The 144,179-nt window shown below is 43.9% G+C and overlaps 1 protein-coding gene across 1 annotated transcript; it reads right to left on the bottom strand.

Annotated features, from left to right (window-relative positions):
- Positions 1-92,040: 92,040 nt before the first annotated feature.
- On the bottom strand, positions 92,041-142,486 carry LOC311227307 (uncharacterized protein). The gene is made up of 8 exons (XM_084312910.1): positions 142,424-142,486; positions 132,666-132,902; positions 129,029-129,292; positions 124,041-124,135; positions 111,833-111,989; positions 111,530-111,724; positions 97,884-97,937; positions 92,041-95,412 (listed from the first exon to the last, which is right to left on the bottom strand). The coding sequence occupies exons 3-8, from the start codon at positions 129,216-129,218 to the stop codon at positions 94,556-94,558; spliced, it is 1,548 nt and encodes a 515-aa protein (XP_084169036.1). The 5' UTR covers positions 129,219-129,292; positions 132,666-132,902; positions 142,424-142,486; the 3' UTR covers positions 92,041-94,555.
- Between the last annotated feature and the right edge of the window lie 1,693 nt (positions 142,487-144,179).

The following is a 144,179-nucleotide window of genomic DNA, read 5'->3' as shown; positions in this document are numbered from 1 at the left end:
AACCACACGTAAGCAGTGTTCATTTTGGCAGCTATTTTCATTTTAGTTTTAGTCTTAGTCATGTGTCAAATGCTCCTTTTTAATTTTTCATCATATTTAGTCATCTTAATTTATTTTTCGTTTAGTCCGTTTTAGTCAACGACAGGTCTGAGCATTTTAGTCTTCGTTTAGTCTCGATTTAGTCTTTTAAAAAAAAGTAAAATTAAAACATTTTAAAATTAAAACTTTTTTTTGTTTAGTCTCGCCACTCAGTTGAGTACTACTGTCATAGTGGAGGGAGGTTTGCATTTAAATCCAAGACATTCAAATGAAGAAGGTGCAGGCAGAGGGAGGGGAGACAGGTCCAGGTCATTCCTGTGCAGGATGGCTAAACCACCACCTCTACCAGTGCTGCATGCTTTCTCCAGGTATGTGTAACCAGGAGGACAGGCCTTGTTGAGGGATGTATAGACCCCTGGCTGGTGGTGCCAGGTCTCAACAAGGCAAGGCACATTTTTTTGTCCAGAATGTGGTCATGGATGAGAGAGGATTTTTCCTTTCCTCGTCGTGTATTATTGGGTTAGGACATTTAATGTACATTGGAGGGGGTTGCGTTAGGACATTTACAGGGGCCAGTTTCGAATTGCAGTCTCCCGTAGGTGCTCCTTGAGAGTGGTTTTGAAAGTGGGTAGTGATTCACATTCCTTTACAGCTGTCCTAGTCCTACCCAATAAACTGTTCCAATAATTAGCTTTCAATGCTGTAGTGTCGACATCATTATCACCACTCAAGTAATCCAAGTAATCATGTCTTTGATTATTTTCCAGTAATTGTATTCAGTTGTTGCCAGAGGTGTCTTTTACTTTAAATCTTCCTTACTGTTTCCTTTCATTTAGTTGTCTTTTATCACACACACACACACAAACAATGTTTTAATTAAGTAATTACAACGTTATCAAGTAATCGGTCAGTAACGAATTAGGCTACCTACCTTCAAAATATGCTTAAGTTTATCTAGGTTACCTTGCTGGATCTTTCTTAGTTTGACAATCAGCTGTTCAACTTTAGGCTTTTACACGTCTCCACCACCTGTGTGTCACACGTCATGAGAAGTGAACTTTGAGTGGAACAGCACTCAGTGTAAGAATGTATAGCCTGCTCTTCCTGTGGTCATGTCAGGGACCCAAATGATATATTTCTCCCTCAGCATTGGACCCAGGCTCATAGTGAACCATATGATAAACATGATATTACTATGATGTAAAATTACTACTTTTGTCACATGGTGACCCAAGAAGGCTTGGCCACGGACCATTTTTGGGGCCTCACCTATAGGTTAAGAAACCAGTCATTATTTGTGAACATGAACCATTGTGTCCCAAAGCTGTAAACCAGACTGAAGTTGAACCTAGGATGATGGAAAATCTAGAGCTGCTCCCCTAAAGGATAGGGCTGGGCCCTGTTTCTTGTACCTGGATAACTGAGTTAGCCGGATAACTTCAACTGGATAACTGAGTTAGCCGGACTTTCCGGTTCCCTGTACGTGGATTTTCCAAATCACCATGACAACAGATCCAAAAGTTTGAGCCTGGTCGAAAGCAGAGTTTAAGTTCAAGTTAGCCTGAACCATCGCCACGCCCCCGCAAAGAAGTGACAGCCCGTTTCCTGAAACTATTCCCACAGTCTACGATCTGCATTATACCATTCTGAATTACGTTTTTGTGCTCCATTCTTCCAGAGGGGGCTTTTGAAATGTAAAATAGACCCAAAATGCTGATACTAAATTCACTTTGTCCTAAATAATGCACGTTATATATACCGTGGCGACGGTGGTGCTCGCTCGTGCGATGTACACATTATGTGGTTATTTTAATTGTAACTGGGATTAAGATGTCTGATGAGATGCGCTGTTTGACGGATTTGAGAAATTGAATGAGCCGTTGACGTCACATTAATGAATGAGGATAAAGAGATAAACTTCATTCAAAACAAAGGATATTCTAAACACGGGTCTCTCGTTCATTAATGTATAAACAATGAATTTATCCCATCTGGCACAGTGGTGCAGCGGTAGTGGTCAAGCCTGCCAACCCAGCGACCGGGGTTCAAAACCCGGTGTTTCCAATATGATTTTTTTGAATATAATATTAATGATTATACGCCAAAGTAGCCTGGTTTTAAGTTAAAATATTATAAATCTACATGCATTGAGGATGTCATTCTTTATATAGCTCTCAACGTGCACCAAATTGAATTATTCCTATATTGCAAAAAGAAGGAGACAACTAGGGTCTCGAACCCCGGTCGTCTGTGTGAAAGTCAAAAGAACAACCCGTTAGACCACATTGGAGATAAGTTAAAGATTGACTATACATCAATCAATGGGTAAGAGAGCCGTATCGTAATTCTGTATAACAGTTAACTAATTATTTTCGCTAGCAAGATCTCATTTGATTATTCAATCCAGCAGGCAAGTTTAAAGAAATATAATCTGATTGATTGAGGTAATGAGGGACTTAAAATTAGCCTATAGATAACGCATTTAACTTGTCGGCGAGGCGATTGAGCCGTATTGCAATCTGTCAATAAAGTCTTAAATCAATTAATCAATCAATGCCGTTAGAGAATCAGGATCTCTGCCATCGATACGTGCTGGCTTTTCACCTAAAGCGGCCGCGCGCATTTAGCCTGAGTCGCAAGTCTGGCTTGAGTTAACGAGACTGAATCCACCTTCGTGGAACAGGAAAATCCCGGCTTCAAACATCGGGTTAACTGAAGCTGGATAATGACATCTTGATCGACTTAGTTGAACCACGTACAAGAAACAGGGCCCTGGTGTCATTTTATATTTGTCTTGTTGTCAACCTAGCCTACAAAAAACATTGCTTCGAGTCTGAATCAGAATCAGAAAGGTCTATATTAGTTTTCACATACAAGGAATTTATATATGTTTTAGCACTTAATTTGAGCTATGCTTACAGTATGTCTATAAATAAAATCTATTAACTTAATTTGCTCTTAAATGTATATTTAAACAGATGAAATGGTGAGAGAATGAATTGGCCTTATCTTACCTGCTTTTTCCAAACACCTAATTTGAGCTATGGCTATTCTATAGCATGTCTGTAATAATGAGCAATATAATATCTGAGATATATCTGAGAAACAATCTGGTTAGAAGAAGTGTTGTTCTATCATCATTACCATTATTATCTACACTTCCCTGAAATCTTTTGAGTTCTCTACTATAGTTTTTCTTTGGGCTGGATTTGAGTAAAACCAGGCTATTTATATTATTGGTAACTTACTCAGTAGAAAATTCAAGTGAGTTAAAAGGGTTAATGACTGGATCTTTCTTTCAGTTTTCATAATCCAAATAGCCTGATATTTATTCTGCCTGCCTAGTCCGAGGTCATTTAGATGATTAATTGAAAAAGGAGGACCCTGGTGTAAACAAGATTAAAGTATTTTTTCTGGTATTCATCCTCTTAGCAGTTGTTGTATTGAGCTGTACTGTATTGTACCCATTTTGCAATCTGTTAATAACGTTTTCAATCAGTCTGAACAACAAAATGTAGCCTAACTGGTTGTTTTCAGTCACCTTCAGCATCTTTCTCAATGCAGTAATTATTTATGAAGCAGCTCCAGAATTCACTTATTGATGACACATAGGCCAACAGCCCAATTTCTCTGATTTATGGCTTTGGCAATGTTTTTCATGTCCACGAAATTGCTTGGACTACAATTGATTTCCTGTTGGATTTGTTGCAGCGTTTTCTAATAACTGACAAGTCGGAAATCAATCTGGTCGGTTCTTGAGTGCTGGTTTATGTTTGTTTTGGTTGTCAAGTTGAAACCCTCTTTATGACAAAAAACAGTTTTATTTCCTAGAAAGTAACTTTAGTTTCTACCTGACAACATTCTCTCATTGGTGTAACAATATCCTCAGTATTGAAACCTGTAACCTGTACAGTAAATGACCAAGTATGGCTTTGTCAGTATTCCAATGTACAGTGTACAGTGTCCCCCACCCACCCACCCCCTACCCAACCCCCCCCCCCCCCCCCCCCCCACCTCCAATTTACAGTTCCCACCCCCCCACTCGACCCACCTACCCAACCTCCTCCAATGTACAGTTTCAGTAAAGAAAAGAGAAAGTAGAATTATAAGTCTGTCTGATATACTGTTTTGACAACAGCAGTACTCCCAAGGTTCTAAACCTAGTCACCTATTAGCCATGCGATTAAGAATTAATGCAAAATGTGCAGATATAACTACCATTAGAGCACAACAAGTACTTGTTACAGACCCTGAAAAAATAAACGTGACATTCAAAGAATTCTACTCCAATTTATATAAATCAGAAACGACCTTCGATCAAAACAAAATGGACACATATCTTAATCAAATTGATCTCCCTAAACTTTCAGAGGATGACGCTAAACAGTTAGAAACACCGATCACACTAGAGGAACTCAAGAAGGCCATATCCGAAATGCAAAGTGGTAAGGCTCCTGGAAGAGACGGTATCCCACCAGAAATGTACCTCTCTTGTTGGGACATAATTGGACCCTTATTACTAAATATGATTTTATACTCAGTCAAGGAGGGGAACTTCCATAAGAACGACAATATTGCACTCATAACAGTCCTCCTTAAAAAAGACAAAGACCCCACCGAGTGCGGTAGTTACAGACCCTTAAGCCTCCTCGGAACCGATATCAAACTGTACTCTAAGGTATTAGCCATCAGATTACAAAAGCATATGACGTCTTTAGTTCATCCGGACCAAACTGGCTTCATAAGAGGCCGCCTGATCACTGATAACATAAGACGATTACTGCACGTACTAGATGCCGACAAGGACGACACCATACCTAAGGCGATGCTGTCCCTGGATGCAATGAAAGCTTTTGACAGGCTGGAATGGTCATATCTATGGGCAGTATTAGAGAAGATGGGGTTAGGTAAAGGTTTCATTGATATGATTAAAGTAGTATACAAAGACCCATCGGTCATGATTACAACAGGTATAATCACCTCCGGAATCTTTCCGGTATCACGCTCAGCTAGACAGGGTTGCCCTCTTAGTCCCGTACTATTCGATCTATCATTAGAGCCTTTAGCACAATATATAAGACAATCCCAATCCATAGAACCAATCGTAATCAAGGGCACACAACATAAAATTTGTTTATATGCGGACGACGTAATACTGTTCATGCAAAACCCCAACACCACACTGCCTCATCTGCTAAAGTTGATTGAGAACTTTGGAGATTTATCGGGATTTAAGATAAATTGGCAGAAGTCGGCTTTCCTTCCACTTAACGCCCCTGCAAAAAAAGATATAACCCTCCCAGGAGAGATACCTATGGTAAAACACTTTAGATGTTTGGGAGTGGAAATATTCACCACCATAAGACAAACGGTGAAGCACAATTACACAAAAATCGACCTTGATAGGTGGGCAAAACTTAAAAACTCAGTACAGGCACGGATATCAATAGTTAAGATGGACGTACTACCTAGAATCAACTTCTTCAGCTCAATGCTACCGTTACCCCCTCCAGAGGGTTACTGGAAAAAATTACACTCCTCCACATACAAATTTATTTGGAATAACAAACCACCACGTATAAAAAGATCTACCGCACAGAGAAATAAAGCAGACGGTGGCATGGCATTTCCAGATTTTTTCCACTATTTTAAGGCGTAGACTTTAAGACCATTGACAACATGGTTTGATCCCCAAGCATTAGTATCCTGGAGAAAATTAGAAGAAAATATAGTAGCCCCACATAGACTGAAGGACATAGCATACACTAAACTATCAATTAAGCATTGCGAACGGAGATTTGGCCCCATAATTACTCATGCGATCCGGATATGGCGTGAAACACAAAAGAAATATCCTAACCCACATAAATGGCACAATCATACTCCCTTATTCAATAACAATGCACTCTTGATTGGAAAACGACCTATAAGATTCCCTATATGGGAAAAGCAAGGCATACACTCATTAGGGGATGTTTTTAACAAACATGGTTTTTGTAGTTATGAAGAAATACGCAAAAAATGTAATCTCACCAAGTCCACACATCTTTTTTACATGCAGTTATTGTTATGTTTGAAGACTCAAGGTGTTCCATTAAAGAAACCAATTGAACACCACAGATACCACAAATTCTTCTATGAAAGAGAGACATCGAGAGGTTTTGTTTCAGATTTTTATCATCAATTACTAACGTCCTCGTATGAAACCCTCCACCTAGACTCCGTCTGGAGGAGGGATATACCAGACCTGGAAAGTGATTTTGATTGGCAAGAAGCCTGGGCAAATGTTCGACTCACATCAAGGAACCCGGACCATCAACAAATCAATCTTAACTATATTCACAGGACATACTTGACTCCTATAAGACTGAAAAAAATGGGTCTTATACAAGACTCCAAATGCTCCTTATGTACAAATGGGGACGAGGGGACATTTATGCACATGTACTGGGACTGCCCACCAGTTAAGATATTCTGGAAAGAGGTGACCCAGCAATTATCAAATCTCTTAACTTGGAATATACCTGTACACCCCTCTGTATTACTGCTGAATGATGTTTTTGAGTGTGCAGTACATCCACAGCTAAAGAGATTGGTTTTATCGGGTATCACAGTGGCTAAAAAGCTGATAGCATCACGATGGTTCCAACCGGAAAAAATTTGCCGAAAGGTCTGGATTATTACATATCTCGATGTGATCTATCAAGAAATATCTACAGCAAGAATTTTGGGTCTCAATGAATCCAAAATGACATTGTGGTTAGAAGTGGTGGAGAAAATAAAAGCTAGCATATAATGGTAATGTCTGGTTAGGAGCGAGGGAAAATGGATGGATTATCCAATGGGGGGTCCGGGAGGGGGGGTACGAGCTAGAGCATATGTGTGTAGGTTTTTAGATAACAGGTATTAAGGGTATATCCTGTATAAGACAATTAACTAAAATGTGATTTCATTGGATGTGCACTGTCAACTAATGCTTGTATCTTATCGTGTGTTGTCATGTTTGTTTATGTGTTTGTTTAAAAAATAATAAAAAAAATAAAATACATAAGTCTGTCTGATATATTTTACACAGTTATATATTAGCCAGATACCATGTCAAGCTATCGGTGTAGCTAACGTGATGCTAGCTAACTGTTAGCTCTTAACATTAGCTAGTTAAATTACAAGCAGAGAGATAAGCTAGGTCTGATAATATGATAATATTACTTATCACAGTGAAAAATCAACATGCACTCTCTCAAAAAATATTGTTGTGCTTATCACACCTCACCTCCTGACGCCATTAGCAGGCTTCTCGTATTTATCTCTGGATAAAAAAAAGTTAGCTTTTCGGACAAAACAGAAATAGCTGTACAGTTGTCCTCAAACCTGGACAGAACTCTTATTATAGTAAATTTCTTCTCTCGACAAAGCCTGAGGTGTGAGGGAAAAGCCATGTATTACGACAGAACGGCAGATTCTTCGAGAAGCATGCAGCTGCAGAGCCGCAGAGCGGCGCTCTCAGGACCGGCGCTCTCAGGACCGGCGCTCTCAGGACCGGTGCTCTTATTGATTGTTCGCCGGCGCCGGACCTGAGAGCACCGGTCTGCGGCTCTGCAGCTATATACTATTGGATTCAGCTGTTCTTCTCACAGAATGGCTGCCTGGAACCAACCACTAGATGGGGGTGTTTGGGGAGCAGAGATGACCATAGATAATATATATCACTAGATGCAGTAGTTCCACTGAACATAAACACGGTTGATTTCATTTTAACGAACTTCTCTCCCCGTCTCCTGTAATGTAAAATACATTTAACCCACGTGACGTCACAACTAGGGAGGAGTTCTGTCTCCTGTAATGTAAAATACATTTAACCCACGTGACATCACAACTAGGGAGGAGTTCCAATGTTCTAACAGTCGTGCCAGTCTCCACATTCGACTTTCATGTCAAATATATATACTTTTACTTTTCTTTTGTGTGAAGCAAACCATTCTTATTTAATTCATTTTTATATTTAGAGGAAGCCTAATTTCCATAGCCTAATTGATCTAAAAGATGCACATGCTAACTGTTTCTGTGTGTTTATTAAAACCGGTTGATAGGCCAATGCAATGTTATTATTATAGGCTACGATGGTGAATGGTGTCATTTTGATTTATTGTCGGTCAGCTGAGCCGATCAACGTTCTGAAGGATTATCTGAAGTGCCTATTTATGTGCAATACCCTTTGATTTTAATGATCCATTCTATTAAAAAGAATAACTGAAACTGAACATTTGAACTGAATTTAAGCTGAAAAAGAAAATGTTTGGTCTTAAGAACAGTTGTAGTGGCCGACTGTCATTCCTGGGTGTGCTGACAGTCATCCACGATGCACCCGCAATTATTTCTCTTCACGCTGTACCAAAGTTGTGATGTTGAATGAATTGAATGTCCAAAGTTTGCTGCTGGTACGGTTTACAGGGTTTATTGTTGTCCAAAGGTAAATGATAGTGAATGAATGGTTAAATCAGAACAGTTGTCAATTGCTCCATGGTCAGTTCCAACAGTGAGACAGGTTTTAAGGTAAAACCTCAGCAGGTGCATGGGATTGCAGTGATCACCAGTGGTTCCCAAAGTCGGGGTCGCGACCCAAAGGTGGGCCGCGAGCAGCCACAGGAGGGCCGCGAGATGATTTAAAAAAAAAATATATATATATATATATATATATATATATATATATATATATATATATATATATATATATATATATATATTTTGTCAGGCCACTGAACTTAGAAGCAGGCCAGGACAGTGTTTCTAGTTGTATTCTAAAATTCTATTCTATTGTATTCTAAAATGTGACTTTATGGTTTTATATTAACTTAATAAATAAACAAAAACGAAATATCTACTTATTTCAACGAACATTTCAAACTAAATAACAGATTATGCACATAAAACGCTGAAAACAACCGAAGCAACAATAGTATTTTAATGAGGCTATTATTATTATCATTATTATTTTGCAACAAGTTAGCCCTCTCATAAATAGCACATATAAATGAATAACTAACTTGAACTAACTTAATAGGATTGAAGTGATATTTGGCTTAAAAAATCGGTGGCCTGGCAAAAAAAAAATAAAAAAAAACCTGACGATGTGCATTGGGCCACGGCTCTCTGACGCCTTATTTTCTGGGTCCCGGCCTGAAAAGTTTGGGAACCCCTGACCTATAGAAGTGGGGCTATATTGGGTGGTGAGCCCCCTAGTGTCCAAACATAAATAAGACAGTCTAAACAGTGCATGGTTCTAATATATATATTAGTGCTGTCAGGCGATTAAAAAAATTAATCTAATTAATTACAGGATTTGTAATTAATTAATCTAATTAATCGCATTTTAATCGCATAACCATTTTATGCCTGATATTCTATATTCTATAACCATATTTCAAATTGCATGTGTCCGGATGGCAGATTCAGTATACTCTATCAACAAAACCTTCTGTTTAATCATCTTCCATCTATTAATTTGCTTAGATTTTTCAGGTCTGGTCAATTTGAGCATGGTGTTATTCACAGTCAAAGATAAAAAAAAATGTAATTGATATTCTCATTTGGTTCATTACAATTTACTCAAGCCTAGTAACAGACACAGTATTTCTGACACTGGGAATACATTCCCTGAGATCCATAGATGTCCCTAGAATCAGATACCAAGAACATGCAAATGGACCATATAAAAAAAAGTCTGTAAATGTGTATTCTACATTCTTATGGAATGAATGAGATAAAAAAAGATTTTTTTTTTTTTCTTTTTTTTGTAATTTAAAAAGTTAATTTTCATAACGCGATAATTTGCTGTGTAATTAATTAATCCAATTAACGCGATAAACTGACAGCCCTAATATATATATAATATAATATATATATAATAATAATATAATAATATATAAATCCACCAAGTCGGTTTCTGCTTCTACAATAGTAGACTACTCGAAAATGATTTTGTTCAGTCATGCACATCCCGAAGTCAGAACAATGTCTGAGCGGCGGTAGAAAACTCACCCTCTGATGGACCCGACACACACAAGCACGTTTTCATGGCATTCAAGCCAAGTTTGGAGTCAATTAATTTACAATTCCACCAATCCAAGCCTCAAGTAGAAACGGCTATTTAATTTGCTATTGACTGAACATTGATTCCATATTATTTCTTCATAGGATTAATATGACAACCTTCTAAAAATAAAAAGAAAGGCAAAAAAACATCCATTTCCTCAATGAGATTAATTTAAAATAGACTGCACCGGTTACTTCAATATAATCAATAACCCAAAATCACATAAAAAAGAAACATGTCAACATTGCTTTTTCTTTGCCCCCCCCCCCACATCAGTAATAGAAACCTGCATATTAACAAACAAATAAAGATACCAAAAAAAGAGAAGAAAACAGTCCAGTCTGTCCCCATCAACTCATTCAATCCATTCAAATGCATTCAACTCTTTAAAACAGTGTTTTTTAATGTGTGGGTCAGGACCCAGATATGGAGAACTGGAGAACCTTAAAACGGGCTCCATGTTGCCCAAACCTTCCCAGTGTGGTGACATTGACTGGATTTCATAATCCATATGTGTGAATAATTAGAGAATCATAATGTAAAAGCAGGGCTCAGCCAAAGGTGATATTATTGGGGTTACAAGAGACAGACATTCCAAATCCCCACTCAAACAGATGTAATCAGTGGAGAACAAAGACTGTATGTAAATATAAGTCACACCCAGCGTCTAACAGAATACAGGCAGAGAAACACAGACCAAACTTGCTTTTGCTAAGAGTTCATGGAAACTAATTCACAAACAAGTTATCTATTAATCAACTGTTTAGTATCAAAATGTAAGCCAAGAGTAAAACTGTGATAATATTAGAAGTGTGTAAATTCATATACACGGGAGATACATCTTGTAAAATGTTTATTGGAACATGCCTCTGTGCTCATCAAAAAAGACCACACCGACCGGGGCCATGAGCCCCCCCTCTGATGCAGGAACAGCCCACACCCACAGGAGATCGATTGGGGACCGCCCCCAGAAGACCACCGGATTGGACCAAAACGTACTACTAGACAGCTAGGATTGGTGGAAAATTATAGTATTTAAGAGCGAACATAGTGTTAAATCAGGAGCCCAGACACCCCAGGTCTGCCACTCCCGCTTCCATCCAGAGAATGCTGTCTGCTGATTTTTCATGTGAGTAAGCTGGATGGCCCCATGGTTGGTTAGAATAACATGTAAAGATACTTATCTTAAAAACCAGGCTTACTCATGTGTAAAATGCTTACAGTAGATTCTCTATTTTCATTGATGTTAACGTGACTGTTTGTATGTACATGTTGGGGTTTGAGATGCAAACCTTGTTGATCCTTTGTACAAGACATATGTGTCACCTCACAGCGCTTTATGCCAGATCTCTACATTTTCATTTTTCAGATTATTCCAGATTGCTAAAGTACAGAATCTAAGCTTTCAAATGATGTGTCATATGTTGACATCTGAGAATGTTTTGAACACGATGTGCCCAATTATAACTTCTAAAACTGGCTGTGTTCTAGATTACCAAAGAGGTGAAAAGGTGTCTCAAAGGAAGGCAACTTTTCACACTTCAGACAGTTTCAACTGGGCGTCAACAAACCCCCCTCCAGCAACGCCCCTCACCTGAATAACATTAACATAATTAAGTGCTGCTGAATCAGAGTTCTCTCTCCTCAGGACCCCTGTCTCTCCAGGACCCCCTATCTGGACTGTATAGGACTGTGAAGCTATGTACCCCCCCCCCCCCCCCATGCTGCTTTGACACCAGAATTATTGTTAAATCTATGTCACAACGAGAAAAAGCAACAAAGTCCTCACTCAGTGGCATGGGCCTAATGTTATGTAGCTCTGCAAGCTGCTTACACACTGCTTATCATATCACTCCTAGCTACACATACGCACGGTCCTCATGTCATGAGGTGATGAGCATCTTAAACTATCTGGACTCAGTGGTTAAGAGGTGATGCAGCATCTTAAACTAGCTGGACTCAGTGGCTAAGCGGTGATGCAGCATCTTAAACTACACACACACACACACACACACACAGTGCTCATATCCCTCCTAGTTACACACACACACAGTGCTCATATCCCTCCTAGTTACACACACACACACACACACACACACAGTTCTCATATCCCTCCTAGCCACCACAACCTAATGTTATGTAGCTCTCCACCTTGCTATCTGATGCTCATCACCTCTCTTAGACACTGATGTAGCAGTACTGTCTACCTGTATGTCATGTATGTCAATGTTATGATGAATTGAAAATGGGGGACCCTGATGTAAACAAGACGAAAGTCTTTCTCTGGTCTGCATCCCCTTAACAATTGTGTGTATTGAGCTGTATTGTACTGTACCCATTCTGCAATCTGTGCTGAGATTATAAACTTGTTGTTGTTACACACACACACACACACATGGACCCTGCATCCATACACTTTCGTCTTGTTTACAGCTCTCCACCTTGCTATCTGATGCTCATCACCTCTCTTAGACACTGATGTAGCAGTACTGTCTACCTGTATGTCATGTATGTCAATGTTATGATGAATTGAAAATGGGGGACCCTGATGTAAACAAGACGAAAGTCTTTCTCTGGTCTGCATCCCCTTAACAATTGTGTGTATTGAGCTGTATTGTACTGTACCCATTCTGCAATCTGTGCTGAGATTATAAACTTGTTGTTGTTACACACACACACACACACATGGACCCTGCATCCATACACTTTCGTCTTGTTTACAGCTCTCCACCTTGCTATCTGATGCTCATCACCTCTCTTAGACACTGATGTAGCAGTACTGTCTACCTGTATGTCATGTATGTCAATGTTATGATGAATTGAAAATGGGGGACCCTGATGTAAACAAGACGAAAGTCTTTCTCTGGTCTGCATCCCCTTAACAATTGTGTGTATTGAGCTGTATTGTACTGTACCCATTCTGCAATCTGTGCTGAGATTATAAACTTGTTGTTGTTACACACACACACACACACACACATGGACCCTGCATCCATACACTTTCGTCTTGTTTACAGCTCTCCACCTTGCTATCTGATGCTCATCACCTCTCTTAGACACTGATGTAGCAGTACTGTCTACCTGTATGTCATGTATGTCAATGTTATGATGAATTGAAAATGGGGGACCCTGATGTAAACAAGACGAAAGTCTTTCTCTGGTCTGCATCCCCTTAACAATTGTGTGTATTGAGCTGTATTGTACTGTACCCATTCTGCAATCTGTGCTGAGATTATAAACTTGTTGTTGTTACACACACACACACACACATGGACCCTGCATCCATACACTTTTGTCTTGTTTACAGCTCTCCACCTTGCTATCTGATGCTCATCACCTCTCTTAGACACTGATGTAGCAGTACTGTCTACCTGTATGTAATGTATGTCAATGTTATGATGAATTGAAAATGGGGGACCCTGATGTAAACAAGACGAAAGTCTTTCTCTGGTCTGCATCCCCTTAACAATTGTGTGTATTGAGCTGTATTGTACTGTACCCATTCTGCAATCTGTGCTGAGATTATAAACTTGTTGTTATTACACACACACACACACACATGGACCCTGCATCCATACACTTTCGTCTTGTTTACAGCTCTCCACCTTGCTATCTGAAACAATAGCTATCAATATAACGTTAGCAACTTTAACTTGCTAGCTAGCTAACGCTAACGTTAATGTAATAAACGTGACATGGTTGGACTTGTGGTCGGCAGAAAAACTTGGTGTAGTTTTATCAAAGATGCGGAATTGTAAACATGCTACTGTAAACATAAACAAACATTCTTAAACTTACCCATGCAGACGCATCTCGACCGATCTCAGTTAATTCCGTTGAATAGCGCTGTGTTTTCACCGGTGAGCAGAGACTCAGAATCAACTGGTTTAACAAAGTTCCTGTACTCGTTCATTAGATCCAATGCATTCATCTCTTTCTGATCCAGAGTGCTAATCCCATTGAAAGTGTAAACAGCCAGTGCGTCGCTTCAAACACTCCCCCAATGTAAATCTCTGCGGGCTGCAGGCTAGGTTTGATTCACATGCAAATACAGTAATTACGCCCCCGTTTCATTGAAATAAAGTCCGTGAACAACCTAAATTTAAACACAGGTTTGACACTATTTTAGATATTCTAACTGTTCGTTTTTATAGTAAACAAGTACTTATACATTCAATTTATAATAATGTGAAGAAAAGAAAAAAACACATAAAAAAAAAAGAGAAAACTCTAGAAGGTCTAGCCGAGAAAGGGGCGGGCCGAGTTGTGGTCGCAAGCGCTGGTAGGTGACACATATGTTAATGTGCTCTGAATAATCCTTGTATGAAAAAGCAAACTTCTAATTCACTCTGAGCCCAGAGGCCAATAAATGAGGTTGAACCATAGTTCCTCTTTTGTCTGGCTGCACAAGCTTATTTCTCATCTTGCTTAGCTTAGCTAACAGGGCTATTGAGCTAACTGGGCAGGGTGTGGATGATTCTTTTCATGTTGTATGAACGTACGTTATTATATTTTGTACTGCGTGTGACGTAGGGTTGCGTTATACTGGAGACAGTTGACATTGTTTTTTGTGGAGTCTGTAGCATTATGCAACTTGTGACCGCCAGCGGAGGGATAGCAGAGCACGACTTCCGTATTAACAGGAAGCGTCGTAGCGGCCATTTTGGACAGGAAGTGCCGTAGCGGCCATTGTTGGACACGTGACCGGATTTTTGACGGGAAGCCCCGTGGCGACCATTTTAGTTGTAGTTTTTTATCGTCTTGTTCCGTTGTCTAATGGCGGAGGGAGATAAGTGTGCATCTCTGGTTAACAAGATTGGTAAGTGGTTTGTATTCTTGCTTTGTGTTGTAAACAATGATCTGGGAGTGGTTTTGGTGGTGTTACTACAAGTTTTGTGTAGCAGAACAGAGGAGTAGGGAGGGGGTAGGCTCCCCGAACCTCTACTCCTCAACAGGCGGCAGTGGAATTGGAAGATTCCCTGGGCACGTCAAACTAGTCCTATAGTGCTGGGGAGAGACTGAAACGGCCCGTGTCTGGCAAGATGACCAACATCTTACTGTGTTACTGTCTAGTCGGCCCAGGAAACGTCGCATGTAAGTAAATGTGGGCACTGGGTGGTACGTGGATGACGATCCACACCTAGTAGCGGGGCAGTGCGCCGGAGGGGGCAAAGCATGTGCTGTGAACAGGCTAGGCTGGTGAAAACGGTCAAAGTTTCCATACCCATAGCTAAGTGGGATGGGGATCAGACCGTAGGTTTCAAAACTGAGTGGCTGATAGGTACTACGGACAGTCAGCCGCTTGGGGTCCTGACTTGATGATGGACTATGAGATCTCTATCGACTGTGTCACCGGCCGGTCAGGTGAGCATTATGACCTGATTGGCATAAATGCATCTGGCTCAATGTACAGTCAGGCCACAATAAACCGAAACCGAATGCGTTAGTAGGTGAGTTGTGCTTCTGTGATCAGCAGGTTTGAAAAGAGCCACTGGGAAGCAGAGGGGTAAGGGGTGTCAATTCAGAGGAATCTGGACTGTCACTCCTAAGATTGGAAAGGGACCCAGCTTAACTACTGCGCCCGAAGGTAAAAGAAGGGGACTTCTTCCGTTCATGAGTGGAGACCTGCATCTCTGTTGGGGGAGAGGGGCCGGCGTCGGAGACAAGGCAGCCCTAAGAAAGGAGCTGGTTGTTCCGATGTAGCGGACTACCTAAACCTTATGGGGAGGGACAGGTGTATCCAAGTAAGGGAAGGAGTGCATCCGAACGGGAGAGGGGTACTCTTAACTGGAAGGAGGTTGAAAGGGTCAAAGCGGAATTCAATAAGGGTTTAGGCTGTAGACCAATGCAGTGAGTCTGTTAAGGTGGAATGATTTAATTAATACATGAGCCTGTAACAAGTTAGAATTCACAAGGTAGCTATTATGGGTGAATGTATCATTTAATAAGGGGAACATTATATATCACATGTCAACTATATACAGAGTTAACATTCCCAGCAAATCCTGTTTGCAGTTTTTTGAGTCTTAGCATGTTGGAACTTGGGACTAACCACTAATAATGTTTTATTGCTAAAGGGTGGCTTTTGATAAAAATGCTTGTATTTGTAATATGCATGAATATTGTTGTGTAAAGATGTGATTTTAAATCTGTTTAGAGTGCAATTATTTTGAGATTGTGTTTATGCTTGTTTTAGATTGTTAAATCTTTAATACAATTGGTTTACATAGGCTGTTGTTTTATATTAAGATTGGTTGCAAGTCCTTGAATCATATAGGATAATTTAATGATGGGGGCTTGTTTATATGATTTTAATGATTAAATTATTGTGTATACAGTAGTTGAAATGATTGCTTTCATTCCATAGTTCTGTGACTAGAATGGCAGGCAAATGTATGTTAATTTGGCTCTGGGCGGGGGCTAGGTTTCTCCCTAGAAGCGGTAGGAATATGTGATAATTCAAATCCTAAGGGTGGCTTGCCTCTGGGGGATGAGATGTGTGATTAACCTTTTGATGATTTACAGGGGGCCTATATTCACGGAGAGAGTAGATAGGGTCTTTGTGTCAAGGGCTTTTATGCTAAGGGGAGTCTGTATGTATGGGTCACGGGAAGCCACGGGGGATGGTAAACCTGTTGTTTATGGTCACTGTTACACTCACAAAAGAGATGTAGCCTATCTTTACAACAGGAAGACAGGTCGGAGGTGAAGATTGCAGAGCACAGTTGGAGAGGAGATAACGGTGGAGGTATTTTTACACCAGGGCCGTGAACCAGGATCAAAGGCAGCATGAGGGAGATAGGAGGTGACAGGAAGTGGAGAAAGGGGGGCTAATACAGAAAGCAGCTTGGTGAATTAGTGAAAAAATCAATAAGTTAATCATTCAATTGGTTTATGACTTTTGAATGGTGACTATTTGGTGAGGGAATAATTTGAAACTGTCTGTGCACTGGACGGCATGGATGGTTCTAAATTTAAGATGGGTCCAGTCCATCTTTGAAGTGAGGGTAGGAGTGCAGAAATAAGGGTATATTGTGTTTAGCCTGAAGACAGCTGAGAGCAGGAAGGAAGGGAAACTAACAAATTGTCTGTGGTCCTGAATGATGATTAATGAATTGTGGTGTGTGTTGAATGAAAGGTTTTTGATGCAGGAGTGAAGCAGGTGTGAATGTTTTTTCTTTGTGAATGTTTCACTAAAGTAAATCTGTGGAAGATTGTTTTTTTCTTTTCAGTGGGTGATTGAGGCTGTGAGATATTGAATGAAAGGAGTTTATTTTGTTTCATATCAGAGCGGTGGTAATTTTATTTTATTACTTTCATTTGATTTGATTTCTTTTGAATGTTTTGTATGGATGAGGGATTCAATTTAAATTTTTAGATTTCTTTTCTTTTTTAATCTTTCATTGGGTGAACTGAAATGTGGTTGAATGGAGCCTGTAGGAGGGGCTGTGCTGTGAACTCAAAGGTGTCAAGTCACAGAGACAGGATTGCTTTGTTCCGTTTGAGTGTGTGGGTGAGAGTGTTGCCATAGGTATGATGGAGCTGTGTGTGAGTGGTTTTGAATGGTTGTTCTTTTTATTCTTTTAATATTTTCTTGGTATGCATGAAGCGTTCACAAGTGGTCTACCACATGTGTAATAGGAGGATGTGAATTACTGTTTGGTTTTGATTATTTGTCTTTTTCTTTTCCCAAATATTTTTCATGATCTGGTGGGGGAGAACTGGTGAAAGCTGAAGGACGTCAGAACTGGATGTCATATGAGCTAAGTAGTTCGATCACATTGTATGGATTATCAATGGCTTCTCTTAACAAGTATGTTGAATTGTTGTGTAAAAGAAGTTGCATTGTGCTTTGTCTCTTCACAGCTCAGTCGAGGGGGGGAATGCAGATCAACTCAGAGGACGCATGGAATACATTACATTAGAATATACGACTCGGTAACGTAGAACTTCAATGTCTCCCTGTTTCTCTTAAAGTCCAATGGTGGTCAATTACCAAATTGTGGTGAGAGAATTCTTGTACGCGGAGACCCCCGTCTCTACAGAACCCCATGCAGGGGGGGGCAGGTTGTAATAACTGAACAGATGTGGTTTGGAGAAATTTCCAGGCTAAAAGAATCGTCTGACGACAGGTTGTCATGGGGTAATAGATGACTGGACCTGGGGCATACCTGGCCTGAGGGGGCGGAGCCGGTCTGAGGGCTGAGCTGAGAAATGTGTGGACAAGATTCTCTGAGGAATTATGAAGTTTTGGTTGGACTGTGGGGGACAGGGACATGACTGAACAGGTACTGATGGTCTTTGTTCTGTGCACATGTGATTTGATAGGAGGCACAGACAAAGGGCGGATAGATTAACACAACGCAGGGTAAGAACATACACATCGATTAGGGTCAAAGTGAGGATGGATAGCAAAAAAAATGTCATTGAGTGTCTGCGTTCCCCGACCGAACTGAAGCTGTGGAGACCAAGGTGGTGAGTTTATGATCAGTATGTGGTCATAAAGGGGGGAGGATAGATGGGAGAGCCAATTGATGAATTATGCAAGATGTGATGGTACTATTTTAAGAAAGAATTAGCAGGAAGAAAATATGAATGAAAAATGAATATTGTGATACTAATGTATGTTTCCTCTCAACCAGATCATATAAAAGAGTGTGGGAACAAACTTTCCTGTAGATTAAGAAAATTGGGTTTTAAATTTGTGATTTATTACTAAATGTGTAATTTTTAGATACTTTTTTTTTAAATTGTTTTCAACAAATCCAAAGTTGTTGTTTAAAAGGTGGGCCTCTGGCTATGAGCCTTGAGGAGCAAAAGCTCATTGGTGATATGTACCAAAGAATAATGAGAAAATTGAGAAAGAAAAGAAATTGGAAAAAATTTATGATTTTTATGTTTAATGTGAAAAATATTGTATGGTTAGTATGTATAGAAATCAAGTCAATGTACTGTTTATGACAATGTGAATTGTCAATGTGAGGAATGTGGTGACATTGACTGGATTTCATAATCCATATGTGTGAATAATTAGAGAATCATAATGTAAAAGCAGGGCTCAGCCAAAGGTGATATTATTGGGGTTACAAGAGACAGACATTCCAAACCCCCCACTCAAACAGATGTAATCAGTGGAGAACAAAGACTGTATGTAAATATAAGTCACACCCAGGGTCTAACAGAATAGAGGGAGAGAAACACAGACCATACTTGCTTTTGCTAAGAGTTCATGGAAACTAATTCACAAACAAGTTATCTATTAATCAACTGTTTAGTATCAAAATGTAAGCCAAGAGTAAAACTGTGATAATATTAGAAGTGTGTAAATTCATATACACGGGAGATACATCTTGTAAAATGTTTATTGGAACATGTCTCTGTGCTCATCAAAAAAGACCACACCGACGGGGGCCATGAGCCCCCCCTCTGATGCAGGAACAGCCCACACCCACAGGAGATCGATTGGGGACCGCCCCCAGAAGACCACCGGATTGGACCAAAACGTACTACTAAACTGCTAGGATTGGTGGAAAATTATAGTATTTAAGAGCGAACATAGTGTTAAATCTGGAGCCCAGACACCCCAGGTCTGCCGCTCCCGCTTCCATCCAGAGAATGCTGTCTGCTGATTTTTCATGTGAGTAAGCTGGATGGCCCCATGGTTGGTTAGAATAACATGTAAAGATACTTATCTTAAAAACCAGGCTTACTCATGTGTAAAATGCTTACAGTAGATTCTCTATTTTCATTGATGTTAACATGACTGTTTGTATGTACATGTTGGGGTTTGAGATGCAAACCTTGTTGATCCTTTGTAAAAGACATATGTTAATGTGCTCTGAATAATCCTTGTATGAAAAAGCAAACTTATAATTCACTCTGAGCCCCGAGGCCAATAAATGAGGTTGAACCATAGTTCCTCTTTTGTCTGGCTACACAAGCTTATTTCTCATCTGACTAAGTCAGATGAGGAGACCATTTGAATCATTGGATGACCTCCTTTCCTCCTTCCAGATAACAACCCCATTGTACTGTAAAATAACCTTAGGTATTGGGTAAGAATATACCACATAAGCAAAAAATATATATATAATAAACATTTAAAAAATGTTTTAACTACTAGTTTGGTACCCCGATGAGCTGTTGTGCTCAAAGACATGGGTGAGACTAGGGACACTGACCTGGCGACCTATTTAACCCTTTCACTACCACACTACAGAAGGTTAACCCTTTCACTATCACACTATAGGTTAACCTTTCACTACCACACTACTTTCACTATTAACCTTCTGTATTGTCGCAGTGAAAGGGTTAAAGACTGTTCACACAAGCATGGTGATGTGCTGCACCGGCAAGTAAGGTTTTCATTGAAATGTACACAGGAACTACTGACTAGTGAATCAGATACTTAATCAATGTTTTGTTTCCCACTACTGTACCCCTCTGGTGATGCCTGGGAAACCCTGCTGGTTCTCTGAGGGGAAGACGAAGAAAGAGGCAACACTTGGATCTCATTACAACCTGGCATTTGAATGAGCAGCATATGAACACAAGGAAGAACGGGCAGGAAATCACCTAAAGTATCAAAACTTGAAGGTGCCAATAGGCTGCTCGTTCATATGCAATTATGCATGGTATTTTAGCCATCAAAGCAGCATTGCATTCTGGGATATACTTCCTGCTGGAAGCTTTGCTTATTATACCCATCAAGGGAGCAAAAATCCTACTTTGTTTGGCAGCCGTTTTTCATTGTGGCATTTTGGGGACCCCCCCCCTGAAGGAAGACGAGGAGGACAAAACATTTGACCTGGAACTGAATGCAGCCCCGGTAGCCTGATCCATAGATATATATAAAGACTAGATGACTGACCCGCTTAGCTGGCCAACGGAGACCGAATGAATGTCTATGGTGCATGTACTATTGAAATAACCATAGATAGCTCTATTTTAAACCGTTTGTTTTGTTAAAAACGTCAAGAGATGTAGTTATCATACTGCATACTTATAATGGACTTTCATATACAAATACAAATAAATTAAATAAAAATTCTTCCAAGCAAGAATCATAGCCACGTTTGTAATAAACCAAACCATTTGTAAATCCGTCAAGATTTCAGGGAGTTAAGAGTATTTTTGTTTGTGCAGAATAGATCATTCACCTTAACAGAATAGTCCACCGAAGCAAGATGGCCACCCGTGAACTACGCCTAAGGCGTGTTCGAGATTGATTTCGGCTCGCCTCGAAAATAGATGAGAGTATAAACGAGTGCAGCCGGGGGAGGAGTCAGAACATCGGACACTTCAGATTTGACGAGAGCCTCTCGCCTAGTCTCGCATGGCAGATACGCGTTCACGTTACCACACACACATACACACCTGTCCAGCTCATTATAATGCGATGGCCGCGTGCAAAATTTTATTAGATTCAAATGTACAGCACACCATATACTGCTATAGTGGAATATACTATTCATATACCATAATGTATACCGCGCTCCTGGCCACCGCAGCGCACGCACACACAACACACTGCTGAATAATTCTGTTTTGCATATATATATATATATATATATATATATATATATATATATATATATATATATATATATATATATATATATATATATATATATATATATATATACTGTATATTGAGGCCAAACAGAATTATATATACAGTATATATTGAGGCAAAACAGACGACGCGTGTGTGTGTATGTGTGTGTGTGTGCGGGATACAGTATCAGCTCAGCTGCTGCATCGTTAATGAACTATAGATTTATATGGAATTCGTTAATCTATCTAGAGATTGGGTTAACTGAGAGCCAGATTGCTTAGAGGAGTACTGTACATAGAGCGGTAATGCTCAGATTGCTCATTGAGTCATGACTATAAATGCAAAACGTAATTGTCATATTTATTATCATTATAATTATTTAATTCCGATGATAGAAACAGTCCGTCTGTAGAATCGACTTGAAGAAGCAATCACCATTTGTTCAGGGGGGTTGATATATTGTTATTTTGATATAAACTCCGATAGCATTCATTACTCTGATAAAAAATTATTTGGTGTCTGACAGCTTGAAGTTTATCATGATGATATTTATTTGAGGAAGCTCTTGGTACCCAAACTCTGCAATCGGTTAATAAAGTTTTTAATCAATCAATCAATCAAACGTCTCATAACTTCCTCTTGTGGGCATGGCTGGTGGTGACAACCAGGTGACAACTTTTCTGAGCCAATAAGCGCTTTGCACAACGATAGCAAGTCGTTCCCCATCATGGATTTGCGTGGAGCAGTCGCGTCTATACTTTCCGTAGCCGCATTTCTGGCAAGACGCTCTCTGATTGGCCGACGCCTGTTTCTACACTGGTTAAGCTTAGGCACTCTTTCGAAGTTGGTTAAGGTTAGAGTTTGTCTTAGAGCATGGCGATAGAACACCAGGTAGTTTGCAGGCTGTTCGACGCGGAAATGGGCAAAGACACAGCTCGTCACGCGATTGGGCAACAGTGGCCAATCAGAGAGCATCTGCCAGAAATGCGGCTACGGAAAGTATAGACGCGGAGCAGTCGGGTGAGAGTTACTGTGGAGCCTCGCTCTGAAGGCTGTGCGTGGCTCGCTCCCGCGAGAGTTCCGCGCCTCGCCTTGTCAGATTTCCAGAGCAAGTCGGACAACATTCTAACCGTCATGCAACGCGCTTGGCGAGGCCGTAGTAAAAACTGCGCAGATCCGCGTCTGCCTCGCCAATCTCGAACACGCCTCTAGTCTTTATATACGTCTATGGCCTGATCCACCTAGTCCTACCCATGATGCATTCTGATGCACCTACAGTAGTCCTACCCATGATGCATTCTGATGCATCTACAGTAGCCCTACCCATGATCAGTGTTGGGCAAGTTACTTTTAAAAAGTAACTAGTTACAGTTACTAGTTACTTCTTCCAAAAAGTAACTAAATTACTTACTCAGTTACAAATTATAAAAGTAACTAGTTACTTCAGAAAGTAACTATTGCGTTACTTTCAAGATTTTTTTTTACATAAACAACATACACAAATCTAAACTATTTTAATGTTGCTGTGGGACAAAGTGAGACTAGCCTCCAATCAAATGCCATGTATGTAGATATTATTATAATTACTATGTTTATATAGTGGATCATACAAATACAATAGATGTTTTGGAACTTTTGATATCATGTATTGCTCCTCAACAGGCCACAACTGGGCAACATTAAATTATGCTTGTTAAGCACTATACCAAAAATAAATAACAAATATATACTAATTGATTGAACATTTTAATTAACAGATTGCAGAATGGGTACAGTACAGTACAGCTCAATACACACAATTGTTAAGGGGATGCAGACCAGAGAAAGAATGTCGTCTTGTTTACTTCAGGGTCCCCCATTTTCAATTCATGACATTTATGACATACACAACATACAGATATAAGAATCTAATCTAATCATCTAAACAAATCGAATCATGACATTTAAGACATGCATGACATACAGATATATATATATCTCTGAGCACCAGACTGTGCTATTAAACCAGGAAGGGCAGCACTATGTTGATAAGGCTGTCAGCAGTAGAGCCACTACTGCAGTGCCCTGCGCTGCGACACAACTAACAGAAGAGTGAACAAAAAACGCTCATGGACCCGCGGTCTGTCATTGACTGCTCGCTTGTGTTGTTCGTTGGATTCATTTTGGATTATTTGGCCGCCAAACAAACTGTCAAAACGTACACTACACGGACCCGCGGTCTCACGCTGACTGAATCCCTTGTGTTGTGGCTGTGTCAGACTCTGGATGCTTTCAAACACCCGCCCACCTCTACCTCTACTTCTGATTGGCTTACCATGACATTTTACTCAACCTCAGCCAATCGCGCACTGAGGTTGGCTGAGAAGGACAGTATGCCTCTCGATGCAGAAATCTGTCTGATGAAAAAAAAAGCTTCAATCATAGACAGTAACATGCCAAATTTTTTGGCAGTAACGGTAACGGCATTATTAAGATTGGAAGAGTAATCCGTTAGATTACTCGTTCCTGAAAAAACTAACGCCGTTAGTAATGCCGTTCTTTATAACGCTGTTACTCCCATCACTGACCATGATGCATTCTGATCCACCTACAGTAGTCCTACCCATGATGCATTCTGATCCACCTACATTAGTGTGAAGTGTCACAAAACAAGCGACACTTTTGGACAATGACATCCTGAGTCGTTCCTATGTGACCAGTATAATCTTTAAACTGAACTCTGGAGGATAGCTGGCTCTACTTATAAAAAATGGAAATGAGCCTTTAATATCTGCTGACAAGGTGCCTGGTGTCTGTGAAAAGGGAGGAACCCTGGGGAATGTGGGCCTCTGGAGAGGGGAGAGAGAGCTGTAAGAGCTTAACCCTTTCAGACGGGAAGGGTTGCTGGTTGAAAAACAGAGTCTTGAATCTATAGAGGGAGATCTTAAAAAAGGAAACTATATAACAAATTAAATGTTTGATGTGTACAGTAAAAGTTTTCAAAATGGCATGCTTATAAATTGAGTGTCAGTAGAGAATAATACTAACAGAATAATGTGTAAAAAACTGTTTGTCTGGAGGGATCCTTAAGAGATACTGGAGAGGCCTCGTACATGGTACGAAATCACGTGGTCACCACAGACAAAGCCGTTGTCTGTTTAGAAGGAAAAAGGGACTTTCTGTTACTTAAAAAAACCACTAGATAACTAACAGTAATACAAAGAAGGAGGAGTTCATAACGAATTATGTACTGTATGTCTGTTTGCTAAAACTAAATGACGACCCTGTGACATCACTGTGTTTAAACCAATCAGGAATATGGTATAATGTCAAATAAAAGAGACTGTTGCGGAGGCAAGAGCCAGACTTTTTTGAGAGATTTTGAGGAGATGACTGAAACCTGATATATAGTAAGCTGAAAAACCTGTGTACTTTTATAAATGAAACTGAACCCTTAAATGTAATTTTCTACTGTTAAAAAATAAAAACAATCTTCTTTTGGAAACCACGTTCTGCTTCTATTTTTCCCAAAAAGACGGGTAAGGATGGAGATGTATTTTTGCATTGTAACTTTACCAGTAATAATAATAATAATAATAATAATAATGATAATGTGCCTGAATGTGCCTGTATTGTGCCTAATATATGATATAAAAAAGAACTTTTTCCCCAGACGGAGGAGGAGGAGAAGGTATATCATTGTGAGTAAGGAGAAAGGTGGGTTCGGCAAGCCTGGTTTTATCAAGTAATGCCATACAGTAAACTCAACGGCGAACAGAGTAAATTAAGGACTAAAGGTGGATTCTGATAAACCTGGTTTTATCAAGTAATGCCATATAGTGATAATATGTGTAAGTGGCTTTATCCCTAGCTATAATGGGGATATAACTATAACTATAGGCTTTATCCCTACGGAGTAAAAGGAGACTTATGATTATGCATTAAGGACTAAAGGTGCATTCTGTATAATGGGATTATCAAGTAAAGCCATATAGTGATAATACGTGTACATAGGATAGGGAAAATGGACCTCATCTAAGTAAAGAGAGTCCTTCCCAGTGCAAATAGAATAAAAATATACCCCGCAACTCCATTTAATCAACTGTATTACTGGAGGGGACGGGGGGTTCCTGTGTGTGAGCCGAGGTCTGCTGAGTTTAAGCCCTGAACGTTATAGACAAATTGAGTCCTAGATGTCTCACGCTTCGCGGGACGCTGCTTGAAGCTGGGATTCGGACTAAAGAGTTATGGGATAATCAATCTGACCTCGGTTTACGACCGGTGCTCAACATGGCGTCCCTGGCGATGTGCATTTATACTAACCAAAATAGGTGCTAAAACGGCCGAAGAAGACAGGACTACTGTCAAAATCCTCTGGAGTAAAATTAAATTACAGATTTGGCAAAATCAAAAAAGTAGGAGGTTCTACTTAAAGAAAGGATCACGCTTAAAGTATATTTTTGTGATTACGGTAAAAAGGTTTACTCATGACTAAAAAGTTACGTAATGTTTTCTTACAGTCAAAAAAAGTAGGAGGTTCTACTTAAAGAAAGGATCACGCTTAAAGTATATTTTTGTGATTGCGGTAAAAAGGTTTACTCATGACTAAAAAGTTACGTAATGTTTTCTTACAGTCAAAAAAAAAGTAGAAAGCTCTACTCGAAGAAAGAGTCGCATTTAGAGTATATATTTGTGATTACGGTAAAAAGGTTTACTCATGACTAAAAAGTTACGTAATGTTTTCTTACAGTCAAAAAAAAGTAGGAGGTTCTACTTAAAGAAAGGATCACGCTTAAAGTATATTTTTGTGATTGCGGTAAAAAGGTTTACTCATGACTAAAAAGTTACGTAATGTTTTCTTACAGTCAAAAAAAAAAAAAAAAAAAAACTAGAAAGTTCTACTCGAAGAAAGAGTCGCATTTAGAGTATATATTTGTGATTACTGTGAAAATTCTGCTGGGTGAAGTTGCAATGCAAAAATCACTTTCATGCTTTGTTCACAGAAAAGAGAGGGCTTCCTAGCCCAGAGACACTTTGTAAGGAGCGGAGTGTGGATGTGAAGCGAGTCAAAACGACCGTTCGCAGAAAAGCGAGGGCTTCCTAGCCCAGAGACACTTTGTAAGGAGCGGAGTGTGGATGTGAAGCGAGTCAAAACGACCGTTCACAGAAAAGAGAGGGCTTCCTAGCCCAGAGACACTTTGTAAGGAGCGGAGTGTGGATGTGAAGCGAGTCAAAACGACCGTTCGCAGAAAAGCGAGGGCTTCCTAGCCCAGAGACACTTTGTAAGGAGCGGAGTGTGGATGTGAAGCGAGTCAAAACGACCGTTCACAGAAAAGAGAGGGCTTCCTAGCCCAGAGACACTTTGTAAGGAGCGGAGTGTGGATGTGAAGCGAGTCAAAACGACCGTTCGCAGAAAAGCGAGGGCTTCCTAGCCCAGAGACACTTTGTAAGGAGCGGAGTGTGGATGTGAAGCGAGTCAAAACGACCGTTCACAGAAAAGAGAGGGCTTCCTAGCCCAGAGACACTTTGTAAGGAGCGGAGTGTGGATGTGAAGCGAGTCAAAACGACCGTTCGCAGAAAAGCGAGGGCTTCCTAGCCCAGAGACACTTTGTAAGGAGCGGAGTGTGGATGTGAAGCGAGTCAAAACGACCGTTCACAGAAAAGAGAGGGCTTCCTAGCCCAGAGACACTTTGTAAGGAGCGGAGTGTGGATGTGAAGCGTGTCAAAGTGACCGTTCGCAGAAAAGCGAGGGCTTCCTAGCCCAGAGACACTTTGTAAGGAGCGGAGTGTGGATGTGAAGCGAGTCAAAACGACCGTTCACAGAGAAGAGAGGGCTTCCTAGCCCAGAGACACTTTGTAAGGAGCGGAGTGTGGATGTGAAGCGAGTCAAAACGACCGTTCGCAGAAAAGCGAGGGCTTCCTAGCCCAGAGACACTGTTTGTAAGGAGAGACTGGATGTGAAGCACAGTCAAAAAGACCGTTCACAGAACTGGAAGCTAACTAGCTCGCCATCCGCCAACAAGCCAGGAGTGTACTGAATGCTAACTGGATGGCTACCTAGCCCGAGGCTACGTGACACGAAGCCAGACGGAAGCTAACTAGCTCACCATCGGCTAACAAACCAGTGCTAACACGATGTCTCACAATCATTCCCACACCATAGAGGAGGAATTACCCTCGGAGGAGGGATTGGGAGTGTTTATACCCGACCTGGGTCTGGACTACCCAGGAGAACGGGAGGACCGCCCTGAGTCCCCTGATACGTTTGCGGGAAGTGAGGAATTCACAGAACCAAGCGAACCCCTATATCCAGAGCTGCCAGCTGTACAGCAGGCCGTAATTGGAACACGAACGGTTCCGACGGCTACGGCCCCTGCATACTGGCCCGAAGGCCTGGGACTTCAGGGACAGTGGAGCCCCCTGCCCCAAGTCCCTACAACAAACTATACGCCAGAGGAGCAGACCATGCCCCCTGGCATGTCAAGGTTGAATGAAATCTCATGTACTATCAAACCCAGATCTCAACCAGGAAACCCTAAGCATATACAGCACCTATGGGTCTGCTCCATATGGTTACAAAAATTTTTACCAAAAGGAAACCACACATTTGTGGTTAACCCAGCCAACAGAGGCCTACGTAATGGGGGGGGAATGGCAAAAGCCATACAAGACATGGCAGGACCCGGCTACGCCGACTGGTGTGCAAGAGAAGTGGCCAGACAACCTCATAACCTCCTTAAGGATGGCACAGTGTTGGTAGGAGTCCCCTACCTACTTAAAAATAAGGGTTACAAGGGGATATTGACAATTGCCATGCAAGACATACTGCCCGGAACAGACCTTGAAGGCCAAACCCGAGTACTCCTGGCCTATTACAGGAGCATTTTCAGACAAGCCCAGAGAGTAGGCATAACAAGCCTAGTCATGACACTGTTCGGAACAGGGATTTGGCACTATGACGTCAACACGAGCATATGGTGCTTCTTGGAAGCCTACCAAGAAATACCGGCTGCATCCATGGCAGTGGTCTTGCTAGTCCCGGACAAATACCAAGCAAACACAGTGCGCAGAGCTCAAATGGAGGCATGGCCATCACATTACCGAAATGGCTGGGGAAATCTGTTCGAAGAAATTGAGCCCACTATGGTCGGAGACCTCACACAGGTCATGAACAAGGTGGCATACAGAAACCAGACATGGTCTGGTCCTCAGGGAACACCGCGGGAAGCGAGTCACTCAGAACAGAGGGCCCAAATCACGTGGCCCCCGTCTGGACCCGGGAGGATGTATGAGGAAATACCAGACACTCGGCCCCCCAGCACTGAGAGAGAAGGCTCAGGGGGTTTCACTAACCCTGGAAGCCCTGCACTCCAGTTTTCCGGTGCGAGGCACACCCAGGAGGGGGTGACGCAGGAACGTAGTCAGGACTCAGGAGCAGACGCAGACCAAGCACGGCCTGTACCCCCTCACAAGTACATCAGCCAGAGGGAACCCCGCTCCATTAGTGACCCCTCTGGATGTGAAACGAGGGAAGTTACTAGCGGGGGACAACTACAGACGCTGGCGGGATCAGCTACACCAATGGCTACATCAACCCCAGGGCGAGATTACTCCCTGGGGTACTTAAGCCCAGGACCACGTGTTCACGAGGAAGTGAAACAAGCGAGAGCAGCCTACACCTCTCGCCGTGGTGAACACTCCGGGGCGAGAGGAATATTTACAGACTCTCACAAAGAAACACCAGACATAACAGTCACTAACTACCCAGTCTGGACCGACAACTCTGACGCACCATGGTCAATTCTCACCTTCACTGGACCATCTTTGACAAGCTATGGTAGATGGGAAACGAGCATGGTAGCGGCAGGAGGCGCTTATTACCGGAACCTGAGGAAACAGGTGATGGAAATAAGGACCAAAGAACCCCTGAAACCGGGCAAGGCAGTAATCACTGAGTGTGATTATAATGTGTTTCACGCGGAGAAAGTTGTCCATGTGACACTAAGCCAAAACAGGTACAATAAAGTACAGTCCTCACAAAAGAACTGGGACAATCTGGTGTCCCGGATGAAGGATCTACTGCAGAGAAGAGAAATCTATGCTGGCCATGGTACCAAGGACATGCCCTACCGACTAGCTATAAACCTGATGTGGGGCAGGTCTCGAGTATATGGCCAAAGAGGCATATGGTTGGGGGAGGCAGTAGTCCGCGCAATCTCAACCATAAGAAGTGCAAAACACACGGAAATCTGCCTCATGGTAGAACCCAAGGACCATGAGGGAATAACCCAGGCCTTGACTGAAGCAGGAGAGAGTGAGGAGGATGAGGACAGTGAACCGGCATCGGTACCCCTCAATCCCCCTCCAGACTCTAAGGGGTCGGGAATTGGACCCAGGAAGGAAAAGTCCAATTCCCAGAGCTCCTCCCGAACAACAGAAAGAGGGAGATCATCCACTCCCCGGAAACCAACAGTACAGTTTGAACCAGAAAGGGATGGACTTGCCAAATCCCGGGCTAAGAGTATTCTTAGACGACTAGGCTGTCCCCAGGAGTCAGGGGACGACCCGATAGATAGCGGACCGGAGTATACTGATCCAGATCAGGACTCAGAAGAAGAGGGAGACCGGGATCGGTCAAGCTCCAGAGCCTCCTCAATGTCCTCATCTCGGTCAAGATCAAGGGAGAGAGTTTGGTACCCAAGGGGCGAACCTCCTAGGCCTCGGAACAAGAGAGCCAAACCGGTCAAACTGAGACCTATGGGCCCCGGGCCCCCCCTGAAGGGCACCGCCTTCCAGTCACCTTCAGGCTTGATCTGGAGCTCAGGATTGGAGGACGTCTCCGACGAAAGTGAAGGAGAATTGGCAGGAGAAGAAACAGGGGATATTATGCCAGCATATCCCGTGACATGGAGGAAGGCTCGGGCCTTAGCACGGTCACCTGAGGCAGAGAAAGTGTTGTCTCACCCGGGAATAACGGAACCATACAAGCATGCATATTTACATGCTGGCTATGACGTACTGCGCGAACAAGTGTACAAACGGGACAGGGCCATGGCCGAAATAGCCAGGAGAGAAAGACACTGGTTGAACAAAGCCCCGTCCATAAGCCCAATCCGAGCCCTGAGACACAGCACAGAGGAACACCGCCCGGAGGTAAGCCCTCACTCCATACTGGCCCAATCTCCCGGAGACATATACCGACCACGAGGAAAGAGTTTACATACCGACAGGAGTCTGTATGACAGTGCCCAATATGGAGAAAGCAACAAAGCACAAGAATTATTGAGCAAAACCCAAGTGCTCAAGAAACTGGCCCCAGAAATGAATCATGGGGAGACCCAGGCTGCTTATATCCATAGGATTGCTCAGATTTTCCATGGGTCCCCTCTCTACGATGACCCGGATGCCGCTCGCATTTTGCGACACCTCAAAGGACTGGAGATCCCAGAAGGGGCGTCTATGGCCCAAATGATGGAAATAGAAGTGAGAACCCCCGGTCAAGATCCAGGGGAAAATATGGTGGAGAAACTAATCCCACAGGTGAGAGACGGGAGTGTGTCTCTCACTGTTGCAGCGGAATCAGTCATACGTGGAGGACCTGTGCAAGGATCAGGCTTACTACTTGAAAAATTGTTCATAGGAGTACCAGGGGGTAACCGTCTTGCAGCCAAATGCGCAGCATGGTCCCGAGATCAGTTACGGACGGAATGCATGCTGTATGACCAAGTCAAAATGCTTTCTCAAACCAAATACAATAAAAGTGAAAGGAAAGGGGAGAACCCACGAGAGGAGAAGGCTCAAATTCGGCATCCCAGAGCCCAGCAACAGCCAGCGGCTAACGTTAAACCTACCTACTCAAAAAACGACAAAAGGGGGGGCTCCCAGGAGTTCCCCCCGAGGATAACCAAGGACAAGGAAGGGAAGAAGAATTACATGTACCTACCTCCCGACGAGTGGGCCGCATTAACCCCAGAAAAGCAAGCAGAAAGGAGGGCAACAAGGGAGGAATTCAAATCCCGGAAGGAGAGAGAATAGAATCCTGGCCTCCTGGTGATGTGACAGATGACACTCGAACATGGGAAGAAGACAGAGTGACAGAGAGTCTATTAACCCTCAATATAGATCCCCAGGAGAGGCCCCTACTGAATGCTATTGCACTCAAGACACAGGAGACGGATGGGAAGTTAACGTGTCAAGTGGGAAACGACCAATACCTAGTAGACACCGGAGCGGAAATTTCCCTACATGTAAATACACCCATTACCGGATCCATAGAAGTGGAATTAGGTAATGGGACCAGAGCCCTCATGGGAACAGGGGAGAAGCATGGGATATCAGGAGTGGTAGGACCACCTAATTCGGAACCCCTGTTATCCCCAAAAGACTTGATACTACTGTACGAAAAGGAAAAATTCATACCCAAGGGTGACCCGCAAAGGACACAGCACGGAGTCCGTGTCAAATATATGAAGCCAGTGGACATACGGGGCGAAATGGAAAAGGTAGTGGAAGAGTCCGAAAGCCACGAGAAAATCCTCATACGAGAAATACTCAAGAGAGGCTTATATGCTGCCCACAAGAACGACGTGGGAAGGGTGGACCCCAAGTATACACACACTATAAAGGGGACCATACCACCGAGACAAGCACAGCACAGGGTGGACCCGAGGTGCAAAAAGGAGCTGACAGAAACCATCGCGGAATTGGAAGAAATGGGCGTGTTGACTATGTTGGACTCTGCTCTAACAAATACCCCTGTAATGGGAGTCCCCAAACCTGATGGGTCATGGAGATTAGTGCACAACTTAATTGCCCTGAATGCTAGAACATGCTCAGATACCAGGACAATGATAAACATAGCACAGACAACCAGGAATCTGCCCAACAAACGTTGGAAGTCTAGCATTGACCTGGCTAATGGATTCTGGTCAGTACCTATCGACCCCCTATCCACCCAAAAGACGGCGTTCACCTGGAACGGGCTGTCCTATGGATGGACAGTTTTACCACAGGGGTATAAAAACTCCCCGAATGTGTTCCAAGGAGTCATAGAGGACATCCTGAGAGGCCTGGACGTCACCATATACATCGACGACGTGTATTGGACCAATGACTCGGAACAAGAACACTTGGAACTACTGGACCAGGTAGTGACCCGCCTCTCCAGGGCCGGGTTAAAGATAGGCCTCAAGAAGTGCGAGATCGCGAAACATACCCTGAGGTATCTGGGTTTCAACATAACGGACACCGGAAAGTCAGTCAGCAGGGAATACCTGGATCAGGTAGCGGCCATTGAGAAGCCTGTGTCCCTGAGTCAGCTGGACTCTGCCATGGGAAAATGCTGCCACATTATGACCCATGTGCCTGGCTATGCGACAAAAGCATCCCCGCTCCACAAACTGAAAGGCAAAGCTCTCGAGGGAAAAAACCCTAGGAATAGGAACATCCCCATAGAGGAAGTGGAGCCAGGCTGGACGGTGTTCAAAACCCATGTGCTGGAAAACTGCAAAGATCTGGAAAAAAGAGACCCCACCAAACATCTAGAAGTATTCCCACAAGTGGAGGGTACGCAAGGGATAACTCTGAAATGTCAGAATAGAAAGGGGAAGACCCCTTGTCTACTTTTATCCATGCAGTTCACCAATACGGAGGAGCGGTATACAGAAGAAGAACGAATCCTATGTGGAGTATTTAGATTCTGGAATGCCCTGAAGGACTTGGCTCAAGACAAAGATATAATAGTAACCACCAAATTTCCTGCCCTGCAGAGTGCCTCGAAGGGAACTATTACAGGCTCGAGGGCCATGACCTCACGATGGGGACATTGGTCAATGATGTTAACAGATCCTAAAATGAGATTTATCACAACAGGAACCAAGTGTCCCCTAGAAACGAAAACCAAGCTCACCGAGCCTGAGGCCGAACCCAACTGGGTACTCTACACAGACGGAAGTCAGCACAAACAGGACGGAACAAAGGCCAAGTGGGCCTATGTTCTAAAACACAACAATGAGAACATCAAAACAGCGAGTGGCTGGACCGAGGGATCAGCCCAAACGGCAGAGGTAACAGCTATACTGGAGGGCATAATAATGGCCAAAGGGAAGCACATACCGAAACTACTTATTGTAACCGATAGCCAATACTGTTACAACGGAGGAACAGAGAACCTGGAGTACTGGAAAGCGAAAGGATATGAAACCAGCACAGGCAGACCAATGGCCCATGGTGACCTCTGGGCCCTCATAGTGGAACAATTCCGAGGCATGAAAATAGCTTGGAAATGGCTAAAAAGCCATACGGAGGAAACCGGGGTCCACTACCAGGGAAACAAAGAAGTCGACACCCTGGCCCAAAACCGCCCTGAGGTCAGCGGGCTAAAACTCAAAAGACTGGCCTTAGTCACGCCCACTGCCTGGGAAGACAACGGCACGGTGAGAGTACCGGAGGACGAGGCTACTCACATGATCCGACTGGTACATGATAACCTTGGACATGTTGGAAGTAAGAGGATGTTGGTATACCTAAGAACCAACCACATTCACATACCTAAAGCGAAACAAAGAGCGATAACAATCCGGAAGGCCTGTGAACAATGTGCGCTGGTGAGAGGGACGAAACCTGAGCCTGTGCCACTGGGACAAATAGCAGTATCGGAAGCAGGGCTGCATTTTTCCGCCGACGTGTTTGGACCCATGTCGGAGGGGACGAAAAAAAAACACAGGCAGGGACTGGTGATAGTGGACAATGGGCCAGGTAGACTCAGAATGTACCCTATCCCCACTCCGACGGCTGCAGTAATATGCAACTGCATATCACAGTTCCTAAGGGAAGAGCCAAGGGCTACATCGCTCAGGATGGATAATGCCACCTACTTCACTCACGGAACAGTGAAGACACTACTGGAGGAAGCGGGTGTAATGGCCCAATACTCGGTGCCCTACCAGCCCAATACGAACGGAGTGGCCGAGAGGGCTGTGCGCTCTATAAAAGAGCAGATAATCAAGGAGGATATGTTGCGATCCTGGGATGAACCAATCTCTCTCCTTAGGATACACCAAGCTGTGAACTTGGGAAGAGAGGATAAGAGATGTGTTTCAGAAGATAACACGGCTGTCTCTTCTCCCTTCTCCTTAGGTGAAGCCGTGTGGGTGCTCCGAAAACCCCTGGCAGGAAATCCCAGCAAGAAGTGTGAAAGCAAAGATACCATCGTTGAAATACTTAGTCCCAGGCGATTTAGATTACAGAACCTAGGTATAGTGCACGTAAATCAAGTCCGCAAGACCGGGTGAAGAAAGGGAAAGATGGCTGGAATCTCAAGCTCTACGCCACAGAAAACGGGAAGCAAGATGGCCCAAAGGGGTGTACCGGGACTTAGAGAATCCATGCCTTTCGCCTTGGAGTGCGCCAGGCACAAAATATTGATCTGTATGGCGCCAGGATTGTCCCCTTTGAACGGGGACACTGGAAACATACGAGGCGCCAGCGTTTTTATGGGTGTGGCTGATGGAGCAGTTAAGGCGGCGAAAAAGGGGTATCTGTCGGATAACAGATCACTAATACGTCACCCCGACACCCCGGAAGCAGAACCTGTGGAGGGACCAGGAGGAAGTATAATCAGATGGACGAAATGGGGACACAACCTGGATAAATGCACCTTGTGCCTCGTCCAGGTGACTAACCTACTATGGCAAGGACCATCACGGAATCGTCCAGAACAGGTCCCCACGGATCACAAACCTCTATATCGCCCAGGCGGTGATACCTACACCTTTGGGCCAAAAGAGGGCCCGAGGGGATGCAGAATAATTGTCTGCCAAGCATGTTATATGGAATATGGACCCCGTATAGTACTGGCAGCGTACCCTCCTATGACCCCACAGTTAGCATCCAAGTGCGGGTGCTCATGGCTGGGTTATGCTCTAGCCAAATGCCAAGACCATACGGAAGTGAAACTAGGGTCAGGAATATACCTGACAAAGGGCAGTGGATACCTGCAAGATGGGGATGCTCCAGTCCGCAAAAGGGCCACGGGTCGAGGAGGTATAGCCTTCAAGGGCAGCACGGAAAACCTGGCCAGCCTGATGGAAACCTATCTTGAGAAAACCATAAACACCTGTTTCCCCAGGGCAATGCCTTCAAGGGGGGATAAGATGTTCCTGGTGAAAGGACCAGACACATTCTGGGTGAAGGATACGGAGGAGAGGTCAAGACTGTTCACCAAGGGACAGGAGGTCATGACCAATGATAGACTAAAAGGAAATGACCTTCTACTGGATGTAGCCAGCCTGGTGCGCATGATGTTGGCTAAAAGGGCTGTGCTACTAACCTCGGGACTGATCTCCTTGCCCTTCCCCAGCTCTGGACACAGACACGGTGGTGAATTCGATTGGTTGACGACTATAAGTGGAGAGCTCAGAGAAGGGTTCCGTGAAACCCTATCACTAGAACTACTGGTGAGGGACGGGCCTGGAGTAACTAAAACGGGCACGAAAGGGAAGTCTATATCCCCAGGAGATACAGAGAGACCCGTGAATGGAAAAGAATACCAATGGGTGATACTCTCTGTCACGCTGAGTGTGGGGCATATGCCACATCCTATCAGAGGCCTCTCTGTGGAGATTGCCCCGGGGAAAGACACTCCTGTGATCGGAAGCATTAGGAAGGGGTCCATGATCAAACCAAAGAGGGTACACTACCCCGACGGCATGGGACCAGGCTCGAGGGCGCCCAGTATATGGGATCGCATCAGGCGAAGATCAGAAGCCTTGACCAAGTAGTACATGCTCGATGCGCACAGGCGATAACCGTCTCACCTTTTCTTCTCAGGCAGCGAAGGAAAGGCGAGAGGGAGGAATATGGCCTACCTGAAGAACCCCACAAACACCTATAACCTGGTAGCCCCGGAGTACGGGGAACAACCCATACCCATGCGCAGTGGGCCTAGTCCCGAAGACACACTGGGGCCCAGTACCCAGACATCAGAATATTGGGCACCACCCAACCCAAAATACCATGACCTGCCAGTCATAAGCAGACAACCAACGCATATGGGCAGGGACTATATATATGAGCACATGACCTGTCTAAACAAAGGGGCATATGCGGTGCCCAGCCCAAATGATGAATCCGCTCGAAGAGAGATCATGACCTGCTTGACAATGGATATAGATCGGGAATGGGAGCAGTCAGATTCTGACAATGAATCCGAGAACAGGGCCGCTCCCAACATAGAAGAGATATCGCCAAGCCTGGCGACTCAACCCAAGAAATCCGCCAAGGCTGTGGCAAGTAAATGGATAATCAGAGTGACTCTGGTAGTACTTGTCATCACACTAACCCTGGGATTAATAAGGGCAATTGATTATCCCAGGACTCGTACTGAATGGGAGTTTGAAGAACCAACGGTTAAGGACCATAGAGGAATACCAGTGACCCACTATAGGATGGTCACTCAGGTCCCATGTGAACCAAGAAACGCATCAGAGAGATGGGAGGCCTGGTCGGACTATATATCTACCTCTTTTAGTGACACAGGTCAGGCCAAGGAACAATTCCCTGACTGCTCACTGCCTGATCCGGAACCACAATGCTGGTTACTAAACCCAGAGGAGGGATGTAATCCATACATGACATGGAAAGATTTGGCCGCTCAGAGGGACGAGATATGCCTCGGTGCGGCAGGAGCGGAGGTGACAGCAGTATACCCTTCTAGCCCCAGAGGCGAAATCTCAACCAAATTGAAACTAGCCAAGGGAGAGGCACGGATATACCCCTGCATCAGGGTCAGAGCACACTCCAGGTATCAGGGTGACCCGGAGTGGGGGCCTTGGGAGGAATTATCTAACTGTTCTACTACCAGACTGAATGGGACCCGAGCAGTAGAAGTGACCCCGGGCAGGAAACCCAGTGATGACACAGGAGAATCTACCTTGACCAAGGTGACCCTGTATACAAAATGGCCCCCGGCATGGGAACGAGAGGTTGAGGCCTTTTTTGGGTTCTTGACCCCCAGACAAGACACTCAGCCGGAGGCTCAGGTCCAGGAACGGCCTGAACAGGATATACCTCTCACAGCTACTGACCAAGCAGGAGGATGTCCTTTTCAGACTACCGCTACATGGTTCAAATGGACTGTGGCGGTAACCAACCCAGGACGGGTAAAAATCAAACCATACCCACCTACACTTCCATGGGTGCGCGGTCTCCCCCTGGCGGGGGGGAGGACCTTATGGTACACAGACGTCCCAACCTTGACCCCGAGCCAGGTGGAGAAACTCGAGGGAAAGTGGGGCACGCAAATACTAGACTCTCTCCTCGATTGCCTATCTGATAACCTGGCAAAAACTGACGAGGTATGGAGGGGTCTTACCACCATTGAAGTGGGAAAAAGAATGATGAGAGAAGCGGGTGAATTAGTCCCTATATGCCGAGAAGCACGGAATATGGGGGTCCCACGCCCATACTCGAATGGAACTCTGGGCCAGGAAGCCACCTGTCGTGTGAATTTCAGGAATTATTTGAGGAGGTATAGAGTATACCCAGAACCCTCAAAATTCGACAGATACCATAGCAGGTGGGCAAAACGGCCCCTCAATGAATGGAAGGCCTATGCAGGAATAGGCCTCACGGATGAGGAGGTCAACCTGGTGGCGGCATGCTGGCAGAAGGAGCCAGATACGGAAGAGACCAAGTTGACCCTGTTCATCCACCAACAGTTAGCTGCTCAGGTTTTGGGGTTCCAACTAAATGTGGGTAGGCATATAGACCCAAATTCCAGCACCCCATACCCCGGAGCATTGGTAGTGGCGGTGGGGAGCAATAACAAAGATCCCCCAAAAGAAAGCAAACCTAATCCAAACCTCAATCCCGATGGATCAGAAAAAGAGGATATATTGGAGTGGGTACACGATTGGAAGGAAAAGGATCCACAGCTACCATTCACTATGGTAAACATTAAAGAGACAATTAGGCGAAATCCTACTACCCCCACCTCTTATTCTCACTAGAAAGACCTCTAGTGGCTACATAATGAGGTGGGGTCTGGAACCAAGCTTCAGAGCGACAGGGGCCCAGCTCGGGGCCTACCCCGGAACAACTTATGGTAAATGGGGGAAACAGTATTGTACGCAGAATGATCAGAGTCTGTGTACAGAGAAGGATACTTATCCGCACCTACATGTGGAGGAAGCTACCTCAGCTATGGTAGACCTAGCTTCTACTAGGACCCTGACTAGGGGGAGATCCCGGGATGGGATTAACAGTACGTGGATCCATTGGGGCACTCTCCCTCTGGCTAAGGCTCAGGAGATAGGATGCGACCCTCGAAGAATGGTAGAAAGGTACTACATTGTGCGTAACCCTCCGCCGCAAGAACATGCATGGAGTAACATGCACTGGTTTGACTCTCCAACCTCACGGGACACCAGTGACCTAATGAGATGGAGGGCAGTTTCGGGGGAGGGTGGAACACTGTATTATGACTCAAAATTCCCCCGGCAGGTGAGCATCCCCTTGATAGTGGCTAACTGCTACCGCTCTTCTCCCACTGCGCGATGGGGAGCTAGACAGAATGAAGCCACATGGCAGGCAAAAACTTCAAAATGCGGACCCCTAGCAACGCTGTTTGAACATACCCTGGATAGAGGATTCCCCTACTATTGGCCACCGGAGGCATACCTGTTGAACCGATGGAATTTCATCAATACCCAGTACTGCAATAACAGACGGGGAAACAATCAACATCTGTTTAACACCTGTACGGGATGCAACAAGGCCCTGTTTGACTTTGTATCCCCATGGAAACCCATATCTGATTATTTGGAAACGGGAGGAGGGCTGGGTCCGGGGTTTGGCTGGACAACAAGAGGATTCTACCTGGATGGTGTTTTTCCCATTTTGCATGCTAACAACATGACAAACGGGTCCTGTTCACAGGATCGGGCACCGCATGTGGACGAATGGAGCAGGAGGAGAGACATAACTCAATTTGCGATAGTACTCGGTACCATTATCAGCGTGCAGCTGAAGATATAGGGGGGGCCGTGGCAGATGGAGTGGGTGATGTTTGGAATTTTGCCACTTCCATGGTACAGACAGCCAGGGCGGTGATGATGGGGATTGTGAGATGGGCCCTCCCCTGCATTGTGATAATAGGGGTCATTATTACAATAAATCTACTACGTCGTATGGGCCTCCTCTCCCGGTCAGGGAGGGCCGTAAATTATGCAAAAAAGAGAATTTGGCCTTCAACTATGACGGAGCCTCTTCTGAAATGAAGATAAAAAAGGACCAGTGTTGTCTCTCTCACACACTAGTCAGAGACGCTGGAACGAACAGACACCACCGGAGAATGGCGGTTAAGGGATATACCATCTCAGACGAACTTATGTTACATGGTGATAGCGTATTGAGTATTTTGGATCATGACCCCCTTGATATATTGAGAGCGGCCCTCGTGTCATCATCACCAAGTCTGGTTTCACCAAAAATGCCTGACCAGGGCCAGACAGCAACTGCGATGACAACACCGGAGGATAAATTGCCTCTGGGCCTAGGAGTAACCTGGATGAAGAAAATAACGCTCCAGAGAGGAAAATGGGACGCTATAGATGACGGCCAACGATCTCAGTTATATGCAGGAACTGGCAGAATGATGACAAATGAAGAACTTAAGTCCCCTGCCAGTTGGCCTGACATAGTGGGAATAAAACCCGGGAGAAGACCTTATTCTGACCCTTTCACCAGGATGCAGTACGAGGACTTCTTCTGCTTGGACGCTGCGTCAGAAGAGAGATCCAGTGTCGCCCATGTTCTGGTGGGAGGTAACTGGGCCGGTATCCTCCCGGCCTGGGTGAAGATCTACATGGTTACCCGAGAGGGTGACACAAATTTCGGCAAGACATGGGCGACCGTCAAGAGCTGGGGAAACAGCTGCGAATATTATAGAATTGATTTGGTCTTTTACCCTAAGATGAGCACGTCTAACATCAAAGTTCAATCTGGAATCCGTTATGCGCGGAGGGATCCGAAGATTTATCCTGTCCTGCCCTCCACCGAGCACAGTAGTGTGGTCGGTCAAGAAGTCAGGGGAGGTGAAAAAGGTCAAGGCCTGCCAGACCCAAGATCCCTGGCCTCTCGATCCGGGGGGTCAAGACAAGAAGTCCCCGGTACAAGTACATCGCCACCATCTACCAGAGGCTGGGCGGACTACGAGAGGCCGAAGAAAGCACGAAAGTCATCAAAATCACCTTACCAATGACATAAAAATGTTGGTAGAAATATAATCAAAAAAGAAGCAAGAGCCCTGTTCTCTGAGAAAGAACAGTGATTACTATTTTTAAAAAGCAAAAGCCCTGTTCTCTAAAGAAGAACAGTGATTTCTATTTTGAATTTTTTTGTTGTTGTTTATGTAACAATATAGCCCTATTTACCTATTTTTCACATGTAATCATATGCTTCATTTTTTCAATTATTCAATTGACGATGGACAAAGACCTCACAGGATGGCAGAGTGGGTGTAAAGTGTCACAAAACAAATGACACATTTTGAAATAGACATCCTGAGTCGTTCCAATACAGCCCTATATACCTATTTTTCACATGTAATCATATGCTTTATTTTTCAATTATTCAATTAACGATGGACAAAGACCTCACAGGATGGCAGAGTGGGTGTGAAGTGTCACAAAACAAGCGACACTTTTGGACAATGACATCCTGAGTCGTTCCTATGTGACCAGTATAATCTTTAAACTGAACTCTGGAGGATAGCTGGCTCTACTTATAAAAAATGGAAATGAGCCTTTAATATCTGCTGACAAGGTGCCTGGTGTCTGTGAAAAGGGAGGAACCCTGGGGAATGTGGGCCTCTGGAGAGGGGAGAGAGAGCTGTAAGAGCTTAACCCTTTCAGACGGGAAGGGTTGCTGGTTGAAAAACAGAGTCTTGAATCTATAGAGGGAGATCTTAAAAAAGGAAACTATATAACAAATTAAATGTTTGATGTGTACAGTAAAAGTTTTCAAAATGGCATGCTTATAAATTGAGTGTCAGTAGAGAATAATACTAACAGAATAATGTGTAAAAAACTGTTTGTCTGGAGGGATCCTTAAGAGATACTGGAGAGGCCTCGTACATGGTACGAAATCACGTGGTCACCACAGACAAAGCCGTTGTCTGTTTAGAAGGAAAAAGGGACTTTCTGTTACTTAAAAAAACCACTAGATAACTAACAGTAATACAAAGAAGGAGGAGTTCATAACGAATTATGTACTGTATGTCTGTTTGCTAAAACTAAATGACGACCCTGTGACATCACTGTGTTTAAACCAATCAGGAATATGGTATAATGTCAAATAAAAGAGACTGTTGCGGAGGCAAGAGCCAGACTTTTTTGAGAGATTTTGAGGAGATGACTGAAACCTGATATATAGTAAGCTGAAAAACCTGTGTACTTTTATAAATGAAACTGAACCCTTAAATGTAATTTTCTACTGTTAAAAAATAAAAACAATCTTCTTTTGGAAACCACGTTCTGCTTCTATTTTTCCCAAAAAGACGGGTAAGGATGGAGATGTATTTTTGCATTGTAACTTTACCAGTAATAATAATAATAATAATAATAATAATGATAATGTGCCTGAATGTGCCTGTATTGTGCCTAATATATGATATAAAAAAGAACTTTTTCCCCAGACGGAGGAGGAGGAGAAGGTATATCATTGTGAGTAAGGAGAAAGGTGGGTTCGGCAAGCCTGGTTTTATCAAGTAATGCCATACAGTAAACTCAACGGCGAACAGAGTAAATTAAGGACTAAAGGTGGATTCTGATAAACCTGGTTTTATCAAGTAATGCCATATAGTGATAATATGTGTAAGTGGCTTTATCCCTAGCTATAATGGGGATATAACTATAACTATAGGCTTTATCCCTACGGAGTAAAAGGAGACTTATGATTATGCATTAAGGACTAAAGGTGCATTCTGTATAATGGGATTATCAAGTAAAGCCATATAGTGATAATACGTGTACATAGGATAGGGAAAATGGACCTCATCTAAGTAAAGAGAGTCCTTCCCAGTGCAAATAGAATAAAAATATACCCCGCAACTCCATTTAATCAACTGTATTACTGGAGGGGACGGGGGGTTCCTGTGTGTGAGCCGAGGTCTGCTGAGTTTAAGCCCTGAACGTTATAGACAAATTGAGTCCTAGATGTCTCACGCTTCGCGGGACGCTGCTTGAAGCTGGGATTCGGACTAAAGAGTTATGGGATAATCAATCTGACCTCGGTTTACGACCGGTGCTCAACAATTAGTCCTACCCATGATGCATTCTGATCCACTGACAGTAGTTCTACCCATGATGCATTCTGATGCACCTACAGTAGTCCTACCCATGATGCATTCTGATCCACCTACAGTAGTCCTACCCATGATGCATTCTGATCCACCTACACTAGTTCTACCCATGATGCATTCTGATCCACCGACAGTAGTCCTACCCATGATGCATTCTGATCCACCTACAGTAGTCCTACCCATGATGCATTCTGATCCACCTACAGTAGTCCTACCCATGATGCATTCTGATCCACCTACAGTAGCCCTACCCATGACGCATTCTAATGCATCTACAGTAGTCCTACCCATGATGCATTCTGATTCACTTGAGGAGTTAAAACGTGGCATCATTTATCGATCTACTAATAATAAACAACACCACGGACCCTTAGCTGCCAGAGGTGAACCCCTCCCGCTGACTGGTTGTTCACAATTTGTAAGTGGCTTTGGATTAAAGCGCTCAGCTAAACGACTAAACGCAAATGTAACAATAATGCTATTGAGCTTTCCTTCCTCTCCACCCCGTTCTGTCAGAGAGCTAGAGGTCGTTCTGTCAGAGAGCTAGAGGTCGTTCTGTCAGAGAGCTAGAGGTCATTCTGTCAGAGCTAGAGGTCGTTCTGTCAGAGAGCTAGAGGTCGTTCTGTCAGAGAGCTAGAGGTCGTTCTGTCAGAGAGCTAGAGGTCGTTCTGTCAGAGAGCTAGAGGTCGTTCTGTCAGAGAGCTAGAGGTCGTTCTGTCAGAGAGCTAGAGGTCGTTCTGTCAGAGAGCTAGAGGTCGTTCTGTCAGAGAGCTAGAGGTCGTCGGCAGGGTTCCTGTTAACCCTTTCACTGCTGCACTACCAAACGGTTAACCCTTTCACACTGCGACGATACACAGAAAGTTAACCCTTTCACTGCCACACTACAGCAGGTTAACCCTTTCACTGCTACACTACAGACGGTGTCATGTACAGAGGTCTATTGACCATACAAGATAGTAATCTGGGCAGGTGTTACATGAGCAAAAAAACAACCCCCTCAGTAGAAAAATGCTTCTCAAACAGTCCCGGGTAGGCAGATAGTAAACAGAGACGTTTTCAAATGGTAAATCAGATTTATTATGTGTGGGGCTTCCAACCCACGGCCTTTTCCCAAAAGGGTAAGGGGAGAACAAACACGGTACACATACAGACAAACAAACAATAAACAAGTGCACTGTGTGTCCTTCATAAAACACCACCACCATTTGGGGATCGATCCACAACCAGTGATCACTAATACCGCGCCACCACTATATCGCTTCCAACGCGACAGCTAAGAGAGAAGGCAGCCTCCTCACTCCACTCTGAGACGTGGCAGTGACTCCCAATGAGGCCCCCACGAGACGTGTGTGCTGTCAGGTATTTGGCTACCCATCCCTCTTGAGCTAATTGCCAATCAGCTGTCATACATTAGCAATCAGCACTCTTCAGTAGGGATGGGCAGCACCTGACAGGGAGAGAAGAGACAACATTAGCTCTCATGTTTACACACACACACATCATCTACAAAACATAACACATTAAATATACTAACCTGATGTTCAGAAGGTGTCATAAATACAGTAATAATGGTAATGACCAACCCACGTACCCAAGGTACGTCACACCTCCCCCCATAAGAGCGAACCTGTAGGGTTAGCAAAACATTATTACTTATTACCCAACATCCGATTAGTACCACCCACCAGGGAAAACAGAAACAACCAAAACAAAATTCTCCTCTCACAATCAACGCACGTATGCAAAAATAGACGCGCAGTGACGTCATTGAAAACTGCATGTAGCACACACCGACTACCGAATGCAAACCGGTCTCAAAAATGCGGTGAGATCTAACGCACAAAAAACCATGTCAAATGCACATGGTCAGCTACACACCCAGCCTCCACCGTTTTAGAGCTCGCTTTAGAGTTTTTCTGCTCGGGCGACCCTGCTTGACGAATGCAACTTCAGGTGGTAGCGGTATGTCTTCCATCATCAACTCTCCAATAAAGGGTTCGGGAACTACCAGCTCCCCCTGAACGCTACATACAGCAACCTCTTCCATCTCTCCAACAGATGGCCCCCTGTCCTCGGCGAGAGCCGCCTCGCCACCGACAGAGTCACTCAACGACAAAACTTGAGTTCGCATTCCGTCCTGTGCCTTGGTGACAACACAAGCAGAAAACACATTGGGGTGATTATTATCAACATTATCACAACACAAGTCAGCCAATGGAGCCTTTTCAACCCCCACTACAGGAATCACATTCTCCCCAGCAAACTTGCTCCCCACGACAAAATCAACACTCACACCTTTTGGTTTCTGGGCTGACTTTGTGATTTTGTCCTGTCGCTTCCTCAGCGTACGACATCCTTTCACCACATGGCCTGTCTCTTTACAATAATTGCACACCACCGGTCTCCTAGACGGCGGCGAGCGTGGCCGGATTGCCGACTCAATCAACGCATCGCACAGAACTTTCCCCCCAGCTATATCATTTCCCATGATAAAATCAATTCCGGCTACCGGAAAAGAGGAACGAACCGCCACGGGAAAACAACCTGTGACTAGTTTTGACCTCACATGTATCATATGTAACGGAGCGGGCGTGTAGCCCATCTCTATTCCGCATACAATAGCACTTGTATTACAAGACGACTCCACACTTAACGGCAATACATCCGCCAGCATAAAGGACTGTGAACCACCTGTATCACGAAGGATCCTCACCTCGCGCTGGTCACAGACCTTACCCGACAGTGACACAAAACCAGAAGATATAAAAGGATCAAAACAACTGTCCGGTTTCCTCCGCCCAGGGCGTGAGACAGTGCTAACCAACCCCACCACCTTTGGTTCCTGAGCTGGCCTGTCAGTATTTTGCCGATCGCGCACAAATGCATAACAGTCCGCCGCCAAATGACCTTGCTTGCTACAATAATCACAATGTCTCTTTTCTGACGGAGGCGAGCGTGGTCGAAATGATCGCTCGTCGCCTCCTACATACACATCATTTCGCACAGAACCATGTGATGCAGAAAAATTTTTGTGGATCATTGCCAACTCGTCACACAAAACTGCAGCTTCCTGGAGGGTAGAAACCTTTCGCTCCTCCAACTGTATTATCATGTGTTCGGGCACACATTTTTTAAATTGTTCCATGAGGATTAACTCGCTCAAAGCCTCGACCCCATCCACTTTACACGCTTCACACCAACGAGTGAACACCATCCGTTGTTCATGGGAAAATGCGACATGTGTTTGCGAGGGAGCTTTACTTAGTCTCCTAAACCGCTGCCTATAAGCCTCCGGCACCAGTTCATATACGCGCAAGACAGCACCCTTCACTTTCTCATATACCATGCTGTCCTCCTTTGATAAAAACCGGCATGCGTCTTGAGCCCTACCCGTGAGCCTATATTGCACTAATAGTGCCCACTGATCCTCCGGCCAATTCGCAGCCCCCGCTACCCGCTCAAAATTCAAAAAAAAATTCTCCACCTCAGATTCTCGAAACACAGGAACCATAGCAATATGTTGCCCAACATTAAAACTGCCATGGCCACCTTCAGATGAGGGTGAAGAAGAGCCAACACTCCCCAGCTCCATCCTCTTCAGTGTAATCTGGAGCTCTCTATCTCTTTCCTCCCTCTCTCGTACAGCTTCCCTGTTTCTCTCAGCTGCTCTGTCCTCTCTGTCAGCTGCTCTGTCCTCCCTATCTCGTACAGCTTGCCTGTCAGCTGCTTTGTCCTCTCTGTCAGCTCTGTCCCGTCTATCTCTCTCAGCTGCTCTGTCCTCTCTGTCAGCTGCTCTGTCCTCCCTGTCTCTGTCCTCTCTGCGCAACAGCGCTCTCTCCTCCATCTGGAGACGGGCCAAACGCAGACTAGAACGCGCATGGCCAGAAGACGTGGAGTCTTTATCCGAATCGCCCGCGGTCTCACTTTCAGCTCCGGCCGTACTACCATCCTTCCTAATAGCACCACCATCCATGTCAAGATCACGTAAGGGAGAGTTAACCCATTCGCCAGTGTGTGCAACCTCCTGATCACTATGACTCACTACTCCCTGAGCCGGGCTAAACACCTGTTGCTCCACCAACCCCGCTATAACAGCTGCCTTAATATCCGCCTTGGATTGGGAATTTTGTACAGCAATAGCATAATGCCTAGCAATAAGGCCTAATTCCGCCTTAGTGCAACCTTCCACTTGACCCTCTGTCGGATCCGCTATAAAGGCTTCCAAAACAAATGCCGACACAGCCATATTATGTTTTTATGTGTATGTGAGAAAGAAAAAAATATATATACATATATATCACGTCCTCACTTAATTAACCATGACCGTGCACAATAATAATAGACACATTCTGCTTTCATACCTCTTAACCAAAACAATCCAACTGACCACATCTACTAAATGAAAATAATAACAAATGGTCCTAACCACTCAACTAGGAGTCACCTGTGTCACTCTAGCCTATCCCAGATAAACTACTCCACTAGATGGATGAAAGGCTACAAATATCTTCAGTCGCTTACCGATTTCATTGCGCACTCCACCGGAATCACGACTCGTGCCCCCCACCCTCTAGCCAAGCAGGTGACCCCCCCGTTACCTATGTGGCAGAAAAATAGAATGGTTAAGAGCATCACAACAATAATGGTTTACATCAATCAACTGTGCACGGACAATGGACCCCTACCAATACCAATTTAGAAAACGCTATCTTATTATACCTGACATGCTTCAATCGACAAGTCACCCCGTTATTTTACCAACAAGGAACCATACAATTGCGCAAACTTAACGAGCCCCCATGTCATGTACAGAGGTCTATTGACCATACAAGATAGTAATCTGGGCAGGTGTTACATGAGCAAAAAAAACTGTACCCATTCTGCAATATGTTAATAACATTTTTTATCAATCAATAACAGATTGCAGAATGGGTACAGTACAGTACAGCTCAATACACACAATTGTTAAGGGGATGCAGACCAGAGAAAGACTTTCGTCTTGTTTACATCAGGGTTCCCCATTTTCAATTCATACTGAATTGTAAGTAAGGGTGCAATAGAAATGTTTCATAATGATGTTCAGTGTATTCATAAGTGTATTGCTCTCCTTAATGTAGAATGATATGGTGACTGTACAGACTCAGGAAGGAGAGAAAGAGACCCAAGAGTTACAGGTAATGGAAATATCAGACAGCTTAAAGTGTAGGATAACATAACAAATTAAGACACAAAATAGGCTATATTTACAGCAGACCCTGTTATTGTTCCTTGTTGGTATTTTTTCTCTCTTTCTTATTAAAAACATGGCCTATTTGAAAGGAGATTGATTTAATAAAAATAAAAGAGCGAAAAATCAATATACAGTATATATACAGTATAATTAATATATTATTATTATTATAGTAATTGGCTATCATACTGCAATATAAACTGAGTTTTATAGTGAAAAGAGCAGCTTTATTAGTCAAGATTGAAGGCTCTATATTGCAGGAAATTGCACGTACAGGTTCATTAAATGAAAAAAATATCTGCCGTGGAGGTGGTCGTGCCGGACCCCCTCCAAACCACCCCTTGCCTGTCAAAAAATAAATAAATAAAAAAATAATAATAATAAAAAAAAATACAATTAAAAAAAAAAAAAAAGTGCACCCCCACTTTCAACTATAACTAGGCAGGCGCATACACGAACGCACACACACACACGAGTAGGAGGAAGCAGGGAAGCAGGGGTTCAGAGTCGACTGTGGTTCTGTTCGTTTGAGAAACACAGCGTTGTCTTTTGGTAACAGTTGGTAGCTTTATAATCTATTCACATGTACCAGCTTGCTATGGGGGTAGATTTTTTTTTATTTTTTTTTATTGATCTTTTTCCCCCTCCATTTTCCTCCGATTTTCTCCCATCCCAATGTTAGTCGTATGTCAATTCCCAATCCCCTTCCTGGTCGCTGCGCACTTACCCCCCACAGTCAGATCATCTGGGAGAGTGGAGGCTACCACGTGCTTCCTCCGACACACGTCCAGCCAATCAACCGCTTCTTTTCACCTGGCAGCGCGGATCCTCCCTGAGAGGGCGTAGCGTGTGGAAGGATCACACTATCCCACTCAGGTCCTATCCGCGCTTAGCAGGCGCCCTGACCGAACTCTAGGAGTCGCTGTTTACAACGACCCGGACCCACCCCGCCAGCTTCTCCCACCCTCTAATACAGCCAATTGTATTAGTGTGAACGGCCAGCCAAGCTGGTGACAACCCCGGAGCTGTTGGTGACGAACGCAATCTCCGCTACGCCACCTAACCGCCCCCCCATGGGGGTAGATTTCTATCAAAAATAAACAAACGCAAAAGTAGAATCCACAATCGTAAAAACGATCCACACACACACACCTCAGAATCCACAATTGTAAAAATTATCCACACACACACACCTCTCAATTTGTGTTTCACAAATCATAAAAACACGGTTGATTTGCTTAGATTTACGTACGGAATTCTAAAAACAGCTTGATCTGCTTAGATTTACGTACGAAATTCTAAGGACACGCTTGATCAACTTGGAGTTACGTACAGAATTTTGAGACAAATATTTCGCTGTTTTCCCCGTGGGGATTCGTGTGTGATGCTTCATCTTCTTAGATGTCTATCAAAAATAAACAAACGCAGAAGTAGAATCCACAATCATAAAAACGATCCACACACACACACACCTCTCAATCTGTGTTTCATAAATCATAAAAACACGCTTGATTTGCTTAGATTTATGTACGGAATTCTAAGGACACGCTTGATCTGCTTGGAGTTACGGACAGAATTTTGAGACAAATATTCCACTGTTTTCCCCGCGGGGATTCGTGTCTGAAGCTTCTTCTTTGGCGCTACCAGTGGCCAAAATCGCACATTATCTTTAGCCCTAGGCATCAACATTTCATTATGAAAATGAATGCTCAAAGTAAATATATATAGTACCATTTTGAAGATAACAACTAGGGCTTTCAAATGATATAAAATATCTGTATGATTATCATGATTATTATTATTATTAATATCTTTCATATTTGATACAGAAATTATTACAAAAATCTTGTCCGACCACCACATTTCAACAAACAACTGCATTTTCAACCACTTTACTGACAAGCTAGCAGGAAACTTAGAGGGTATGGGATATACACAATTATGTGGGCAATATAGAAGCTGACAGATTAGAAATATAATTTATTGTTCAAAAGTTATGATAATTATAGTGATAGTAATAAAACAATTCCATCTGAAAATTCACTTGAATGGGTTTATGATGAATATCTGTGTGTGGGTATGCTCAAAGTAATATATTATTCATATCTTTCATATTTGCTACAGAAATGATTACAAAAATCTTGTCCGGCCACCACATTTCAACAAACAACTGCATTCTGAATTAATTTAGCCTTGTAGTTTTCTAATCCCATCATTTATTAGTTATATTTGTATTGATTAAACATAAGTCAGTTACTGTACATGACACTGTACATGTCAAATATAATAATAATAATAATAACTTTATTTGTATAGCACTTTTCATACAGAGGTTGCAGTTCAAAGTGCTTCACAACAGTAAAAAATACAGGCATAAGCGAGCATAAAAAGATAGACGGGTAGAATCACAGTGTTTCACATTAGGATCTAGCATCCCAATAGGCTCTCCGCTTACAGTTTTCAGTAACACAAATAGTAAAAATTGTTTAAAATGATTCAGTTTAAAAATAGTCAAAAAATTATAAAATAGAACGGACATAAAAAATACAGGCATGAGCGAGCATAGCAAGATATGGCAAATCACAGTGTTTCACATTAGGATCTAGCATCCTAATAGGCTCTCTATTCAGTAATACTCCTGTAGTTCATGAACAAATAATCACAGTGTTTCACATTTGGATCTAGCAAATAATAAGAATAAAATGATTCAGTTTAAAAATAGTCATAAATAATCCTGTATGCATCGTTGTTTAGTGTGTATGTGTGTTTATTGTGTTGTGTGTGTGTGTGTGTGGTTGTACTTCAGCTACTACTACTCTACAACTACCACTCCAGGACACAGTTAACCTAGATCTACTCCAGGACACAGTTAAACTAGATCTACAACTACAACGCTACTCTACAACTACCACTCCAGGACACAGTTAACCTAGATCTACTACTACTCTACAACTACTACTCCAGGACACAGTTAACCTAGATCTACTACTACTCTACAACTACTACTCCAGGACACAGTTAACCTAGATCTACCAGGACACAGTTAACCTAGATCTACAACTACAACGCTACAACTACTACTACTCTACTCCAGGACACAGTTAACCTAGATCTACTCTACAACTACCACTCCAGGACACAGTTTACCTAGATCTACTACTACTCTACCCCAGGACACAGTTAACCTAGATCTACCAGGACACAGTTAACCTAGATCTACAACTACAACGCTACTACAACTCGGTGTGTGTGTGTCTGTGTGTGACTGTGTGTGTGTGTGTGTGTGTGTGTGTGTATGTCGGTGTGTGTGTCTGTGTGTGTGTGTGTGTGTATGTGTGTATGTCGGTGTGTGTGTGTGTTTGTGTGTGATTGTGTGTGTGTGTGTGTGTGTGTGACTGTGTGTGTGTGACTGTGTGTGTGTGCGTCACAACCCGCAGTGTTTCACATTTGGATCTAGCAAAAAATAAGAATAGTTTAAAATGATTCAGTTTAAAAATAGTCATCAGTAAGAAGTAAAAAGTGCAATAACCGACACATGAATTTGATAGGCAGTGTAAAAGAGTAGGCAGGGTAAGAATAAATACAAGTTGTGTCAGGATATCCCTGATGTTTCCTCTTGCCACTAGGTGGTAGCAGATATCTATCAGTGAAATGCCTGAGCAAAGAGATAGGTTTTAAGCTGTCTTTTAAAGATGTCTAGCGAGTTGGCTTCCCTGATGTTTTGGGGTAGTTTGTTCCATAGTTTTGGGGCATAGTTGATAAAGGCTGCATTACCGATCCTCTTTTGACTGCTTCTGGGAGCCTCTAGTAGTCCAGCAGCTGATGATCGCAGTGTTCTTGCTGGTGTGTAATTTATTAGAGTGTTGGCGATGTAGCTAGGTCCCTGTCCATTTAGAGCTTTGTATGTAAGGAGAAGGACCTTAAAGTCAATTCTAAATGTTACAGGAAGCCAGTGTAAAGCGGCTAGGACTGGACTAATGTGCTCTCTCCTTTTGGTTCTAGTTAGCATATGCTAAGGTAATTAGTTTTAACTTATTGCTTATGGAGCAGTGTCCCCATTTATCCCAGAGGAGTTGATGAACACTGCAGCTGTATTATGTAAGAAATACATACAGTATATAATAATTGTATATAATAATTGTAAAGTGTTTTGGTGTAAATCTAATCTAATATATAATCTATAAATGCTAAATGCTATATGATCTGATAAAGTATACAGTATTCACATAAGGTGCTATAGGTTCCTAGTTGGAGGTCTGGCAGCAGTCCCTGCCCACTGGTGTGGAGCCTGATGGCCGCTGGTATGAAGGACTGGCCGAGGCGGTTAGTTGAGTGTGGGGGGGGGGCTTCTCATCTTGACTAGCTCGTCATAGAGAGGGTGGGAGGGATTCTCCAGGATAGCAGCCAGCTTCCTTCTCATCCTCCTCTCTGCCTTTAGATTGGCAAGAGTATAGGGTTTTAGGATGAGGTGGAGGTGGTGGAGTCTATAAGTTCCTTGGGGTACACCTGAACAATAAACTGGACTGGTCGGACAACAGAGGCCCTCTACAGGAAGGGACAGATCAGGCTGTTCTTCCTGAGGAGACTCAGGTCCTTTAATGTTTGCAATAGACTCCTGCAGTCATTCTACCAGTCTGTAGTGGCCAGCGTCCTCTTCTATGCTGTGTCATGTACAGTAACTGACTTATGTTTAATCAATACAAATATAACTAATAAACGATGGGATTAGAAAACTACAAGGCTAAATTAATTCAGAATGCAGTTGTTTGTTGAAATGTGGTGGCCGGACAAGATTTTTGTAATCATTTCTGTAGCAAATATGAAAGATATGAATAATATATTACTTTGAGCATACCCACAAACAGATATTCATCATAAACCCATTCAAGTGAATTTTCAGATGGAATTGTTTTATTACTATCACTATAATTATCATAACTTTTGAACAATAAATTATATTTCTAATCTGTCAGCTGTTCTATATTGCGCACATAATTGTCTATATCCCATACCCTCTAAGTTTCCTGCTAGCTTGTCAGTAAAGTGGTTGAAAATGCAGTTGTTTGTTGAAATGTGGTGGCCGGACAAGATTTTTGTAATAATTTCTGTATCAAATATGAAAGATATTAATAATAATAATCATGATAATCATACAGATATTTTATATCATTTGAAAGCCCTTGTTGTTATCTTCAAAATGGTACTATATATATTTACTTTGAGCATTCATTTTCATAATGAAATGTTGATGCCTAGGGCTAAAGATAATGTGCGATTTTGGCCACTGGTAGCGCTCATGAGCCGAAGACACCTCGGGCCGTGTTCGGTAGCGCCGAAGAAGAAGAAGCTTCAGACACGAATCCCCGTGGGGAAAACAGTGGAATATTTGTCTAAAAATTCTGTCCGTAACTCCAAGCAGATCAAGCGTGTCCTTATAATTCCGTACGTAAATCTAAGCAAATCAAGCGTGTTTTTATGATTTATAAAACACAGATTGAGAGGTGTGTGTGTGTGGATCGTTTTTACGATTGTGGATTCTACTTCTGCGTTTGTTTATTTTTGATAAACCTCTAAGAAGTAGAAACGTCACACGAATCCCCACGGGGAAAACAGCGAAATATTTGTCTCAAAATTCCGTACGTAACTCCAAGTTGATCAAGCGTGTCCTTAGAATTCTGTACGTAAATCTAATCAGATCAAGCTGTTTTTAGAATTCCGTACGTAAATCTAAGCAAATCAAGCGTGTTTTTATGATTTATGAAACACAAATTGAGAGGTGTGTGTGTGGATCGTTTTTACGATTGTGGATTCTGAGCTGTGTGTGTGTGGATCCTTTTTACGATTGTGGATTCTACTTTTTTCTTTAAACTTTGACCAGTCGGCTGGTTCTTTTAGCGTTTATCGCTTTTTCTGGTCAAGCATGACCGACAGAAACAGGTTGAATGGGGTATAGATCGGGGGAAAGACACTCTGAGAAAATACGGCGAGTCCGGGAGTCGAACTCGTGTACCCCAGATCCGTGACGCGCACGGTTGTCCCCGACGCCAAAATAGCGTTCGAGGTACGCGTTGAGCTACTGGAGCTCCCCTGTGGATTCTACTTTTGCGTTTGTTTATTTTTTATAGAAATCTACCCCCATAGCTTGCCTCTCTACGTCTCTCTCTCTCTCTCTCTCTCTCTCTCTCTCTCTCTCTCTCTCTCTCTCTCTCTCTCCTGGTGACTCTCTCCCCCTCTCTCACCAAGAGGGTCCCAGTGATCGCGATAAGACAAGCACTCCAATAGCTGTGGTGCCTGTATGTTCTTGCATAACATAGAAATCTGTGTGTGTGTCTGTTCGCAAAGACGTGTTCTCCTCTCTGCTAGCTATAATGTGTGTGTGTGTCTCTCTCACTCCTCCGGGCGGCTGTGTGGGAACGGTGAGTGTCTGTTTATCATCAGGGCTGCTGTGTGTCTGTTTATCCTCAGGGCTGCTGTGTGTCTGTTTATCCTCAGGGCTGCTGTGTGTCTGTTTATCCTCAGGGCTGCTTTATACACACTTCTGCAGTCCCTCCCGCCGTCCCTCTCTCTCTCTCTCTCTCTCTCTCTCTCTCTCTCTCTCTCTCTCTCTCTCTCTCTCCTCGCTAGTTCTCTGCCTGTCAAACCCCGTTTGAGGAAGTGTCGGGTTACACTATGCCTACGTCCCCGACACACACGCAGTCAAGTTTGTGTATGTGTGTGTGTCCGACGAGGGAGAGAGATGGTGCACACACATTACACACACTTCTGCAGTCCCTCCCTCCCGCCGTCTCTCTCTCTCTCTCTCTCTCTCTCTCTCTCTCTCTCTCTCTCTCTCTCTCTCTCTCTCTCTCTCTCTCTCTCCATCCCTCCATCCCTCCCTCCCTCCCTCCCTCCCTCCCTCCCTCCCTCCCTCCCTCCCTCCCTCCCTCCCGCTCGTTGTCTGCCTGTGAAAACCTGTTTGAGGAACTGTCGGGTTACACTGCACTACAACCATAGAGGGGGCGTTACTGCAGATCAATGCTATGTCGACGTCACAGAAACCGTCAAATCAGAACAGTTTAGTTGAGTGAGGGAAGATCTTGTGAACTCGAGACTAGACTGATGAGTCAATATGGTAATTAGAGACACAGACCCATTGATACTAAGTTGTATTACTATAAAACCATGCTAAACACAGAAAAAGGCATTTATAATGCATGTCCACTTTAAATCAACTTTCCAGCCCCCTGTCAGCTGTCAAATGATGTCAACTGTCAACCTGAATTAACATTCAGTATTCAATATTGTCTGATTAAATATTAACATTCAGTATTCAAGTAGAACAGCTAGCTAGCCGTTGTGGACACTCACCTTTCCACAGCAAAGCGGTAGGCAAGGCACCTTGGTTGAGAAATGCAGGCTTCATGTTGTTTAGTCTATCTGTTCAGTACTGTTCAGAACTGTTTCAAGATGCACAATGAGAGCTTCTTCTTCTTCTTCTTCTTATTTGAATTTCCGGCAGAGTAGACGCATCGTGGCGTATTACTGCCCTCCGCAATTCTTTTTATGGGCTCTTCTTCTTCTCCTTCTTCTCCTTCACCTTCTTTTTCTTCTTCTACTGGACCCCGTCATCAACTACATTGTCCATTGGAGTGCAGCTACTGCTGCTACTTCCTGCCTGAGCCCCCCTCCGCGGGACCCTCCTTGCCCCCTGCTATCTTATCCTGGGCTGCTTTGTCCCTCGCAGCCTTGTCCCTCGCAGCCCCCTCAGCCAATTCATTACACACCTCCTTCCAGTCCAGACCTTCCAATCCCAGATGTTGAACCGCTATCCTAACAATCATCTTCACCATCTCTGTTCTACCCTTAGCCTCTGCCATACCAGTAACTACCCCTGCCACGAAGGCCACAATACCTAATTTCTCCTCCCTTCCCCTCTCTCTTTCCACCTGCTCTACCCTCACTGCCAAATGCCCTCCTTCAACCCCCTGCACCCTTTCTTGGCTACCCTGTCCTGCCCTGCTAACCGCCCCAGCATACGTCAACTTACCCTCCCTTCTCTCTCTCCGATCCGCGACCTCCTTCATCATCACCTCGCACCCCCGAAACGCTACACTATGCTCCCCACCACAACTACAGCACTTCGGCTTCACTCCCTCTCCACAATTCCCATATTCATGTTCCCCGCCACACCTAGCGCACCTCATCCCCTCCCTACACGTGGTAGCTATATGGCCAAACCCCTGGCACCTTTAGCACCTAAGAGGATTATGAACAAATTCCCTAACCCTATACATCCTACGCCCTACAAACACCTCCCTAGGAACAACCCCACCCTCAAACGTAATCACTACCGTCCCCGTCACTGCCCTCTCTGCTCCCCTCTTCATCCTTTCTGCACTCTTAACTATGCCATTACGCCCGTTCTCCATTAGCTCTCCCACCAGCTGCTCTACTATAACCTCGACCGGTACCCCAGCTATCACCCCCTTACATCCCCCCCCCCCCTCTTCTCCCCTACTCTCGCCACCTTACTTATACCCACCCCCCCCAATGCTCTGCATCTTCCTAGCCACCTCCACCTGCCCCTCACTACCACACCCTACGGCCAGATTCCCATCCCACAAAACGTTCACGTACTTTACCTCTCCTAATCGCTCGACAATGAGTTTGGGCCACTCGAGCCTACCTACTTTCCTCTCATCCCTCTCCCCCTCAAGCCTGACCACTATATGGATCACTTCCGCTTTTGCCACATCTTTTCCAGCACCCTCGTCTCCCGGCCCACTTGAGCTATCGTCCCCCCCTTTCTTCCTCTTCCCCCCTTCTCCCCCCCTCTCCTCCCCCCTACTCTCACCCTTGCCCTGGCTATCCCCATCGCTGTCGTTCCTCTCCGTCCGCTTCTTCCTCTTCTTCCCCACCGTTTCCCACCCCTCCTCCTCCCTCTCTTCTTTCTCCCTCTCCTCCCCACTGTACTCCGACTGATCGCGAATATCGGTCATTCTGGAAATTCGTAGCTCCATTTGCCGTTCTTCCTCTTCCTTCTTCTTCTTCTTTACACCATCCGACTCCTTCCCTTTGCCACAGCAAAACGGAGGGCAAGGCTTGCCCACTGTTCCACAGCAAACGTAGTCTTCCACCATCTCCGAGACCTCCTTCTCACTTCCCTCTCCACACGTCACACCCCGAGGGGACACTGGGCTCGCACCCGGTGACTCGCGTCCCTCCTGACGCAAGCCCTCATTCCACTCGCTCCCATCTCGATTCACCCAAAACTCTGGACAGTCTTGCACCGGCCGGGGCCATTCACGAGGACTCCACTCTCCCCGCTCTCCATAAGCTGCCTCGCTCGCCTTCCACCACCGCTCACTCCCCCTCATGCCCGTTCGAAACTCGCACAACTCACGAGAGAATTGTTGAATATATAGAACACAAATGTTCTAGAATGTTTGATTATGACATCATACTGTGACATCACAAATGTTCTAGAATGTTCTATTATGACCATACTGTGACATCACAAATGTTCTAGAACATTTGGTTATGACATCCTACTGTGACATCACAAATGTTCTGGAATGTACTATTATGACATCATACTGTGACATCACAATGGAACATGTTTGAGTGCCATTTGAATAATATAAATAATGTTTGGTAAGGCTGTCCCCGAAGCCTGTTTTTGGCATTCAAACTTCGTCAGGGTTCTTCGAACGGATGTTCGAACCTTCGTTTTTAATTAAAAAAGTAAAATAAAAAAAATCTTTTTTTTTCAAACTAAATCCTCAATTTGAATAAAGTGATTCAAACTTCGTCAGTGTTTTTCGAACGGACGTTCGAACATTTGTTTTTATTCATTTTAATTTTATTTTATTTTTTTTATTTTTTTTAGCATTTTTACAGCTTTTACTGGTCACGCAGGACCGACAGAGGAGAGGGCGAACGGGAGGAGATGTGGGGAAGACATGCGACAAATATCACCGGGAGTGGGGAGCGAACCCGGGACGGCCGCGTAGGTGCGCGAGGCACTATGGTATGCGCCACGAGGGCGCCCCGAATCTTCGTTTTTTATAAAGAAATGTAAATAATTTAATTTTTTATTATTTATTTATTTTTATCCTCAAACTAAATCCTCAATTTGAATAAAGTGATTAATCTGATTAAATGAGTATTTTTTCTTTTATTATTTTATACTCAGAGGAATGTGCATTACCGAATGTATATATATATATATATATATATATATATATATATATATATATATATATATATATATATATATATATATATATATGCAGTACTTGTTTATATAACTGGGGAGCGCTGTAGCGCTATATTGAAAGGATGCACATAAATGACGTCATCATGTGACCTATATATGACCGCGTCAGCGGAGGTGTGTTCTCTTCTTCTCAGTCAAGGTGTGTGTGTGCAGGTACATGCCTCCACAAGTTCTATACCTATCTCACCAAATGACATGCGGTGAAGCTGTGCTTTCAATAAACAAGCTAAAGGCTAAAGTTATCTCCTTGGACAACATGTCTTTTCTTCTACATGCAACGCAAGATAAACTGCAAAGCTCAACAGGTTATGGGCCCAGGAGTCGTCGGAAGAAAAGAACAGTTGCTCCACCGTGTAGAAAGTCGCAACGGACCGCGTGCTACAAACGGATTGCTAGCTAGCAAGAACAAAGCAAGCTAAGCATCATGAATGACCATCGAGGAACAAGCAGGTTGCCTCGACTGTTATTCGACGGAGATGAGCCCAAATATGAACTTTGGGAGACTAAAATGTTGGGAGTTCCATTTACTAGGACTAAAAGACAGTCCTGGGAGAGCCGAGGTCTCAAGATGAGGTCGATGCCGACATAAAGCAAATGCTGGTGCATATGCGGAACTGATTCTTTTTTTGGACGATAAAAGCCTCTCGTTAATAATGAGGGATGTGTCTGAAAATGGAAGAAGAGCCCTGAAAATATTGAGAGACTATTATGCCGGGAAGGGGAAGCCCAGCATAATTAACCTGCACACCAGCTAACGTCACTTCAGAAGGCAAGCGGGGAAAACGTAATGGATTACATAATCCGAGCAGAGAACGCCATTACAGCACTGCGCAACGCAGGCGAGACACTGGGAGATGGATTACTCGTGGCGATGATCTTGAAGGGACTGCCTGAGGGGTTTAAGCCATTCGCCATACACGTGGCACATACGGAGGAAAACATCATATTCGCCGATTTCAAGACTAGGCTGAGAAGTTTTGAAGAAACTGAGAAGATAAACTCAGCTGAGTCGAGCGACAGTGTGATGAAAACCCAAGGAAAATTCGGACAACGGCCCACCAGGACAAACGCACGTGGTGACGGTTGTGACCGGAAAGAGGACAAAGATATGGTGTGCTTCAAATGCGGTACCAAAGGCCACAGAGCGAGAGCGTGTCGACATACAGAAGACATGGTGCGGTCATTGCAGGAGTGACACGCACAAAGACGCCACGTGCAGGCGCAAGGACAAAGATGGCACGAGTAAAGTCTCGGATGATGGCGGCGCTGACTATGCGTTCAAGCTGAGGGACGTTACGACCGGAAACCAGCGCCAGGCGGCGTTCAGCACCCAGGAGAGGGGACTGATGGTGGACACGGGAGCCACCTCCTAGCCTACAAAAAACATTGCTTCGAGTCTGAATCAGAATCAGAAAGGTCTATATTAGTTTTCACATACAAGGAATTGATATATGTTTAGCACTTAATTTGAGCTATGCTTACAGTATGTCTATAAATAAAATCTATTAACTTAATTTGCTCTTAACACTTTGAGTGCCACGCCGGGTTTTCCTTTTTACCCCCTGAATGCCACCATCGGCGCCAATGTTAACCTTAATATCGCCTAATCTATGTTTTAAATTATGGCTATGTGTCTAATCTGCCCATCGCATTATCAAAGACTATTTTCCAGTCAGTGCTGTCAAGGCAGATTGGTTTTTTATCGCGTCATTTCCGTTTTAGAAAAGCACCCGTTTTGAGACACACACACATTTTACACTGTACATTGGAATATTGACAAAGCCTAACTTGGTCATTTACTGTACAACTAGGTTAGGACATTTGTAGGGGCCAGTTTCGAATTGCAGTCTCACGTAGGTGTTTTTTGAGAGTGTTTTTGAAGGTGGGTAGTGATTCACATTCCTTTACAGCTTTAGGCAGGGCGTTCCACATTGATGTGGCATAATTGCGAAACGTGTTTAGTCCCTTGTTTGAGCCGAATCTGGGTTTTACATGATTTGTGGAGCTCCCTCTGGTGTTGTGATCGTGGTATTCACTGACCTTTGGGAAGTATTTTGACATGTACATGGGTACCTTGGTCGCGTAGTGTATCTTGTAGACCAGGCCCATTGCAAGTTGCTGTACTCTGTCGTCTACTCTAAGCCATCCTAGGTTGTCAAAGTGGGCAGGGGTGAGGTGGGTTCTAGGAGTCAGGTCAAGTAGTAGTCTGACTAGCTTGTTTTGAGATGTTTGTAATTTGTTTTTTAGTGCCTTTGAGGTGCTTTGGTACCATGAGGTGCAAGCATAGTCGTAGTACCCTTGAATGAGTGCTCCTGCTAGAGTCTTCAGGGTATTCTTGTTTACCAGAGAGTTGATCCGGTACAAGAATCGCGTTCGTTGGTTGACTTTTTTTATTACATTGGATGCCATTTTGTCACAGGAAAGATTAGCCTCTAGGATGGAACCCAGGTAGGTAATTTCATCTTTCCTTGTGATAATATTGTCACCCACTGTAACCGAGAAGCCGTCGGTCTTGCTGAGTGGTGGTTATGATTGGGGCTGAAGTTGAATAAACAATTTATGAAAGAGAGAGTCAAAATAATTCCAAGATAATTCAAAGATTACACACCTTTGCCACATTGGCTACAAACATAATCACTGCAAAGTTATCAAATAAATAAGAATCTGATCAGACACAAGGATTAACTTGTTGTTCCCTTTCTAATTTCCTCAAAAACATCTAGTCTAGTTAATGTGATCAATATTATTTGACAATTGATGCTTTTTGTTGGAAATTTCAGTCAGTGAGCTCATACTTTGAGCTAATTTTATAGTTAAAATGATTGAGACAACGCAATCTTCTGTCTTCGTTGTGCATGCATGCGTGTGCTCACCACACGTGATACATGTGTCACTATTCTGGCAGTGGCTACTGTTATTATAGTATTGTAATGAAAGGTCTGTTATTTAATGTTTGTGTAAAGGGCTATTTTAACTGTTGATGGGTAGTGCATCAGTAAAGTGAATATGGTATTGTGCTCTTGACTTGTTTGAATAGGTGGAGAGAGTGGTTAACTGTATTATAATAGTAAATAGAAAAATATGTTGTGCTCTTGCTTTTTTCTTTTTGAAGGTGGAGAGAGTACCATTGCTAGTGCCACAACAGTTTTATTTGAGGTTCATAACAGTACATTTTACTAAGCAATTGTTGGCTCATTAGTTTGTGATTCACATGCACTAAAATTCACCAGAATGCAGGAAATTAAGTCTTTGTAACTAAAATCTTCCGGGTGGGGGACCCCCAGACCCCCCGCTTAAAAAGTGGCCTGATTGGGGCTATATTTCGCGCTATATCTCCCGGTATGAATTATTTCCCCAGTCCGGCCCGCCTGTAGCTGTTCCGCAACTGTTCCTACTTCCGGGGTAGGCCTGATTGGCCCCGACAGGCACGTGACCCGCCGCGGCCACGCCCCGCTGCAGCCCCAGGAGCAAGCGCGCTACTGCTGGAGTTCGCTTCGCCTTTCACATCGCTGCCGTTGGCGAAAGCAGACAAATTAATGACTAATTCGGTCAGAAATAACGTAATTAATAACGTTAGTAAGCACTGCTTATATGCTTATTATGTCTGCGGGGTACAGTAAACGTTTCTCCCGGTACATTCTGAAGAGCACACCGCTGTATGTTGGAGAACCAGCGGTCTTCCTCACTCGAGTGAGACTAAAGCCGTGCACAGCTCAGCCCTGTGAGACGCTTATGTCTGCGGGGTACAGTAAACGTTTCTCCCGGTACATTCTGAAGAGCACACCGCTGTATGTTGGAGAACCAGCGGTCTTCCTCACTCGAGTGAGACTAAAGCCGTGCACAGCTCAGCCCTGTGAGACGCTTATGTCTGCGGGGTACAGTAAACGTTTCTCCCGGTACATTCTGAAGAGCACACCGCTGTATGTTGGAGAACCAGCGGTCTTCCTCACTCGAGTGAGACTAAAGCCGTGCACAGCTCAGCCCTGTGAGACGCTTATGTCTGCGGGGTACAGTAAACGTTTCTCCCGGTACATTCTGAAGAGCACACCGCTGTATGTTGGAGAACCAGCGGTCTTCCTCACTCGAGTGAGACTAAAGCCGTGCACTGCACAGTCTCTAACAGTGTAACAGTAAGAAGCATTTTGGATAAAAGTATTCTGTACTTCTGTATGACAACAATGTATGCCTTTCAAATGTTAAATGATAAATGATTGCATGACTGCCGACTGCGGCGCGATTATTATGACTTCTATTCTGCATCGAACGCTGTACATATGTCTCTATACTATTTTATTTCATACAACAATGTATGCCTTTCAAATGTTAAATGATAAATGATTGCATGACTGCCGACTGCGGCGCGATTATTATGACTTCTATTCTGCATCGAACGCTGTACATATCTGTCTCTATACTATTTTATTTCATACAACAATGTATGCCTTTCAAATGTTAAATGATAAATGATTGCAGGACTGCCGACTGCGGCGCGATTATTATGACTTCTATTCTGCATCGAACGCTGTACATATGTCTCTATACTATTTTATTTCATACAACAATGTATGCCTTTCAAATGTTAAATGATAAATGATTGCATGACTGCCGACTGCGGCGCGATTATTATGACTTCTATTCTGCATCGAACGCTGTACATATCTGTCTCTATACTATTTTATTTCATACAACAATGTATGCCTTTCAAATGTTAAATGATAAATGATTGCATGACTGCCGACTGCGGCGCGATTATTATGACTTCTATGTCTCTATACTATTTTATTTCATACAACAATGTATGCCTTTCAAATGTTAAATGATAAATGATTGCATGACTGCCGACTGTGGCGCTGGTTCTCCAACATACAGCGGTGTGCTCTTCAGAATGTACCGGGAGAAACGTTTACTGTACCCCGCAGACATAATAAGCATATAAGCAGTGCTTACTAACGTTATTAGTTACGTTATTTCTGACCGAATTAGTCATTCATTTGTCTGCTTTCGCCAACGGCAGCGATGTGAAAGGCGAAGCGAACTCCAGCAGTAGCGCGCTTGCTCCTGGGGCTGCCACGGGGCGTGGCCGCGGCGGGTCACGTGCCTGTCGGGGCCAATCAGGCCTACCCCGGAAGTAGGAACAGTTGCGGAACAGCTACAGGCGTCCGGCCCTGGCCCCCACCCACCCAACCTCCTCCAATGTACAGTTTCTACGTCAAATGTATATACACTCTTTTTCTGGACACTTTTGTATCACAAACAGTACTGTATTTGCAAATCTGATATGTCATAAATGTATAGATGTAGCAGTACTGTCTATCTGTATGTCATGTATGTATGTCATATATGGGCGTTTATTTGATTTTGGGCACTTTTGGGAAAATCTATTTATCAAAAATAAAATTGCATAAAACCTTAAATGATCAATTAAGCTTTATAGTCATTTTGTCAGGAATCATAATATTGTAGTGCCGAGAGATGGGAGTCGGAGGCGGTAGCTCGAGGTGGAGCGAACAGCATTTATTTAGTACACAAACACAACATGCTACTGCTACGTTGCGTGCAGTCGACTCGTGTGTGGTGGCAGGAAGTGCCACCTCATATAATGTTCGGGCGGAACTCTTGTTCCTAACAATAGTTCCGTGGGTGAATTATGTACAATTAACAATCACTACACAAGCCCCCCCAGAATTCACCCATGGTCAAAATCTCCACGGCGGGGAGAGACAACCACCCGGCCGCGGCGTGAGCGGACAACCGGGGGCGCGGTGCAAGCGATTGCGCCCTCCACGGCGCCCGGGGGCATGAACCGGCCACGGTGAGTGCGGAAAGCCAGGGGCGGGGAGGTAGGGGCGGCGCAAGCGCCCGTGTCCTCCCCGACACCCGGGGGCACAGACGTCGACGAGGCCAACGGCGGCTCCGTCGTTGGCGGGTCCCGGGGTAGCGGCGGACGGCCTCGGCGGGGGGAGAGGGCCAGCTCTAAGGGCTGGGAAATGTCTACGTGGGCGGGTTCAATCTTGTGGTGGTTGTACCCCACCTCAAAGGCGAGCCTTCGCCAGTCCTCAGGGGCCTGTGGGCTAGGGTGTCCGGTGGATAGGTCATTCAGCAGCGTCGGACCCGAGTGACCAATCGCGACGTCCTCCAGGCGTAGACTGGAATCTGCAGTCCTGAGGGCCTGGATGTCGTGGTCGGAGGCCTGTCCCGAGCCCCTGTTGACGTAGCCGAGGTCCGGCTGTACAGCTCCGATGACGACGTTGGGCTTCTCGGCGACGTGTCCCGCGGCGCACTCGGAATCGTACGTGAGCTCTTGTCGTGCCGACCATGGCTCCGCTACCTTTGACTCAGAAACCGTGAGGGGTTCGGGGTCGGTGAAAGCTGTAAGAAGGCCGCCGTATGTCGCCTCATCGCGGACACATGCCAACGAAGCCCGTGTCTGTGCGTTTATTAGGCGGCCATGTCTAATGTCCACGAGGAGACCGTGTGCACCCAGGAAATCTGCCCCGAGTAGTGGGAACGAAATGTCGGCCGTGATGCAGTCCCACGTGAACCGCTGGCCCCCAAAACACAGTTCCACGGTCCTTGTACCGTAGGTGCGGATAGGGGTATCGTTGGCGGTCGTCAGGCGTGGACCTCTATCATCGCCGGCGGTGTCCTCTTTTGTAGCTGGCAGGACGCTCCTCTGAGCTCCGGTGTCGCAGAGGAACTTGCAACCGGAGAGTGTGTCTCTAATGAAAAGCAGCCGGTTCGACATACCCGCGCTCACCGCTGCTACTGGGCGCAGGTGTCTGCGTTTATGCGTCATGACGAAAGTGCAAGGGGTGTACCGGCACTTGGTGGTAACCGCGTACCAGGTCTACTTTCGAAAAGAACAGCTTACCCGCCAGGTGCCCTGAGAAGTCCTGGATGTGGGGGACCGGGTAGCGGTCTGGCGTGGTAGCATCGTTGAGGCGTCTGTAGTCCCCGCACGGCCTCCATCCCCCCGCCGGCGGTGTCCTCCACCGTCGCCGGTAGGACGCTCCTCTGTGCTCCGGTGTCGCAGAGGAATTCTCGACCAGAGAGTGTGTCCTTAATGAAGAGTAGCCTGTTCGATGTACCTGCGCTCACGGCCGCTACTGGGCGCAGGTGTTGGCGTTTCCCGCTCTGACAAAAGTACAAGGCGGGCGGCACTTTGTTGCTTTCGCGCCGAAGCGTGCATGGAAATAACACAGGCCTGTGTCATTATTGCCGTCGGCTGGGCCCAGTAACGCGTCTCGCCCCGGGACCGGGAGCGGCTCTACCCGACGCAGTTCGAGGAAGAGGAAGGCTGCCGCTGTGGTCATAGCTTCTTCATGCGAGTCAGGGGACAGCGATTCTACCGCCCACGAATCTGATGGGAGCGCCGATTGGGAACCACCAGGTAATTACACGGTCTTATATATATATATATATATATATATATATATATATATATATATATATGTGTGTGTGTGAAACGTGTATTTGATGATTTACATACTGTGACTATGTAACGTTAGTTCGACAAACCAACGCCGATATGCATGTGATTGTGTGTGTGTGTGAAACGTGTATTTGATGATTTACATACTGTGACTATGTAACGTTAGTTCGACAAACCAACGCCGGCGATATGCATGTGATTGTGTGTGTGTGTGAAACGTGTATTTGATGATTTACCTACCGCTTATTCTGTGACTATGTAACGTTAGTTTGCCAAACCTAACGCTGATATGCATTTATTATATTCTAGCTCCGGAATCATCTGACGATGATCTCGGCTTGGGTCGGAGGTATGAGTCTGATTCATCGCACGATTCAGACGTGGGAGTCGGACGCGGTGGTGGTCGACGGGGCAACGGTACGTCATGTTTACTAATGCAATGTGAATATTGTTTTGTGCATGTTCAAATCGATAGTTGAATGATATAGGATATAGTAGGCATGTAGTACAGGCCACGCCACCAGGTTGTAATGGTCTTGTGTGCGTGTGTGTGTGTGTGCATGTGCACGCCCTTTGAAGTGGCTCTTTGAAGTGTGTAGCTATCATGTAAGTGATAATAGTTGCATGCTGGGCATGATACGACGTGGTGGTGGTGGTCGACGTGGTAATTGGTATCATGTTGCAATGTGAATATTGTTTTGTGCATGTTCAAATCGATAGTTGAATGATATAGGATATAGTAGGCATGTAGTACAGGCCACGCCACCATGTGCTACAGTTAGGTTGTAATGGTCTTGTGTGCGTGTGTGTGTGTGTGCATGTGCACGCCCTTTGAAGTGGCTCTTTGAAGTGTGTAGCTATCATGTAAGTGATAATAGTTGCATGCTGGGCATGATACGACGTGGTGGTGGTGGTCGACGTGGTAATTGGTATCATGTTGCAATGTGAATATTGTTTTGTGCATGTTCAAATCGATAGTTGAATGATATAGGATATAGTAGGCATGTACAGGCCACTACATTTAGTTACATGGATGTGTGTGTGTGTGTGTGTGTAGATGCCTCACCCCATGCCATTTGATGTGTGTGTGTATGTGTGTGTGTGTGTGTGCAGTGTGTGTACACACACACACACACAAGATCAAAAGGCATGCATCCTCTCCAACACCTTTGAACTTCGCAGTACATGGTGAGGCCTCTATATGCAAATTCCATTGATTACAGCACACACATACACAATGGCATGGGCACATGGCGAGGCCTATATTTAAATGCATGGTTGTGTAGCATATGTAAAATTCCATTGATTACAACACACACACATGTACATGCTTTGATGGCCGCTGATTTATTTTGTGTTCACACAGCAGAACACTCCGAAACCGAATCCGGGGCCAATACACCAACATGCTTGGGTATGTACTAACTACATTTATGTATGTGTAAATGTATTACTATTGTGTTTTGTGAGACTTACTTACTGAATGAATTTAATCCAATTCAGATTCTGGCGCAGACCCTGCCGATAGTGACGCTGAGACTGGCAACGACATGGGATCACATTCTACTCCTGCAGGTAATTGGGACGCAGGGAGCTGGGACAAGAGGGGGGGGGGGGGGTTAGAGAGGGTCTGCAGGGAGCTGGGACAAGAGGGGGGGGGGGGGTTAGAGAGGGTCTGCAGGGAGCTGGGACAAGAGGGGGGGGGGGGTTAGAGAGGGTCTGCAGGGAGCTGGGACAAGAGGGGGGGGGGGGGGGTTAGAGAGGGTCTGCAGGGAGCTGGGACAAGAGGGGGGGGGGGGTTAGAGAGGGTCTGCAGGGAGCTGGGACAAGAGGGGGGGGGGGGTTAGAGAGGGTCTGCAGGGAGCTGGGACAAGAGGGGGGGGGTTAGAGAGGGTCTGCAGGGAGCTGGGCACAAGAGGGGGGGGGTTAGAGAGGGTCTGCAGGGAGCTGGGACAAGAGGGGGGGGTTACAGTCTGCTCTCTGGATGTGATGGAGGAGTGCTGCATGTTGAACACAGTGATCCTCCTCATGTTACAGTCTGCTCTCTGGATGTGATGGAGGAGTGCTGCATGTTGAACACAGTGATCCTCCTCATGTTACAGTCTGCTCTCTGGATGTGATGGAGGAGTGCTGCATGTTGAACACAGTGATCCTCCTCATGTTACAGTCTGCTCTCTGGATGTGATGGAGGAGTGCTGCATGAGGCTGCTGCAGGGCCTGGTCTGGTGGTGATGGTGGTAAATACAATGACAATACGTTGCCCTAGTGTAATGTATTACATCATGTGATTCTAGAACTGGATGCTAGTCTGGACATGCCGGAACCCGTTGCAGGGCGGAAACGCACATCTAAGAGAGGTAAGTTGGCCTCACTCTGCACACCACTTCCAGCTCTGACCTCTGACCCCCACACCACGTCCAGCTCTGACATCTGAACCCCACACACACTCACTCATTCACTCACACAGTTTGTAACTACGTGGCATATGAATGTCTACAGTAGGGGTGTTATAGTATATTTGTATAATTGACAGGTCGTGGCGTGCGACGTGGAGGAGCGAAGAGCAGGGCTGCGATCCGCCAGGAAGAGGAGAATGCCTGGTCTCGTGAGGGCTGGGTGCCTCAAAGGATCCCCTTCACAGCCCAACCGGGGTTGCTCCAGGACGCCATGGCACTCAGATCTTACCGGCCTGCGAAATGGATGGATCTGTTCCTGACAGATGCTTTTCTGAACTCTATTGTTGCCCAGTCCAACCTCTACGCTGAGCAGTCCATTGCCCGGCTGGACCCCACGCTAACCAGTAGCAGGGCACTGCTTTGGAAGCCCCTCACATTGAAGGAGCTGAAGAAGTTCCTCGGACTCAATTTCCTTAGCAGTGTCCTGCGGAAGCCTCGCGTGGACCAGATGTGGACCACTGACGACATGATGTGCACACCATACTACTCTGAGACCATGCCACGCAACAGGTTCCAATTGATCTGGCGATTCCTCCACTTTGCGGACAATACTTCCCTGGAGGTTAGAGACAAATTGTGCAAAGTACGCCCTGTAGTCGACCATGTAAACGCGAGGTGCAAGGAGCTGTACCAGCCTGAACGCGAGCTCGCCATTGACGAGGGGGTGATGGCATGGCGAGGCCGCCTGACCTTCCGGGTCTACAACCCAAACAAGCCCACCCGCTATGGTATCAAGTCTTACTTCCTGTGCGAATCTCGCACAGGATATTGCTTTTCATTTAAGCCATATTGTCGGGAAGGCTCGCTCCTGGGGGACACGGTCGTCGGTCTGCTTGGACGTCTGTCTGGGGCCGGCTATACGCTCTTCATGGACAACTTCTACAACTCGGTACGTATGTCCGCCAGGCTCCGACAGTTGAGGACCGACGTCTGTGGTACCCTCAGGAAGCACCGGGGCGAGCCAGCCATCATCAAGAACATGACCAAACGTGACATCGGTGTGGGGGAGCGCATTGCGGTCAACAAGAAGGAGGTCCTGATCGTGGCATGGCGCGATAAAAGAATCGTGAAGACCATCAGCAGCTACCACGAGGACACCATGGAAAAGGCGATGGTGTGGCAGAAGCAGAAGGGCAAAGCGCTGAGGGTGGAGATGCTCAAGCCATCATCAATCATGGAGTACAATAAATTCATGAACGGCGTCGATCAGCTGGATCAGAATATATCGTACTATCCGGTTACACGTAAGACTGGAAAGTGGACCAAAAAGTTTGTGATGTATCTGATCCAAATATGTATGTTCAACGCTTTTGTCTTGTACAAAAAAAAGCACCCACAAGGGCATTACTCCAACCTCTTCCGGTTCACCAGGGCTGTGGCGCGGACCTACACAGACGGTAAGGAGAAGAAGATTCCTGGGGTGACAGCGGAGATGGAGGCGGAGGCAGGGGAGGAGGCAGGGGAGGAGGCAGGGGAGGAGGCAGGGGGTGGGGATGAGGAGGAGGCAGGGGCTGAGCAGGTGGGGCGTGTCGACCCTAGGGCCCCACTGGGGGACCCGCAGAGCAGATTAGTGGGTGGCTTTGTGAAGCATGTAATGGTTGCATACAAAGCCACCCCGAAGAAAAAGCTACCGTGTAGGAAATGTCGTGTCTGCAGTAGGCGTGGCATCAGGAGTGAGACCAGATATTTTTGCACATCGTGCAAAGTCCCCCTGCATCGTGACAAATGCTTCGCTCTGTACCACACAAAGAGGGATTTCTCTAAATAGTTTCTTTATTAGTTGTCATACAGAAGTACAGACTACTTCTAAATAATCCGGCACACAGAAGTACAGATTACTTCTAAATAATCCATCATTGTGTGATACAGACAGAACCATGTGTACCGGTACATAGTATAGCTAGCTGAGTGTAGTATAGTATAGTGTAGTATAGTATAGTATAGTATATTGTAGTATAGTATAGTATAGTATAGTGTATGGGTAGTTGCACTGTTTTCTGTACAAGACAAATGCGTTGAACACATGCATTTGGGCCACGGTTGTCGATATTGCATAGGCATGTTTGGACCACTTGCAAATGAGACGTTATGTTAGCGATCTAGCTGTATCGACTCCATTCATAATTTGCATTGTGTGTGTATATAGTTTTTTTTTTATTTATCTGTTTCCCCCCTCATTTTTACCGTTTGCACAGAACCAATGGTTGCTGACAGTCACCCAGTTTAAAAAAGTATATACTGTAGGTAACATACCACACTTTTCTAATGCAGTCCATTGGCCTATTATTTATATACTTTGGAAGCATGTATTGGATATTTTTTGGTCCACAGATCATCTGGCGCTTCATCCATTTATCAATGGACAATGCAGTCATCGATGCGAGAGACCAAGTAAGATATGCCCTGTAGTTCATGTGACGTGAATGTTACCAGCAAACTTCTAAATGCACTGAAACAATGGTTGGTTATCCTCCAGTGTTCACTTTTTATAAGGTATTGTCTTGGTAAATTACCATAATCCTATACTGTGAATGTTACCAACAAACTCCTAAATGCACTGACACAATGGTTGGTTATCATCAGCCAGTGTTCACTTTTTATAAGGTATTGTCTTGGTAAATTACCATAATCCTATACTGTGAATGTTACCAACAAACTCCTAAATGCACTGAAACAATGGTTGATTATCCTCCAGTGTTCACTTTTTATAAGGTATTGTATTGGTAAATTACCATAATCCTATACTGTGAATGTTACCAACAAACTCCTAAATGCACTGAAACAATGGTTGATTATCCTCCAGTGTTCACTTTTTATAAGGTATTGTATTGGTAAATTACCATAATCCTATACTGTGAATGTTACCAACAAACTCCTAAATGCACTGAAACAATGGTTGATTATCCTCCAGTGTTCACTTTTTATAAGGTATTGTCTTGGTAAATTACCATAATCCTATACTGTGAATGTTACCAACAAACTCCTAAATGCACTGAAACAATGGTTGGTTATCATCACAGTGTTCACTTTTTATAAGGTATTGTCTTGGTAAATTACCATAATCCTATACTGTGAATGTTACCAACAAACTCCTAAATGCACTGACACAATGGTTGGTTATCATCAGCCAGTGTTCACTTTTTATAAGGTATTGTCTTGGTAAATTACCATAATCCTATACTGTGAATGTTACCAACAAACTCCTAAATGCACTGAAACAATGGTTGATTATCCTCCAGTGTTCACTTTTTATAAGGTATTGTATTGGTAAATTACCATAATCCTATACTGTGAATGTTACCAACAAACTCCTAAATGCACTGAAACAATGGTTGATTATCCTCCAGTGTTCACTTTTTATAAGGTATTGTATTGGTAAATTACCATAATCCTATACTGTGAATGTTACCAACAAACTCCTAAATGCACTGAAACAATGGTTGATTATCCTCCAGTGTTCACTTTTTATAAGGTATTGTCTTGGTAAATTACCATAATCCTATACTGTGAATGTTACCAACAAACTCCTAAATGCACTGAAACAATGGTTGGTTATCATCACAGTGTTCACTTTTTATAAGGTATTGTCTTGGTAAATTACCATAATCCTATACTGTGAATGTTACCAACAAACTCCTAAATGCACTGACACAATGGTTGGTTATCATCAGCCAGTGTTCACTTTTTATAAGGTATTGTCTTGGTAAATTACCATAATCCTATACTGTGAATGTTACCAACAAACTCCTAAATGCACTGAAACAATGGTTGATTATCCTCCAGTGTTCACTTTTTATAAGGTATTGTATTGGTAAATTACCATAATCCTATACTGTGAATGTTACCAACAAACTCCTAAATGCACTGAAACAATGGTTGATTATCCTCCAGTGTTCACTTTTTATAAGGTATTGTCTTGGTAAATTACCATAATCCTATACTGTGAATGTTACCAACAAACTCCTAAATGCACTGAAACAATGGTTGATTATCCTCCAGTGTTCACTTTTTATAAGGTATTGTCTTGGTAAATTACCATAATCCTATACTGTGAATGTTACCAACAAACTCCTAAATGCACTGAAACAATGGTTGGTTATCATCACAGTGTTCACTTTTTATAAGGTATTGTCTTGGTAAATTACCATAATCCTATACTGTGAATGTTACCAACAAACTCCTAAATGCACTGAAACAATGGTTGATTATCCTCCAGTGTTCACTTTTTTTTTGTATTTTATTTTTTTATTATTTTTTAAACAAACATATAAACAAACATGACAACACACGATAAGATATACAAGCATTAATTGTCAGGGCACATCCAATGAGATCACCTTTTGGTTAGTTGTTTTATATAAGATATACCCATAATACCTGTTATCTAAAAAAAAAAAACCCTACACACATATGCTCAGCTCGAACCCCCCCCTCCCGGACCCCACCTTGAGAAGTACCTCCACTATCCCTCGCACCTAACCAGACACTACCATTATAAGCTAGCTTTTATTCTCTCCACCACTTCTAACCACATTGACATTTTGGATTCATTGAGACCCAGAATTCTTGCTGTAGATATTTCATGGTAAATTACATCGAGATATGTAAGAAACCAAACTTTACGGCACATTTTTTCCGGTTGAAACCAGCGTGATGCGATCAGCTTTTTGGCTACTGTGATACCCGATAAAACCAATCTCTTTAGCTGTGGATTCACTGCAAACTCAAAAACATCATTCAACAGCAATACCGAGGGGTGTACAGGTATATTCCAAGATACGAGTTTTGATATTTGTTGGGTCACATCTTTCCAGAATGCCTTAACTGGTGAGCAGTCCCAATACATGTGCATAAATGTCCCTTCGTCCCCATTTGTACATTGGGTGCATTTGGAATCTTGTTTGAGCCCCATTCGGCACAGTCTTATAGGAGTCAAGTATGTCCTGTGAATATAGTTAAGATTGATTTGTTGATGATCCGGGTTCCTTGATGTAAGTCGGACATTTGCCCAGGCTCCTTGCCAATCAAAGTCATTTTCCAGGTCTGGTATATCCCTCTTCCAGACAGAGTCAAGTTGGAGGGTTTCATACGAGGACGTTAGTAATTGATGATAAAATTCTGAAACAAAACCTCTCGATGTCTCTCTTGAGTAGAAGAATTTGTGGTATCTGTGGTGTTCAATTGGTCTGTCTAATGGAACACCGTGAGACTTCAAACATAGCTCTAACTGTTTGTGAAAAAGCCATGTGGACTTGGTGAGATTAAATTTTTTGCGTATTTCTTTATCACTACAAAAACCCTGTTTGTTAAAAACATCCCCTAATGAGTGTATGCCTTGCTCTTCCCATATAGGGAATCTTATAGGTCGTTTCCCAATTAAGAGAGCATTGTTATTGAATAAGGGAGTATGATTGTGCCATTCTTGTGGGTTAGGATTTTTTTTTTGTGATTCACGCCATATCCGGATCGCATGAGTAATTATGGGGCCAAATTTTCGTTCACAGTGCTTGATTGGTAGTTTAGTGTATGCTATGTCCTTCAGTCTATGTGGGGCTACTATGTTTTCTTCTATTTTTCTCCAAGATGCTAATGCTTGGGAGTCAAACCATGTTGTCAATGGACTTAATGAGTACGCCTTAAAATATAGGAAAAAATCTGGAAATGCCATGCCACCATCTGCTTTATTTCTCTGTGCGGTGGATCTTTTTATACGTGGTGGTTTGTTATTCCAAATAAATTTGTATGTGGAGGAGTGTAATCTTTTCCAGTAACCCTCTGGAGGGGGTAACGGTAGCATTGAACAGAAGAAGTTGATTTTAGGTAGTACATCCATCTTAACTATTGATATCCGTGCTTGTACTGTGTTCTTAAGTTTTGCCCATCTATCAAGGTCGTCTTTGATTTTGTTTTGGATTTTTGTGTAGTTGTGCTTCACCGTTTGTCTTATGGTAGGGAATATTTCCACTCCCAAGCATCTGAAATGTTTTACCATCGGTATCTGTCCTGGGAGGGTTTTTGCAGGGGTGTTAAGTGGAAGGAAAGCCGACTTCGGCCAATTTATCTTAAATCCCGATAAATCACCAAAGTCCTCAATCAACTTGAGCAGATGAGGCAATGTGGTGTTGGGGTTTTTCATGAACAATATTACATCGTCCGCATATAAACACATTTTTTGTTGTGTGCCCTTGATTACGATAGGTTCTATGGATTGGGATTGTCTTATATATTGTGCTAAAGGCTCTAATGATAGATTGAACAGTCCGGGACTAAGAGGACAACCCTGTCTGGCAGAGCGTGATACCGGAAATATTTCAGAGATGATTGTGCCTGTTGTAATCATGGCCGATGGGTCTTTGTATAATACTTTAATCATATCGATGAATCCTTTTCCTAACCCCATCCTTTCTAGCACTGCCCACAGATACGACCATTCCAGCCTGTCAAAGGCCTTCATAGCATCCAGGGACAGCATCGCCTTAGGTATGGTGTCCTCCTTGTCGGCATCAAGTACGTGCAGTATACGTCTTATGTTCTCAGTGATCAGGCGGCCTCCTATGAAGCCAGTTTGGTCCGGGTGAACTAAAGACGTCATATGCTTTTGTAATCTGATGGCTAATACCTTAGAGTACAGTTTGATATCTGTTCCGAGGAGGCTTACAGGTCTATAACTACCGCACTCGTTGGGGTCTTTGTCTTTTTTAAGGAGGACTGTTATGAGTGCAATATTGTCAATTTTATGGAAGTTCCCCTCCTTGACTGAGTATAAGATCATATTTAGTAATAAGGGGCCAATTATGTCCCAACAAGAAAGGTACATTTCTGATGGGAAACCGTCTCTTCCTGGAGCCTTACCACTTTTCATTGCGGTTATGGCCTTCTTGAGTTCCTCTAGAGTCTAGTGTGATCGGTATTTCTAACTGTTTAGCGTCATCCTCTGAAAGTTTAGGGAGAATAATTTGATTAAGAAATGTGTCCATTTTGTTTTGATCGAAGGTAATTTCTGATTTATATAAATCGGAGTAGAATACTTTGAATGTATAGTTTATTTTTACAGGATCTGTTACAAGTACTTGTTGTGCTCTAATGGTAGTTATATCTGCAAATGTTGCATTAATTCTTAATCGCATGGCTAATAGGTGGCTGGGTTTGGAACCATGGGAGTACTGCTGTTGTCTTGTGCTGCGTATTTGTATTTCCGATTGTTGTCTGTATATGGCATTGATCTCTATTTTAGTACGTTAACTTGATTTTCTAGTCGAGTTGAGTTGTTGTATTTCAGAGAATTAAATAACGTTGAGTAAAGCGTTTCCAGCTCATCCAGTTTTGTGCTTTGATTCTTGCGCATTTTGGAGGAAAAGCTATCCGTGAAGTCTTTGATCATTCCCTTTACCGACATCCATATTATTCTGGGGTCTTGCACCGAGTTTGCATTCTCCCGTTGGAATACTATAAGAGCTTCTTTGAGTTGTGTAATGAATTCCTTGTTGTTAAGCAGCAACGAGTTAAATCGCCATCTTGGGGCTCGGGAGGATAGTATACCAAATGTACCTTTAAGGAGTAAATAACAGTGATCTGATAGTGCGTTGGGTATCATTTCCACTTCATAATTATCAAATAGTCTCTGTGATGCAAAGACATAATCTATTCTGGATAGTGTCTTATGTCTCGCAGATCGACAAGAGTACTTTCGGGTCGTGGGATTAAGTAACCGCCATAAGTCCTTTACACCTGTAATCTTTGACCAATCCTTTAATGCCTTCGATGAATTATTTTGTTCGCTGGAAAAGGCGAGGTAAGATTTGTCTATCCTTGGGTTCCAGATGGCATTAAAATCCGCTCCTATTATAAATGAGTAATCGGGAATGTCTAACATTGCATTGGTTAGTGTAGTGAAGAAATCTTCTTTGTACAAATTTGGGGCGTATACCGCTATCAACGCTATTTTCCTGTTCTTATGTTCAATCTTAGCTATAGTTATCCGACCTTCTACATCAGACCATACTCCCTTTAGTACAATATTCAACTTACGTTTAACGACTATTGCTACACCCCGAGTTCTCGTACCAATAGAGGAGTGACTGATATTATGGTATATGTTGTCCGCTAATTTACCTATGTCTTTCCCTAGAATGTGTGTTTCGCTTAGCAGAGCAATGTCCACATGTTCTTTTTTCATCAGTGTGAGCACGCTTTTGCGTTTGAGTTGGTTATTTATTCCCCCGGTGTTCCATATCATTATATTCAAACTAGCCATAGTCTATACATGTTGCATTGTAATTTTTGGTAATGCTTCTAGAGTGCGAGGCAATAATAGATATACATCCCACTAGTGAGGTCCCGTTGAGAGCCGAGCTTAAAAACATACATATATACAAATAAAAATCCCCTACCCTTCCCTCCCACCGAGAGTCGTACAGGATTGTGTTCCATGAACACAACCTTTGCGTATGACTCTCTCCCTTGCACCACCGGATATCCCAGAATGATCCAATTATCCTTAACATTCCTATGTATACCATAGGATCTAACACTCTAAATTCTACCATAAGTAGAATGTCGACTGTGGCTTGGCCACTTACCCGTAAAAAATAAATAAATAAAAATTTAAATGAGATAAACTAAAAATAAAGACCAAAAATAAGCTTCAATTGTCATGCCTTAATCACTTACATTTTATATGAACTTGTAATTTATAGTAATTTATAGTAACCCATGAATAATATGAAGGTATTGAACTGAAGAGAGAGCAAGTAAAAGGAATAGAACATTAACTTAGATCTTAAAAGAGCATTGCTATGCTTAAACATCTAAAGTATTAATTGGAGAAGTAGTGAAATTATTTCCCATTAATAAAAAACAATTTTTAAATACGTATATGCAGCCTTTCCCCCGACCGGGGTGGGCGATGATCGTTGTGTAGAGTGATCTTTCAGCCGGCCGGCTATGATGGCTCTGTGGTTCTGCATCTAGATAGCTGTTGATTATTCCCCCGAGGGGCTTCTGGTAGAATGAATGACCACGTATTGCTGATATTCCAGAATGCTCCATATATCAAAGAATGCTTCGATGTTCTAGATTATTCCAATATGTCATTTTTACATTGTCTGAATGTTCCAGTATGTTCTGGAGTGTTCCAATCTTAAATCCAATATGTCCGCAATAATATAAACACGTCGGGGAAAGCATTCAAAAACTCTGAGCACGTAGGTCTCTCTGTCCCAAATCCTCGGTTATTAAAGGTTGTACTATATGGTGACCTTGCATAACTGAAATTTAAAAGGCCATTTATACACTATTCTGCTCCTGTTCAGACAGGAATTTGGCTGCATCTTCAGGCGAGTTGAGGAGAACCTTTGCTCCTTGTTTGTCGACGACGCGAAGTATTGCAGGGTATATTAGTAGGGGTCTGTATTTCCCCAGGTATAGTTGAGACATCACCGTCTTGAACTTGGCACGCAGTTCCACTACCTCACGACAATAATCTTCAAAGCAGTGTATTGGTACCTCCATGTATTTCAGATTGCCTTTCATCCTGCGAGTTTCACGCATAATCATTTCTTTTATTCTGACTTGGCGCAGTACAACTAATATCACTCTGGGCTTAGCGTTATTGCCAATGGAGCGGGGACCCAATCTGAAGCACTCATCCACCTCCGGTATTTTAGGAAGGATTCCTGTTCCCAAGATTTTCTGTAATTCTGTGGCAAACTCTTCAGGGTTTTCACATCTCACTGATTCGTCCAGACCGACAATACGAATATTCAGCCTGCGTTTTTGATATTCCATCTGCAGTGTTCACTTTTTATAAGGTATTGTATTGGTAAATTACCATAATCCTATACTGTGAATGTTACCAACAAACTCCTAAATGCACTGAAACAATGGTTGATTATCCTCCAGTGTTCACTTTTTATAAGGTATTGTCTTGGTAAATTACCATAATCCTATACTGTGAATGTTACCAGCATATAATGCACAGCAACAATGGTTGGTACTGATGACTTGTCACCCAGTTTATTGAACATATTTTACAATAAAAATGTTCATGGCATCAAAGTTTCAAGTTTTTTGCATTGTAAAGTATTCTGTATTTTATAATAATGTTGTCTGGACCTACACCAGTAGTTATAAAACTTACTTGTTCATTAGCGCCAGGCATATCAATCAAATGACCAACAAAGTAATCAATCAATCAAACAAATCAATCTATGAATCAAACTATCAACAAAACAATCAAACATTCTATCAAGCAAATGACCAACAAAGTAATCAATCAATCAAACAAATCAATCTATGAATCAAACTATCAACAAAACAATCAAACATTCTATCAATCAAATGACCAACAAAGTAATCAATCAATCAAACCAATCAATCTATGAATCAAACTATCAACAAAACAATAAAACATTCTATCAAGCAAATTACCAACAAAACAATCAAACATTCTATCAATCAAATGACCAACAAAGTAATCAATCAATCAAACAAATCAATCTATGAATCAAACTATCAACAAAACAATCAAACATTCTATCAATCAAATGACCAACAAAGTAATCAATCAATCAAACCAATCAATCTATGAATCAAACTATCAACAAAACAATCAAACATTCTATCAAGCAAACTATCAACAAAACAATCAAACATTCTATCAATCAAATGACCAACAAAGTAATCAATCAATCAAACAAATCAATCTATGAATCAAACTATCAACAAAACAATCAAACATTCTATCAATCAAATGACCAACAAAGTAATCAATCAATCAAACCAATCAATCTATGAATCAAACTATCAACAAAACAATAAAACATTCTATCAAGCAAATTACCAACAAAACAATCAAACATTCTATCAATCAAATGACCAACAAAGTAATCAATCAATCAAACCAATCAATCTATGAATCAAACTATCAACAAAACAATCAAACATTCTATCAATCAAATGACCAACAAAGTAATCAATCAATCAAACAAATCAATCTATGAATCAAACTATCAACAAAACAATCAAACATTCTATCAAGCAAACTATCAACAAAACAATCAAACATTCTATCAAGCAAACTATCAACAAAACAATCAAACATTCTATCAATCAAATGACCAACAAAGTAATCAATCAATCAAACAAATCAATCTATGAATCAAACTATCAACAAAACAATAAAACATTCTATCAATCAAACCAATAAAACAATCTGTCAAACAATCAATCAATCAACCTTTATGGTTTCAAACAACATACTTTAACAGTAAGAGGTTTGTTCTTTTAACATGCCTACATCTTCTTCTCCATGAGGGAGCATACTTGTTTCCAGACAGAGGCATTGAGCATCATATGTCTTTTAGTAATCAGTTGGGGCTCTGGGACCAGCACAATTTCCATTCTATACCATATTAGGGGAGAACGGGGGACGTTGTCACACTTTTTACTCTAGTGTGAATTTCTCATAATCAAAACATCTTTCAATAGTCATTCCTACATTAAATTGAAGCTTAAGATGTTGGCTTGAAATGTGTATCCCTCTCATTTTCCAAAGTATTGTAACAAAGAGTTAATCACCTATCAAAGACACTCTGACACATTGTGACAACCAACCCCATCATGGGGATGGTTGTCACACACTATGGGGTTGGTTGTCACCATGCGTTTTAAAACTTTTAATGGGAAAATCTTAAAAAGAAGACAAGATTTAGATTTCAGATAATGATTGAAGAAGTGCGTCTTTAGTCGACGGCGAAAGATTGGATGGGTTTCGGCTGTCCTAACTGGGCTGGGTAGTTCATTCCAACATTGTGGGGCAAGGACTGAGAATAGACAAGAAGGCAGAACTAAATTTGAAAGTTTAATTGCATTGACAAGTTGACAAATACATAACTTAATGCATCTTAATGAACATAAACAGGAAACACATCTTTAGGCCATCCTATATAACAAAATAAGAACACAATAAATCGGCCTAACAATAATAGCCTACACAACATGTCTAGTAAAGTACCTGCACAGCAGGATGTCTGGCAACACCACATTAGAATAGTATACACAAATATACTAGTATAATATAATAGTATACCCAAAAAACCCAAATATCGGTTATCGAATATCGATAATATAACAACCAAATATCAGTTATTCGATAGTTGCCCTTTATCTGGCACTATTTAAAAGTTTCACTGAGATCGGAATAAAGGAGTTTTTAAACCTATTTAGTCTAGAGCGTGGAACTCTAAACCTTCTCCCATAGGGCAGTAGCTCATACTCGGCATGTAAGACATGGGAGGGGTCCGAGACTATTCTATTGGCTTGCCTTAGAGTAGCCTGTTAAAAAATAGACTTCAGGGATGGGTGACCTTTCACCCCTATGATCTTCCATGCAGTCTGCATCAGACGGACCAGTTTGGACTTTAATTGTACAGACAGGTTACCAAACCAAGCTGTAATACCGTATCTGATGAGACTCTCTAATACAGATTGGTAGAAAAGTAACAAACATTTTTTATCTACACCATGAACTCTAAGGCGACGTAGAAAGTGCAGTCGTTGTTGTAGTCTGCTACACAGGCTATCTTGGGTGTTCCAGGTTAGTGTGTTATCGACAAAAATCACAAGATATTTATATGAAGAGACCGGCGAGATGGACTGTGTGTGGATGACCACAGGCCTGTGGTCCCCAACACCTCTGGGGTCAAACACCATCTCCTCAGTCTTAACTGATTGAAAATGGTATTAACAGATTGCAGAATGGGTACAATACAGTAAGGCTCAATACACACAATTGTTAAGGGGATGCAGACCAGAGAAAGACTTTCGTCTTGTTTACACCAGGTCCCCCATTTTCTATTTATAATGAATTGTAAGTAGGGTGCAACTAGCACTGTGCAATCCATTCTCCAGCCCTTAATGTTGCTAGTCTTTAGCACTTTGTGATGGAGCAATTTGTCAGCCATCAGTTGAGTGTTTGCATGTGTTTTACACAAGCATGTGTCCCTATCACGGACGGTTGGCCTCACTATCCAAAATGGGCAGGTTTTCCATAACTTACTATAGGAAATCTTGAGCTGTGGATGTTCATTCTTGAATTTCCGCCAAAGACTGTACGTTTCATTCAGAAAGCGCTTTTGCATTTTCACTTTCTTCTGCGTCAATGTGTCTCTCTTCCCTGTTGTTGCCCGTGAGTTATCATCACGTTCCAGAAACTCTTTGACTTTTGTCCTGGTAGAGAGAGGCAATGCATTTGCATGTTTCTTCTGAAGTCCAGTTCCTCTTCTGTATTTCCGCATCATCTTTGCAGAGAATCCAAGTTCCTTTTGAGCCAGATACACCAACTTGTACTTTTTCAGAATTCCCCCCTTAGAATCTTTGAAATTACTTGCTTCTCTTTAGTGTTGGTGTCTCGCAGCTCTGACACTAGAGTATTGTGGAACAATATAGTGTCTTCCTGAGATCACATTTCTTTGACTTCATTTGTTGTTTTGATTTTGATCGTGGCGATTCTTGTGGTTTGAGCTTATTTGACAGTCTTTCATATCGTTTTTTATATTTCTCCATATTTCGTTTTGCTCTCTCCAACATCAAGTTGGCTTCACACAGATCTCTGTAGACTTTACTTCTGTTTCTGTTCACCTTTTTTCGTCCTCTTTGTTGTGGGGTTTCTTGTGGTGTAGGCTGATTGGGACTTTCACATCTGGCAATAGGGACAGGGACAGCATTGTGTTGCTCAGGTTGTTGTGTTGGTGACACTGGTGGCCTATTCACTGTTAGGTAGTCATCCATATTTCATATTTGCTTATCGTTTGTTCTTTTGTTTCTTTGATTGATTCGCCATTGATGCCTTTTATATCTTTGTGTGCATTTGGGCAGCTGAGATATGCATGCGTCTCTTTTCTCTTTTTATACCGCTCTTTTTCTTTTTGAAAGTATCTTTGATATTGTTCTGGATCATCTTTAAGTCTGTCTCTGTATGATTTTGACCTTTGGCCTGTTGATTTAGGTGCCATGGTGAAGACACTAGCATAAACAAATACAAAAACCAATAAATAAATAAATAAATAACAATAAATATCAGTTATAAATGAGACACAACATATATTTACATATACATATACATACAAGTAATGTTATCAAAAAAAATAAGCTATAAACAGATATCTTTGTCATTACCACAACACGTTGTCATTACCACCACACTTCATTGTGTGGCGGTAATGACCGTGATGGTAATGACATTTTCTTACTTTTAAGCTAACAGCTAGCATAACATCAAACTTGCTTATATTCAATTCTTAGCTAGCTAGCAATGTACTCAATGTACCTACAAATATGAAGAAGTTTGACTAAGATTCAAAAGCATTATCAAATTATAGTGTGTTTGGTAATGACACACAATAAACATATTCTGTAGTATGAGTAATTAAATGTGAAAATATCTTACATTCCTGGTGATCAAAATGTCAGTCTTCCACTCTGACAGCCATGTGCTCCACTGTCACTACAGGTTGTAATGGGTACCAAAGCAAGGGGCGTAGCCAACACTTCATTGTATTGCAAATAGTTCAACGTGATGGTAATGACACAGATATTAAGGGACAAACCTATTTTGATATTTATTTTTTTCACATATTGTACTTAAGTTAAATATTTGGCAGAGAATCATTGATTCAAATGTAGTTATAGTAATATATACCTAAAAGTATTGTTTTTTAATAGTTTTTTCTAGATAAATACAAGACCAAACGTTAAAACTCTGGATTGGGACAAGGTGAAAATGGTCAAATTCCAACATTAAACAACAAAAAATAAGATAAAAAATGTATGTTTTAAATTGAATAATTAAGTCTAGGTAAGTAATTAATTATACTAATCAATGATAGCATAAAGAATCTGGAAATATTTTTTTTTCTTTCAAATATATCCCAGGGACATGAAAATGCCCAAAATCAAATAATCACCCATGTTATGATGAATTGAAAATGGGGGACCCTGATGTAAACAAGACGAAAGTCTTTCTCTGGTCTGCATCCCCTTAACAATTGTATGTATTGAGCTGTACTGTACTGTACCCATTCTGCAATCTGTTAATAAACAGATTTCATACATAAAATGTTAAGGGAGGGCTTGTAATATAGGAAAACATGTAGGAAAATGTCAGATTTAAACTATTTGTTACAAATTTGTTAAGAAATATGTCATGTGTTGGTAATGACGTACTGTTGTGGTAATGACGAAATGTGATGGGAATGACATTTAGATAGATTTATTGAATTTCATTCATGGATACAGTAACACAACATCAGAATCATAGGTATTATCAACAACTGTTACAACAGGATAGGAACATCTAAGAAACCATCTAAAAAAACACTGACTGACAACCTTTATGGTTTCAAACAACATACTTTAACAGTAAGAGGTTTGTTCTTTTAACATGCCTACATCTTCTTCTCCATGAGGGAGCATACTTGTTTCCAGACAGAGGCATTGAGCATCATATGTCTTTTAGTAATCAGTTGGGGCTCTGGGACCAGCACAATTTCCATTCTATACCATATTAGGGGAGAACGGGGGACGTTGTCACACTTTTTACTCTAGTGTGAATTTCTCATAATCAAAACATCTTTCAATAGTCATTCCTACATTAAATTGAAGCTTAAGATGTTGGCTTGAAATGTGTATCCCTCTCATTTTCCAAAGTATTGTAACAAAGAGTTAATCACCTATCAAAGACACTCTGACACATTGTGACAACCAACCCCATCATGGGGATGGTTGTCACACACTATGGGGTTGGTTGTCACCATGCGTTTTAAAACTTTTAATGGGAAAATCTTAAAAAGAAGACAAGATTTAGATTTCAGATAATGATTGAAGAAGTGCGTCTTTAGTCGACGGCGAAAGATTGGATGGGTTTCGGCTGTCCTAACTGGGGTGGGTAGTTCATTCCAACATTGTGGGGCAAGGACTGAGAATAGACAAGAAGGCAGAACTAAATTTGAAAGTTTAATTGCATTGACAAGTTGACAAATACATAACTTAATGCATCTTAATGAACATAAACAGGAAACACATCTTTAGGCCATCCTATATAACAAAATAAGAACACAATAAATCGGCCTAACAATAATAGCCTACACAACATGTCTAGTAAAGTACCTGCACAGCAGGATGTCTGGCAACACCACATTAGAATAGTATACACAAATATACTAGTATAATATAATAGTATACCCAAAAAACCCAAATATCGGTTATCGAATATCGATAATATAACAACCAAATATCAGTTATTCGATAGTTGCCCTTTATCTGGCACTATTTAAAAGTTTCACTGAGATCGGAATAAAGGAGTTTTTAAACCTATTTAGTCTAGAGCGTGGAACTCTAAACCTTCTCCCATAGGGCAGTAGCTCATACTCGGCATGTAAGACATGGGAGGGGTCCGAGACTATTCTATTGGCTTGCCTTAGAGTAGCCTGTTAAAAAATAGACTGCAGGGATGGGTGACCTTTCACCCCTATGATCTTCCATGCAGTCTGCATCAGACGGACCAGTTTGGACTTTAATTGTACAGACAGGTTACCAAACCAAGCTGTAATACCGTATCTGATGAGACTCTCTAATACAGATTGGTAGAAAAGTAACAACATTTTTTTATCTACACCATGAACTCTAAGGCGACGTAGAAAGTGCAGTCGTTGTTGTAGTCTGCTACACAGGCTATCTTGGGTGTTCCAGGTTAGTGTGTTATCGACAAAAATCACAAGATATTTATATGAAGAGACCGGCGAGATGGACTGTGTGTGGATGACCACAGGCCTGTGGTCCCCAACACCTCTGGGGTCAAACACCATCTCCTCAGTCTTAACTGATTGAAAATGTTATTAACAGATTGCAGAATGGGTACAATACAGTAAGGCTCAATACACACAATTGTTAAGGGGATGCAGACCAGAGAAAGACTTTCGTCTTGTTTACACCAGGTCCCCCATTTTCTATTTATAATGAATTGTAAGTAGGGTGCAACTAGCACTGTGCAATCCATTCTCCAGCCCTTAATGTTGCTAGTCTTTAGCACTTTGTGATGGAGCAATTTGTCAGCCATCAGTTGAGTGTTTGCATGTGTTTTACACAAGCATGTGTCCCTATCACGGACGGTTGGCCTCACTATCCAAAATGGGCAGGTTTTCCATAACTTACTATAGGAAATCTTGAGCTGTGGATGTTCATTCTTGAATTTCCGCCAAAGACTGTACGCTTCATTCAGAAAGCGCTTTTGCATTTTCACTTTCTTCTGCATCAATGTGTCTCTCTTCCCTGTTGTTGCCCGTGAGTTATCATCACGTTCCAGAAACTCTTTGACTTTTGTCCTGGTAGAGAGAGGCAATGCATTTGCATGTTTCTTCTGAAGTCCAGTTCCTCTTCTGTATTTCCGCATCATCTTTGCAGAGAATCCAAGTTCCTTTTGAGCCAGATACACCAACTTGTACTTTTTCAGAATTCCCCCCTTAGAATCTTTGAAATTACTTGCTTCTCTTTAGTGTTGGTGTCTCGCAGCTCTGACACTAGAGTATTGTGGAACAATATAGTGTCTTCCTGAGATCACATTTCTTTGACTTCATTTGTTGTTTTGATTTTGATCGTGGCGATTCTTGTGGTTTGACAGTCTTTCATATCGTTTTTTATATTTCTCCATATTTCGTTTTGCTCTCTCCAACATCAAGTTGGCTTCACACAGATCTCTGTAGACTTTACTTCTGTTTCTGTTCACCTTTTTTCGTCCTCTTTGTTGTGGGGTTTCTTGTGGTGTAGGCTGATTGGGACTTTCACATCTGGCAATAGGGACAGGGACAGCATTGTGTTGCTCAGGTTGTTGTGTTGGTGACACTGGTGGCCTATTCACTGTTAGGTAGTCATCCATATTTCATATTTGCTTATCGTTTGTTCTTTTGTTTCTTTGATTGATTCGCCATTGATGCCTTTTATATCTTTGTGTGCATTTGGGCAGCTGAGATATGCATGCGTCTCTTTTCTCTTTTTATACCGCTCTTTTTCTTTTTGAAAGTATCTTTGATATTGTTCTGGATCATCTTTAAGTCTGTCTCTGTATGATTTTGACCTTTGGCCTGTTGATTTAGGTGCCATGGTGAAGACACTAGCATAAACAAATACAAAAACCAATAAATAAATAAATAAATAACAATAAATATCAGTTATAAATGAGACACAACATATATTTACATATACATATACATACAAGTAATGTTATCAAAAAAAAGAGAGCTATAAACAGATATCTTTGTCATTACCACAACACGTTGTCATTACCACCACACTTCATTGTGTGGCGGTAATGACCGTGATGGTAATGACATTTTCTTACTTTTAAGCTAACAGCTAGCATAACATCAAACTTGCTTATATTCAATTCTTAGCTAGCTAGCAATGTACTCAATGTACCTACAAATATGAAGAAGTTTGACTAAGATTCAAAAGCATTATCAAATTATAGTGTGTTTGGTAATGACACACAATAAACATATTCTGTAGTATGAGTAATTAAATGTGAAAATATCTTACATTCCTGGTGATCAAAATGTCAGTCTTCCACTCTGACAGCCATGTGCTCCACTGTCACTACAGGTTGTAATGGGTACCAAAGCAAGGGGCGTAGCCAACACTTCATTGTATTGCAAATAGTTCAACGTGATGGTAATGACACAGATATTAAGGGACAAACCTATTTTGATATTTATTTTTTTCACATATTGTACTTAAGTTAAATATTTGGCAGAGAATCATTGATTCAAATGTAGTTATAGTAATATATACCTAAAAGTATTGTTTTTTAATAGTTTTTTCTAGATAAATACAAGACCAAACGTTAAAACTCTGGATTGGGACAAGGTGAAAATGGTCAAATTCCAACATTAAACAACAAAAAATAAGATAAAAAATTTATGTTTTAAATTGAATAATTAAGTCTAGGTAAGTAATTAATTATACTAATCAATGATAGCATAAAGAATCTGGAAATATTTTTTTTTCTTTCAAATATATCCCAGGGACATGAAAATGCCCAAAATCAAATAATCACCCATGTTATGATGAATTGAAAATGGGGGACCCTGATGTAAACAAGACGAAAGTCTTTCTCTGGTCTGCATCCCCTTAACAATTGTATGTATTGAGCTGTACTGTACTGTACCCATTCTGCAATCTGTTAATAAACTTTTCAATCAATTCAATCAATCAATCTGGTCGGTTCTTGAGTGCTGGTTTGTGTTTGTTTTGGTTGTCAAGTTGAAACCCTCTATACGATGAAAAACGGTTTTATTTCCTAGAAAGTAACTTTAGTTTCTACCTGACCGACATTCTCTCATTGGTGTAACAATATCCTCAGTATTGAAACCTGTAAAGAAAAGAGAAAGTAGAATTATAAGTCAGTCTGATATATTTTACGCAGTTATATATTAGCCAGATACCATGTCAAGCTATCGGTGTAGCTAACGTGATGCTAGCTAACTGTTCGCTCTTAACACTTTGATCGCCATGGTTAAATTCATAATTTACCATCCCTAGCCAGCTCTATTTGTCTATGGAGAAGTTCCCCTTCTTTGCAGGGCTATAACTTTTTAAATTGTATTGCTAAATTGACATTATTATGGCCCATTCAATGTCCTATATCTATTGTTCAGGGTGTAGCAACGTTATACTTTTTCATTCACATATTCATACTAAAATACGGTCTAAAGTATAAGTATGTTTTTATCGTTTTCTGCAGCTTTCTCCAGAACTTGATTTATAGCCCCAAATGCATTATATTGATGATCAAATACAGTTTGGTAGCGATCGGTGCCAGATAAAAGATTTCAACTGGAGGTACTTCTAGAAGTTACTACGTATGATCTCATGTTGACCGGATGGGCGGGGGGTCGTTTATAATTCCGTGGGCAACGTTATATCATTCATCTAGTGTGGGTCATATGATCATCAGAGCAGTTAGTATAGCAGACATTAGAAAATAACGCTGAAACTCACCGTATCTTCCTCGCGCCGTTGGGAGATGAGCGTGGAATAGAATTTTTCTATTATGGGATGTCGAAATACCCGATCCATCTCCAGGTTGTATAATAGTATATACGTCCAAATCATGTTGTTTGTCGAGTTATTGGCAACTGATCGCTGTCCAGTGTGTCGAGCTAGAGTCCCGCTAACGATAGCGAGTGCCCGGACCGAATATGGATGAGCACCACATCATCCACATGACTTCCTGTTGGGCGATCTGCCACCAGATGGCGCTCTTGAACCGTTGGAGAGTTGAGTGGAGCTCAGCAGTATATCTCAGGTCCCCGGAGGAGAAATATGATTTCGATCACAGATTTTTGAAATATTGATATCAAAGACGTGTTACGGCGTCTTCGGCAGAATGAGCATGGTGGGCAATGACGAGTTTCGGCGTTTCCGGCGATTAAAGTGTTAACATTAGCTAGTTAAATTACAAGCAGAGAGATAATCTACGTCTGATAATATGATATTACTCATCACGCCTCACCTCCTGACACCCTCATTAGCAGGCTTCTCATATTTATCTCTGGAGGATAAGTTATCTTTTCGGACAAAACAGAAATAGCCTGTACAGTTGTCCTCAAACCTGGACAGAACTCTTATTATAGTGAATTTCTTCTCTCGACAAAGCCTGAGGGCGTGAATATTTTAGGCAACCAACTTGCGTCTAGCCACTCCCCCGCGGCAGCGGCAGAGCGGAGTGGAGCGGCAGCCGCGGAGCTCTGCCGCGGCAGCATTATGCAGCCGTAATTCCCCCTCTTTTAACATCGACGGTTAGCTCAACTGGTTCGCCGCCTTGCAGTGGATCCTGCGGTGCGTTGGTAACAAGTTCGAATCCCTTCAATTATTTTTTTTAACATGCATTCTTTCGCCGGTTAAGTTTAGGCATTGTTTCGGAGTTGGTTAAGGTTAGGGTTAAGATTAGGCATTGTTTCGGAGTTGGTTAAGGTTAGAAGGGTTAAGTTTAGGCGCTGTTTCGGAGTTGGTTAAGGTTAGAGTTTGTCGCAGAGAATGGCAATAGAATGCAGCCTATTTCCGCACTGCAGCTCTCTCGCGCTGCCGCGGTCACATTGGCGTAGTGGCCAATCAGAGTAACGCTGAACACAAGTTGGTTGCCTAAAATATTCACGCAGCCTGAGGTGTGAGGGAAAAGCCATGTATTATGACAATCACGGCCCTGCTGTGAGGCGTGATTGTTCGCCGGCGCCGGCTCTGAGAGCGCTGCTCTGCAGCTATATACTATTGGATTCTTCAGCTGTTCTTCTCACAGAATGGCTGCCTGGAACCAACCACTAGATGGGGGTGTTTGGGGAACGGAGATGACCATAGCTAATATATCACTAGATGCAGTAGTCCACTCAAGCAAGATGGCCGCCGGTGAACTACGCGGGACACTCCACCTTGAGCCGTCTAGTGTTTATATATCTATGGAGATGACACCCATGTTACATGGAGTCAGACAACTATAGCAGCTGCTCAAGTTAGTCGAAGCTCGTCGTACATTTCCATAAAGAACTGTTTTCAGCACTGAATAAAAACGCTACAATTTAAAACATATTTTTGTTCCACTGAACATAAACACGGTTGATTTCATTTTAACACTTTGATTGCCTAAGGCTAAATTCATGATATACCATAGGTTGCCAGCTCTATTTGTCTATGGAGAAGTTCCCCTTCTTTCCAGGGCTATAACTTTTTAAATTCTATTGCTAAATCGCCATTATTAGGGCCCATTCAATGTCCTATATGTATTGTTCAGGGTGTATGAACGTTAAACTTTTTCATTCACATATTCATACTAAAATATGATCTAAAGTATAAGTATGTTTTCATCTCTTTCTGCAGCTTTCTCCAGAAAGTGATTTATAGCCCCAAATGCATTATATTGATGATCAAATACAGTTTGATAGCAATCGGCGCGATATAAAAAAATCCAACTGGACGGACTTCTGGAAGTTACTACGTATCATCTGATGTTGACCGGATGGCCGAGGGGGCGTTTATAATTCCGTGGGCAGCGTTATACCATTCATCTACTGTGGGTCAAATGTTCATCATAGCAGTTAGTATCGTACACATTGAAAAATAACGCTGAATCTTACCGTATCTTCCTCACGCCGTTGGGCGATGAGCGTGGAACAGACATTTTCCTATTATGGGATATAGAAATATCCGGTCCATTTCCAGGTTGTATAATAATATATACGTCCAAATCATGTTTTTTCGAGTTATTTGCAGCGATCGATGTTCACTGTGTGAAGACTGAGTCTCTCTAACACTAGCGAGTGCCCGGACCACATATGGAGTGAGTCCTGCCGGGTTAAAGGTAACATCCGTTTTTTCGATCTGCCGATCGGCCACCAGATGGCGGTCTTGAACCGCTAGAGGATTGAGAGGAGATCACACTTGTGTCTCAGGGCCCCGGAAAGGAAATATAATTCCGATCACAGATTTTTGAAATATTGATATCAAAGACGAGTTACGGCGTCTTCGGCAACTTGAGCATGGCGGGGAAGGACGCCTAAACACGTTTTCGGCACTTAAAGTGTTAACGAACTTCTCTCCCCGTCTCCTGTAATGTAAAATACATTTAACCCTGTCAGAACTAGGGAGGAGTTCTGTTTCCTGTAATGTAAAATACATTTAACCCCGTCACAACTAGGGAGGAGTTCTGTCTCCTGTAATGTAAAATACATTTAACCCCGTCACAACTAGGGAGGAGTTCCAATGTTCTAATAGTCGCGCCAGTCTCCACATTCGACTTTCATGTCAAATATATATATATATATATACTCTTTTACTTTTGTGTGAAGCAAACCATTCTTATTTAATACATTTTTATATTTAGAGGCAGCCTAATTTCCCTAGCCTAATTGATCTAAAAGATGCACATGCTAACTGTGTTTATTAAAACCGGTTGATAGGCCAATGCAATGTTATTATTATAGGCTACGATGGTGAATGGTGTCATTTTGATTTATTGTCGGTCAGCTGAGCCGATCAACGTTCTGAAGGATTATCTGAAGTGCCTATTTATGTGCAATACCCTTTGATTTTAATGATCCATTCTATTAAAAAGAATAACTGAAACTAAACATTTGAACTGAATTTAAACTGAAACAGAAAATGTTTGGTCTTAAGAACAGTAGACTATTCGAAAATGATTTTGGTCAGTCATGCACATCCCGAAGTCAGAACAGTGTCTGAGTGGCGGTAGAAAACTCACCCTCTGATGGACCCGACACACACAAGCACGTTTTCCAAGTTTGGAGTCAATTAATTTACAATTCAACCAATCCTAGCCTCAAGTAGAAACGGCTATTTAATTTGCTATTGACTGAACATTGATTCCATATTATTTCTTCATAGGATTAATATGACAACCTTCTAAAAATAAAAAGAAAGGCAAAAAAACATCCATTTCCTCAATGACATTAATTTAAAATAGACTGCACCGGTTACTTCAACATAATCAATAACCCAAAATCACATAAAAAAGAAACATGTCAACATTGCTTTTTCTTTGTCATTTGCCCCCCCCCCCCCCCCCCCACCTCTTTAATAGAAACCTGCATATTAACAAACAAATAAAGATAAAAAAAGAGAGAAGAAAACAGTCCAGTCTGTCCCCATCAACTCATTCAATCCATTCAAATGCATTCAACTCTTTAAAACAGTGGTTTTTAATGTGTGGGTCAGGACCCAGATATGGAGAACCTTAAAACGGGCTCCATGTTGCCCAAACCTTCCCAAATCCCTACAAGGTAAGCTTGAAAAAAAAAATATATATATATAAAAAACATTTAAAAAAGGTTTTAACTACTAGTTTGGTTCCCCGATGAGCTGTTGTGCTCAAAGACATGGGTGAGACTAGGGACACTGACCTGGCGACCTATTTAACCCTTTCACTACCACACTACAGAAGGTTAACCTAGTCCTACCCATGATGCATTCTGATTCACTTGAGGAGTTAAAACGTGGCATCATTTATCTATCTACTATGCTAATGTCTATACTACTACCACTACTATACAGAGTGAAGTTCAAGTTCAACACTGCTAGACAAACAACACCACGGACCCTTAGCTGCCAGAGGTGAACCCCTCCCGCTGACTGGTTGTTCACAATTTGTAAGTGGCTTCGGATTAAAGGTTAACCCTTTCACTGCGACGATACACATAAGGTTAACCCTTTCACTGCCACACTACAGCAGGTTAACCCCTTACCATCACACTACCGACGGGTAAGTGTGATAGTAAAGGGTTAACCTTCTGTAGTGTGGCAGTGAAAGGGTTAACACTATGATCGCCGGGGACGAGTTAAGACGTCATTCCTAGCCATGCTCATTCTGCCGAAGACGCCGTAACTCGTCTTTGATGTCAATATTTCAAAAATCTGTGATCGAAATCATATTTCCCCTCCGGAGCCCTGAGACACACTGCAAAGCTCCACTCAACTCTCTAGCGGTTCAAGAGCGCCATCTGGTGGCAGATCGGCAGATCGCCAACCGGAAATTAACCTTTGAACCGGAAGTGCTCATCCATATGTGGTCCGGGCACTCGCTATCGTTAGAGCGACTCCGTCTTGATACAGTGAACATCGATCGGTGCAAATAACTCGAAAAAACAACATGATTTGGACGTATATACTATTATACAACCTGGAAATGGATCGGGCATTTCTCCATCCCATAATAGAAAAAATTCTGTTCCACGCTCATCTGCCAGCGGCGCGAGGAAGCCACGGTAAGATTCAGCGTTATATTCTAACGTGTTCCATATAAACTGCTATGATGAACATATGACCCACTCTGGATGAATCATCTAACGCTGCCCACGGAATTATAAACGATCCCCCGCCCATCCGGTCATCATCAGATGATACGTACAAACTTCTAGAACCACGTCCAGTTGAAATTTTTTATCTCGCGCCGATTGCTATCAAACTGTATTTCATCATCAATATAATGCATTTGGAGCTATAAATCAAGTTCTGGAGAAAGCTGCAGAAAACGATAAAAACATACTTATACTAGACCATATTTTAGTATGAATATGTGAATGAAAAAGTTTAACGTTGCTACACCCTGAACAATACATATAGGACATTGAATGGGCCATAATAATGGCAATTTAGCAATAGAATTTAAAAAGTTATAGCCCTGCAAAGAAGGGGAACTTCTCCATAGACAAATAGAGATGGCAAGGGATGGTAAATTATGAATTTAACCGATGGCGATCAAAGTGTTAAGAGGCTGGGTCCCCTGACGAACAGATTTGAAAACCACTGTATTAAAACACACACGCACACGCGCACACACACACACACACACACACACACACACACACACACACACACACACTGCTGATAAACAAGACTCCACAGCTCCAACACCACTAGTAGCAACTTGTGGATGTATTCACCGTCATTAAAAATCAATAGAACCAATCAATAATATCCCCCAAAACCGCCACAGGTGTGATCAAAACAACTGACGAGTAGGAGGAAGCAGGGAGGCGGGGGTTCAGAGTCGACTGTGGTTCTGTTCGTTTGAGAAACACAGCGTTGTCTTTTGGTAACAGTTGGTAGCTTTATAATCTATTCACATGTAGCAGCTTGCCTCTCTACGTCTCTCTCTCTCTCTCTCTCTCTCTCCTGGTGACTCTCTCCCCCCTCTCTCACCAAGAGGGTCCCAGTGATCGCGATAAGACAAGCACTCCAATAGCTGAGGTGCCTGTATGTTCTTGCATAACATAGAAATCTGTGTGTGTGTCTGTTCGCAAAGACGTGTTCTCCTCTCTGCTAGCTATAATGTGTGTGTGTGTGTTAAACAGTTTACACTTGTTTGCACCATCTGTATACCTGCATCTGTACCAGTTCCATCCTATAAAAACCGTCTGTATTTATACGTGTATGTATGTATATATATATATATATATATATATATATATATATATATATATATATATATATATCTGTGTGTCTGTTCTCCCTCAGGGCTGCTGTGTGTCTGTTCTCCCTCAGGGCTGCTGTGTGTCTGTTCTCCCTCAGGGCTGCTGTGTGTCTGTTCTCCCTCAGGGCTGCGGTGTGGGATGAACACTGTGTGCCTGCGTGTTGCTGCTCTTCTCCCGCAGCATGGTGAGCGCGGTGCCGGAGAAGTCCCTCAACACGTCCACCATCTCCCTCTGGAGGAGCAGCGAGTCCTGGACGAACTCCTGCTGGCTCTCCACCAGCAGCTGCACCGACTGGGCCAGCGTCTCCAGCGAGTGGGACACGGAGGCCAGCAGCGCCCGGCTGGCCTGCTGCTGCTGGAGGCTCAGGGCGGCCGTGTGGGCCACCTGCTCCCGCGCCGTGGCCATGGAGGAGGCGCCGGGGGGGAGGGGGCCGCCGGAGCCGTACCCGGACGAGGAGGAGGACGACGCGTGGCGGTTCGGGGGGGGGAGAGAGGCGGGGTGGTGGGGGGGGCGGGAGCGATGGGACGACGACGAGGGGGGAGGGAAAATGGAAGAGGAGGAGGGAGGGGGGGCGGGGGGGGGAAAGACAGAGGGAGGAGGTAGAAAAACGGAAGAGGAGGAGGGGGGCGGGGGGAAGAGGGAGGCAGGGTGAGAGGTGGATCCGTTACTGGGAAACGAGGAGGTGGGCAGATAGGAAGGGGGGAGGGGCGGGGAGGAGGATGTGCGGAGAGCGAGGGAGGAGGGGGAGGGGTCCATGTGAGGAGGCGGAGCCTGGGAGGAGGAGGAGGAGGGGGGGAACAGAGCGGAGGGTCCCGGGGGGGGCTTGGCGGAGGTGTTCCGGGAGTAGGTGTGGACCGGCTTGCTCCTGAGGAGGGGGTCGTCGGTGATGGGGTCGAGGGGGAACGAGGAGGGCGGCCGGAAGGAGCCGCGGTGGGAGGAGAACATGACCTCATCGTCCTCAAAGTCCACACTCCGGTCTGAAACACAGATACAGACGGTTACTTTAAATACACCGTAGAGGGCAGCTTTCTGTGTGGTTGACACTCAAGTTCGAACCGTCTAAAGTGAGCAATCAATATAACTTAATAGAATGCACAACTTCTTTTTTGTATATATACCATATATATATTAATTGTTTCGGTGAAATTGCAGGTAGCCATGGGGATGGCTGCCTTTTCTTCTGGTGGACATAGTCCAAGGATAGCAGTTTCATTATAGCCCTCCCCTTAACTCATTGGACGCCAGATCCGATGATAGTCGGGTTAACTCGCCGACCGCTCAGCGCCAATCACGAGTATAGTCGGGTTTTAATCGTTATTTCTTTTATTAGCGATATCCATTCATTTTCATCATCCAGCCTGATGTTATCGTTGGGAATGGGTCTGAGCTCGCAAAAGGGCAAATACCGCCCCCTACGCCTTCCGGCTGGTGTTGCACTCCACTGGGAATGGTATAGTTTTTTTTCTGGGACGATCCAAGCCGTGTGGGCGTGGTTAAATAATCAGGCGAGGTAACCTGATTTCAACTATACATCTGTGACGCTGCCCCCCCCCCCCCCCCCTCATATGCAATGCTGTTGAACGTGGCACGGACCTCCGCCCCCAGTACTTCAAATGGCGATCAGATAATTGGATTATTTCTTTTGCATTACATCAGATACAAGGTAAGAACATTATATATACATTTGATCATTCTCGACACTGTATCTGTGTGTGTATGTGTGGCTGTTTTCCGTTGCGTGGGAGGAGGTGGGGGTGCCGCGCTACGAGGGCCATTTCATGTATGCAGGAGGAAGGACAATAATGATGATCTACAGTAGCGTTGATTTCAGGAAGATTTGATAATCAGCCGAAAAATGACAATGTGTTTTGTGTATTCCACTAAAGGGCTATTATCACGTCTTTCTCTGGAATAACTAGAAATCACCAAAACTATACTCGTATTCAAAACGGTATAAAACGGAAATGTACTGATGAAAAAACAATCCGTTTTGTACATGTTGACTGCAACTCACTGATAATCGATGTGTATTAGACCCATAATTTAAGATATATTTTAAGCACTCGCAAATCTCCCACTCCTCCCATTGATTAAAGCGGTGGCGCTCTAGCGCCCTCTCGCGCACTTAAGCGATGGCGTCCAATGAGTTAATGAGGAGTGGCCTCCACAGCAGCGATCATTCCGCTGCCCCTAGTGGATGAGATCTTCACCATGCTGTTGTGGTATAATATAATGTCCTCATGTAAATATACTCCCCTCCCCTGTGTCCCCCTTACCTGTGCCCCCCCCCCCTCTCTGTGGAAGAAGACATTCCCCTCCCCTTTCTCCCCAAACCTGTACCCCCCCCCCCCATTTGACCTATCAAATGGGACCACACACCCCCCCTTGTTGAACTATAAAGGGCTCCTCCCGACCACAATCGAGGTCTTCTTACCTGGGTCATTTCAGCTGATCACCTGGGGGAAGCCCTCAGCCATTCTCTCTATGTACTTACTATCTGTTTGGTTAATAAACTTTGTTATTATCCAAACCTCGGTTGACTGAGAACATTCTTCATCAGGATATCTACAAATATCCCACACTGTACACCCTGCTACGCCCCAATCTGTGATGTCAGAGTTCCTCTTTGGAGGGGCTATCAAAGTCTGTCTAGGGGGGAAGAGAAGGGGTACTCTGACATCACAGATCAGGGGTGCAGCAGGGTGAACATATAAACCGCTAGGGGGAACAATTAACATGCGTTTAGTTACTCTTTAACCTTCTGTAGTGTGGTTGTGCAAGGGTTAACCCTTTGTCGTGTGACAGTGAAAGGGTTAACCTTTTGGTAGTGTGGTAGTGAAAGGGTTAACCTTCTGTAGTGTGGTTGCACAAGGGTTAACCCTTTGTTGGGTGGCAGTGAAAGGGTTAACCTTCTGTATCATCACCGTGAAAGGGTTAACCATTTGAGAGTGTGGTAGTGAAAGGGTTAACCAGTTGGTAGTGAAAGGGTTAACCAATTGGTAGTGTGGCAGTGAAAGGGTTAACATTATGTATTGTCACCATGAAAGGGTTAACCATTTGGTAGTGTGGTAGTGAAAGGGTTAACCATTTGGTAGTGTGGTAGTGAAAGGGTTAACCATTTGGTAGTGTGGTAGTGAAAGGGTTAACCATTTGGTAGTGAAAGGGTTAACCTTCTGTAGTGTGGTAGTGAAAGGGTTAACCAGTTGGTAGTGTGGTGGTGAAAGGGTTAATGTGTTAGCGACCAATGTTATTTATCTTGATTTTATTCTGTTTTTATTGCTAACCCTTTTTTTTTTTTTTACACATGATTTTAGCCAGGGGGACTGCCAATGGAAATTAGCCTTTTGGCTAAAATTGGGTGCATTTGCATCTGTAAAATGTTTTATTAATGTACACTGTCCCCCTTGAACAAATAAAGTAAACCAAACCAAACCAAACCGCTGCTCACCTCCGTCGTCCGGCAGGTCAAAGTCAAAGTCCGGCGAGGAGTGGAACGGGTCTCCTGGAAAACACATCGACAGATCAAACCTACAGGGTAAAATTCATCCTAAAATACCATTCACATTCTGTATGTTATAGTATTGTACAGCTCAGTATTGTACACTACGTCTCTACATGAAGGCGCTATTGACAGGGGTGCACATGAGTGGTGGCTAGGGGTGGGACGATACATCGATCCAGATCGATTTATCGATCTATTATCAATTATCAAATAGGATCGATGCAACGTAAAAAGATCGATTCATATTGCGATACTCTTATTTTGAAAATCCCCTGGTGAGCAATGCATATCCGCCCGGCCGCCACAACAGTAGCTCAGTAGCAGCGTGTGTTAACGTTAGACAGCTTTGCTTCAGAGTCCGCCTATTTTTGCAACCCGAAATAAGTGCCTGTTGTTTTTTTCCCCACAACGGGTGAAATGCATCTAACATGCTTTGCATCCTCGCCATTCCTTTATGCCCACATCGCGTTAAATACCGAAATTAACGTTGCGTTAGCGTAAGCTAACTAAGCTAAGCTGATCAGAGCCATATAGAGAGAACAGCAGAGGTCCACTAGGGACTGGGAAGGAGGGGGGTTACTGCATTCTCGAGATAGCCCCACTACCAGGATCTGGCCGGTACTGCACCTTTGGACTCCGAATATGCCTTTTCCAGCCAAAATACAGCTCTGACAGTGAATAGGATATTAATATCAAGAAAAGAAAAAAGAACAGGAGGTCTATTTGTATTAAAAACAATAGATTGTTTTTCATTTAAATGTCTGGAAGAGCTCAAAAATAAAAATGTCAAATGATATTTCCATTGCCTTTTTTTTGTTGATTTAAATGTTACTGATTGTGTTAAATGGGCATATAATATCGTCTCATATCGATCGCAGGCACCTGAATCATATCGTATCGTGGCAGACTTTGTGATATCGAAAAATATCGTATCGTTGTCCAAAGAATCGATATCGTATCGTGATGAAACTGGTGATTCCCACCCCTAGTGGTGGCGCGCACGCTCCATCAGAATAAACAACGGGCACCAGATGAAAAGGATCAAACGCACGTTTGCGTACCTAACATTTTGGGACAGTACTAAACCTTGGACTGCAGTGCAGAGTATGAGCTACTGAGCTAGGGCTGCACGATTCTTGCTCAAATGTGAATCACAATTTTTCTCTCCAAGAATTGAGATCACGATTCTCTCACACGATTCTTATTTTTCGTCATCATTTAAAAAAAGGTTAATCGTCATAATTTCTAAATGAGATCGCACAGGTCTATGAATCGAGATCGCGATTATTTTTCCCGATTAATCGTGCAGCCCTAGTATGAGCCACTGCTCCGCTCATCAAAATGACCAAGAAGCTCCATTAGGCTTTACTTCTTGTGTTCCTCCATCTCCACAGAGAGCCAGACTGAACCTGAACCGAAGCGTGTGTTCTGGGGAAGAGTGCCTGCAGGAGGTCGGCTGGCTTCAAAACGAACGACGCTCATCCAGCCTAACTATGACTATTTTGTAGGGCTGATCTTCAAAAAAAAATTGGAATTCGAAGCTTCGGGCCCGAGATTCGATTTAAATTCGAAGTTTCGAAATTTCTTTTTTAATTTTTGTTTAATAGCTTACAAAAAGAATTATGTTGTGGGACTTGTACAGCACTTTGTTCAACTTTGTCAGTGCTGTAAAGTTTAAACCTTTTAAAATCTTAGACAAACAAAGAACTTTGCTTTCATGAAATATTGTAAGCCGTCATTTGAGGCTTTATAAAAGCAGCACAATGAACACAAATTTGTCAGTGCTGCGTCCGACCTCATCTTAAATAACAAACAGCATTGCTTGTTGTAATTAACACTTTAACTGCCGAAAACGCCGGAACTCGTCATTCCCCGCCATGCTCAAGTTGCCGAGGACGCCGGAACTCGCCTTTGATATCAATATTTCAAAAATCTGTGATCGGAATCATATTTCCCCTCTGCAGCCTTGACACACAGTTCTGATCTCCTCTCAATCCTCTAGCGGTTCAAGAGCGCCATCTGGTGGCCGATCAGCAGATCGAAAAACCGGATGTCAACCTTTAACCTGGCAGGACTCACTCCATATGTGGTCCGGGCACTCGCTAATGTTAGAGAGACTCAGTCTTCACACAGTGAACATCGATCGGTGGAAATAACTCAAAAAAACAACATGATTTGGACGTATATACTATTATACAACCTGGAAATAGATCCGGTATTTCGACATCCCATAATTGAAAACGTTAGGTTATGACTATAACCAAGTTCTGTTAATTAGGGGTGACGCTTGGCATCACTACTGCACTATCTCGCGTACGTGCGCGCGTACTGAATAAACCACAAATGTACCTCTAATACCAGTATTAGTCTGACCACACCCCTCATCAGCTTACCTTCATAAGCAGGTGTGTGGTCACCTGCTCTCCTCCTTCCCAAGCTTTCACCACAAGGTGAGGTCAAGGGCTGCAGCGGCCGTCTGATGCCAAGCGTCACCCCTAATTAACAGAACTTGGTTATAGTCATAACCTAACGTTCTGTTTCATTAGGGGCTCTGCTTGGCATCACTACTGCACAAAGGGAGGCCAAGCGGAGCCGCTGGCTGACAAATACACCCCGCTGACAGCCCCCCAAAACCATCAGAACAGGGAGGGCCGAGCCCCCCCGACCCCCCCTAATGGAGGGTATCCCCCCTATTAGAGGCTTCACGGGAAGGCGACGGACCCGACCGTGCGAAGAGGCACTCAAGCAACTTAACGCACAGGGTGAGCAGACCGTGGCTTGACCCCACGACTACACACACGCACAACCCGCATGCCACCCGGGAACGAACGGAGGAACAACCTCGTTACTGCCCCCAGAATCACGGGGTCAAGGGCAAACCCAACCCCGTGGCAAGGCCGTAGCAGCGGAGCGCGAAGGAAGACCCAGACCCACCAAAAGGACTGGACTCCCTGGAATGGGGGCCCGGAGAAGTCCATGATGCCAGCATCAAGACCCCACCAGGTGGGCACGTAGTGCCCCGCCCCCCACATCGCCAGCGTATTCGGACAAAGGCCCCCCAGTTACTGCACCTGGTAAACCCAGGCGGTATCCCAAGTACTAACCAGGCCAGAACCTGCTTAGCTTCCGAGATCGGACGAGATCGGGCGTGTTCAGGTCGGTATGGCCGTAAGCCGAGCGGGCCCCGTCCCCCCAACAGTACACCGCCTGGCACACTAACCCTGCAGAACAGAGTCAGCATGGCCGTAAGCACACAAAAAAGGTTAACCAACGGAAGCAGGCAGCGCACCGGGGAAAAACCAGGCAACAGGCTGTTAACCCTAGCCTGGAGACTGCGGACGAGACAGGCGCCAGAGGGGACAGCTGAACACAGCCGCCCCGGCGGAAGGAGCGTAAGCTGGCGGTGTTGCATGACCAAGCCTCCATTTAAAAACCCCCACCCAGAGGGGTCGAGGCAGAGAAGGCTGACACGATTGGCAGACGTCATGAACGTGCAGGGGCACCCTCAAACGGTGAACCCGGGAGTTGACACTGCTCCAACACACCAGGGAATCAACCACCTCGGTGTTACCCAATGCGGTGGTTGTTCCTATAACCCCTCAAGAAAAAAACTCCAAAACACACCTGCGGGTATACACCGGCTATACCGCAGTACAAGTGTTTCAGTTTCCAAAAAGGGTTAACCCAGGCCTACGGGTCGCAAACATCACTTCGGACCGGGCCTGGCGGTACGGGAAGCACAGGGTCACCAGAGGAGGTCAAAAAACCACCCCCACAGGCCCCTCTTCGCCATGCGTGAGAGAGGAGCGAAAAATAATGGAGAACCAGCCCCTAAGCACACCGTACCTGGTATTCCCCGGCGGTCTCCCAACCAAGTACTAACCAGGACCAACCTGTGTAGCGGCCGAGATCCGACGAGATCGAGCGCGTACAGAATGGCATGGCTGTAAGCCATGACGACAGTGCTGAGTAAAAACATACCCAACCAGGGTCTCCATAGCGCTTAACCCTGTGACACCCAGACCGACCTGGCATTTTTCCCCCTGAAAAAAGCCCAAGTCCCTCAGGGTACCAGAACAGCAGATCTGCATCCCCGGCGGACAACGGGTTCAACTGATCTGGACCAGCGTGACCAGAACCAGTCCCGTGCCCTAACCACGCCGACATGCCTACTCCAGGAGAAGGGCAGATATGCGTGTTGATCTTAACATGAAAAGAAGGCGCCACCCAGACGTTCGGACGAACCGCGCCTGGTGGCCCACCCCAAGGGCGTGAGACCCCACTACATATGTTCAGATCCATCCCGTCATCATCCCCCAGACATGAACGAGAATCCGTCGACAACCCACCCAGGTCATGGGATGTGGTCGTCGGAAGAGGAAAAACCCCCATCTCAGTTGCTTTATAAAAACGCTGTTTCAACCACAAGCAACCAAGGCGTGCCAGTCAATCGCCTGTTTACAGCGAGCTAGCACTATACGTGCGTCGGGACACACCCCCATCAATGAACAGGCTATTTAGACCTGTCATTGAATCCCCAAGGTGCCCAGGGGAACGACAAGAGGGGTGTGACACTCCCTAACTCCAACACTTCTGGAATAGAAAGAAGGAAGCATCAACAGTATGTATCCCAGTCTACACAGCCGGGGTAAAAAATGTTCACATTTTTACATCCCACCACCCTCCCATAGGAAAGAGACGGGGATCCCCAGAGAGACTTCCCACGCGAGCTGTACAGATTGAAAAGAATATATTGCACCTTGAGCCATGTAAAAAACTGGTTTTAGGGCCTCCGGGGAAGAGGCACTGAACCCATACACACTCAATAAACGAATTGAATCGAATATACATACAATAGAAAAGGACCCTTCTAGAGGGTCCACTCACTTTGACAATCTGAGGAGGAAGGCTCTGTACTCTGATGGAGGCTTCCTCACATGGAAGAAGGAGTCCGAACTCACAGAAGGCCTGAATAGGCGCTTGGTGAGGAGGAGCCCTGACCACCCCCCCTGAAAACAGATCCATCACATGGACCTGAACAGCACACGGAAGTCCTACCAACAGAGACGCGCACGGTGACGTACTCTATGGCGGGGGAATTCCTGCGGTGCACACGCCCAATATACCAGGCCGTGGGACCAGGAACTCCCTCCCCCCCCCCCCCCCCCCGTAACGTGCCGAACCGCCACGTGACGGGAACCTTGAAGGACAGGGGGTGTACCCCTGACCGACAGAACAATGGGGAGAGGAAAGGTTACCAGTTCACCCCTTTACGACCCCACACCCATGATACGACGTAACGACAAAAAGAGAATATGACGTTAGCCTAGCTTCCAGAGCTAGTCCGGCTAACCCCCGCTCTACATGACTGTTCGCGAGAGCAGTCGCAATTTTCTGTCCCGCGTCACTCAGCTGTTTTTCTTGTTTTTTCTCGGATCCAGAGCATTGCTGGCGTTAACCTGTGACTGCCGCTTCTGTCCGTATCTCTATTTACCTGTTTAAACTGTATCCCAGCCCTGTTACCCGTTTCCCCCACGTCCATTCCTTGTACTCTATTTGTTATTTTGTTTTCTACCGTCGACGCTGCTTGTCTCTCCCGTTCTCTCCTGCGCCCGTCCTGACTCTCTACAAACATTTCACGTCCTCTCTTCCCCCCCTGCTCTCTGGACCTGCCGACTGTACTCTCACCGTTCCCACCATCACTGGATCTCAAACTGGACTACAAACCTTGCCACTGGAAAACAAACTCCCGGATCTACACATTTTTCTCCCAGACAAAACCTTACCTGTCCTCCGGACCGGTCCTGTGCGTCTGCTCCTGGCTGTCTGCTGTCGGCTAAACCAGCCACCCGCTGCCGGCACTGCCTGCCTGGCCGTGCTATCCTACTACTCCCTTCCCGCGAGGGCGACACCACTCCCTCGCGCTGGTTTGCGGGTTCCCCATCTCCTCGGGTGAGTGTCGGCGATACTATACTACTGCCCTCACTCTCCTCTCGGTCTTGGCTGCTGGTATGGCGCGGTCAGGTCGGCCCGCTACGCGGGCTTGGTCTGGAGCCGGCTACTACACGCTGCTTCAAAACAACAACACTCTCTCTCCCAGTATCCAGCTGCAACTCTGGAGTGCTCCCATTGTCCAGCCGCAGCCCCGGAGTGATCTGCTCAACATTCTACTCCAACTCTCCGCCCTCCAGCTACTACCAACTTTTAACCCACTCCTGCTCCTATTCTACACCCAACTTGGACTCCTGCTTCTCCTACCGTTTTCCCCTTGGATTCTCACAACCCCCCCTCCCCCCATTTTTCACTGCCCCCCCCCACCCCCCTGCCGCCTCTCATATACTCCTGCTGATCTTCACTCGCTCAACAACAACTACCGCCTCCCCGCTGCCACTGCCACTGCTGCCAGAAACGCTGGCATTCACTGTCGCCGTCGCAACATCCACAGAGGCCCCCGCCTAAATCGAAACCGGACTCTCCACCTCCCTGACGGCTCATACATCCCCTCTTCCTGGACTACCTCTCGCCCCCCTGCCACCCCCACCCGCCGCACCGCTAACCTCGATAACCTTCGCTCCTTCCTCCCTGCTCCCCCATCCATCTCCCTTGCTCTCCTCAACACCCGTTCTCTCTCTAACAAATCACCTCTGATCTATGAACTACTACTGGACAACAACCTGGACCTACTCCTCCTCACTGAAACCTGGCAACAGCCCTTGGACTTCTACTCCCTCAACCAAGCTACCCCCCCAAATTACAGCTTCATCGCCAAGCCCCGCCTCTCTGGCCGAGGGGGGGGTCTTGCCGTTTTTCACAAACTCTCCCTATCCATCACTGAACTGCACCTAAACCTCCCTCCCATGCTATCCTTCGAATACCTTGCCCTCTCCCTCCCCAACTCTATCACTGCACTACTCCTCTACCGCCCTCCAAAGCCTCATCCCTCTTTTTTAACTGAACTTTCTGATCTCCTGACCATAGCCTCCACTCTCTCCACCCGCCTCCTACTTACCGGTGACCTCAACATCCATGTTGACCAACCAAACTCAAACCTCACTCCTGACTTCCTCTCCCTCCTTGACTGTTTTAGCCTCACCCAGCACATCAACTTCCCCACCCACAACAAAGGCCACACACTTGACCTTGTTTGCTCTGCCTCCCTACCCATATCCAATCCTCACCCCATCCCGTTCCCACTCTCTGACCACTACTGCATCCTTTTCTCTGCTCCCCTTCCCCCACCCCACCACTCCATCAAACGCACCATCTCTTTCCGTAACATAAAATCCATTGACCCTCTCACACTGTCTCAATCCATATCCTCTGCCTTTCCCCCTGACTCCGCCCCCTCTAACCCCGACGACTATGCCCTCCTCCTCAACTCTACTCTCTCTGACTCCCTCGACTCACTGGCACCCCTGAAAACCATCACTGTCTCATTCACCACCTCCTCCCCCTGGTACACTCCGGAACTCCGCTCCATGAAGCAGACCGGCCGTCAACTCGAACGCCTCTATAAAAAAACCCGCCTCACCATCCACGCCGACCTCCACAAACAGCACGTCTCCTCCTACCGTGATGCACTCCAAGCTGCCAAATCTGCCCACTACTCCACCATCATCAACAGCAGCAACCGCAACCCCCGGACCCTCTTCTCCACTGTCAAGAAACTCTTACAACCCCCGGACAATAACTCACTCTCCTCCCCTGACCTCTGCAACTCGTTTCTCCTCTTCTTTAATAATAAAGTATCTTTAATCAACAGCTCACTGACTGCCCGCATCGCCAATTCCCCCACCCTCGCCCCCCCCACCAACATTTTTCCCCCACCTGACTCCATCCCTCCCACCCCTTTTACTGCCTTCGCCCCAGTTGACTCCTCCTTCATCATGGACCTCATGACTACCTCCAAGACCACTACCTGCTCCCTTGACCCCCTACCCACTACTCTCACCAAAGCCTGCCTCCCTGCTCTCATCCCCCACCTCACCGCCCTTTTCAACCAGTCACTATCCCTAGGCCACGTCCCCTCCCCCTACAAACTCGCCGCTGTCACCCCTGTCCTCAAAAAACCCACTCTCGACCCATCCACCCTCTCCAACTACCGCCCCATATCCAATCTTCCTTTTTTCTCAAAAACACTGGAACGTATTGCTGCCTCCCAACTCCACTCCCATCTCCAGTCCAACACCCTATATGAACCCCTTCAGTCTGGCTTCCGTCCCGCTCACAGCACCGAAACTGCACTGGTAAAGGTCATCAACGACCTCCTCATCTCCGCTGACTCCGGTGCCCTCAACATCCTGATCCTACTCGATCTCAGTGCAGCCTTTGACACAGTGTGTCACTCCATCCTCCTCCAAAGGCTGCACCAACTGGGTGTTGAGGGCACAGCACTTGACTGGTTCTCCTCCTACCTCACTGACAGACACCAATTCATCTCCCTCTCCGGCCACACCTCCCCCCCCTCCCCAGTCACACAGGGGGTCCCCCAAGGCTCAGTCCTTGGCCCCCTGCTCTTCATCTGCTACATTCTCCCCCTTGGTCACATCATCCGCAAATACCACCTCAACTTCCACTGTTACGCTGACGACACCCAAATATACATCAGTACACAATCCCCCCACAGCCCACCCCTCAGTCACATTGAATCATGCATCACCGAACTCCAAACTTGGATGACCCACAACTTCCTCAAACTGAACAGTGACAAGACTGAACTCCTCATCATTGGCACCAAAACCACCCTCACCAGATCCGGACCCATCACACTCACCATCAATGACTCCACCATCACCCCCTCCCCCCTAGTCCGCAACCTTGGTGTCCTCCTTGACCCCACCCTCTCATTTGACCCCCACGTCCGCTCCATCGTCAAAACATCCTACTTTCACCTCCGCAACATCGCAAAAATCCGTCACTGCCTCTCCCCCCCCGCTGCTGAATCCCTCATTCACGCCTTCATCTCCTCCCGCCTGGACTACTGCAACTCCCTCCTCACTGGTATCACCTCCCGCTCCCTCCATAAACTGCAAATGGTCCAAAATTCAGCCGCCCGCCTCCTCACTAACACCCGGTCCCGCGAACACATCACTCCTGTCCTCCACTCCCTCCACTGGCTCCCGATCAAACACCGCATTAACTTTAAAACACTACTCCTCACCTTCAAAGCCCTCCACAGCCTGGCCCCCCCCTACCTGACTGATCTCCTTCTCCCCTACCGCCCAACCCGTTCCCTCCGGTCCTCCTCCACTGCCTCCCTCACTGTCCCGACATCCAAGCTCAAAAACTTCGGAGATCGGGCCTTCTCTCGCACTGCACCCCGACTCTGGAACTCCCTCCCCCAGTCCATCAGAGACTCCCCTACACTCTCCACCTTCAAAGCTCGCCTCAAAACCCACCTGTTCTCCCTTGCCTTCAACCCCCCCCACCCCTAAACCCCCCCCTCCCCTCCAACCTGATCGATATGTCTCTAGTCTTTTTTTTGTGCCATCAGGCTGTCTCCCCCGTTCCCCCCATGGTCTCATGTTCCTTTGTTTTTGTTTCTTTGTTGTTTTGTTTTGTTTCTTTGCTTTCGCCTCTTTGTTTGTACCCCTGCTCCCGACTACTGTCAGCGACTTCGGGTTACTGAGAAGCGCTATATAAATTAAATGAATAATTATTATTATTATTATGACACAGTCATAGTCAGCTCTATGAAGCGTTTCACAGCTCCACACAGCGCATGAGCTAACCTGCTATCTGATTTTTACTAAGGAAAAACACAGAATAGAGAGGGCTCTAAGAACCCCGGTCCAACATACACATGTGCTTCTGTGGCCAGTACAACCCAGTTGTAGGTCACATGACACACACAACCCATCATCACCTACAAAAAATGGCAAAAACACTCAACAGAGGAACGCCGTTTTTTTCACAATGAGAGAATACATCATTCTTGATTAGTATCGACCACAGGCCTTGCTAAGCACACATGACAGCAACCAAACCAATTTCCCTTTAGGAAATAAGTTTCTCCAGCAGATTTAGCACAACCTCAGCAATCAAGCTAAGAGTTACATCGTATCCCTACCACACAAAAGACACAATTAATGCACAACATGTCTGATAGGAGGTGATAAAGTCCCCAGGGAACCGGGGGGGAAAACACAATCCTCCTATTTTACCCTCAATACGGCCAGTTAAAACAGGAAAACCTGTTAATGTGTGAACACACTGTTCATTGTCATTACAGTCTGAGAAAGAACATTCTTTTACTCACTTGTCACCAAGCATAGCTTCATAGGTTAGTTACCTTAGTTGTGAGTACACGGCCGTGTTACTCACACAACAACCAGATCATTACATCCCGTTTGCACGGAGAAGCTAACTGCCAGTGACAAAAACAGCTCACACATAACCCGCAACGTATCCTAAATGCATTGTAGCAACACACGTTTTGGGAAAAACACCGTTATTCACAATACATTTAGCAAAGTAAAACCAGAAGACGTGTTATGAGGTCTGGTCAACCCCGTTCCTACCCGGAACGCAGATCAGCGAAGTGCAGTCACAAGACACCGTAGAACACAGCCGTCCTGTGTTGTTCGATCCGGGCAGCGTCGCCGCTCCAACCAGTCGCTACAGTCCTCTTTGTTGACGCAATCCCCGTCCAGGCTCAGGGCAGGGTCGACGAACATCCCCTGTCAAGGATGACGTCGTGGTCAAGAGTGTAAAACATGTTAAAATCAAAGCACGTTCAACAGAATAGCATCAAGCTAACGGCTGCTCCAACCGTTCGGGTGCTATTGCTTCTGCTCGCGAGACGCCGATCTAACGACGCACGCGATCAGAAGCGAGCTCACGGCGGCGCGCGAGAAGCTAAGCTACCCCGCGCCAGGCCATGGCCATAGCAGCAAGCTAACGTTACCCAGCGACCACGACATGCTAGCCCCGCAGCTAACAGCTGACTGGCTAATAGGAGGCCCTAAGCAGGCCATGCAGCGATCCAGCAGGCTAACGCAGCAGTTAACAGCTGACCGGCTAACCGTAAGCTATGAACATGTAAACAATGACATAGCACTCACCCAGACAGGCCGCCGTTCTGAACCTCTCCTCACTTTTTAAGAGAAAAGAGAAAACAAGATGTCAACACCGCTTCACAACGGTGACATTACCACATCCGACGGAATCAGCACAGTACCAACTGGCCTGTGTAGCTGACTTTGAACATGAATCTGCCGCTATCGCACATTACATGCACATATCCCCTCGTGAAGGAATACTCTCATTTGGATATGAAAGATGGGGCCTTAACACGGTGACAGAGAGAATCCACTCGTCCAGAACACACAGGGATCACCAGTGTCAATGGTCGCGGCCCACTAGTTAAAACTATAATGGTCTCCAGACCAAGGCCTCCTGTCGCCTAGGTGGCTGAACAAAGGACCCTAGCCTGGGGCCGGTTTCCATAAACTTTGTCAAGTAGCCCCCATAGCACTAACAGACAAGTGGAGCCCGCCAGCAAACACTACTCACCCAACCTGGAACGCACCGCTTCTCACAACAGCGGCATGTCCGACAGTTCAGCTGTGGCCTGACAGGTTTCACCCCAACAAACACAGCAAGGAACTGCAGTTGAGAAGCATGCAGCGGCGTGCTCCCAATACGAAAACCGGTGGAGGGTTTTTAGAATGATCATCATCTTCCAGACACTCCAGTACGAAGACAATATCGCCGTATTTTCTCGAAAATAGTGAGAGAGAAAATAAAGATATGATGTCAACGTATCCTTGTTTCCCAAAGCTGCTCCTAAACCTTTCTTCCATCATGGTGTCAAGTGTGGGGATCTACCGAGGCACTTCTTCCTTGTGGTGAAAGCGAGAAGGAGGAGAGCAGGTGACCACACACCTGCTTATGAAGGTAAGCTGATGAGGGGTGTGGTCAGACTAATACTGGTATTAGAGGTACATTTGTGGTTTATTCAGTACGCGTGCACGTACGCGAGATAGTGCAGTAGTGATGCCAAGCAGAGCCCCTAATGAAACAGAACTGTGTACTCCACGCTGATCGCCCAACGGCCCGAGGAGACTGGGGTGAGTTTTAGCGTTATATTCTAACGTGTTCTTTACTAACTGCTATGATGAACATATGACCCACATTAGATGAATGGTATAACGTTGCCCACGGAATTATAAACGCCCCCTCGCCCATCCGGTCAACATCAGATGACGTGTAGTAAATTCTAGAAGTACGTCCAATTGAAATTTTTGATCTCGCACAGATTCCTACCAAACTGTATTTCATCATCAATATAAATTATATTGATGATGAAATACAGTTTGGTAGGAATCTGTGCATATATATATATATATATATATATATATATATATATTATATATTATATTATATATTATATATTATATATTTATTTTTATATATATATTATATATTATATATTATTATATATTATAATGCATTTGGGGCTATAAATCACATTCTGGAGAAAGCTGCAGAAAGAGATGAAAACATACTTATACTTTAGACCATATTTTAGTATGAATATGTGAATGAAAAAGTTTAACGTTGCTACACCATGAACAATACATATAGGACCTTGAATGGGCCCTAATAATGGCAATCTAGCAATAGAATTTAAAAAGTTATAGCCCTGCAAAGAAGGGGAACTTCTCCATGTTAAATAGAGCTGGCAACGGATGGTATATCATGAATTTAACCTTAGGCAATCAAAGTTTTAACAAAGAGAGGCAGAGTTGATTTAGCAAAAATAAAAAATCATATATATATATATATTTTTTTTATAATCACATTTTATTTTCATATTTGAATCCCATGCCCATCGAACGAAGCTTGGAAGTATTTAAGACAGCCCTACTATTTTGTATCGATATTTTGATTGAGTTAATAAATCATATTATTACATGGCGTTTTCACATTCGCCAAATTGCTTGCTTGCGATTGGTCAATAGCGCGCGTCAGAGGTCCGATATTACCCGATAACGGACCTCTGTGGAACAATAATGACCGCTGTGCGCAGCTGTTCGCAATCAAGCCCACTGACATCAGTGCAATCAGACACTGCCGGCTGCCGGGGAAGCTGCCGGCGATGACAGGGCGGAGCGACGAGCGGAGCCAGAACCAGTGTTGCGAGTCGATGTAAAATGAATTAGGTATATTGTTAGTAAGTTAGCCATGTAATAAGCGGGATAATGTATAGCTATACTCGATCATTGTCGCAAAATAATTGACCTTCACTGACGTTTAAAACACCTCGCCGAGGCGGCTCGGTATTTTAAACTCTGTGTCGGTCAATTATTTTGCGACAATGACCTCGTAGCTATACATTATCCCTTACTTAACCAGGTCTCTTTTGAAGTTATTCGCTTCAGCTATTGCCACCACACTATCTCCTTGTCCGACTCTGGAGAAGACGATAAACGCATTTCCCATAATGTTTGCGTGTTCCTTTAAAGGCGGCAAGTTCTATATTGTTACCAGTTGGTTGTTCATAGCAAGGTGAAAAACATGGTGATGCATATCGTGAATTGAAATGAAAATGTGTAGATGTGCTATTTTGGTTGTGTGACGTTGCTTACGGCTGAGGTCCTTCTCGGGCGTGGAGAGGGGCGACAGGTCGAAGGACGCTCCCCCCGGCAGGGTGAGGGGGTTGGTCTCTGGCGTCGAGAGGTAGGAGAAGGGGGGCGGCGGGAGGCCGGTGGAGCCTCGGTGTCGCTTCCTCTTCACAGCTCCCTCCTCCTCGTCCTCTTCCCAGTCCAGATCGCTGTCCCCTTCTGGAGAGGAAACATCCAGTCAGTCTCTTGTAAACCAGTCAGTCAGTCTCTTGTAAACCAGTCAGTCTCTCTCTCTCTCTCTCTCTCTCTCTCGCTCTCTCTCTCTACCTCTTCCAGGGGCCATCAGTAGTATCTTATGGACCATCCTCTCCACAGGGCCCAGGTTCTTCTTCCTGATGGTGGAGCCGTTAGGTCCTCTGAGAGCCATCAGGCGCCTCTTCCCGTCACACTTCAGATCTGCCCACTTCTTCATGATCTGACGTACCTGACGGAGAGACAGAGAGACAGAGAGACAGAGAGACAGAGAGACAGAGAGACAGAGAGACAGAGAGACAGAGAGAGAGAGAGAGAGAGAGAGAGATGTGTTAGGGTGATACAAAAACATGGTGTCTACAGGTATTAGCAAGGTCAATTTAAGACATTATAAGACCTTTTAATACCAGTTTGGAGGGGGGCTTCCCACTCTCCAGAACATTTACAACAAGCGGTGCAGGGGTAAGGCTAAGAGAATCATCAAGGAATCCAGCCACCCAAACAACTGCCTCTTTGAACTGCTGCGGTCAGGCAAGCGATACCGGAGTCTCATGGCAAGCACAGATAGACTCAGAAGAAGCTTCTATCCCCAGGCCATCAGGCTGCTCAACGAACAATAACACTATGCAACAACCATCAAATACACACAGCACACACACACGCACACACTCACTTTAAACAAACACATTGCAGCACCCACTCTCCACACTTTAGAACACCTAAACACACTTTATATTTATTGGTAAAGGATTTGCACTACAACGCATACCTCAGTACACCTTACTGTAAATTGTACCTAAATTGTACCTCATCCCATTTCTGCTTTGCACTATATAGTATTGTATATTAGTATATTGCATAGTATATTGTATATTGTATGGTAACTCAGTTACTTCTATTCTGCATCGAACATTGTACATATGTATATACTGAACACTGTGACTTCTATCTTTACATGCTATACTATTTTATTTCATACTTATCTTGTCTAGCACAGCCTCTGGAGCGTAACAGTAAGAAGCATTTTGTATAAAAGTATTCTGTATTTCTGTATGACAACTATTAAAGAAACTCATTATCCAGGTTAATTACATTTAAGGCCAATTTTGCTATAAAAAATAACCTGTTGTGTGGTTGTGAAAAGGATTAACCCTTTGTCGTTTGACAGTGAAATGGTTAACCTTCTGTAATGTCGCAGTGAAAGGGTTAACCATTTGGCAGTCTGGTAGTGAAAGGGTTAACAGCTTCCCAAACATGATTTTTTTTTATCCACTTTTTCTCCCATTTTCTATTTTTCTCCCATCCCAATTTTCGTATCGTCCAATTCAACCCTCCCCTGTCTCGAACGCTGTTTCTTGCCTCCCACAAGCCGGCTGCAATGTGGACTAAGTCATACATAGCACGAGTCCCCTCCGATACTCGAGGTAACAGCAGTCGCATCTTTTCACCTGCGTGGCGTGATCTTTCAGCGTCAGGGGTCTGCGCTTTGGAGGGGCGCCGCCCCCATCGCTTCCTGATTCTACTGCGCAGGCGCACCAACCGACCTGTAGGAGTCGCTGTCCACAACGCCCTATCCCCACCCATCAGTTTCCCACCCTCTAATACTGCCAATGTGTATTAGTACGGACGACCAGCTAAACTGAAAGCAATGTGGAGCGCTGGGCTCGAACAGGCGAACCCAACGTCTCCAGCATTCATGGCGAGCGCCTTGCCCACTGCACCACATAGCCGCCCTCTTCCCAAACATGATTTAAGACTATTTTAATGCTTTTTAAGGACCCACGGCCACCCTGATAATATAATATATTCTTTAGCGGTGTGTTGGGAACCAGTATGATAGATAAATCAGACAGATAAATCTTCCCTTCTTGATTTATTTTTAACAAATGCTCCACACACATTTTCTGAAAGATTTTAGACTCACATGGCCTGCTTTCCAAGAACCAGTCAGGTTTCAGAAAGAAGCACAGCACGATCACTGCTACTCTTAACACATTGGGCGCCGGGGGTTGTGCCCATCATTGTACCCAGTCTGCCACCGTTAAAAGCCTATGGAGATGTTTACCTTCTTTGCAGGGCTATAACTTTTTTAATTGTATTGCTATATTGACATTACTATGGCCCATTCAACATCGATTATCTATCGTTCCGGATGTGGGAACGTTATATTTTTTCATTCATACATTGTTGTGTTAATACCTTCGAGAATATAAGTATGTTTTAAGCTTTTCTGCTGTAATTCCAAAAACACTAGTTATAGGCCCTGACGCATATGATAGATTATCGATTGGCGTTTATTTCCTATACACGCCATATTAAAAAATTCAAATGTATATGATCGGTATACATTATGCTTCATCATGCGTGAAGGAAAGGGGGGGGGGGGTTGTTTATAATTCCTTGATCGTCAGTAACGGCTTTATATAGTATGGGTTGATATGTTGAGCAGATGGTTTGCAGTGAAATGAATAAACAATCGGGCTGAAAATAACGTTAGTGTCCTCTTACCGTTCGCCGATGAGACTGGAGAAAAGGTTCCCAATTATGGCGCAATAAACGCCGAAATCATATCGATTATTGAGTTTTGAAAGCGATCCAAATGCACTAGAGTGTTTGTCTGGATCCACGTAACAAGATATGACTGCCGGAGGGATTTCCTCGACGCACCGATCGTCACTTCCGGTTTTGGCGAGAGTGGAACTCACCCGACCATCCACCAGGCGGCGGTATTGATGCGTTGCAATCTCAGACAGGGTGCCGCTGCAGTCCGGAAGGAGGCTGGATGAATTATGAATGCCATGGCGAAAAAATTAAATATTGATCCTGTCATGGGGCTATCCCATGCCCTGTAAGTAGGGATGCACATGGGCCTTAAAGGACGACTCCACTTTTTTTTTAAATTAGCTTATTTAACATCTTCCCTGGAGTTAGACAAGAAGATGCATACCTTTTTTGTCTCTGTGCGTGCATTTTAGCTTTGGGAATAGACGCTCCGTTAGCATAGCTTAGCTTCATCACTGGAAGTAGCCTTACAGTGCCTTACAGTGTATTGCAAGGTCTGACATTGACCAAACTTGATATGCATGACCTTGGTGGGCTCTAGGTCAACTCCTGAAAAGGGGGTCAATGTCAGACTTTGCAATCAAAAGTTAGGGGGCTAATAACCCTTGCCATAATTTCAGTGCGCCCCTAACTTTTGATTGCAAGGTCTGACATTGACCCCCTTTTCAGGAGTTGACCTAGAGCCCACCAAGGTCATGCATATCAAGTTTGGTCAATGTCAGACCTTGCAATACACTGTAAGGCACTGTAAGGCTACTGTCCTCCCTCACTTCCAGTGATGAAGCTAAGCTATGCTAACGGAGCGTCTATTCCCAAAGCTAAAATGCACGCACAGAGACAAAAAAGGTATGCATCTTCTTGTCTAACTCCAGGGAAGATGTTAAATAAGCTAATTTAAAAAAAAAGTGGAGTCGTCCTTTAAGTGGTTTGACCTGTTCCCACATGTGGTCATGCGGCCAAACATTTAGTTTAGGCCTTCGGCCTAGTTTGTTTTGTTATGTTGTTTTGTAATACAGACACATTGGTTTAAAGCATAACATGTTATGTAGAATTAAAGTACATGCATTTGTTGATAAATACCGTTTGTCTGTGCTCCCACTTGGTTCCTTGTAGGATCTCTGGCTGCCCAACCAGAACTGGGAGAGGCCAGGGCCTTTTCTGGAGGGGAGATTCGGAAGGAACCAAGTGTGGTAGAGTACAGGGGGGGGGATTTTCATAACGAGAGGGGAATAGGTTTATGAAGCGCCCTAAACACTGTTTAGTGTTTGGTGATGATAGAACATGATGGAGTAATGTATCCATGTTGTCCAGAGTTATTGGATGTGTAAATTGATGTCTGTATTGATTAATTGATTGTTTGTTTTTGGTTTGTCCCTGTAGGAGGAGCTTCCAGCATAAAGCCAGGGATGGAGGCTCCTCTCGGGGAGAAGTAGTGACAGGCTTGGAAGTGAGACACAGCCGTACTAAGACCTAGGTCCCTTAGCCAAGGGCCTAGTTGTTTATATTTGTTAAAAGAAAGTTTAATCATTTTGTATTATTTTTGTATTTATGTTAAAATATGTTTTTTCCCGTTTTTTCCCACTGGGGAGCAAAAGAACAAATAGAATAAAAAACCAACCACTGGGTGATGGCAACCTGACTCGGACTGCATTTTTCCTTCGCTTGGCCGCCTCCTCACAATTGGTGTCAGAAGTAAAGAGGACTACAAGCTTCAGGGATGCCTCCCAAAAAGCAACAGCAACAGCAAGAGCCTGCAGAGGAGGGTGCCACAGGGGGAGCCTTCGAGGATGGCTTTCAATCAGAAAGTGGCCCCACTGCAGGTCCGGAGGCCAGCTTCGCCAGGTTGGCACGGATGTTTGAGATGCATATGCAGTACCAGATGGATCGGGATAAAAGGCAGGATAAAGAAGCAGAAATAAAAGAACGGGAGTTCAGTGCTATCAGCGACAAGGTCACCGAGCTTCAGTTGGACCTGGAGGCAACCAGGTCTGGTCCACCAACGGGACGAGCCAGTGGGGTCCCAGGCGGAGAACCCAGGATGGTGAGGTTAGAGGAATCTGATGACGTTGAACATTTTTTGACCACTTTCGAGAGACTGGCAGCAGTGTATGGCTGGCCACGACAAGAGTGGGCTGTCCGCCTCATTCCTCTGCTGACTGGTAAGGCCAGGTGTGCCTTTGTAGCTATGGACCCAGCTCATACCAGAGACTATGACATTTTGAAAGCAGCAGTTTTGAGGAAGTATGAGATAAACAGTGACACTTATTACCAATGGTTCCGCTCCGACGACACACCACCAGATGAGGCCCCCCATGAGCTCTACACCCGCCTCAAGGACTTGTTCTGTAGATGGGTGGGTTATGGCACCTCCACCAAAGAGGAGATCATGGAGAAGCTGGTCCTCGAGCAGTACATCAAGGTGTTGTATCCAGAGGTTAAGACCTGGGTGAGGGAGCGCAACCCAGAAACGGCGGCGGAGGCTGCAGAGCTTGTGGAAACATATGTGACGGCACATGGAGGTCCAAGGGGCCACCGCTACGCTGGCGCACTACACCAGGCCAGAGGTAAGTCTGAGGGTGTTGGGATGGGTGGTTCAGGTAGTTACTCTCCTAGGCAGCCCGGTTTCAACCAGCCCAGTTCGAGCCAGACTAGGCCAAAGCCATTTGTAAGAGGATATGCCAGGAATAGGTCAGAGGTTGTATGTTACAACTGTGGTGAGGCAGGCCATATCAGTCCAGTTTGTCCCGTTAGAAAGCCAGAGATAGCAAGTCTCTGCTATGTACCTAGGCCAGCTCTAGGCGCCTCCCCTAAGGACAGTTCTGAGTCACCAGTCATGTCTGTCATGTTGAATGGCAGGCCCCTGTCAGCCTTATTAGACACAGGTTGCACACAGTCTCTGGTACAGGCCAAGTATGTCCCCAGGGAGTTGTGGAGTGAGGAAAGAGTTAAAATTGTCTGTGTCCATGGGCATGAATCAGAAGTCCCCATAGCGGAGGTATATGTTGAGGTAAACAACCAGGCATATCTGGTGAAGTGGAGTGGCCCCCGAACTGCCCTACCCTATTTTGCTGGGGACAGATCTGCCTATTTTGCTAGACCTCATTCATGAGAGTAAAGGGAGATTATGTGGGGTAGTTACTAGGTCCAAGGCGAGGGAGCACACTAATACACCAGTCTCTGTGACACAACCACTGATTCAGCCAGACACAACTGACACAGAAATACCCACCACTATCAGGCCAGACTCCGATTCACCAGCTACCAATGCGGACACAGTGCAGCTGATGCCATTTTTTGGGGTAGAGGTAGGTGGAGTGCCAGGAGTCACACAAGAGGAGAGATGTGAGAAACGCAGGGAGCAAGTCAGAGGAATTGTGTTGCAGTCAGCTGACCAGCCAGATCAGGATATGGAGTTTCCAGGGCTGTCGGTAAAGGAGGTTTTTTCTGGGGATCTTGCCAGACAACAGAGAGGGGACCCCACTCTAATAGACTGTTTCAAAGAGGCAGAGAAGGAATCCAGTTCTAGTCCCCTTAGCAAGCGGTTTCTGCTCGACAATGGGTTGCTTTATAAACAGAGTGAATATGACAGGCAGCTCATACTGCCAAAGGCATGCAGGGAGGAAGTGCTGAGGCTAGGCCATACTATTCCTTGGGCGGGTCACCTAGCTTTTGAGAAAACCTTCCAGAGGATTTCAAAAAGGTTTTTCTGGCCAGGGATGTATAGCCAGGTCAAATATTACTGCAAGACATGTCCAGAGTGCCAGCTTACAGCAGGGAAAGCTACAGCCCCTGTACCCCTTATGCCACTCCCTGTGATAGGCACCCCTTTTGAGCGGATAGGGGTGGATATTGTTGGTCCATTAGAGAGAAGCCAGGCAGGCAACCGGTTTATCCTTGTCATTTGTGACTATGCCACCAGATATCCAGAGGCCTTTCCATTGAGAGAAGTGACAGCCAAGCAAGTAGCTACAGCTATGCTGCAGTTTTTTTCTAGGGTAGGGATCGCGAGGGAGGTACTTACGGACCAAGGGACCAATTTCATGAGTCGCACACTCAAACAGGTCTATCAGCTGTTAGGTATCAAGAGAGTAAGGACCACTCCCTACCACCCTCAGACTGATGGCCTTGTTGAGCGTTTCAATCAGACCCTGAAACGTATGCTGAAAAAGTTTGTTTCTGAGTCAGGGAAGGACTGGGATAAATGGCTGCCGTTTCTGTTGTTTGCCTACCGTGAGGTTCCCCAGGCCTCAACTGGGTTTTCACCTTTCGAGCTGCTTTATGCCCACCAGGTCAGAGGTCCATTGGATGTGCTGCGAGAAACCTGGGAGGAGTTGGACAAACCACAGAACATGAACGTCATCTCTTTTGTCCTGAAAATGCGAGAGACGCTCATGAGGACCACCACAATGGCACGTGAAAACCTTCTGAAGTCCCAAGCCAAGCAGAAGGAGTGGTATGACCGGTCGGCAAGACAGCGGAGCTTGGAACCTGGGGAGGAAGTCTTGTTGCTTTTGCCAACATCAGAGCACAAACTGTTGGCAAGGTGGCAGGGCCCATACCGGGTCAAGCAGAAGATGGGGCCGGTAACGTATAAGATCCACATGCCAGAGAGGAGGCAGCCACTTCAGATTTTCCATATAAACATGCTCAAGAAATGGCACCCCCGCCCAGTCTCTGTGACACCTGTACCGCACTCGCTCTTCATCCAGGCAGTGGAGGAAGAGGAGGAACCCATGGAGCAGTACCTACCCGGTCGGGAGGAGGGGAAGAAGCTGGACATGGACCACCTTTCAGCAGGAAGGAGAGAAGAGCTCCTTCGGATCTTGCCCCTCCATCTCTTCATGGAGACTCCGGGGCGCACGGACATGGTGCACCACCACATCACTTTGAAGGAGACTAAGCCCCTTCGTCAGCCAGTCTATAGGGTGCCAGAACGTCTGTTACCGGTGCTGAGGAAGGAGTTGGAAATGATGAGGGAACTGGGGGTGATTGAGCCCTCCTCCAGTGAGTGGAGCAGCCCAGTCATCTTGGTCCCAAAGAAGGATGGCACCCTGAGGTTTTGTTTGGACTTTCGGAAGATCAATGGGGTGAGTAAATTTGATTTGTACCCCATGCCCAGGATCGATGATCTGGTGGAGAGGCTAGGAGGCGCCAGCTTCATTAGCACTCTTGATCTCTGCAAAGGGTACTGGCAGGTTCCCCTTACAGCAGGGAGCAGAGAGATCACGGCTTTCCGAACCCCCTTTGGTCATTTCCAGTTCACGGTCCTTCCTTTCGGCCTTCATGGAGCGCCGGCGACATTCCAGAGAATGATGGACAAGGTCCTGTCGGGCACAGAGGCCTTTGCCGCTGCTTACCTGGATGATATAGTGATCTACAGCAACAGCTGGGAGGAGCACCTGTGTCATCTCGAGGAGGTCTTGCAGAGGATCAGGAAAGCAGGCCTCACCATCCGCCCTGACAAGTGCTCACTGGCCAAGCAGGAGACCAGGTACCTGGGTTTTGTGTTGGGGAAGGGACTGATCCGACCGCAGGTGGGGAAGGTTGATGCTATCAAGTCCGCTCAGAGGCCCACAACCAAGACTCAGGTCAAGTCCTTCCTGGGTTTGGTTGGCTGGTACAGGCGGTTTATACCTGACTTCTCAACTGTTGCTGTGCCTCTCACGAACCTCACGAGGAAGAACGAGCCCAACAAAGTGCGGTGGACGGACGGGTGTGAGGAGGCCTTCCAGGGTTTGAAGACCTCGTTGTGCGGTGAGCCCCTGCTTAAGAGTCCTGACTTTGAGCAGCCATTCACAGTCCAAACGGATGCATCGGATCTGGGTATTGGAGCCGCCTTGTTGCAAGGGAAACCGGGTAATCTCCAGCCCATTGCTTACATCAGCAGGAAGCTCAACTCTCACAAAGTCAGGTATTCCATCGTGGAAAAGGAGTGCCTTGCCATCAAGTGGGCACTGGACTCTCTCCGATACTACCTGTTGGGCAGGAGATTCAGCCTGGAGACTGACCATCGGGCACTGTCTTGGCTGGGGAGCATGAGGGACACCAACTCCAGAATCACGAGATGGTTCCTTGCCATGCAACCTTTCGACTTCGAGGTACTGTATAGGAAAGGGAAGGAGAACTGTACAGCAGACTACCTCTCCAGAACGCCACAAGTGTCTACTCCAGAAGGGGGGGGTAATGTCATGGGGCTATCCCATGCCCTGTAAGTAGGGATGCACATGGGCCTTAAGTGGTTTGACCTGTTCCCACATGTGGTCATGCGGCCAAACATTTAGTTTAGGCCTTCGGCCTAGTTTGTTTTGTTATGTTGTTTTGTAATACAGACACATTGGTTTAAAGCATAACATGTTATGTAGAATTAAAGTACATGCATTTGTTGATAAATACCGTTTGTCTGTGCTCCCACTTGGTTCCTTGTAGGATCTCTGGCTGCCCAACCAGAACTGGGAGAGGCCAGGGCCTTTTCTGGAGGGGAGATTCGGAAGGAACCAAGTGTGGTAGAGTACAGGGGGGGGGATTTTCATAACGAGAGGGGAATAGGTTTATGAAGCGCCCTAAACACTGTTTAGTGTTTGGTGATGATAGAACATGATGGAGTAATGTATCCATGTTGTCCAGAGTTATTGGATGTGTAAATTGATGTCTGTATTGATTAATTGATTGTTTGTTTTTGGTTTGTCCCTGTAGGAGGAGCTTCCAGCATAAAGCCAGGGATGGAGGCTCCTCTCGGGGAGAAGTAGTGACAGGCTTGGAAGTGAGACACAGCCGTACTAAGACCTAGGTCCCTTAGCCAAGGGCCTAGTTGTTTATATTTGTTAAAAGAAAGTTTAATAATTTTGTATTATTTTTGTATTTATGTTAAAATATGTTTTTTCCCGTTTTTTCCCACTGGGGAGCAAAAGAACAAATAGAATAAAAAACCAACCACTGGGTGATGGCAACCTGACTCGGACTGCATTTTTCCTTCGCTTGGCCGCCTCCTCACAGATCCCAAAAACGATTTACGCCGTTGTTGGCGTTCAACGCATGGCGGGCAATAACGACTTACGCCGTTTTTGGCGACCAATGTGTTGAAGTAGTCAATGATGTCATTGAATCACTGGATTCCAATAAATACTGTGCAGCTCTGTTCCTAGACTTATCCAAAGCCTTTGATACGGTTGACCATGCCATTTTATCGAAGTGTCTACAAAAAACTGGATTATCTAGACAGGCTGTAGAGTGGTTTTCAAATGACCTGACGGGTAGATCGCAGTGTGTACAGTCTGCTGGTTTATCATCCTCTTTCCTCCCTGTACTTAAGGGTGTGCCACAAGGTTCCGTACTGGGACCTCTACTGTTCTCCATATATGTAAATGATCTTTGTATCAACCTGTCTAATGCTGCTTACCATTTCTATGCTGATGACACAGTAATTTATTGCTCATCTCCCAGTGTTGTGCAAACGATGGAGTTCTTGCAATCTGCCTTTGACATTGTTCAGTCACATCTTGCCCAGCTTAAGCTCGTGTTAAATGCTGACAAGTCAAAGTTTATGCTCTTCTCAAATGGGAAGAGACTCCCAGCTGATCTTCCCACACTTGTTACTGCTGGAGGGACTGACATCCAAAGGGTTGCTTCCTACAAATATCTAGGCATTACAGTGGACTAGAACCTTACTGTACGTGTAAATCTCATTACAGTGGACTAGAACCTTACTGTACGTTTAAATCTCATTACAGTGGACGTGAACCTTACTGTACGTTTAAATCTCATTACAGTGGACGAGAAGCTTACTGTACGTTTAAATCTCATTACAGTGGACGAGAAGCTTATGTTTAAATCTCATTACAGTGGACGAGAAGCTTACTGTACGTTTAAATCTCATTACAGTGGACTAGAACCTTACTGTACGTTTAAATCGCATTACAGTGGACGAGAACCTTACTGTACGTTTAAATCTCATTACAGTGGACGAGAAGCTTGTACGTTTAAATCTCATTACAGTGGACGAGAACCTTACTGTACGTTTAAATCTCATTACAGTGGACGAGAAGCTTGTGCGTTTAAATCTCATTACAGTGGACGAGAACCTTACTGTATGTTTAAATCTCATTACAGTGGACGAGAACCTTACTGTACGTTTAAATCTCATTACAGTGGACGAGAAGCTTGTACGTTTAAATCTCATTACAGTGGACGAGAACCTTACTGTACGTTTAAATCTCATTACAGTGGACGAGAAGCTTGTGCGTTTAAATCTCATTACAGTGGACGAGAACCTTACTGTACGTTTAAATCTCTTTAACATTACAGTGGACGAAAACCTTACTGTACGTTTAAATCTCATTACAGTGGACGAGAACCTTACGTTTAAATCTCATTACAGTGGACCAGAACCTTACTGTAAGTTTAAATCTCATTACAGTGGACGAGAACCTTACTGTAAGTTTAAATCTCATTACAGTGGACGAGAACCTTACTGTATGTTTAAATCTCATTACAGTGGACGAGAACCTTACTGTAAGTTTAAATCTCATTACAGTGGACGAGAACCTTACGTTTAAATCTCATTACAGTGGACGAAAAGCTTACTGTATGTTTAAATCTCATTACAGTGGACGAGAACCTTACTGTACGTTTAAATCTCACATTACAGTGGACGAGAACCTTACGTTTAAATCTCACATAGACAAACTTGTGTCAAAGCTGAAGCTTAAACTCGGCTTCTTTTTCAAAACAGGTCCTGTTTTTCACTTAAAGTGAGAAGTCACCTGATCTCGACCACCTTCTTACCACTACTCGATTATGGTGACTTACTCTACATGTATGCACCTGATCAGTACCTTAGAAAGCTTGATACTGTGTACCATTCTGCCTTACGCTTTGTCACGGGATGTGGAAATCGAGTGCACCATTGCACCCTATATGCCATTGCAAGTTACCCATCTCTACAAATACGGCGATTTTCTCGATGGCTCTCTCTTGTGCACAAAGCTCTGCTTAAACTGGTTCCCTCGTACCCAAGTGTGCTTCTGTGCACGAAGCAATATAAGTATGCCCTTCGTTCTCAAGCTGCTCTAACACTGGAAGTTCCCCATATGAGAACTGAATTGGGAAAAAGGGCTTTTAAATATGCTGCTCCTTCATCCTGGAACAAGATACAGGAGGACCTAAAATTACCAGGACTGGTCACCCTCGGAGAATTCAAAGCCATTTTAAAATCCTACGAACTCAGTTCCCTCGGACAGTGCAACTGTGTTTGATCATTTGCCTGTTTGATAACTTGCCTGAAATTGGAGCTTGCTGTGAATGTTTTATCTGTATTTTATTGTGATGTTCTTTATGTTGAAACTTTCTGCTGCCTTGCTTGGCCAGATCGCTCTTGAAAAAGAGATTTTAATCTCAATGATGCTTATCTGGTTAAATAAATGATTTGATTGATTGATATGAGTCTCTAGGTCTAGGGGTTCCTCCAACGAAAAAAAAAATGAAAATAAATGGGCTGTTTTCAAGGAATTCCTAGCCTTGACTTTTATTTTTTTAATCAAGCACTTTAAGTACTCCAAGGACCTTGTGTGAACCCCGATTTCAGCTGTGAGCCATTTAACCCGTGACCAATAATAATAACACTTGACCTCTCTGTGGTTTACATCAACAGGAGAGTATATTTCAGCTGTGAGCTGGTGACTGAGCCCAATTCATGTAACCCTGACCAATAATAATAACTCTGTACCTCTCTCCGGTTCTCTCCCAGGTCGTTGACCTGATCCGTTATATCATTCCAGGTCTGCTTCTTGGCTTCCGCCGACACACCTTGGTTAAACTTCTCTGTTAGTGAGAGAGAGCGAGAGCGAGAGCGAGAGAGAGAGAGAGAGAAAGAGATATAATCATGTTAATAAACACCCCAAAGGAAAATGTATGGAATGTATTCACAGATTTGTGCTCCAAGGTGAAAGTGGCGCTGATGCTTCTCCGAGCGTAGCTACTGTCCATACCAGCATGCCAGACCAAAGAGGCCTACGTGTGTTTTGCTGCGGTGATGTGGAATTTCCCATGAATAATAAATGCAAACACCGGTATTACTGGTGACACTGGACATTTTACAAAATGATGCTCAATATCTGTAGAGTGCTTACTTTGATCTGTTCATCTACATCTGTTTTTAATACACGTTCAATGATTAGTATCCATTTGTTGGGCAGCCAGAGTTGATGTTAAGTTCCAATTTAAAAATAAACTGTAAGACCATCCGTAGCTTTTTCTGTTCATTCACGGACGGATCAACGTAGCGAATTGATCACCTACTACGCAAACATACTGTCGCTGGTCTGGATTGGTCCTCTGAGCTTCTCTCCAGTCGGGAGAGCTTTCGCTGCTCTGGGGTTTAATCAGAAATATTTCCAAATCCTCTGCTATCGTTGTGTGTCGTGTCGTCTCTAGAGCCTTCTTTCTCTCCTTTACATGAAGTAAAAACGATGTATAGTTTAAAAATTAGCGTTTTGTTTTTGTATTTGAATCTGGTAGGGATGGCACCGATCCGATATTCAGTATTGGTATCGGTCCGTTACTGGCCAAATTCACAGGATCGGATATCGTAAAAACAAGAAGTATTTTTCTATCCGATACATGCCGTAAAGCGAGTGGTGTCATGTGAACTGTAGTGGTGACAACAACGTTAGCGTCCGCGTCAGCTCATGACGATTTGACGCGCAGCTACATTTTTGGCCACCTGCATGTAGCCATCGTCAGTAGGCTTGTGGCCACCTGCATGTTGGCATCGTTAGCCATTAGTCCTAAGACTAAGATATCTAAAACACTGAAGATATCTTTAGCTTTAGTCCTAAGACTGTCCAAAACACTGAAGATATCTTCAGCTTTAGTCCTAAGACCGTCCAAAACACTGACGATATCTTCAGCTTTAGTCCTAAGACTGTCCAAAACACTGACAATATCTTCAGCTTTAGTCCTAAGACCGTCCAAAACACTGAAGATATCTTCAGCTTTAGTCCTAAGACTGTCCAAAACACTGAAGATATCTTCAGCTTTAGTCCTAAGACTGTCCAAAACACTGAAGATATCTTCAGCTTTAGTCCTAAGACTGTCCAAAACACTGAAGATATCTTCAGCTTTAGTCCTAAGACTGTCCAAAACACTGAAGATATCTTCAGCTTTAGTCCTAAGACTGTCCAAAACACTGAAGATATCTTCAGCTTTAGTCCTAAGACTGTCCAAAACACTGAAGATATCTTCAGCTTTAGTCCAAAACACTGACATTTAATTTTTTTCTTGTTTAACTGTGGATTGTGAGTTTCTTGTATAATGGTATAAATTATTATTTGTGTAAATTAGGTTGTACGCCGACCATTAAGTAAATACTTCTTTAGTTTAGGAATAAGGGGCAGGTAACTATAAGATTTATTCTTCTTCCTGCTCCTTTTGTCCATGGAATGTTATTTATGATTGTGTAATGAAGAAACTCTGATTGTATGATTCCATGTGGCAAATAAAAACTCTGCACTGAACTGAACTGAACTGAAAGGTCGGTTCTGAACGTTGGATCCCGAGCCTTGTTTCCTACCAATGATGTTGTCTGTCTGATTCCAGCTGGTTAGCCACAGAACTAAGTGTATTTTAACTTTACATTAGTTTAGTGTCTAACTAGGGAGGAGCCTAGTATGAAGAACAGCAGTATTAACTTTACATTAGGTTAGTGTCTAACTAGGGAGGAGCCTAGTATGAAGAACAGCAGTATTAACTTTACATTAGTTTAGTGTCTAACTAGGGAGGAGCCTAGTATGAAGAACAGCAGTATTAACTTTACATTAGTTTAGTGTCTAACTAGGGAGGAGCCTAGTATGAAGAACAGCAGTATTAACTTTACATTAGTTTAGTGTCTAACTAGGGAGGAGCCTAGTATGAACAGCAGTATTAACTTTACATTAGTTTAGTGTCTAACTAGGGAGGAGCCTAGTATGAACAGCAGTATTAACTTTACATTAGTTTAGTGTCTAACTAGGGAGGAGCTTAGTATGAAGAACAGCAGTATTAACTTTACATTAGTTTAGTGTCTAACTAGGGAGGAGCCTAGTATGAACAGCAGTATTAACTTTACATTCGTTTAGTGTCTAACTAGGGAGGAGCTTAGTATAAAGAACAGCATGGAAAGAACTCTACCCTTCAACAACATCATAGATGAGTAGGAAATGGAGCTCTCCCTCCTCCTTCCTCCACACCGAGGATGATGCAGCTTCCTTTTCTCCTCTTACTCTTCTCCTCCAGGGCTCCAGAGTGCGACTGTTTTGGTCGCATTGTGCACCCAAAAATCAGTGCAGTGCGACTGAATATCTTCCTTTGTCGCACCGGTGCACCTCAGATTCCAGCGCTGTGTACCGAACGAATGCAACGGTACGTTAACACTTTGAGTGCCAACGACGAGAAATCTCGTTAGTTCATGCCATGCGTTGAGTGCCAACGATGAGAAATCTCATTAGTTCATGCCATGCGTTGAGTGCCAACCGACGAGAAATCTTGTTTTTAATCGTTATTTTTTATTATCGATTTCCATTCGTTTTTCATCAATCTAGCCTCACGTTACCAGTGGGGATCTGTCTGAGCTCGAACAGGGAAAATACCGCCCCCTATCGTATCTCCGGATGGTATTGCACCCCATTGGATTGGACTGAAAAAAAGAGTCCGGATTCCACATTTTACTTGTCAGGCATGTAATCCGAGCCAAACCCACTCATTGCCGAGCTGCAGAACAGCGTGGAATATGTGTTTCGACCACTCAGCGTTGGATCAATAAACGCGATCGATATTTGGAATGGCGATCAGGAATTGGAATAATCTTTTTGGAGAACATCTGATCTGAGGTAAGGAATCTATTTTACCAGTCTTGGGATAATCAGAGCTGTTTTCACCTATATATCAACGTGTCCCATATGTGTGTGTGTGTGGCTGTGAGTGCTGATCAGGAAATAAGATAATCGATTTTTCAGCCCGCTTCTATAGCGTGCATAAGTACACATATACTATCGATAATCTAGCGTTTATTTGAAAACGATTCATAAATAGGCCGAAAAATGACAGCGTGTTTTGTGTATTACAGTAAAGCGCGATTCCTGCAGAATCTTTTTTTTTCTTCTGAAAGTATAAAAAAACGAGCGTTTTTCAAAATGGTATAAAACGGAAATTAACCGATTAAAAAACAATCCGTTTTGACAATGTTGACTGCAAACAAGTCATTGATAAGCGACGGTCGTATTAGACACATAACCATAATTTAAGATATAGTTTATGCGTTCACAAATGTGACCGCTCTGTCATTGAATAGAGCGTTGGCACTCAACAGGGTATCTAGGACACCCCCTGCTGGCATGGAAAGTGTTAATGGAACACATGTGCAGAACTTTTGTTTGTGTGCAGAATTTAATTCAAAACTCCCAAGTTCACCCCTTCCCAAAATATAATTTGCGCAAAGTGCCAGGTGTTCGTTCAACCCACGTACAACACTGAGAGCTTACCTGTAATTTAGCATAGCCTCATAGTGTGGCGAACACACACACACCCTCTCTCTCTCATGCGTGAGGTGGAAGGGGCTGTCTCTCGGAGATCAAATTAATTATATGAAACGGGACCTGCATGACGCTTTTTTCTCTATTCAATAACGTTTTACCCTGAGGTAATGTTGCTAATTTACAAAAAAGTTATAAAACAGAAAAGTAGGCTACTTACATTCTTTGACGCTAGAACTCCAGCTGTAGTTGTTTACATAGCTTGCATAAAACTGTCTCGAGGTTCCACAAGTTAATCTAAATGCTCAGACAGAGTGCAAACCACTGTCTTCTGGTTGGTGTTGTTGTTGTTCATTATTACTAGATTGTTTTATTAATACACGTTGTTCAGCTCAATGGTGTCGCGTGTCTCCTATCTGTCAAGCAGCGCATTCAGGCTGATGCTCACCGGGGGCTGTAAAAAAAAGTTTATACAAGTCGATTATTGATTTGAATATAGAATATTCATTGACAGCCCTACTTAACAGTAACTACACACTACATCACCCTTGAGTGGAACATGGAAAGCCAAACTTTCCCCCACTGTACCGAAAACCCATACTGAACCGTGCCTTAAAAACCGAGGTACGTACTGAACCGTGGTTTTTGTGTACCGTTACACCCCTAGTGTGTATGTGTAGCGTCTTTTCCCCCCATGTGCAATGTGCATTCTGCAAAGACCCGCTCCGCTCTGCCTTTGATTGGCGCTGATCATCACCCTGACATTCTTATTCGCTGAATGACGGGGTAAACAAAATAGCCATGTGCAACTGTGAAACATGAAACCGTGCCCAGTGCCCACTCCTCATTGAGCGACACCACAAGTTCACTTAGTAGCTACAAGCTCGTAATTGAATTAAAATGGAGAACTATAAATAATTTTTTTGTAAAGAAAAATGTTGCGGTGCTTGTACCCGTCTTATTCCTGTTTACAATCATTTACAAAACATCTTAAGAAATTACTAATGTGTATGGGAACTGACAAAAAAGGTAACGGTAAAGGTAACGCTTAAAATGTATTATTGCAGCGGCAAAAGGCGCGTGAACATTTTTGGGTGCACCTAAATTATGTGCTGGTGCAACGAATGTAAAAAAGTTAGTCTGGAGCCCTGTCCTCCCCTCCCTCCTCCCCTCCCTCCTCCCCTCCCTCCTTTCTCCTCCTACTTACTGATGATAATGTATCGGTTCCTCTTCACCTCCTCCAGGAGCAGTTTGACCTCTGTGAGGGAGAACCTGGGTTTGGCCCTCGCGCCTGCTGCTCCTCCTCCTCTTTCTCCTCCTCCTCCTTCTCCTACTCCTCCTCGTGACCCCCCGACCCTGAACTCCTCGTCGTCATCCTCGCGCCACCGGCCCGACATCACGACGTCTCCTCCTTGCAGCTCAGTGCCTCCCGGTCCGGTGTAGTGCAGGCCGGTCCACACCTTAGGATGCTCTTTAACAGAAACAAGGTGTTCCGTTGGCCTGTCTCACCGTGGGGTAATGACAGTGTATATAACAGTAACAGGTTTAAAGAGGAGATGAAGCATTGAACAATGTGATCCTAGTTTGTTTGTTGTGTACCTTGTGTAAGACAGGGTCCTATAATCAAATGTGAAATCCTGCTTATTTGTCTGAAAAATCAAATATAATTTCCCTGTTTTCGCCATGGGCGGCGGCATTTTAGAAGGTGACGTCACAGTGTTGGTTTGGTCTGGCTCCTAGTATACACTGCTGGTTAGCTGCCTATAGTAAACATGGATTGTCGGGTCAGTCAGTAAATAAAATGTTGCCTACCAAACAACGGGACCGCAGTGGTTCTTTTTGTATTGCTCCTGGCTGTTCAAACAAATTTTACCATGTGAAAGAGAGAGGAAAGTTGGTTCATTTCAACCAGCGTCGCGGGGCATTTAGCTACCTGGCTACCTAGCCGGGATTCAAAGCCAACTAGCCGGCTAACCCAGCTCGCTAAATGCTGCATGTAGCTAGTTAGCTGAACCGTAGCTAGGTAGCTAAATGCCCCGCGACGCTGGTTGAACTGGAGCTAGGTAGCCAGGTAACTAAATGCCCCGCGACACTGGTTGAACTGGAGCTAGGTAGTTTCAAGTTTCAAGTTTCTTTAATAGTTGTCATACAGAAGTACAGAATACTTTCATACAAAATGCTTCTTACTGTTACGCTCCAGAGACTGTGCTAGACAAGATAGTATCAAATAACATAGTATAGCATGTAATTTAGAAGAAGAAAATGAGGTCACAGTGTTCGGTATAGACATATGTACAATGTTCTGAGTTACCATATAATATACAATACTATGCAGTGTACTAATGTACACTACAGTACTATATAGTGCAAAGCAGAAATGGGATGAGGTACAATTTAGGTACAATTTACAGTAAGGTGTACGATGCCCGCGACGCTGGTTGAACTGGAGCTAGGTAGCCAGGTAGCTAGATGCCCCGCGACGCTGGTTGAACTGGAGCTAGGTAGCCAGGTAGCTAAATGCTCCGCGACGCTGGTTGAACTGGAGCTAGGTAGCCAGGTAGCTAAATGCCCCGCAACGCTGGTTGAACTGGAGCTAGGTAGCCAGGTAGCTAAATGCCCCGCGACGCTGGTTGAACAGGAGCTAAGTAGCCAGCAGGCTAAATGCTCCGCGATGCTGAACTGCCTGCACCGGTCTGTCTGTCGAAGATCGAGGGAACCGCATCGGGCTTCAGCTGATTAGTGGTCTTCTGGACAAACCTCCCACCATCAACAACATAATCCGAGGCAATGAAGTGTTCGCTGCAGATCTTCATTCCCTGTCCAACAGGCTGATCGCGCCGCCTGAGTGCAGCCAGCCAACGTGCCGGTAGTTCACTGGTAGTTTGTGGAAATGAACCAACTTTCCTCTCTCTTTCACACTGTAAAATTTGTTTGAACAGCCAGGAGCAATACAAAAAGAACCACCGCGGTCCCGTTGTTTGGTAGGCAACATTTTATTTACTGACTGACCCGACAATCCATGTTTACTATAGGCAGCTAACCAGCAGTGTATACTAGGAGCCACACCAAACCAACACCGTGACGTCAGCAACAAATCGTTTTTTCTTAGAAACGCCTTATTTTTATAACGTGATTTTTTCTGTGGTTTATCTAAATACTAATTTAATGCTATGACTATGTTTATATCGCTATGCTTCATCTCCCCTTTAAAGGGGTAATGACAGATATAACAGGTTTAAAGGGGTAATGACAGTGCATATAACAGGTTTAAAGGGGTAATGACAGATATAACAGGTTTAAAGGGGTAATGGCAGTGTATATAAGAGGTTTAAAGGGGTAATGACAGATATAACAGGTTTAAAGGGGTAATGACAGTGTATATAACAGGTTTAACGGGGTAATGAGAGTGTATATATAACAGGTTTAAAGGGGTAATGACAGTGTATATAACAGGTTTAAAGGGGTAATGACAGTGTATAGAACAGGTTTAAAGGGGTAATGACAGTGTATATACCAGGTTTAAAGGTGTAATGTCAATGTAAATACCAGGTTTAATAGGGGTAATTACAGTGTAAGTACCAGGTTTAATAGGGGTAATTACAGTGTAAGTACCAGGTTTAAAGGGGTAATGTCAATGTAAATATCGGGTTTAAAGGGGTGTAAATACTAGGTTTAAAGGGGTAATGACAATCTAAATACCAAGTTTAAAGGGGTAATGACAGTGTATATACCAGGTTTAAAGGTGTAATGTCAATGTAAATACCAGGTTTAATAGGGGTAATTACAGTGTAAGTCAGGGTTTCCGTTAGAAAATATTGGGGCCGGTCTCCGTGTCCTGGAAGATTTCAATCTCCCGGACAAATGTGAGAAATTCCGGTCAGTTTATTGAGCTTAAAAACAATTGATAGGCAGGCTATATAAAGAATGACATCCTCAAGGCATGTAGATTTATAACATTTTAACTTAAAACTAGGCTACTTTTGCGTATACAGTCATTAATATATTCCAAATAAAATAAGTCCCTCGAGACTCCTTGCGGCTGCTGACTTGAAATCAAATAGGTGTCTGTGGGCAGTCGGCCCGACATTAAACAGCAGTGTGTTATAATCACATTTTTATGAGCTAACAAATTCCGTTATATTGGACATTTGTATTAATTATATCAAGCGAAGAACTGAGAAATTTGGCAGAGAGAGACGGCAACATTATCGTGGGGTTCAACGTTGCGTGATCGCTGAAACCAATGACAATCTCCGCCTCCCAACGAAGCGATAAACGAATCCCAATAGTATGCAACTGCAGAGCCGCAGAGCCAGCGGCGCTATCAGGTCCGGTCTGGGGATCGCTCAGCAGCGCCACCCACCCAATGGCTGAATTGCCAATGGTTGAATTGGAGTATTGCACTGTGCGGGCACAACTGTGAGCTCTGCGGCCTGCAGTTGCATGCTTCTCGCTAATCCACCATCAAGCTCCCGCCCCGCCATTCTCATCAGCAAACCACAGGTCGCGAGGGAATTATTTTCACAGCACATTATGACCGGAGATATTTAAATATGTCGGACTTCAACAGATTTCCCCGGTAAAAAGAAAATGTAATTACCGGACAACGGAAACCCTGGTGTAAGTACCAGGCTTAAAGGGGTAATGTCAATGTAAATATCGGGTTTAAAGGGGTGTAAATACTAGGTTTAAAGGGGTAATGACAATCTAAATACCAAGTTTAAAGGTGTAATGACAGTGAAAACACCAGGTTTAAAGGGGTGTAATACCAGGTAAATACCAGGTGACAATGACAGTGTAAACACAGTGAACTGGCCTGGACTCTTCATCGTGGTCTCACTCACCCAGAGCAAGATACTCCAGTTGGACCAGACTCCCGTTTGGGTCTTTAGTCCAATCCGCTTAGCACCTTGTGTAGTCGTATCGGGCTGTATATTTATGCCTCCCTGGGTTGCGGCGTGCATGAACACCTCTCTGGGGAAGAGGGTGCTCCTCGGGCTGACTGGGAGAGATGGCTGCTTGGTTTCCAGACCTCAGGACCGGACAGGAGCCGATTCCAGTCTGGCCTTTCAACCCCGGGTCTAATAATACATGGAGAGAAAGAGAGGGGGATGGAGAGGGGGAGAAATGGATGAGGATGATGAAGATGGCCATTTGTTCAATCATGGCTTGCTGTATTCTGATATATTGTGGCGAGAGAGGCTCAGATCATCCACCGTGTGCCGTGGTCCTCGTTGGTATAGTGTTTGCACCTACGTCACGGTAGGGCTGGGCGATATGGCCTAACAATTAAATCTCAGATTTTTTCACACCACATCCGATTTTACGATTTTAATCTATTTTTTTCTCTTGAAAACTAGAAACGCCAAGGAAATCATTCAAATAAGCTTTGTTTTTATTTGACAAAAAAAAATTATCAAACCAAGATGAATTTCCCTATTGGGATTGAAGTGCAAACCTAACTTTCACCAATCTTCACTTAAAACAAATAAAAGGTGCCTCTTGATCATCAAACAAGAATGAATTTCCCTATTAGGATTAATAAAGTGCAAATCTAACTTTCACCAAACATCACTGTCAAATAAAAGGAGACTCTTGAAAGAAAAGAAATAAATAAATATTTTTTTTTCAAAATCGTCCTAAATCATTCATTATAATTAATCGCTTAATCACCCAGCCCTACGTCACGGTTTGGTCAGTAACCCGGATGTACGGCCATAACGGGATGTAAACAACAGGATGGATTGCACGCTGAATATTCAATTTAAGCCGTTTTTACTTTTAGGATGTCTAAACCACAGAAAAGCTCAGAAACGTGTGGAAGCTGCTAAAACTTACAGAGAAGGACTAAGTCGGCAGGAAATGGCGCGATATTCTGATAAACTCAGACTAATAGGTGGTGGAGATCCATACGAGCTGGCTCCTTCATCTTGGAGTTACGACCCGACAATTCTGCCTTCTATTGCCTATCCCGACATAGTGAACTACCTCGTTTTTCCACCAAGCCCATACACGGATGAAGACCTTAAATCTTACAAAGGTTTGGATGCCTATTGCCTACAACCAGATGGTGTGTGGATGGGTGAGCGAGGCACAGTATCAGCTCATCGATGACATGTGTATTTAGGATTTTGAGTCTAATAGTACTACTTTTTGGATCGAAATGCTGATCTTGTACTACTGTAGTAGGCTATGAAATGAGATAAGAATCAGATATTCAGCCAAGAATGCAAGAAACAGCAGCTTAACACTTTTAGTGCCAAAAACCGATATTTGTATTCATTATCCACCCAGGGAGCAGAGCCTGTTATTAGCATAGGGAATGAGTCGGAGGTTGCCAAAGTACAATACCGGCCGCATCCAGGTAGAGGGCGGTATCGATCATCCTTTGAAACCTTGTATCTTGACCTGTGCGTCGATCTAATGGGTCCGGGTAGTTTTTTCTTTGTGCTCCAGCTGAGTGGTTATAACGGTAGGATTGAGAAGAATCAAATGCTCCTGATGCATGATGTGTGGTGGACTATGTTGGCGACACGATGGACATCAATACTTGGAATCGCAATCAGATAATTGGAATATTCTTTTTGGGGCACATCCTAGTCAAGTTAAGGGCTATATGATATCAATCTTGCGTTGATCCAAGCAGTCTTCACCTCGATCCGAACGTGTGTAACGTTAGTCCACAACGTATGCCGTTGGTGGCGATCAAAGCATCAAACCCCCCCCCCCTTTCATGCATTCATGATGAAACATAATAACCTATGATATAGATTTGATTTGAGAATAATAGCGGGTCCAGGCAAGAAACGGCAACGGTTATAGTATAATACTAAGGAATAATAAGCCTATTCCTCAGCATTTCAGGAATTACCCCAGACCGATCTAAAAACATACTTATATTCACCACGGTATAACGCGTGAATGTATGCATGGACAAATATCTCTTTTTTGCATCTTGACCAGAAGAAAGTCACTGTCAAATGACCATAGTATTGTATCCATAGCTATAATATAGAATATAGTTATAGCTCTACAAACAAGGTGACGGACTCCTATCTTTTAAAGCGTGGCAGTGAATAGATGGGGCCCAAAAAAGGCGTGGCACCCAATGTGTTAATATCAATATGCTTGCATACTATTACAATGTAAAATTTGTTAAAACTTGCTGTTATTAATATTTAACCTAACGTTACCAGACACTTTGCGACCACGTTTCATGTTTATTTCGAGGAAATAATTTATCGCGATAGTTATCGTTATCGTTTTATCGCCCAGCCCTACGATCACGTGATTTTCCGAAGATCGGGATCGGAAAAAATTATTATAATAATAATCTGGATTTTTTTTTTTATTATTCAACAACCATGACCATGTTCACGTCTTAAACTCATACTGAGGCCTTAGTTTTGGTTTTAAATTGCATATCATCATTCATTTATTTATTGTCACACAGAGCAGAAGAATTTTGCCAAAACAAACCAATAGTATCCAGCTGCAGAACGGCAGACCAGCCACACTCTCAGACCCAAATAAATTATTATATATATATATATATTTTTTTTTAAATCCCAATTTCTCACATTACATTCACCCTGAATGTTGACGTTATCCAGGTGAAAAGTTAACTTCATTCAAGCGAGGCATTGCAATCCTTGGCATAAATCATTTGATGTATAATTAAATCAAAGGAAATGCGTTTGGGTGTGAGAGTGTGGCTGGTCTGCCGTTCTGCAGCTGGATACTATTGGTTTGTTTTGGCAAAATTCTTCTGCTTTTCCCGGTCCGACCGATTAGTACAGCCAAAAACACGGCAACGAGTTTCCATTTTGAGCAACAATGACCAGCAACAGTTGCGAGCTCGGTTGCATTGTTTATGTTCAGTATCTCCGAAAATTACAGACTTCCGGATTGATGACGTGCCGTGTAAACACTCTATGGGCAAAACTCACACAATTACTATTCCAGTCACTGGGAATTATTTGAATATTAAATCGACCCCCGCCCCCTCCCGATTCCTGCTCTGTGTGTATATAATCCACACAAGAACACAAGGTACATGAGAACGTGGGACTGATCTTGTGAATCATTTAACGTCGGTCACGGAATTATGATGAGTCATAACGTCTAGGACCATGTACAGTTGACATTTTTAATCTGGCGTCGATCGGTATCAAACTGCATTTGATGATCTATGCATTTATGGCTATATCTCACGTTCTATGAAATACTGCAGAAAACGATTAAAACATATTTATACTCTAGACCGTATTTTTGTATGAATGTGTGAATGAAAAAGTTAAACATTCCTACATCCTGAACGATAGATAATTGATGTTGAATGGGCCATAGTAATGTCAATTTAGCAATACAATTTAAAAAGTTATAGCCCTGCAAAGAAGGTGAACATCTCCATAGACAAATAGAGCTGGCAGAGGATGGTTTAAGATGGGTACAATGCCCGGCAGAGAATGGGTTAACGTGAAGCTAAAACAACGGCTTGTGAATTATGCTAGTTAAAACAATGGCTTGTGAATTATGCTAAATTGACTTGAAGCTAAAACAACGGCTTGCGAATTATGCTAAGTTAATGTGAAGCTAAAATGGCAAAAAGAAGTAAAATCATAAAAACACAAGTAGGAATAGGAGTAGGCTACAGGACATTCAAAGAGGAGTTGCATTCGTCTGCTTTGTACAAACACCGGACGTCCAGTAACGTGGCCGATCGTACTTTTCTGAAGGAGGCGAAAACTGAAAACTAAAAAGTCAAACAAGAAGCGAACTGCTCCCTCAGATAGGGCTGGGCGATATGGCCTAAATATGATATCACGATATTTTCTGACCTTTCGGCGATACACGATACGCATCACGATGTTTTTCTTTTTTTCCCCAAACAATTCATTATGAGGCTTACCAAGACAGTATTTGAGTTTGCAAGCTAACATTAAAGACAAAATAAAATACCCATGCATTTAGCATTTTTATATTATATATTAGATTTAGATTATTGGATTATTAGATTATATATTGCATATATTTAGCAATGAGATATTATATAATTTAGATATGAAATATGATGAATCTAAAATGGGGGACCCTGATGTAAACAAGACGAAAGTCTTTCGCTGGTCTGCATCCCCTTAACAATTGTATGTATTGAGCTGTACTGTACCCATTCTGCAATATGTTAATAAAGTTTTAAATCAATCAATCAATCAATCAATCAATCAATCAATCAATCAATAGGATTTTAGCATTTTTATGAAACTACTGTATATTTGTATGATGAATTGAAAATGGAGGACCCTTATGTAAAAAAGCCGAAAGTCTTTTTCTGGTCTTCATCCTCCAGTCAGTCCACTGTTGTTGTATTGAGCTGTACTGTATTGTACCCATTCTGCAATCGTTAATAACGTTCATTCGTTCAATCATTCAGCCGGCAACATAATAATTTTGATTGACAGTCGAGTCTGCCAATTACGTCACACCGCTTGTACCCGCCCTGCTGTTCTTAGCACCAATCGGCAAGCAGCGCTATTCTTTTTTTACTTCCTGAATGCCCTCCTTGATTTTAACGAGAGCTCAGCTCAACGACAACAACAACAGCTCACCGCAGCCGACGAGTGATTACTAGCGCACCGCAGCATGACAACGAGGCATAATGATTTTACTGCAACAAATGTTATAATAAAAGCCTTTCCATACATCTGTCTGATTGAAAACTTTATTAACAGACCGCAGAATGGGCACGCACAACTCGGCACGGACTGAGATATGAACAGTAACGCTTGCTATCTATGTCGTCATTGGACGTTGCTATGTTTGGGTAAATACGCTGATGTGTAACTATATAACGTGTAACTATATAATGTTGATGCCACAAAACGAATGCCTTTGTTAATCATACGTACTAACTTTGATGCAGTAGTGTGTGTGTGGGAGCGGCGTTGTTCAAAAGTTTGAACGGGGTGGACCAGATTGACGCGACACAATCCTCTTGGGCAAAACATCACGATATCCACGATACGTTAAAAAAGTGTATCGTTAATGAACTGTACCCGATATTTATATAATATCGTCATATCGCCCAGCCCTACCCTCAGATCACTGTTTCCAGGCCGCACAGAGCCCGATGTCACACATCCCACTGCATGAGGTAAGTCCAATGTTTATCTCCTGCCAACCGACTAATATACTTACAGTAAAACTGAAGGTCTCTCCATGTGTGTGTGTGTGTGTGTGTGTGTGTGTGCCTCCCCTCTCTCGGTCTCTTCCTCCTTCCTGTTCTCCTACCTGGGGGAGACAATCTAAAGCTGCATTTATAGACGTTGTGGTGACAAGGCTCTGTAGTCTACTACATTATTATTATGGTTATGGACTACTAACGTCACGGTGACCAATCGCTGCCACTCTTATTGTCTGGGACCAAATACGGCCACGCCCCACTCCCAGCAAAAAGTGGGAATCTCTAGAATGGGTTTGGGGCGTTGCTGTATACAGAAGTGGCTCTCAAGGTGCAGATTAGACAACACTTTTTTGTTGTCAGTAGATGGCAGCATTGGTTTAAAATTAAAGGCTGAAAATGTTGAGAACTACAACACTGCATTTCCCAAGAGCGTTAGCACAGGTCGCAGGTCACTGGGATGTGTCTATATTCTCCGACGTGATCTGAACTGCGTTGAACTGCGACCTCGATATAGCGACCGAGAATGGCCAACTAATTATCTTAACAAAAGTGCGCTAGTAGCGTTACATATGTTGTCTAAAGGGGGACATATGGTACAATTTAAGATTCTAATGATAATCGGCATATAAAGGACAACATAGAGCATCGTTAATTTGTAAGAAACCTCAATGAAAACGGCGCAGGGTGCTATTGTTATGAAAATGTGATAGAATCCTATAAAAATGTGGACGCATTTGGCCTACGTTCCGTTACAGTTGTTTTGACTTTACTACTGTATATGAATGGACTTTGTGCTGATGGGCTATAGGCTACTAGTTGTTTTAGACTTTACTAGGTAAGGGGTTTTAGATTGTGTGTTGTGAAGTTTAGACTTCAGAGAGGGAGAGTAAAGTACAGAAAAAAAGGTACCGTTGGGTACCGGTATCGATTCCCAGGTAAAAATAAACATTTTCAGGCTCGGTGTCCCGAACAGACCCACCGCGTAGGCCAGATGCAAGCCACAAAACCTCTGTGGGGCTGCTTAAAAAAATTATAATCGCAAATTTCATCGAAATCGCAATATCTGTCTGCAATTAGATTATTTCCCTAAATCGCGCAGCCCTAATGTTGGTAATACATTTCACTAGCTTACTGCTACAGCACGCAAGTAGGCCTACATGACCATGCTTTTCACAGCTTGTAAATCACCTATTAGTAGCCTGGTTGAGGAACAGGGTTTTGCTATGATGCCCCTAGCCCATGAAATGGACTCCAACAGTCCTTAAAGCTTAAGATTCTCCCCTCTGTTGCAGAGTTTAAGACCTTGATCTCTAACCTTTGTCAATCAAGTTGTATGTATAAAATTGATTTGTTATCCTTGCTTTTTGCTTCATCTTGTTGTCTTATTGTTGTGATTTTATATGTTGTGTGATTTTACATGCTTTTATGTTTATTTCTATATGCACACTCGACGTGACAGTAAATTAGGGAAACCTCAGTTACCTTTTTAGTTTAAATAAAGGTTTTAAAAAAGCAAACAGCAGTAGCATATAATCAGAAAATCTAAGTAAAATACCAAAGATGATTCACCAACTTGATGAAATTATGCTAAGAGGAAACAGATTCTCCAGAGAAAATGTTAGCCTACATCATGTCTGAAACAACTAATGTGGCAAGAGATACCGCATAAATTAACACAAGAAATCTGGCAGCGAAAATAACACATGATGAAATATCTCAAATATAAATAAATGGGGGCGCCGCGGTGGCACACCACGTAGCTGCACTCGCAGTGTAATCGCAGCGCCCAGGGTTCGAATCCGGCCCGGGGACCTATTCTGCATGTCCTCCCCATTATCTTCTCCCAACTTTCCTCTCTGCCTGTCCTATCCGAAATAAAAAGCTGTAAAATGCAGAAAAAACAAACAGCTCGTAAAAAATATATATATATACAGAAATGTATATTATATATATTTTATCCTGGCCAGTTATGCCGCTGACTTACTACCAGTGTCTTTATGCCTGTATCACTTACATAATATTACAACACTGTACATGATTAGCACTATTACTCAGTAGTACTGAACTTCTCCGCTCACATCGCAGCGACAACCAGAACCTGCAGATTCCTCCTGAGCAACGTCAGAAGGATCCGCCCCTTCCTGACAAAAGAAGCCACCCAACTCCTCGTCCAATCAACAGTCATCTCCCGCCTCGACTACTGCAACGCACTGCTCGCTGGCCTCCTCCGGCCACTGCCACCAAGCCTCTTCAACTCATTCAGAACGCAGCGGCCCGCCTGATCTCAAACCTACCGAAGTCGGCCCATGTCACCCCACTTCTTAGGGACCTGCACTGGCTCCCCATTGCTGCACGAATCCGCTTCAAGGCCCTCGACCTGGGATACCGTGCGGCAAAGGGAACCGCTCCCGCCTACCTCCGGTCAATGGTCTCTAACTACACACCCTCAAGACCCCTACGCTCTGCATCTTCTGGCCGTCTCAGACCCACTCCTATCCAAGCTCCGGGAGGGTCATCAAGGAGAAGCCGCCTATTCTCAGTCCTTGCCCCACAATGGTGGAATGAACTACCCACCCCAGTTAGGACAGCCGAAACCCGTCCAATTTTTCGCTGTCTACTAAAGACGCACTTCTTCAACCATTATCTGAAAATAAAATAAAATAAAAATATCTAACCCTAACTAACCTTACTGTCATGCACTTGTCCTAATAAACTAACCTACACTGTAGCACTCAACACTTTGATGAACATTGTTACTCAGCTGATAAGAGTTGTACCCTTCCTGCTGTCTTGTTGTACAAAACTTGTAAGTCGATTTGGATAAAAGCATCAGCTAAATGTAAATGCAAATGTAGTACTCATTTATATATACTCAAGTTTAATCACCTGTACATTGTATATTACTATTGCACTTTACTGTTACATGTGCACTCTGGTTGGATCCCAAACGTCTTTCCGTTGTACTGTAATTGTGCTGTGTGATGACAATACATTTGAATCTAATCTAATTTCAATAGACAACATAACATCAGCAAGGAAATAAATCACTACTCTTAAATAACTTAAGTGGTTGTTTTGGGTTGCTTAAATTTCCTCTAAGTTTTTGTTGCTAAGGGCAACACCTAACCGATTTTAATTTAAGGATTTCTTTTATTTGTTTAAGAAAAATAAACAAGACCTAAGAAAATTGAGGTATTAAGGATACTTCCTAGGGAAAGGACTCCATTTGTGCAACTTGTTTTATTTTAAGGAATCTTTTTGTGTGTGTGTAAAAACTGAAATTAAGATGCTTCATGCAACTGGACACTATTAGTCCCAGTCAGTCCTGACTCCAAGTATAATTAATTGAAAGATGCATTTGCAGGAAAAAGTAAGTTATTTATATATATTTTTCCTTCATATCTGCGATATAAAAATAACTTAATGTAACCGGATTACATTACATTAATACTGTGATACTTGGGGTAAATACTGAATACATTTTGCAACAGGTAATTTGACATTGTAACAGAATAGATTTATAAAAGGAGTCAAAGGACCCTTCCAACCGTGAATATCACTATCCTAGATACAGCCATTACATTGGCCTGTATTGTCGCAGTGAAAGGGTTAACCGTTTGGTAGTGCGGCAGTGAAAGGGTTAAATGAACCCTTTCACAACGTGACCCAGCCTAACCAATCAGCTGTTCACTTCCTGTGTCTTTGTTGAGCCTCGTGCCTGCCTCTCTCTCCCCCTGAACCAATCAGCTGTTCACTTCCTGTGTCTTTGTTGAGCCTCGTGCCCGCCCCTCTCCCCCTGAACCAATCAGCTGTTCACTTCCTGTGTCTTTGTTGAGCCTCGTGCCCGCCCCTCTCCCCCTGAACCAATCGGCTGTTCACTTCCTGTGTCTTTGTTGAGCCTCGTGCCCGCCCCTCTCCCCCAGAACCAATCAGCTGTCCACTTCCTGCGTCTTTGTTGAGCCTCGTGCCTGCCCCGCCCCTCCCACTCCTGACCAGCTCGCGAGCTCAACCAACTCCGCCATCTCGGTTTTTCACAGCCCCGTATTTTATACGCTTCCTAACAACCGTAACGTTACAACGGCGTGGAAACGGGTCAGACACTGGTGGAAAGACTGCCAGCGATGTACATTCATCGCGTATATACAAGGTGATCTCGCTTTAAACCGCGGTTGTATATCTCTCCGTGTCTTAATTCAGCTTCACAGCTCGCTGTTGCTACGCGATGAAGAGAGAGAAGACGAAATGTCGGCGACCAGCTCGCGCTGCTGCTCGTTGTTTTTTTTCGCGGTGTTGCAATTGACGCCGTTAACCACCACGACCCACGCGCTCATCTCTACCATACGACGCGTTTTTATGACACATAACGAGGGAACAATTGCGTTATATTATGTATAAGTTGAATATCGAGGGAAAAAATACCTGTTAAATTTGACGGGTTTTTTCCTCTCCTCCCCCTCCTCCTTTCCTCTCCGCCGAATCCCGAAAGTTCGGAGTGCTGAGAAGATCCCAGTGCGCATGCGCGCAGTACGCGCAGTTTTCTCTCTGTCCTGTAGCACGCGGCGCCAAAGCACGCGCAACATTTCTCCAGAATCCGCATCACCCCCCCCCCCTAGTGCCCTAGTTAACAGTTACACCAGACATTACACAAACAACAACCAAGCCGCGAATTTTACACAATTAAGAAGTTTCTCAGGTATCTCAACTCTCCAAAGTTACTGATTAACATACTAAAACACAGTAAGGGCCCCTACAGTGCCAGTAAACTAGTTTTGACCCCCATAGTCACCCCCGAGTCCTAACACCACTATCCTAGCTTTAGGCCATATATACCATATCTTGATTGCCAGCCATGTTTTTATTAATCACAATGAACACCAATATCCATAATCGGTTTGACATTTTTAATGAGGCCTCATGACAAGCCTGCCGTCAATGAGTAGCTATTAATGGAATAGGGTGATTGTGACATTAACCTATTGTAAATTAATTATCCCAAAATAGACTAGGATGTATTTTAAAGATTTACACTTAATGTAAGTATACAACGTTCACATCACATCAGTACAATGAGTAGCCTATTGTAGCCTCGAGGCCGAAAGATGTAAGCCTCCATCCAGTACAATTATATAAAGCTTGGGTACAATGGACAAAAACAATTGATTGGGCATATCAAATAGATCTAAATAAAGTGCATTTCATCTTCAGAATAGTTTGTGACAATTTCAGTAAACCTAATTTAAATCAAACTATTTTTATTCTTCCATGGTCTCCTGTGCAGGGTAACGATGAAAAACAAACCAATGTCATTTCACCTCCATTTTACATCAAGGCAGGCAGGAGAAGAGAGAGGGAGGAGTGAAAAGACGAAGCAGAAACGTGTAGATTCCATAAACGTCCACTAGATGTCACCCAAGCGCCACCTCTGGGGGCAAAAACGTATTTTCTGAGCCACTGCACAATACCCTACATGGCCACTAGGGGGCGACTTCACATCATGTCTGATACATTCTGGAACATTTTGACCAGAGGAGATGGCACATCTAGCATGTTTACATTGTGGAATGTTACAATGAGCTGAACATTTTTCCACAGAGATCATATCATTTAAATGTACACTTTCTGGAAAGACATTAGAGGACACTCATGGCAAAATATGATTTTTAAGAATTATACCCGAACACCCAGTATTGTTGAGTAGTGAGACTTGGGGGGGGGGGGGGGGGTTACAGTGGCATGTCTTGGCACAACATACATTTGCATACTAGTTTATAGTGTACAGTAGAAAAGCAATGGCTGACGGTAGAAGTGGGATGCATTGGAGTAGAGGTGCGTTCTATTTCTTCATGAGATTGTTGGTCTTCTGAGTGGCTGCACTGATCCAGGACACATTGAGAATTGCCTAGGGAGCAGAGCAACGGGGAGGGTTAGAGGGACGCCGGGGATTGGTGTTCCAAGTGTGTGTGTCTGTGTGTGGCCGTCAATAATGGTGACAATGATAATCCTGGACCTTGGTGTTCCAAGTGTGTGTGTGTGTGTGTGTGCACATGTGTGTGTGTATTTATGTATGAATGTGTATAGCGTACCTAGCTCTGAATGCAGTCAATCTGTACGTTCAGTGTCTATTTGAGAGCCGAGAGCCAGGGCCATACTATGTTGTGTATGTGTGAAATAGGCC

Source organism: Notolepis coatsorum, assembly GCF_963971535.1.
Source record: "Notolepis coatsorum genome assembly, chromosome: 1".
Classification (NCBI taxonomy): domain Eukaryota; kingdom Metazoa; phylum Chordata; class Actinopteri; order Aulopiformes; family Paralepididae; genus Notolepis; species Notolepis coatsorum.
Note: the sequence above shows the minus strand (reverse complement) of the source record. Positions and strands in the feature narration are given on the sequence as shown.

Excerpts from the sequence above, each read along its gene's own strand:
- LOC311227307 (XM_084312910.1), bottom strand. The coding sequence starts at position 129,218 with ATGTCGGGCCGGTGGCGCGAGGATGACGACGAGGAGTTCAGGGTCGGG. Across the intron at positions 111,725-111,832 it reads ACTGATGGCCCCTGGAAGAG|AAGGGGACAGCGATCTGGAC; the intron begins GTAGAGAGAGAG and ends TTTCCTCTCCAG. Across the intron at positions 95,413-97,883 it reads TGACCTGCCGGACGACGGAG|ACCGGAGTGTGGACTTTGAG; the intron begins GTGAGCAGCGGT and ends TCTGTGTTTCAG.